The sequence below is a fragment of the Pinus tabuliformis genome, chromosome 3_1, assembly GCF_031772625.1.
Source record: "Pinus tabuliformis cultivar Carrire ecotype Pingquan chromosome 3_1, CPIR1, whole genome shotgun sequence".
NCBI classification, from domain to species: Eukaryota; Viridiplantae; Streptophyta; class Pinopsida; order Pinales; family Pinaceae; genus Pinus; species Pinus tabuliformis.
This window is the reverse complement of record NC_142301.1, coordinates 106,193,191-106,337,369: the sequence shown is the minus strand read 5'-3', so window position 1 is coordinate 106,337,369 and position 144,179 is coordinate 106,193,191. Positions and strand designations below refer to the sequence as shown.

General features: G+C 39.5%; 5 protein-coding genes and 1 pseudogene across 5 annotated transcripts; 4 read left to right on the top strand and 2 right to left on the bottom strand.

Annotated features, from left to right (window-relative positions):
• Positions 1-27,911: 27,911 nt before the first annotated feature.
• On the bottom strand, positions 27,912-132,301 carry LOC149185986 (protein HEAT STRESS TOLERANT DWD 1-like). The gene is made up of 13 exons (XM_089410857.1): positions 132,052-132,301; positions 131,911-131,961; positions 130,595-130,701; positions 130,312-130,390; positions 66,441-66,617; positions 66,176-66,274; positions 54,478-54,646; positions 54,264-54,370; positions 53,948-54,087; positions 53,775-53,847; positions 28,705-28,817; positions 28,332-28,449; positions 27,912-28,229 (listed from the first exon to the last, which is right to left on the bottom strand). The coding sequence occupies exons 1-13, from the start codon at positions 132,097-132,099 to the stop codon at positions 28,104-28,106; spliced, it is 1,407 nt and encodes a 468-aa protein (XP_089266983.1). The 5' UTR covers positions 132,100-132,301; the 3' UTR covers positions 27,912-28,103.
• Positions 58,007-59,233, top strand: LOC149185991 (ATP synthase small subunit 6, mitochondrial-like). The gene is made up of 2 exons (XM_089410856.1): positions 58,007-58,623; positions 58,732-59,233. The coding sequence occupies exons 1-2, from the start codon at positions 58,503-58,505 to the stop codon at positions 58,845-58,847; spliced, it is 237 nt and encodes a 78-aa protein (XP_089266982.1). The 5' UTR covers positions 58,007-58,502; the 3' UTR covers positions 58,848-59,233.
• On the top strand, positions 60,194-63,151 carry LOC149185990 (anamorsin homolog 1-like). The gene is made up of 6 exons (XM_089412361.1): positions 60,194-60,377; positions 60,714-60,799; positions 61,651-61,846; positions 62,013-62,157; positions 62,562-62,644; positions 62,759-63,151. The coding sequence occupies exons 1-6, from the start codon at positions 60,194-60,196 to the stop codon at positions 62,788-62,790; spliced, it is 726 nt and encodes a 241-aa protein (XP_089268487.1). The 3' UTR covers positions 62,791-63,151.
• Positions 73,337-77,465, top strand: LOC149185989 (uncharacterized). The gene is made up of 3 exons (XM_089410855.1): positions 73,337-73,888; positions 75,106-76,732; positions 76,856-77,465. The coding sequence occupies exons 2-3, from the start codon at positions 75,153-75,155 to the stop codon at positions 77,346-77,348; spliced, it is 2,073 nt and encodes a 690-aa protein (XP_089266981.1). The 5' UTR covers positions 73,337-73,888; positions 75,106-75,152; the 3' UTR covers positions 77,349-77,465.
• LOC149185988 (uncharacterized) lies at positions 93,032-95,227 on the top strand. The gene is made up of 2 exons (XM_089412529.1): positions 93,032-94,261; positions 94,379-95,227. The coding sequence occupies exons 1-2, from the start codon at positions 93,085-93,087 to the stop codon at positions 95,029-95,031; spliced, it is 1,830 nt and encodes a 609-aa protein (XP_089268655.1). The 5' UTR covers positions 93,032-93,084; the 3' UTR covers positions 95,032-95,227.
• LOC149185987 (sucrose nonfermenting 4-like protein pseudogene) lies at positions 98,389-99,456 on the bottom strand (annotated as a pseudogene).
• Positions 132,302-144,179: the final 11,878 nt, after the last annotated feature.

Here is a 144,179-nt window from a genome sequence, read left to right as displayed (position 1 = left end):
ACCTCTGATGGTGGTTGTTTTGTAACTTTCCCTACATTTACATGAATTATACAAGTTTTTGGTTAGTTTAGATGATTGTTTCCTTCCCCATAAGATAATGCTTCCATTGTCGACATACATCCACAATGGACTATATATCCTTGTCATCGGTGGGATACTTGTGAAATGTGTTAAAGAGTGATTTGACATGGTAAGCCATTAGATGTCCATGTTGATTGAGGACTCAATGGAAGAATTTGATTTGATGTGCATCTATAGTGTGTGATCCTCTTTTCGTGGGATATTTAACAAAGCAGTTATCTTTTCTGCATAGCTATCATGTGGACTGCATTCTTTCCTGGTTAAGCTCTTGGAATTCATGCACCCTCTCGAAACAATCGTCTTATGTCAAGAGACCTGAAGCTTGAATTTGAAAAAGAGTTGTAGAGGAGGAGTAATGGCTAACTTGGATTCTCATTATTTGGAGATGGAATTGTGTTGCTATATGGTTGAATGTGTAGGTTGGATGGTTAAGTGAGTATGTTTAGTTTTATTCGGAAACGTGATTTGGTCTCTTATAATAGAGGGCATTTTATCATTTTTGGTGGTAAATTTTATGTTATATATAAAAAAATATAAATATTAAACTTAGTAATTCAATATAATTTTATAGTGATTGTTAATTAATCTAACAACAAATGTAGAATCAATATTGACCATAAACATCAAAAATAAATTGTGAAAGATAAACATTAAATGCATATGTGGAAGATCCAAGAAAAAGACACCAAATTTGTTCATGATTTCAAGAGAAGACAGTATTGTTGTCATTGTCTTATTAACCCTTGTTAGTGTATGTAGTAATTCTACAATACTTTTGCGATGTAAAATCATTCCTTAATCTTGACAATAAGAAGTGTAGTAGTCAGAAATGAGTTCTAGCTACGTGTTTTGCTGCTTGAACTATTCGTTGAATGGCGCATAATAACTCCTAATTAGTAAGTGCAAAGAATGTCATGTCAAGTTGGATACATCTCGTATCTAGACTACTTTCCCATAAAACTAGTGATTAAAGCATATGGCACCCATGTATCTTAGTAGATAGAAGTAGGTATATATGACGATTAGTTAACCTACATGGTCAAATTGATGTTAGGCCTTGAAGTATAACAGGTTCTCAATCAATCTGAGGTATTAGTAGTACTTAGGTTTGCAATTGGTACATGATGACAGTTCTTCAAGTGAAGGAATGAGCATGATTACTTATGTGTTTCTAATGTGGAAGCGCATTGCATTATTCATACTTGAGAAACCAAGATTGATCGCAGGATGAACTCTTGAAGAGAAATGGTGAGATTGCAACAAGGAGGAAAAGAGGCCCTCGATACAGCTGAGAGATATTTGGAATGTGGTACAAGAGAAATAGGCATCAATTCTTGTGGAAGTGCTATGACACCATAAGATATTGGTTGTGGTATAAACAAATATTGGATGGTGTACAAACAAAGGAAAAATTGTGAGTTGTTCAATAAGGCAAAGTCATAACCATATTCACACATTGTAATTGTCGCAAGTCTATGATGTTTTTGATGTAGTAGTACTTGGTGTCTCGTTGAATTGGAGTGTGTATGTACCTACATATATGTAACATGAAAAGGACATAATTGATGTAATACCTAGATATGCATGCTTACCCCTTTATCACATGTCCTTGATAATGACTTAATCGCTTATCTAGTTTAGTTTAGTAACCTCTATCTGAGAGTTCTCTAACACTTGGGGTGGGCCATGTGTTCGCTCGATACTCTATGAGTGGACTATATTGTTGATTGTAAACTCTAAGAGATGAAGTTTTTACATTTAGTGGGATTTCATCAATAAGTTGAATGAACCATGTACATGAAGGGACATCCTAGTAAACCAATGGTTGCAGCAATTAGGTTCCCATCCATTCTAGTGGATTATTGTTTATTTATGTGGACATTGACAGTTTGATGATGCATGAATAGTACCAAGATGAACCATATATGGACTTTGTAACTAAGGAGGTTATTCAAGTCATAGTGAAGCATTCAATGTAGACAGGAAGACATTGACGATCTCAACAAATAAAGATTAAGACAAGTATTCGTTACTCTTTACTTGGCTTAAGTGTTATCATTAGTTTGAGAAGTAGCATGTTCCTAGTTTGTAGGAGGTTGTTGAGGCCTAGTTGGATGTGAGAGATTCTCTCTAACTAGATAGATTCCTATATTGGTGTGTGGTTGAGATATTCTCTCAATTGTTGGATTATATGTCCAAGATAGTTTTCTTATCTTGAGACTAATTTCATGTATTTATATTGGCATAATTACATTTGTTAATGTAAACTGCTCAACAATTTTGTGTGTACAATAAAGTTCTACTCTCCATAACTTAATAGGCATACCCAACCACTAAAAGAGACCTTATTTCAATTTGAAGGTTGTCTTCCATGCATCGGTTTGCTCAATTTTCGCCTAGTGATAGTTTATCTCACTAAAAAAATTGGCACATTTGAGCCAATCGATAATGATTGTCAATTTGGGGGATTGGGTATTTGATTTTTTACACTATGATTTTTTAAAGGGCTTCATAATCAATATAAAGTCGTGATGCCATATACTTCTTCTGAACCAACATAATTGGACTTCAATAATGTGAGGATCTTGATCTGTTAACTAATCCTTCGGGATATTGTAACATTATTAGATTAGAATTGATAGTTAGGCAGTTTTTGTTTTACAATTAGCAAAACCAAAAGACAGTTGAGGTTTGGAAATTGTTCTCTGATTGTATAAATACTTGATGATTTCACTTAATAAAATAACAATTCATTGTGGATTTCAATGGACTTGTAACAGTGGTATCATAGCAGCGAGGTTTCGAAGCATCAAAGTGGTATCCAATCTGTGTACAGTTGAAATCCATTGGCATTCAAGTGTGACTATGTGACGTGGATGATCCAACAGTGGAAGACGGTGGCAGAATTAATATGTGGGTTGACCGTACGTTGGGAGGTTTACGATATCACTGCTAGCAGTATTTAAAACCCACCTTTGTGCCCCCATACTCTTTATAGTCGTTGATCAAGCGATTGACTGTTTTCTTGAAACCTTGCCACGGGACCACTTGTCTCGTTAAAGTCCAGCAAGTTTTGTGTTGTCGTGCGTCGTTGATCTGTCCAATCGTTGATTGAACTGGAATGTGTGGTATTCTCCTTTGCAGCCACAACCAATTGCGACGCCTTTCATATGTCGTAAACGTATAACGACTGTTTCGCTATCAATTGATGTCTGGTAATTTGTTAACAATCGGTTGGATTTCGTTAAAAAAAATATATTGTGAAGGCCTTGCCACGGGACCGTCAATCGCATACTATGGTACTATCATTTTTTTACGGGCAGTGACATAATTTTTTGCAATTCATCCGAATTATTAAAAAAAAATCATTTAAAGATGACATTCATAATTTATTTAGTTGGAGTTGTTCTTTCTAGGAAAGGAAATTACCCAAAATGGATAAGAAAACTCAATAATGCATTGATTTTTAATGATTTGTGGCAAGATGTTTGCCAAGGAAAGAAAGACACAGAAGATAAAGAAATTGCACCAGAAGATGAAAAACAACGTGTTATTTGGGAAGTCAAGAACAATAAAGCCTATGCTATGATTACAACATCATTCTCATAAGAGGTAAGAAGATACATTCATTCTTGTAAGATAGCATATGCAGCGTTAGACATTTTAAAGGAACTCTATGATTTGCATTCAGAATTAGAGATTATTCAGTTGTTATTGAAGTTATTTAATTTGGGGATGAAGGACAATGATCCAATGAGACTGGCTTATGAAATAAAGGTTATTTTCCATGATATAGAAGCAACAAGTGTTAAAGTAGACTTACAATTAACTGCCTTCATCAAGGCCCTACACCCTAAATACTCTTATTACTTGGAATCTCTCCAAGCTAGTGGACAATTAGGGGACATTATTTTTGATAAGTTAGTGAATAAAATTGCAGAAAGAGAAAAATATTTTGGGAAGAAAGAGTATATTTATATTGCCAATACATAAACCTTGTGCCATGCACAAAAGGAACATATATCACAAAATGAATCTTCCAGAGGTCGAGGTAGAAGGAACTTTAGAGGGAGGGGGGAAAACAATAACAACAATCAGGGTGATAGACAACATAATACCCAGACACAGAAAATTTTGCAGTCTAATAAACCAAATATCAGATGTTATAGGTGTGGAAAAATTGGTCATAGTTCAGTTAATTGCAAGGTTCCTTGGGAGAAGATTAATAATGACAAGAAAGAGCCAATTAATGACAAGACAGAGCAACCACCTTCTAACAAAAGTAAAACAAATGAATTTTCTCATTATATAGTTTCTCACTGCAATTTCAATATTGATAATGTTTTTAATACTGCATTTTCTTCATGGGAGGACAGTTGGATTTTAGATTCAGGTGCTACTTGTCATATGACATTCTGAAAAGATCTTTTTGAAAGTTTCAGTGATAATGTTGATAGTGTTGTATATTTTTCTAGTAAATATGAAGTTAAACCATGAGGAATTGGATCAATTATATTAAATATTCCACATTTAGCATATTATATATTAAAGGATGTTCTTTATATACCACAATTTCATAGGAACTTAATGTCCCTCATTCATATCAGACAGCAAGGACATTCAATCCATAATTTTGATGGAATTATTGAAATTCGTAGAGCGATAATTTAGTAATTATGATTGGTGTTGAAGAAGGTGCATTGTTGAAATAAAATAGTCATTCATCTATTACACAGTTTGCTACAAATTCAACTCTATTAGTGCAGCAGAATAATCTTTTGCCTTCTAGTTTATTATGGCATGCTAGATTTGGTCACATCAACTATAACAACATTATAATTATGAAAGAGAAAGGCATTAAAGGTCTCCCCACTATTCCAAGAAAGCTCACACCATGTGATGCTTGCATCTTGGGGAAACACATTAAACAACCATTTCATAGTTTTGTTTCTAGATCTTCCAGAAAATTAGGTCTCATACATTTTGATTTATGTGGACCTATGCTTGTACCAACTGCAAATGGAAATAAATATATACTCACCTTTATTGATGACTATTCGAGGATGTGTTGGGTTTATATTTTGAAGGAAAAGTCACAAGTTTTTGATATGTTTAAAACATTTCATGCTATGGTTAAAAATGAAATTCAACATAATATTGATACCTTATGGACAGATAATGGAATCAAACACCAAACTACTACTCCATATAATCCTCAACAAAATGGTGTTGCAAATGATGAATATGACTTTGCTTAACATGGTTATATCAATGATGTTTTTCAAAAATGTTAAATTAATGTTTTGGGGAGAAGCAGTACTTTGTGAGACATATATTAAAAATAGATGTCCTTCTTTTGTCATCAACAACAAATCGCCATATGAAATTTGGTACAATAGGTTACCAGCAGTTTAATATTTTAAAGTTTTTGGATCTACTTGTTATGCACATATTCCTAAGCATCAAAGAAACAATTCATTGTGGAGTTCAAAGAAACAAATTAAATGCCAAAAGTCGAAAGTGTATTTTTCTAGGATATTTGAGTACTTCAAAAGCATATAGATTATATGATGAAGAAAACTAAAAAATTATTCTTTCCAGAGATGTCATTTTTTTAGAATCTACAAAAGATTTCTCCACTATTGATAGACAACTTGCTCATTTAGAGAAATTTGCATCCAATAAATTTATTTTGAATTTGAAAATATAGTTCCACATACTAGGGGGGGGGGGGGGGGGGGGGGGGGGGGGGGGGGGGGGGGGGGGAGTGGGGGGGGGGGGGGGGGGGGGGGGTTGGGTGGTTCCCATCTTGGACCAGTCTGTGGGTTTTCCATCTTTAATTCATGAAGATATTTCTGTTGAGTAAATTTTGGAGGATAATGTTGTTTTTGCATAATCAAAAAGTATTCCTAAAGAACCTGTACTTCAGGATGAGCAACCCTCACAACCACCTCAACAATCTTTGAGAAGATCCACTTGTATTCACAAATTTCCAAGCAAATATGATGATTATGAGACAGATAGTTCTTCTACAGGTAATATTTCTCATGATTGTAATTATTCCATAATTAGTGAACCTAGTTGTTTGAATAAATTACTAATTGTGATGAATGGAAGGATGCAATGAAGAAAGAATATGATGCCCTTATTAAAAATGGCACATGGCGGTTGGTGGATCCTCCTACTAGCATCAAACATATTGGTTGTAAATTAGGTTTATAAATTCTAGTATGAAGGAGATGGTTCACTTGAAAAATACAAGGGCAGACTTGTAGCTAAGGATATGCTCAGAAGGAAGGTGTTGATTATACAGAGAATTTTTCCCCTACAGTGAAATGGGCCACAATCATAACTCTATTTTCTCTTGCAACACAAAAAGGATGGAAGATACATCATATGGATGTGAAAACAACATTTTTGAATGGAAATTTGAAAGAGTGTGTCTACATGTTTCAGCCTGAGGGTTTTGCTGTCAAAGGCAAAGAAAATAAGGTATGAAAATTGGTCAAGACATTATATGGACTGAAACAAGCATCCTGTGCTTGGTATGAAAAATTAACTGAACACCTCCTTAAGTTGAATTACAAAATATTTGACCTAGATGATGCAACTTTATTTGTCAAAAGGATTGGAAAATATGTTGTATATCTAGTTGTCTATGTTGATGATTTGATGATTACAAGGAACAATGATAATTATATAGTGTTTGTTAAAAGGGAGCTGCAGAAAAATTTTGACATGACAGATTTGGGTTTGTTGCATTACTATTTAGGAATTGAAGTTGATCAACAACCCAAACATATTTTTATTTCGTATATTGGATAGTTATTAAACAGGTTTGGAATGAAGGATTGTAACCTTGTTTCTACTCCTATGGAGCAGAATTTGAAACTTACTTCCACTGAAGGAAGTACATTTGATGATCCAACAAAGTACAAGCAACTTGTTGGAAGTTTAATTTTTTTAACCACTACTAGACCTGACATTACTTTTGTTGTAGGGATACTTTCCAGGTTCATGCATCAGCCATGTGAAGGTCATTGGAATGCAGCAAAGAGAGTGTTGAAATACTTGAAGGGCACTCAAACTTTTGGCATCAAATACTCCAAAGTTGCATATTTCCATCTCACTGGATATTCAAACTCTAATTTTGATGGTGATAAACATAATGGGGTCTCTACTTCTGGTTATTTGATGAATATTGGATCGGCATTCATTAATTGGAGGTCATGCAAGCAATTTGTACATGTTGATTCTACCACCGAAGCCAAATATGTTGCAACAGCTCAAGCCACAAAAGAAATCATTTGGCTTCACAAGATACTTGAAGACTTGCAAGAGAAGCAGAAAGATTCAACTCCTTTATTTGTCGATAATTTCAATTCAGTTTGCCAAGAATCCAAAGTTTCATGATCGAAGCAAGCACATTAACACAAAGTATCACTTGATTCGACATTATGTAGGGACCAAGGTTATTCATCTGACACATTGTCCTACTTCCAAACAGATAGCAGACGTATTCACCAAAGCACTAGGACGAGAAAAGTTTAAAAAATTCAGAATGTTACTTGGCATGTGTTAGGTCCCTATACTACTAGTGTAACCCCTTAGACTCCTATATATAGAAAGGAGGTCTTGTCATTTGCATCATCGAAGAATTGTTCATTTGTGTAATGTAAAGGAGGTTTCCCCCTCGAAGAGGCTTATTTCTAAGGCGTTGATCTATCTTTTCTATCTTTTTGTGAGCTGGTTTCATAACATTTCGTATTAGAGCTTTGGATTCTAGGGTTTCCCTACTCCAAACAGGTCATCGTGGAATTTTCGCTATAACATTTTTTATGCGATGTTTCAAAAGCTAAAACAAAAACCCATTTGAGCCAAAATCTCACTGAACCTTGGGTCTGAATTTCAGATCTTTTCACGCTACATTTTTGGAGATATGATCTGAGGAAGTTAGGGTTTTTGCAAGCTTCAGAATTCCATCTCAAACAAGTGTTAGCTTAGTGGGGCCTGACCCAGGTTCGGAAGTGATTTAGCCAAGCAAATCTCGGTACTACTGGCCCTTTCGGCAACAGTCTACGGAGTGCAGACTGAGGTCACACCCGAAGTAGTATGGGAGGGTGCTGGAACTAGGTTTCCGCACCCTGGGGATGCCTGATATGTGGTGAGTGGTATGTGGTCCAACCTTCACACTTACTGCGCTACGCGCACCTGCGGATGCCCACGCCCTGTGATATTGTCTTCACGCAGTTCTAGTCACAGCGCGACCTAGGTTATTTACCCAAATCTTCCTTAATTAGTCTCTGTTAGCCGATTACTTAGATTAAATTCACTTATAAGCAATCATACATGTAATTATCAATTGCGCGCAGTAAATAACAGAGTAAAGTAACGCATAACATCAATATATAGGTTCGAAAATAGATGCACAGAATAAACTTCTCCTTATCAGCTTTCAAATCCAAGTACAATCCACTTACAGACCCGACTCCGCCCTGCGCACTCAGCTACAGGGGTCCGCGCACTCAGTTGCAGACTCTACTAGGCCTCTACGCACTCAGCTGCATAGCCTCTTCCTACTACTATGACCCAATACACTTCAACTCTCACTCTATGCTCTAACCATGCCTTCACATCTGTCTATTACTTTCTTACTTCCCCAAAAACTAACTTTACACTTAGAGCCTCACTCTATTTATACAATCCCATGGTCTGCGAACCATGGGTAGGCCGACACAACTTTACATTATTTTACAATTCTTAGGGCGAACAACCCTATGACTCATCCTAGACTTTCGTGCTCCGCGTCCGTACTTCATGGAGTCTTTACATTACATTGACCAAAACTCAAGCTTTAAGCCCAAAACCTGCTGCGGGGGATCCCATGCCCAACAGGCCCCCAACACAATCATCGTGACTCGTCTCGAGTGACTCCATTGGTGTGGCGATCTTGTCACGAAGCCCCTCCAACTGTGCCTGTGTTGTGCAAAGGTCTGCAGTGCACTGTTCTGTCGTCTGCTGAATCTGCTCCAGTCCTGCTTCTGAATCATCTGCGTCTGACTCGTGTCTTTTCTTTGGTACCGGCTTCTAGTGCTTGTGTTTATAGTCCTGCGCCCCTGTCTAACTCCTTGGGTCGCGAAGACTGTGCTTCGGTCAGTTATTCAAATAGCCGGCCCACCCGTGTAGGGCTTCAGGCGACTGCCATTTACTTTTCCTGGGAAGGGTTCTCCATTAAGTTTGACTAGCTGGACCGTGCCTCCATCTGTAACCTCTTTTACCACATATGGTCCTAACCAATGCATTCTGAATTTTCGGGAAATTTTTCGAACTTACTGTCATACAGCAGCACTAAGTCATTTACCTTGAAGGTGCATAACTTGATATGGCGGTCGTGCCAGGCTTTCTCACGCTGCTTTTGTACCTGCTAGTGAAATCTGGCCAGAAATCGTTCTTCCTCGAGTTCTTCTAATTGCGCGAGCCTTTCTTCCAGAGCTTCGCGGTCCAACATGCCTGTGAGCGCTGCTATTCACAGACTAGGTACAATATATTCCATCGGCATGACTGCTTCTGTACCATAGACCAACCGGAATGGTGTCTGTCCCGTCAATTTCTTACATGTTGTCCTGTACGCCCATAACACAGCGGGTACGCGCAGGTCCCAGTCGTTCCGTTGCGCATTACATATTTTGGTCAACGCAGTCTCCAGTATTTTATTGAATGCTTCTACTGTTCCATTAGCATATGGGTGGTATGGTGTACTTTTCTAGTGATAAACCTAGAACTCTTTCGTGAGCGCGCTAATGGTTTCATTCAAGAAATGTGTTCCGCGATCGCTCATTAAGATTTTCAGGTAGCCAAATTGTGTCAACACGTTTTCGAACAAAAATTTTGCAGTCGTGGCAGTCGTGCAGTCCTTGACCAGTTGTGCTTCCTCCCATCGTGTCAGGTACTCCATTGCGGTGATGATGTAGCACGCACCTATCTTTCCCTGAGGTTTGATTGGGCCTACAAAGTCGATTGCCCATTTCTCAAATGGTTGCAGTGTCATTTGGGGATTTAACGGCATCTCATCCCTTCGTGATGGTTTTCCCGTCCTTTGACATATATCACAGGCCTTACAATGTGCTTTCGAATCCTGGTGCAGGGTCGGCCACCATAACCCTGCATGAAGAATCTTTTGTGTGGTCGCACGTCCTGCATAGTGTCCTCCTACAACACCCCCATGTGCTTCCGCGAGGATCTGACGTCGTTCAAATTCAGGTACGTATCTTCAGAATATCTCATCATTGCCCAACTTGTAAAGGTGCCCTGCGATGACAAAAAAGTTTGTCATGTGCACCACCAATTCCTTCTTCTATTGGATTGAGTACTCCTTTGGTGCAGTCCTTGTTGTTAGAAAATGGATTATATCCTCGAAATCTTTGTCCGTGACGTGTACTGCGAAGAGTTGTGCATCAAGTAGTCCCTCCTCCAAATTTGTTGGTTCCTTGCTTGTCTCAATTCGTGACAAGTGGTCTGGTCCTGTGTTTAAGCGTCCCGGCTTGACTATGACCTCAAAATCATATTCTTGAAACAGTAAGAGTCATCTACATATGCGCCCCCCAACACAGGCTTGTTAACCAAGTATTTCAACGCGGAATGGTCGGTATACATCTTGAAATGTCCTCCAAGTAAATAGTGTCGGTATTTCTAGAGCGCGTACACCATTGCCAACCCCTCGCGTTCGGTGGTAGAGTAATTCTTTTCTGCTTTGGACAATCTTCGACTCGCAAACGCGATCGGGTGATCCACACCCTCCATGCCCTCCTGCGTGAGTACAGCTCCCAGCGCGATACACGATGCATCAACATGTACATGAAATTCCACGTCCCATTTCAGGAAGACCAAAATTGGCACGGAGGCTAGCTTCCCCTTTAGGACATCCAAACTCTTCATGCAATCATCATTCCAACAGTATGTCACATCTTTTTTCAATAGCTTTTCCATCGGCGTGGTTATTTGGGCATAACTCTTGATAAACTTCCTATAGTAGCCAGTGTGCCCCAAAGTAGCGTGTAACTGTTTGACACTGCGCGGTGCTTCTAGATTCATAATAACAGCAATCTTCGCAGGGTCCACCATCAGGCCTTGTTTGCAAACCACATGGCCTAGCAAGTTGCCAAAGGGAACGAGGAAGGTGCACTTTCAAACTTGCTCAAGAATTCATCCACCACTGTCAATCCATCATATGTTGGCAAATCTCAGGCCTTTGTTGTTACGCAACGCAATGATCTAATCATCATGTTGCAATTCAACATTGTTACTTCGTTCAACCGATTCTGCCAGCGTTCTACTTCTTCGTCTGAATCTGAAGTGCAGGAGCTTTTGCGCTCCCACGAGATCCTCCCATCTACAGTCGGATTCACCCAATCCTGGTCTCACATAGTTATCTTGTAAATACAATCAAGATCATCGTCGCTTCCATCGTCGCGCACTAGTTCAGTGTATCGCGCCCCTTTCAGCTGGGTCTAGTGGGACTACTACGCGTAGCGACTTTTTCTCGAAGATCATTTTGTGCTTCTTCATATTTATGACTCTGTTCATATCGGTGGCCCAGTCTATTCCTAACAACACAAGATAGGGATTGTTGTCATCAACAATCTCTATCACTTAAAAATTTGTCTGTGTGCTCACGCCTTCAATATCCACTGTTACCCCTTGCAACCTTCCCATGGGAAAAATCTTCTGTTGGTTTGCCATTCGTAATTGAATAGGGGACCACTGTAATGCGGGCCTGCCCATACGTTCCCATGTTTGCTTTGGTAACACATTCACGTCTGAACCCAAATCTAGGATTACCTGATCCATTTCATACTCACTAATATGTGTAGTCAATCTCATCTCCCTTCCAGTAAGCAAGGCATGTTTTCCCAATTTCCGAACTACGCACGGTTTTCCTGACCCCGCACACCTAGTGATCAGCTCCTGTAGTCCCTTAACTGCCTTGTTATCGCGCAGCAGTTTCATGCTTGTCTCCAGAAAGGTAATAAGCATTGAAGGATCCATTCCTGGCTCTGGTTGATCCTTACTACCTGAAGTGGAGACCTCCACGAAGCTCTTCCTAGCTTCCATGAACATCTCCTTTGCACGTTCTAAGTCAAACTCAAGTTCCTTTGCAGGAGCCTTGCCAACCCATGTATCTTCCTCGGGCTACTTCCCCTTATCCTCCCCCGCGGTCGCACCGCTTCTAAGCATCATGTTCACATTCAGATCTTCTTCGTGCAGTTCAAACCTCATCATTTGTATATTCTGAGTCGGAGGAGATTGGAGTACCCCTTTTTCGCGCATCTATGTGATCAACGTAAGACAATCTATTGTTTCATGATCAAACTAAGCACAGTACAAACAGGATATCCTCATCGGGTTGGTAGTGCCCTAGTCCTCCGCAGTTGTAACAGATTAACTGTCTGCGGCCCCTTCCTGGTCCCATTCCTCCTCGTCCTCAACCTTGCCCCTGAAATCCAACGCGCGTCATCACCGCAGCTGGGTCGAGGGCTCACGTTTCTGTCTACATCCTATAGGCTGGGGTCCGATCAATCATTAACTCGTAGCTGCGACAAGTGCGCTCGTCGTGGCCTACCGACCTACAGAAATTACAAAACAACTGCTCGGGAGTCGGTGTATACTTCTGCAAAAAATGAAAATTATCCATCGTGTGTTTTCCTCCTATCTTACAGATCGCGCACCATAACATGGGTGTCGCACTCAGCCCTGCCTGTGCCTTTTCCCTTAACGGCATTGGCCCCCCTCCTGCCAAGTAGTTTGTGAACACTGAACAGTGATCCTTGTCATGGCCCTGGCCTTTGCATTTTATGCACCATACTTCCCCGCGCGCCTCTGGCCGCAGTGCCCTATCATGCTTCAATATTTGCATTTCCAAACACAGATTTTGTAGTTGCGTGTGGATTTGTTGAACTCCCAACCTAGGGTCCTGTATCGAGGTTTCATGTAATCTCATCGCCATCTCCAACGCTTCGGCCTGGGTAGAAAGTTTTTATTGTGACAGCGTTGTCCTCAAGTGTGGTGTCAGAGATGCTACAAACCATGCGCGATGTTGTGCATCCGTTAGTGTCATATTGGCCTCGCGGATCGTACTCTTCATCCTTTGGTCCAGATCCCAGGGAGTCTCACCTAGAAGCATCACGATCTCTTTAAACCCAATGATTGACTGCGTCTTTGATTTAGGCCTGCTAAATTCTCTGTTCAACGCATTCTGGATCTCTGCTATCCTTGCGTTTGGGTGGTCGTTAGAGTGCTTGATGTACCACGTCAATGCGCGATCCTGCAGCGCGCTCACCAATGTAGCCTTCTTAATATTGTCGTCTGTGACACCTTGTGCTTCCCATACTACTCTTACCATGAACCAGAATTGGTCTGGATCCTCATTCCCTACTCCTCTAAATACCGGTAGTTTGATCGCGCTTGCCATACCGAACTGTGGAGGTGGTGGAGGTGGAGTGGGCGGGGATGGAGGTGAGGGAGGTGAAGCAGGTGGCAGGGTGGGTGGAGGTAACCGCGGAATCCACTGCCTTATCAAACTAACCGCGCTTCTCGGAGAAACTTTCGCGAGCTCGTCCTTGCTCTCCCATGAGGGTGAAATTAAGGGATTGTTTTCTAATTCTTCACTGATTCTGCTTTTGTAGATTCTTCCGCTCCACGTAGTCCCAAACATTAATTTATTTGCATAACCCGATTTTCACATAAGAGCATCTTAATCCAGGTATTCAAATATTTAATATACTTACCTCACGGTCCCTTGAGAAAACGTCGTTCTGCCTCGCTGTAACTGATGGTTGTGTCCACCGTGAACTTAGTGATAAATCCTCCTATTATTCGATCGAGCCAGTGGTCCACAGCTCGCGCTATCTTATCCTCTGAGGCTTCTAGTCTGCGCACTAGCTCCGGAGTCCACACTATTGGTTGGTTGAGCCTACACCTCCCCTGGCTGTCGGCTAACCTCGCGATCCACTCATATAGCTCAGATGGAAAGGATGCAAAGAAAATCTTGTGGATTTCTGTATACACGTAGCGATCCAGCCACCTTTTCTCAGATACTTGCGAATTCTATTTTCTTGTGTCGCGAACTCGTGAATCTTCTTATCCAACTACTCTTCAATTTCCTTCTTTGTTGGGTAGTAGTGGCACGACTTCAAACATCCCTTATGCAGATCTCAGTCACGACAACGGAACCATTTGTTGGCTTAGTGGGGCCTGACCCAGGTTTGGAAGTGATTTAGCCAAGCAAATCCCAGTACTACTGGCCCTTTCAGAAAACAGTCCGCGAAGCACGCACTGAGGTCTCACCCGAAGTAGTATGGGAGGATGCCGGAACCAGGTTTCCGCACCCTGGGGATGTCTGATATGTGGTGAGTGGTATGTGGTCCAACCTTCGCACTTACTGCACTACGAGCACCTGCGGACGCCCGTGCCCTGTGATACTGTCTTCGCGCAGTTCTAGTCGCAGCACGACCCGGGTTATTTACCCAAACCTTTCTAAATTAGTCTTTGTTAGCCGATTACTTAGATTAAATTCACTTATAAGCAATCATACATGTAATTATCAATTGCGCACAGTAAATAACAGAGTAAAGTAACGCATAACATCAACATATTGGTTCGAGAATATATGCACAAAATAAACTTCTCTTTATTAGCTTTCAAATCCAAGTACAATCCACTTACAGACCTGACTCCGCCCTGCGCACTCAGCTGCGGACTCTACTAGGCCTCTACGCACTCAGCTGCAGAGCCTCTTCCTACTACTATGACCCAATACACTTCAACTCTCACTCTATGCTCTAACCATGCCTTCGCATCTGTCTATTACTTTCTTACTTCCCCAAAAACTAACTTTACACTTAGAGCCTCGCTCTATTTATACAATCCCATGGTCCGCAGACCATGGGTAGGCCAACACAACTTTACATTATTTTACAATTCTTAGGGCGGACAACCCTATGACTCATCCTAGACTTTCGCGCTCCGCATCCATACTTCACGAAGGCTTTACATTACATTGACCAAAACTCGGGCTTTAAGCCCCAAAACCTGTTGTGGGGGATCCCATTCCCAACAACAAGTCATCGTGGAATTTTCTCGATAACGTTTTTCTACGAAGGTTCAAACTCTGAAATTAAAACCCATTTGAGCTGAAATCTTGGTGAAGCTCAGGCCCGAATTTTAGATCTTGTTTCGCTATATGTTCGGAGATACGGTTCAAGACATTTAGGGTTTTTGCAGACTCCCGAATTACATTCCAAACAGGGGATCTTGGGAAAATCGTTAAAACTCTCTCTGAGCATCAAATTGGAATTTCGTAAGAAGTTTCAGAAAGAGGACGGACTGTCCTTTTTTTTTTATTGTTTTCAGGTCCGAAGGTCGAAAAAATTACACGTGGAACTTCGTACAAATTCGCTCTATTGAACCAGTCTATAATCAAGTCATCATATGAGATTTGGCATAACTCTTTCTTGAAGAATCCAATATTGATCAGACTGGTGGGGTTAGAAAGAGGACTCAGAGAGCTACCATAGGACGCAATTTCAAAAATTGGAGATCCGAAATTACAGAGTTACAGTCATTTCAAAATAGAGCTCCTAAAATCAAGAAAAAGCGATATGAGGAAGTTTGATGGCAAGGACCTGGCAAATTGGATACTACAGATGGAGCAATATTTTGATCTATATGATGTACAACTGTTACAAAAGGTACATATTACATCTTTATATTTAGAACCGAATCAATTTTTATGGTATAAAGGACTTTTTTCTCATAAACCACTTGTCACTTGGTCAATTTTCACGGAGGAAATGATAGCACATTATGAGGATACAAAGAGCAGCACCTTCTTTAGCCAATTGATAAATCTCAAACAAAAAGGGTTCAATGGGAGAGCACATTGAGAAATTCCAAAAATTGAATATAAGGGTAAATGATATCCCAGAGAAGCAGAGGATTAATTTCTTCATAGGGAATTTAAAGGATAACATTAAACATGAGGTTCGCCTTTGGGAACCTGATTCATTGGAGAAGGCATTCAGGCTTGAAAGAAAAATTGAAAGCAAAATTATGGCAACAAAAAATCCTACAACTCATAATTATAAATATGGAAGTGTTGTTGCTCCTAGCCTTCCACAACCTACAAGGTGGACACCACAACAATTGGAAGAAAAAGGAGAAAACGACCTTTGTTACAGTGGTGATAGAAAATACACTAAAGGTCATAAGTGTGCTGAGACAAAATTATTTTACAATGATTGTGAAGAGGAGGAAGAAAAGGATCAAGAAACGTCAAAAGAAGAGGATATACACCAGAAACCAACCCTAGAGAAAGAAGAAATGAATTCGACCATATCTTGTAATGCATTGGCAGGAATTACCACTCCTCAAACTCTCAAGATAGAAGGACATATCAAGAAGAAAAAGGATAACCTCACTTTTGCGCAGAATCAAATGAAACAACAAGAAAACGAACATCGCAGTGAAAGAAATTTTGAAACAGGCGACTGGGTATTTTTACAAATACAACCATACAAACAAATGTCCCTCAAGCAAGCTAAGAAAGATAATAAATTATCACCAAAATACTATGGTCCTTACAAGGTGTTGCAAAAGATTGGTAATATGGCATACAAATTGGAGCTTCTTGCATCTTCTCGAGTGCACCCAGTTTTCCATGTTTCATGCTTAAAGAAGGTTATAGGTGAGAAGATCCCAGTTCAAACAATATTGCCAGAACTTGACGAGGAAGGAAAAATCATATTGGAATCGGAAGCAGTCACAAAAACAAGAAATCGACAGCTACGAAATCGATCAATTTTAGAGTATCTCATCAAGTGGAAGAATTTACCCGCTGAAGATTCCACATGGGAGGATGAGAATTTTATACAAAAGCATCCAGAACTACTCAAGTGTTGAGGACAACACTTTTTGAAGGAGAGGGGCATGTTAGGTCCCTATACTACTAGTGTAACCCCTTATTGTTATTAGTGCAACCCCCTTATTGTATTATTGTACCCATATAGTCCCCATGTTGTTATTATTATACCACATAGAAGCCCACTATTGTTATTGTTGTGTCCCTACAATATTATTGTTATATAGGCTCTGATTATATTGGGACCCCTTAGACTCCTATATATAGAAAAGAGGTCTTGGCATTTGTATCACTGAAGAATTGTTCATTTGTGTAATGTAAAGGAGGTGGCCCCCTAGAAGAGACTTATTTCTAAGGCATTGATCTTTCTTTTCTATCTTTTTGTGAGCTGGTTTCATAACATCATGTCAAATGTCCCTTCGGATTAAAGGGGGGAACGTTAACTAATCCTTCGGGATATTGTAACATTATTAGATTAGAATTGATAGTTTAGGCAATTTTTGTTTTACAATTAGCAAAACTACCAGACAGTGGAGATCTGGCAACTATTCTCTGATTGTATAAAAACTTGATGATTTCACTTAATAAAATAACAATTCATTGTGGAGTTCAATGGATATGTAACATGATCTATAGTAACCCTCTTGAATAGCTCTTAAATCCATTTTTTGTCAAAACAATTGTACGATTTCCATAACAGTGCAAAGTACCCCTATGAGACAAAAATTATATGTATGCTTCCACCATCTTGTACACATAATTGTGTTGTGTAAAGAGACTTTATATGGGGGCCCTACTGATTGCAATGGTCTTCTCTTTGCATTCCAACTAAATCATAAAGAGGATAAAAATTCCGATTTGAAATATTCCCTTCCTACACTTATTTCTTTGAGATCAATAAGATCGCAGTGGTTTGAATTACCTCTAGTAGCCTCTAGAGCTAACTTCACAAAGCAATGATACAAAATGGTTGAAAATCATAAACAACATGCTTCCACATATATCAGTCTTAAAATAACATCGCAAACTATATAGGCAATATCACATAGTACCTCATCTTTGAGAGGTTTGATTTCATAGTCTATGTGACATTTCTATCTAAGATTAATCAATTGTCCCTAGCTAAACCAACTAAAATTTGACAATATATAATTGCATTAAAGTATGTTTTCTTGCACCATGTGAGAATATGGTAGGACTATGAATATAATGAGTATTTAATGTGCCTCGTGCGCCATTTTGTATATATGTCATGTTAAGTTGTTGGACAAACATGGTGAGCACTAGTTATTTATGTTTTTAATATTTGTTTAATTGTATCCAACATAAATGCAAAATTGTGTTGTGTCATTAGTTTTTTATTCTCTACTAATGTATTGCTCCTTTATGCATATTTCATGATACTTCAATATTCAAAGCACACTCAATACTATAGAAAAATCTCCACTCAAGCAAAGAGTTGTGGACTACTTCAATGACATGGTTGTGATCATACCTTGTAAGAGACGTTTCAACATGATGGTTGGTGTAATTGTTCGTTGAATGAGTGTGCGTGCACTTTGGCCTACCATCACCAATCATTTTGCATTGTGAAAGGAAATTTCTCAATGACTTTTTGCAAGCATTGTGAGAATTGATGTACACCAATCTAAAAATCAATAATAATTTCCCTCCACAAGTGAATGGAAAAATGAAGGAAATAAATAACACCATTATTCAATTGTGAAGTTTCAATCATAAACCTTTGAAGACATGGATTGCCAGCATCGCATATTTGCAATATAGTCATGATCATGCAATGCACAATGTGATAAGAACTTTACCTTTTGGATTGCACTTACGATGTTTGTCAAAGGATTTGTTAGTCATTCTAAACCCATTTCCAATGGGATTATGATGAAGAAAACAATTGAATATAAATCAGTGGTTGACCATGCCTACAAGATTCACATCGAGTTTGAGACATTCCACATTAAAATTAATGGAAGCATAAGGACAGGAAGATCAACATTCTGTAGACCATCAATCTCACAAAAGAGATAAAGTTTTGGTTTACCTTTATAATTAGGACATTAAGAAGAGAGGCAAAAATCTCATCTCGATGAATTGTGGCCCTTACACTGTCATCAAATAGAATGGAAAGGAATGTGTTCAAGTTGGATCTACTAGTGTACACACCATCCACCCAATATTCAATTAGGACTATCTAAAAATTTAGAAGCCATTGACATTGGACAATGATGAAAAAGTATCTATCAAAATAATCCTTGAAAACTTATTAAGTTCACTAATAATTGGAAGGTGGTCACAATGAAAAGGGTAGCAACTAACCAAGCTATCCTAAAATCAATACGGTGGCATCATCAATGCAACATCCACAAATCCACATTGCGATGGGGAAATGATGGATTAAAGAACCAAATTAACAGTATATTTTGAATGTGATAATAATCTCAATAATGCAATTCCACTTGATCACAAAATCACAACTCATACATGCTAATTATTGATGTGGAAACTTAGGGCACTAATCTTGTTACGAACAAATAGGTCCAACCAATGCAACAAATTGGTGTAGATAGACAACTTAACAATTCTCACACAAGCAACAATCACAATGAATCATCTTCTTTATTTCTCTCTTACTAAATTTATGTACACCTTATAATTTTAAAGAATATCAATAAATGGAGAGTGAAGGAACCCATATTCCTTTGGTACATATTTATATGTAACCCCCATTGAATTGTGTTGATTGATGAGTATTGTATAAGCTTCATGTTGATAATATTTTTGTTGTAGGGTTTTATTTAATTAATAAAAATTTGAAAATGTACCTATTACTCGACTTATGACACCAAGATGTGATTGATATTTTACTTCATTTGTATTGGACTTAATTAAATTATTTTTTGTACAATAAATTATTAAGTGCCATGCGTGTGAGTCAAGCTTCTTAACTTGTCATTGTTATTGAACTAATTGACCACATTGGTGTGGATAAACAACTATACAATTCTCACACAACCAACAATCACAATGAATCATCTTTATCTCTCTCTTACTAAATTTATATACACCTTATCATTTTAAAGAATATCAATAAATGGAGAGTGAAGGAATCCATATTACTTTGGTACATATTTATATTTAACCCCATTAAATTGTGTTGATGGATGGGTATTGGGTCAAGCTTCATGTTTATAATATTTTTGTTGTAGGGTTTAATTTAATATTGAAAAAATACCTATTACTTATTGATGACACCAAGATATGATTGATATTTTACTCTATTTGTATTCGACTTAAATTATTTTTTGTACAATAAATTATTAAGTGTCATGCATGTGAGTTGAGCTTCATGACTAATTGACCTAGTGCACTCTCACAAATTTTTATTGGCTTGACATACTTGCTCTTTGAGTGCTAATTATGGAGCTATAACTCTCATCTTCACTATTATGTTCCCTAAAGAAACATTTATGAGAAGTGTTGATGTTTATTTTTATCTAAGCAACCTCTTAATGTGATTTACCTCAACTATTTGCGCAAAATGTGCTTCTCACATCCCCAACGATAAATACAACACCAGTTATGATCTAACAAGTAACTTAATAGATTACAATCTGCATGCAAAAAATAGTGAGCTCTAAGGCACATAATGGTACCTCCAATGTTATCAAATCCATAATGTTAACATTATTGGTGAAGTGAATTAATTAAAATTTATAAAAAAAAATTGAAATTGCATCTATTACTCCAATTGTGACACTAAGATATGATTGATATTTTACTTCTTTGTATTGGACTTAATTTAATTATTTTTTGTACCATAAATTATTAATCATCATGCATGTGAGTTGAGCTTCTTAACTTGTCATTGTCATTGTGGTTGAACTAACTGACCTAGTGCATACTCATTTTTTATTGGCTTGATATGCTTGCTCTTTGGAGTACTAATTGTAGAGCTATGACTCTTATCATCACTATTATGTTCCATAAAACACATTTGTGAGAAGTGTTGATGTTTATTTTTATCTAAACAGACTCTAAATGTGATTTACCTCAACTATCTCACATCCCCAATAATAAATACAACTCCAATTATGATGTAACAAGTAACTTAATGGATTAAAATGGACGTTAAAATACCATTTCATTTCATTTTATAACATCACATTTATAATAGTATTTCTACCCGGGGCTAGAGCCCAAATAAAGTTTATATGAAAGGAATTTATACAATGTGGACAAATGAAAAGCATCACGAATATGCAAGCACATTGACAAGTGTGCTTGTTGCATGTTTCTAATGGTGTTTATCTACGCAATGGCAAGTTTTTTTATATGGAAGGAATTTACACAATGTGGACAAATGAAAAGCATCACGAATATGCAAGCACATTGACGAGTGTGCTTGTTGCATGTTTCTAATGGTGTTTATCTACGCAATGGCAAACTTCAAGTATGTTGTTAGATATGAAAGTGTGCTTGTTGCATGTTTCTAATGGTGTTTATCTACGCAATGGCAAACTTCAAGTATGTTGTTAGATATGAAAGCAGGCTTATCACGATCTCTTAAGAAGTGGCATTATCTTCTTTAATGATCATCATCTATGTCGAATGGAAAAACACATTATTACCCATTAGTTCTAGAAAGTACCTTCTAGTGTGAGCCTTGTCACTGGCGAACATTATACACCCTTGATCCGAGTTGACTCAACTCCCGGATTTAACCAAGATCTTTTGCTTTCATGATGTGATTAGAATTGCATTTAAAATAGCATAAAGGAACATAAATGCACACTGTAAAGAACAAGGAATATGATGAGAATCAGCGACATAAAAATACAAGACGTTGATAACGGAGTTTGTCCAGGAGGGACTACGTCTCCGAGCCCCGGTGTCCAGATGGTGTAGGTCGCTGCATTAAGTGCTGTCAATAGTGATGATGTACATAGGTGGTGACGTCGCTATCATACAAGGAAAATGCCCTCACGCAGGAGTGGCTCCATGAAATGTTCCGCTACAGTGACTCTCAGTAAAAAAGGACTCCTATCAGTATGACATAAACTCACATATGACAATAATGAGCATCCCGCCAACATGGCATCAAAGGGATCTCGATTCAGACATACATGGCGACAACATCAATATCCCATCAACATGACGACAAAGGGATCTCAATAACAATATAACAAAAAGTACATCTCACAAATGATTCCGCGTCACATCAAACAAGAATCATGAAACAAGTGAGAAAACAAGATCCCACATCAAACATCAAACAGGGATCTATGTAGCACAATGCATCTCATAGCAAATAGAAATACATGAACACACTGCATATACCTCACATCTTGGGGCCATCTGAAGAAAAGGATGTCAAACTATTGAAGTTGGTCGTACCATCAATCTCGCGGTGTCGAATCTCATGGAAATGGTTGCTCGCACATGAACGTTGACACCTGCACTCCACTTTGAAAAGTGTCTGAAAGATTAAATGATCAAATGGAAAATCTGAATGCACCATCAGATTTGTGGCATCGAATAGTGTAAAAATCAACTGTCAAATTTCTGAATTCTGAGAAAATGAAAATCTAGGGCTTAAAGAATCTTTTAGATTCTCCCTAGATTCCTCAAAGATTCCCTGCTCTGGGTCATCTGCAGATCTACTGCTCAAATCAAAATTATGACTGCGCCATCAAGTTTGTGTCGCTGAGGTATAGGATCGACATAAAGTTTGTCCAATTTAGACACTGGCAAAATTTCGCTTAATCATGGTTCCCCTTGTGTTTTTCCAAAATCATGGTTCCACCTGCAAAAATTAATTAAAAATTATGTCTCAATCCACATGCACGCTCCTCCGCTCCTCCATGCCCAGCGCACTAAGAAAATGAAGGTTTATATAAGATTCCCGGGTGGAAATATCAATGAATGTCGTTTGGCGTTGTGGTAAGGCAGAGAGGTCAGGGGATCAAATCCTGACCCCTCCAAAATTACACATAACAGTTATATATATATATATATATATATATATATATATATATATATATATATTTGTATTAAAAAAACGGTGCGGTTTATTTTAATACAGAACCATTTTGGTAACCATGTTGGGAGGGTGGTTACGTATGGGCGCAAATAATTTAAGTTTGGGTTGGTGGTCCATTGAATACGGCAAAGTGTTTTGGGTGTGACCATTGTATGGAATGGGGCCGCCGCATGGTGGCGGGCGACCCACATGGTTGGCGCGAGTTCAATACCCGTCGGCTCCGCATTTAATATATGGCATGACGGTTGGGGTGTTGCGTGTGGGTCGGGTCCAGTGTAGGTGGCCCACCCAACCCTTTTAATATTGATCATATGTGATGTGCAGTGGGTTCGGTTGGACCGGCGGGGGTCATGGCCTGTCGGTCCTTTTTTTTAAATTAATTTGTTATGTGGTTGGATTGGGGGGCCGGCGAGGGTCATGGCCCGTCAGCGATATTTAATTAACTTTTTTTTTATATTTAGTGTTGGATCGTTGGGGGGGTGGCAGGGTTGGTGGCCCGCCACCCCATAATATATATATATATATATATATCTATATATATATATATATATATATCAAGCACATTTTTTTGAATTTGTCTAATATAGGGGATATTAGACAAATTAACGATCCAACAAATTCACCCGCTTTTGGGAGCTAGGTTTCATGCCCCGGGGTCGATCAAATTGTAAGACACTTAAACCTGGCCCATAATTCAGCGTTGACCAAAATTTTGACTAGCTCATTCTCCCTCATACGAGCTCGGATTGACGAACCGTTCAAACTGTTGCGATCAGGATGATGAGATCTACACTCTAGTTCTGGTTCAAAATCATTCTAAACACTATGATTTTTGAGCTTCCATAAGCCCTCTGTCATGTGTGTGTCCCTAGAGCCACCTGGATCAACCCTGCACCATTGCATTATGCAATATATATTCTGAGTTATACAGTGTCCAATCTCAGGAACCTCAAATCATACCATACATGTATCCTGGGATATACTGCGATCTATGTAGCATTATCAGGGACTTGTTGATTGCCCTTCTCACTACTCACTCCTTTCAACGATCAAAGAAGTTAAGAACAAAATAAATGCTCGTATTGTAGTATAGGACTGTTGGAAAACAAGATTGTCACTCGAAGAAATTGTACGACTAATTTCACAATTTCAGTTTACCACATAATTCATTGTGACTTGAAGAACCTAGATACCAAGTTGAAAGAATTTAATTATTTGCAATATCTTCGTCTTATGAATCGTTTGAGTGTCCAATCTTTTTTATATAGATTTTGCAGTAATACCAGGTGATCATTTGTCCAATCTTCTTGATATAGATTTTGTAGTAATACCTACTGATCATTTTGAGAGGGGCTCAACAGAATATCTTACTATGTGGGTAGTATGTTAGTGCACAAAGTGATAAAATTTAGATGCCAATTTTTACATGTGGTGAGATGAACTGCAAAGACATGCTCCAAATCATCTCTCATCTCCCTTGATATACAAAACTCACTAATTCACCTTGATGTGCTCAAAGGAGGTAGGCCCCAACCGTACATATCTTGGCTTGTCCAATTTAGCTCAATTATTGACATGGTTATGTCAAAATTCTTACTCGTAAATAAGCTCATAGTAGACCTCCACGGTATTCATACAGACGCTTACACCATGGACCTCAACAACCTCCGCATCATAACTAAAAAATGCAATCATACATCATTATATATCATAGCTCACAACAAACTTGCAAAAATTATTGTTTTCTACAACCACCAATTAACCACAGAATAGCTACCTCACATAAACATGTAATATATAAAGTTTCGCAACTTTCAAAGGCATATATGACCAAGGATGTTCAATTACGTGCAATGGTTTGAGAGCAGCTCAAACTTCTTCTACAACCACATAGCCCAGTTAACCACGGAATAACTACCTCACATAAACATGTAACATCCAAAGTTTCACAACTTTTAAAGACATATATGACCAAGGACGTTCAATTACGTGCAATGGTTTGAGAGCAGCTCAAACTTCTTCTACAACCACATAGCCCAGTTAACCATGGAATAGCTACCTCACATAAACATGTAACATCCAAAGTTTCGCAACTTTCAAAGGCATATATGACTAAGGATGTTCAATTACGTGCAATGGTTTGAGAGCAGCGCAAACTTCTTCAAGGAAAGATATTGATTCATTAATAGGCTTCAAAATCACAATAGATTGGAAAAGAAGAAACTACCAATTTGAACCAAGCACGTATAAGAAGAAATTGGAGACGCTACATCAAAGAAGAAGAAGAAAATTATTATTATTATTATTATTATTCAATTTTATGGTCACAGCCAAGCTAGACACCAAATTGGTGTATGAGACCCCATTGTTTGTGGGACAAAGATCTCACTTTCGTGCAACGATTTGACTGATAAGTCTACAAAGGCATACAAACTTTAACCCCCTTTGGTTTTGAACCTGTGAACTATTAGGAGGAAAGACATACTCTTAACCATTAAGCCCACTCACCATTGTGTAGATAACAGTGTTCCCCGAGGACGCATCCCCCAAGGATGGGTGTGCGCACCCCTCGCACCCGAGACGGGACGTTTGGGGAAACGTTTCCCACGTCCCCCTTTTGGGAGACGCAACCTCACACTCCACGCACCCGAGACGAGGGGATGTCTGGGGAAACGTTTCCCCACGTCCCCCTTTTGGGGAGACGCAGGGGGGGATGTTTCCCCAGTGGGGGGGACGCGACTCCCCAAAAGAGGGACGTCTAGGGAAATGTTTCCCCACATTCCCCTTTTGGGGAGACGCAGGGGGGAATGTTTCCCCAGTGTGGGGGACGCGACTCCCCAAAAGGGGGACCCCTGGGCATCCCCCCTCAAAATGGGTTGTGTCCCCCCATAAATTTACTTGTAAACAATGATTTATCACAGGGAAAACCTAGTATTTGATCATATTTCCATACTAATGTTATGCACTTCATGGTAATGTTAAATTCTTAAAGTAAAAGTGACATTCTCCTTTATCTTTTATTTTCATCATTTTACTTAAATTTTTAACATTACCATGAAATGACTCAAGATGTTTGAGAGTGGTTCTGACCTCATTAGATTTCGATATGGAGAAAGTAGAATTTTAGATCTCACTCAAAATCCAACAGGCTTAACAGTTTTTCAGGAATTCAGATTTTGATGGATTGCAATGTTTCCATTGCATTTTATCATGTACAAAGGTATGGAATTAGTATTTAATTAAGAGCACCAAGCCTTTTGTGTACTTTAGAGTGACTTTTAGATTCATCACTACACTGTTTTTGAGTTATAGTTATATCAATTTACTATTCTAGTCTTCAGATTTCAGTATCTATTATAGTCTATTTTTCTTAGTACTAACTAAATTCTAGAATAATGAATTTTAATTTTAAATCAATTTAGAATCTAAAATGATGAATTTAATTTTTAAATCAATGTAGATTCTAGAATGGTGAATAATGAATAATGAATATGGATCACAGTATTTCATTATTGAATCTCCTGTCTATGGATGAATCATGTAAGGATAATGAGTATGGATCAATGTATTTCATTATTTAATTCAATTATGTATGTATCATTGTATTTAGGCTTTCATTATTGAATATGAATTTGAAATATATATATATATTAAAAAGGGAAAAAACTTATATACCCTAGCGTCCCCGTCCCCCCTAAATTTCCCTAAAATTTGAGGGTACTCCCACACGTCCCCCTTGTGCGTCTCACACCGACCTGCGTCTCCCCGTCCCGGAGTCTTGGTGGAACATTGGTAGATAAACATCATTAGAAATTGATAATACAAGCAAAAGGAGTGCCAGAAACATAATAGAATCCCCAAATAGATAAAAAAGTATGAAACATTCTCAATTATAAAGGTGAAAACAACGTACCTCCCCACACCAAACAGACACCTGATCAAGATCAGAGCAGTGTCCCAAAAGAAAATCAAAAATGACGCAGTGGGCAAAGCAAGAAAGTTGGAAGTGCCGATTGCCCTAAAAGGACAGAATTAGTTAAATCTCTCTATATATACAACTCCCAAAGACCAGCATTTAACTTTTTGCTACAGACGGGGGAGAGCTAACATATAAAAAAAAGACATGATTTACAACAAAATAAACAGTGGAAACATCTGGGCAGTTAAAACAGCCTCCATATCACAAGTTCACTCTCCAATACAACTCTCGTCTCAGAAAAAACTCCACTAACTTTGTTTAAATCACTTTTCAAATAAACAAAACCCAAAAAGTGACTCCAGGATCAAGATAATGGGGCCACGTTACTCCACTATATACAACTCCCAAAGACGATCATTTAGCTTTTTGCTACAGACGGGGACAGCTAACAGATAAAAAAACACATGATTTGCAACAAAATAAACAGTGGAAACATCTGGGCAGTTAAAATAGCCTCCATATCATAAGTTCACTCTCCAATACAACTCTCGTCTCAGAAAAAACTCCACTGACTTTGTTTAAATCACTTTTCAAATAAACAAAACCCAAAAAGTGACTGCAGGATCAAGATAATTGGACCACGTTACTCCACTATATACAACTCACAAAGACAAGCATTTAGCTTTTTGCTACAGACGGGGACAGCTAACATATAAAAAAACACATGATTTGCAACAAAATAAACAGTGGAAACATCTGGGCAGTTCACTCGCCAATACAACTCTCGTCTCAGAAAAAAATCCACTAACTTTGTTTTAATCACTTTTCAAATAAACAAAACCCGAAAAGTGACTGCAGGAGCAAGATAATGGGACCACGTTACTCCACTATATGCACCATGAATCAATTCAAAGCTTCTGCCAGTAAAATGTCTACACAACTCATGGCTTCATCGACCCTTCAAAAGTCAGAAGTGGGAACATGAACTACAACCTGGGAACGAAGCTCGATTTATACAAAAAGATGATAAATAAAGGAATTGATAAATAAGAAAGAGGCCGGAAAATGCAGGTGAGAAGAGAGAAATTTTATCCTAATAAGTGTTTATGGCTCTCCATGACACAACATATATCTTATTGCTGTGGGAGAACATTTTCTATGTTCGTTGGCTTAAAAACATTGAATCCATCAGAAGAAGTAGACATGAGTAATCCTGGAATTTGAGCATGCCAATGCACCTCCTTGAGATCCTTTTGGCCCTGTAATTAACAACAGCATCCAGATTACATACTATGAAATCAGAAACATTACAAAATTTCAAAATTAACTAAAGCACATTAGGCCATATTAAAAGTTTCAACCTGATGAACAAAAAGTAATTGTGGAGGTAGATCTTCCGGTGCATTAACTTTCTCTTCCAATGCAGCTTTAAACTCTGCTTCTTCTTCTTCGTCACGCTCTAGTGATAGGTCCCAAACACTGACACACAAATAGTTCATTGTTTAGAACAATAATTTATTTGACTAAAATGTGGATCAACTTGGGCCCCAGATTCCCTAGATGGACCCAATAAAAACAAAATCGATATCTGAAATCAGGAAAGCCTTAGAAACTACTAACATCATTTGCTTGGACTCTGCAAAAACTGATTCACTAGCAATCTGCTAGTCCGCAAATTTTTACAAATAAAGTGTATGTATATAAGCAAAAAAAAATAGAAGCAAAATGCCATACGTGAGCTGATTGTCTGCTGATGATACTGCGAGGGTTGAAGCTTCGTGAGGACTCCATTCAATGGATGTTATTGGCTGCTTATGGTATTTAAAATGAGCTACAAGAGAATCTTCCTGAAATATTTAACATCGAAAGTAAGTATCCTGGCCAATGAAACAAAAGCAATTGACTAGGATTTGTATTTCATGCATCACGATGAACGTTGAACTCACATCCCAGAATTCACATAATGATGAAATACATGACTTGGCAAGACATAGCAGATTAATAGCAACAATCACCATATTTGTCACTCAATATAATTACTAGTAATTATTTTATAGGTCACTGGATAGAAAGGGTGTCATGAAAAGGCATATGCCAATTAACATTCCATGAATAATATAAACATCGCTCAATTATAATTTTAGTGGATTTATACATTTTACAACTAAGTGTTTGCTTCATGACATCGAAGTTTTCTTGTGCCTGATAATCTTAAGTCTCTATCCATTCCATCAAAACCTCGACCATATCTTCATCCCTCCATTTTTCTCTATATTCCCTGTTTATTTCTTTGTTTTTGAAATATTTTCTCAAGAAGAAAAATTTGACATATGCATCGATACAGCTTTCCCTAAAGTTGTTAACACATTTGCAGACAGTTGACCAAGTGTTGACTTATCATTGACTCTTGCACTATCCCATTTTCTCTGAAATTTCACATACAACCTTACCTTTTCTCCTAATCAATTATTTATTCTAAACTGAAAGTCTAATTTAATCTAGAAAGTGCTGTATTGAGAATAATTTTTTAATTAAGCATTTTCCTGAATCTTCAAGTCAAAGGATCAGACAATAATAGATAGTTAGCAATGTTTTCAGAACAGGGAAATGGGAGGATACATCCCAACTTGGATAGAGCGCACCCCAAAAAAATTAAAAATTTCAGGGGACAACAGGTTGGGGATGGCAATAATATATATATATATATACACACATTTGGAGTTGACTGTAAGCACAATGCTTACACTGGAACATAGGGTACATGGACTTTTTTTATTTTTGTGCCCCTGCAACAGAGATAATCTTGTAACCAACTCAAGGCCTCATCATTGGCCTTGATAAAGAGGATCCGGGTTTTCCTAGAAAAGTCATCAATGAAGATCACATAGTGCACCCTACAATGATGTCACTGACATTGGTCCACTCACATATGAATGCATAAGATCCCCATAGACCTACTCTCACCACTTGGAAAAGCAGCCTTGGTATTCCTTCCCAGTGCATACATGCCCTACTGCTCAATACAGAAATCTGGGAGACTGGTGACAATCTCCCTCCAGATTGGTAACACCGTATAGTACAAGCGTCCCATCCTCCTGTGACATAGCTCTCACACAGATTGTCACTGTTATGTACCAATGCCTGAATAGGCTTACCCTACATCCGGTATAAGTTGCCCTTTCTAACCCCCAATAGCTATTGTTGTGTCAACGCTAGAATCCTCTAGACAAATGGGAACTTGCCCATTCCTAAGTGTGACTACGAAGCCCCTGTCCTCCATAACTGCTACTGAGAGCAAGTTTTTCTTCAGTCCTGATGCATAGAGCATGTCTTCGGCCTCCAATGTTCTTCCTGACTCAAGTTGGAACAAGATAGTTGCCTCTCCTTTCACTGCATACTCATCATCATCACCAAGCTCCACATGAATCCCTAAGACTTTCTACATCAGACTGCTAAACAACTCACATGCTTATGTCATATAGCGTGATGCACCATTGTCCAAGTACCAAGCACTGTTGGCGATGGTGCTGTTAGAAAGACAAAAGACTAATAAGAAGTCCCTGAATTTCACTACATTGTACAAACTCATCTAGTTGTGTCATTGTTGACGTTGTTGTCTACTGCGAATTCCCCTTCCCTTTCTTCTTCTTTAGACATTGCGATGCATAATGCCCATTATTGTGGCAAATGTAACACTTAACCATGCTCAAGTCTTTCTTCTTCCCTATATGAGAGATTGCCCCCCCACTGTTACACTCGGAATCCTTCCCTTCGCCCTTCATGGCCTAACGGACCATGACCAAGTTATCTTCCTTGTCTCTCTGCCTGACGGCTTTAGACTCCTCCCGAGCCTCTTCCTAGATGCAATCATCCCAAAGCCTCTCCCAATTGGGAACTTTCTCCTAAGAGAAGAGTCCCTCAACAAATGGTTCCCCTGGCTTGGTGAAACCATTCAGTGCCACAATGACGAGTTCTACATCCTCCACTTTCTCCCCAATGGTTGCAAGTTGATCACGCATCTATGTGATCCTCATTGACATATGGATGGATATGAGCTCGTACCTCAAGATCATCTTCCTGTTCATGTTGTCACTCTGGAACGGGTCCACTAGAGCCTTAAACATCTCTTTGGCCCACTTCTTCTCCACTAACTGAGGCATCAAGTGATCCTTCACAACATCTATTATCACTATTTGGGCTCTAATGTCCTCTTCATGAGTCATCTTGAGTGTTGCATCTATAAGTGCAAGAACAATCTTTTCTATAATCACCCAAAGGTCATGCTCCTTACAAACCAATGTTACCCTTACCTTCTAAAACATGGATTTAGATGCTCCATCCAAGTGGTCTTCAAACCTAAGACTACTTGTTGCCATTTCTAGATCTGATAAAAAAATGTCATGTGCTTATTCCTTCAAGCACCCACAAGAATAAAACACATGGTTGGTTTGGATCTATTAAGATCTCCTTACAGATATGATATATCTGCTGCAAATTTCCACGGATCCATGTTTTGGTCTTTTAAAACACCCACAAAAAATTAATTTTTGCCAACCTTTGACTAGCATGGCGTCTCTCTCTCCCTCTGAAGTATGGCCTCCACCAATCCCACTGTTGACTGATCTATGTAAGTCTTTGAAATCGGACTCCCTCTCAAAGTGTGAACTATGATACCATGTTAGTTGTCCTCAACCCCAGGAACTGACAAATTTATTTTCTAGTAAATTTCCTTGTAAGTTAATTAAAAATTTCAGCTTTGCGTAAACAACATTGTTGGCATTTTCACAGTAAATAAAAAATAAATCAAGGAAAGCAAAAATTAACCAATCTCAGACATGCAAAAGGAAATTTTCACCCTTCAAATATGTTATTCATTAATAAATTTTTATAGCATACAAGGGCTTCCCAATCTAGGAAATAATCTGTCCAATGAGAAAATCACAAGCTACAGTGAACTAGGCAAACTGTCCCTCAAGAAAAACATGTTTTCTGCCTGTTCGACCCATTGCATGCGTGATTGTATGCCCTACCTACACCATGTTCTGGGCTGCCCATGCAGATGTACGTCTACTCGTGGCCTTGTAAAGTTGCCCGGGCAGTTGTATGTCTGCCTGAAATTTTTTCTGGGCTCCCTGCAGCCTACTGTGGCTGCCTTGCAGCTGTAAATTGCTATCCACGCCCTATTGTGGCTGCCCTGCAGCTGTACACTGTTGCACACACCCAATCATGGCTACCCTACGTCTATACATTGTTGCTTAACTACTGTACAACATTGCCCAAGCCTTTGCACTGCTACCCTCTTGATATATGACCCTCTCTGTCTGCTCACAGTTGCTGGGTTTGCTGCAATTTGTTTGCACTCTCTTCCGTTTGGCTGATCTCTAGATGAAATTAGTTCTTCACCCTCACTGAGATCTCCTTGAGTCACAGTCATCCATGTCTCAAACTCTATTTCTCGTCTATCTTCCTCCTACCTAGAGTTGTTTTTATAAGCTTGAGTTGTTGACTGAAGCCACAACCCTGATCTCCAAAGTGATTGATGCTTGAGATTATATCTCACCTCACTTGAGAATCGAGATCAAATGGTTGAGATTCATCTAATTCACTGATGGAAATAACCTTTGCATTTCATTAGATTTCACTCACTTATTTTTAAAAACACTACACTTTAATTATTCCTTTAATTAAAGTAATTTTGCAAAGGTTAAAAGCCTTAGGCTACTTCCACACATCTAGCCACTTAGATTTGTGCTGAAGTACCAGTTCAATGCTTCTACGATTCATTTGATGGAAAATTGGGCTTCCAAATTAGAAGAAAGAACCCTCAAAACCTTATAGAAACCCAAGAATCAGACATTAACATCTAGAAGAATATGACAAGTTCTAAAAGCTCAAAGCACCCTAGTTCTTCTAGATCCCACACAAGAATTGAGACAAGATCGAGAACAATTAACACAATTGAGCGTGCACCTAATGCCATAAAAGCATTAACTGAAGCAATCAAAAGAATGGAAACCACTGTTACCCGACAAAACAAAGCTATGCAAAACATATTGGTAAAACTGGAAAGGCTAAACAAAAGTATCCAACTAGGGGGAATGATGGATGGGAAAGAAAAACAGGTCTTCCAATTCAAAACTAAAACCAAAAACTCCCTGTGCCTTTGAATCCGAGGAATGTTAAACATGAGAAATTGCCTTAGTGTAGAACTTGTCAAAGATTCCCATGATGAGAATGCATGTCCATTGATCATACAAATTAGAGAATCAAGCAGTAATTCATCTAAATTTGAGCACATCAAAGGAAGGTGTCCCATGTGAATGAAAATCAAATTAAACAGATCAAAGGAAAATGTGTTGATGCAGATATCATAACTAGAATGTATGGATAGATGCCATCCCAAGAAGAAACAAGGAGAGGAAGGAAGAAAGAGTGGAATAAATATCAAAAGAAAAACAAGCAATTCCTCCTCAACATATTAAAAATCAAATTCCACGAAGAGCTCCTGAAAACACAAACAACAGGAGCCACCAAAGAGCCTAACATTGAAAACCATCACTGAGCACAAATTCAGAAATGATCTTTGAATTGACCCATGTGCTCTCAATTATCTATCGGATTCTGTTAATTTTTGGTATGTTCTATGCTTAAGAGCAATTTACTTCAATTTCTTTATTAGCCCAATATCAATATATCCAGTTTAGCAATCACATCAGCATGATAGTAAAATGCAGATAGAACATAAACATAAACAGTAGAAGACAAGCGAAGACGAGGACACAAGATGTGGCACCAGCCAAGGACAAACCCCAATGTGGGGAAACCCTTGATCAATTCTTCTTATATTCTTCAATAGCTCAGCAGAGAGGGATAGTACAAATTTACAAATCTGATCATTTATGACAGCAGCAGAAAAGCACTAACCAGAAAAGTCAACGCTGGTCAAACAGGGCAAAATTCTTCCTCTAAGCAGCTCGGTAAAACCCAGTCAACTTCGGCCTCCAACAGCAAACCCAAACAGTCCAAAACAGTCCGAAAAAGTCCAGTCAAACGCTGGTAAACAAAAGTCAAACTGCAGGCAAATCTAGGGCAGTCAACGTTGATCAAATGGGAGGTCAAATCACCTCGATTTCAGTGCCCAAAACTGCAGCCTGCCAAGGAGAAGATGTCTCACCTAATGAGCAGTCAAAAGGAGGTCAATGCTGGTCAACAGCCCAAAATACAGCCTTCTGAAATTCGGTCAACGCAGTCAAACAGCCAAACAGAAAATGTCCTTCCTTCGCACATGTGAGAGATTACTGCCCAGATTAGCGTACCCAATCAAGTGAGGAGAGAGAGATGTGATGAGATGAGATGATGAAAGAATGACTTGAGGTCTCCTCCTTTTATATGCAACGTTGAGGATGAGGCTTGAGCTGGGGGTTAAAATCCCTGTTTTGCTCGCTGGCCCACTGACAATTTGTCAATAATACAAATAAATTCATATCTTCAATTTTACATGTCGGAATAGGACGATCTTTAGATCAATCCTACACCTCTCAGAGAGAGGAATCCAAGAAAAATATCAGCTGCCATAAATAAGATGACCCATGTGGAGTTTGGCCCTAGTTGCCAATTTTAACACTCCCTCTCAACTAGGGAGAACTCCATCTGCTAATCCATTTGCCAATCGGTACTATCTCTGCCATCAATGCACTGCTCTACTCTGCACTATGAAGAAGAAGAAGTGATCGAGAATGTATCATACCATTCTCTACTAACCCGAAGTCAGTCCCAGATAAAAGAGAGTGTCTCATACCACTCTTACTGACACGAAGTCAGTTCCAATCAAAAGAGAGTGTGTCATACCACTCTTATTGACTCGAAGTCAATTCCCATTGATCCCATATCAATATCGGTCATCCTAGCATAGGGAGTACAGTAGTACACAATGCGTCCATCGATAGTACTATGGTCCCTATCCTCATTTCCCTACTCATTGGCCAGATGAGATGTACTTCCCATGAGTCCCAGACTGCATGGGTAGGATGTCTCAGCAGGAGAAGGATGAACCACTCAGCGTGCCTACATGTCGCCACGGGGTGTCATAGGGGAAGGCTGAACTACTCACCCTGTACACAACAAACAACTAGGGGAGGCTGAACCACTCACCCTATAGTTGCTCATCGCTCCAAGAAGTACCCCAAGCCCCCCGGATCTCCCAGAGCTCAATGTCCATATCATACAGGACCCTCAGAAGAGGGTCTCTCCACGACTCCAAGTCGTTCTCGGAAGGCTATGAACTTGACCTTCCCCAAGGGCTTTGCCAGAATATCGGCAACTTGCTCATCAGTCCCAATGTAATGGAGCCTTATTGGTCCTCATTGTACCATATCCCAGATAAAATGGTACCTGATATCTATGTGCTTGGAGCGATCATGAATTTCGAGATTCTCTGATAATCGGATCCCACTCTGGTTGTCGCAGAGGATCACGGTGGTACCCAACACACGTTTGGTATCCAACACACGTCCAAACAACTCACTGAAGAGCTTCCTCAACCAAACAGCTTCACAGGAGGCCATACTCGCAGCTATGTATACGGCCTCAACAGTGCTCAAGGCAACCGACTTTTGCTTCCTGCTCATCCAGGATATCAAAGCAGAACCCAAACAGAAACAGCGCCCAGAAGTGCTCTTGCGATCCACCACACTGTCGGCCCAATCAGTGTCTAAATAACAACCATGCAACCTCACATCTCCGGCAGTGTATCTCAATCCATGAGTGATTGTGCCCCGAAGATATCTCAAAAGATTCTTGGCACCAATCCAATGTATATGATGAGGCTCAACCATATATTGGCTCAACGTATTAACTGCAAAACATATATCCGGACAGGAATTCACCAAGAACATCAGTGCTCCTATGAGTTGATGATACTCAGAAGCATTTCTCAATTCAGGTCTGGCAGCACTACCACATAACTTCTTGAAGTTAAGTTCCATCGGGGTAGTCACAGGCTTACAGTCTACCATCCCAAATCTTTCCAATATCTTCACAACATATTTTCCTTGAGATAGGAAAATTTCTCCTGGCTTTTGCCAGACCTCCAACCCTAGGAAGTAGTGCATCAGTCCTAGGACCTTCATCTTAAATTTTGAAGCCAACTCCCTCTTACATTTGTGAATGAGAGGGTTTGCATCTGTCAGAAAGAGGTAGTCCACATAAAGTACCAGTATGAGAGGTTTATAATCTTCAACCTTAAAGTAAAGGTTCAGATCGGCTTCACTTCTAGTGAATCTCAGCTTCATCAGATAGCTATCAATCCTCTCATACCAAGCCCGGGGTGCTTGCTTCAAGCCATAGAGAGTCTTCTTCAACCTGCATACATGAGATTCTTGGTCATGAACCTCAAACCCCTCGGGTTGTTCCACACAGACTTCCTCTTTAATCGAACCATGCAAGAAAGCAATCTTGACATCCATTTGATGTAGGTTCCATCCTTGCGAGGCAGCAAGGGCTATGATCGAGCGGATGGTGGTGTATCAGGCAACAGGTGCAAATATCTCATCGTAATCTACACCTTCCTTTTGAGAGAAGCCTCGAGCAACAAAGCGAGCCTTGAACTTTTCTACACTTCCATCAGCTCCATGCTTGATTTTGTAGAGCCACTTAGAGGTGACAACCGATTTGTCCTGGGGTCTAGGGACCACATCCCAGACATCATTCTTCATAATAGACTCGTATTCTTCATTCATAGCATCCTTCCATACTTGTTGCTTCTTCAAATGATGAAGGCTCATTTTGAATGATAGTGCTCATGACGGTCAAGTATCCTTGATACTTGTTTGGCTTCTTGCTTTCACGGAAAGTCCCCCTTGGTGCAATATGTCTCTCGGCATCTTCTAGAGTCTCCCTAAGCCATGAGGGTCTCCTTTTGGAGGAGGAGGGGTGTCACGATGCCGGAGACGACGGTAGTCTTTCAACCACGCTTGGCGAGGTGCGGCACCACCGAACACTTTCTTTTCACCAATACTTATGTTCGTGGACTACGCCTAACCACTTATCCTACTTAGTTTGTGTTTCGCAACCAAGTATTATTAATATTTCCTTTATACCAATGAACACCCATACACATTCATTATCAACAGCAATTATACAAGAGAACACAATTGCACAGTATTAAGGGAGGGGCAACTCCCTGAACAATGAGTTTGCCCGAATAATATATTATGCAACTTTACAAGTTTACAATGCTTTACAAGTATACTTGGAAACTCCAAGTTTCATACTTAGCCAATTTACAACTTCATCACACCTCCATGTGGTAACCAAGATTTCCTTGCCCAAGTCGGGCAAGCGCACCCTCACACGAGCTGCCTTCCGCACTTCACAACCAAACCTTGTTTTCGTGCACGATGGGCGGGTGACTCCACCAAGTCACCAAGACACCCTCTTCCTACGCACAACCGGCTTCACCAATGTTCCACCGTTCACCCGGCTTCACCAACGTTCCACCGTTTTATGTTTACACGACGGGCGGGCGCTCACCCGAGCCACCCAAGAACCCGTGTCAACCTTCAAGCGGCGGGCGACCTCTACCCGCGCCCTCACCCAAAACCGAGACAATGTGTTCTTCTTCGTGTAGCCTCGCCCAAGGTTGGGCGCATCACCGTTCTGCGTCTTCCCTTTTATTGCTGCGGCTACCCTTTGTTCTACGCACTTCTCCTTGTTGGATGAGCGAAGTTCGAATGAATGAATCCGCTCCACCATCGCATATAATATATACGATCCTTGGATGGTCGCGCCACCCCTTGGCCGACCTCTGTTTCATGTTAAACCAACGCCTTTCCATTGCTATTTTGCTTGGTCGTCCCATCGACCAATGCCCGGACAGCGATCTTTCCAACATCGGCTTGTCTTGATGAACGCCCTCGTCCATGCTTATAAATATATGCAACTGCTCCTTACTTGTACGCGCGCTCCAAGTGTTATTCAGTCGTCTTCGTTAGCTCGCGCGCTCGGTTGTTGGACCAACTCATCGCCAAGCCTTCGCACTTCCATCGGCGGTGAGTTCTTGGACCGCAGGTCCTTACATCCTCCTCCACCTGAAGTCGTTGTCGTCCTCGACAACATACCATCCTGGTAGCCATCCACCAAGATCAAGATTTCCATATCCGAACAGTCTTATCCATGATATCAACTCCTCCACATACTGCAAACATCCCTGCAACATATGTAGAACCACTGTCTCCATCATGTCTCGTCCTCATCCTGTAGTCTTTCATCAGATGCCAACACACTTCCATCATGTGCCAACATTGCCTCGTCCTGATGCCAACATACCTCTGCACACTGGTACCCCTCATGACTCGAACTAGTTGGGTAGCTAATCCAACCATACGCCCAAACCACAAGAATGCACATCCTTATGCCACCATCAGTCTTTCCCTGACTTCTGCTACATCTCGGACTCATCAAGAATCTGTCCAATTCCCATGCTCAGGTCCATGGAAACTCCATCCCATCTGCAACATGTTCAGCCCATGGCCTTGTTGCACAAGAGTGTACAACCTCTCCACTGGCTCATACATCTCCATGTCACAACAGCATCTGCACAACATCCTTTGCTTCGGCATTCCCCATAGAATGTCCATGAATGACACCTCTATCCATGCTCCTGCATCATGTCCCTACATGCTCATGCTCCATGTCTCCAACCTGATGTCCATGACTCTAGTTGTCCATGATGTCCAACCCATGTAGACTCCATCTCAACATCTGGCCATCTGCATCCAAGTCTGTAATCCGTCATAAAGAAGCCTCCTCCCAAGGCGCCTTGCTTAAGTTGGTGTAGCCCCTCCCAACCAAGGTCCCTACACCAACCCTTCTCCAAGGTTGTCTATAGAGAAAGGAGGGCCAGGAAGTTTCCTCCCTGACTCTCATCCACCCATGTATCAGATTGACGTTGTGTCCTCAAGTATCTGTGCACAGCCTCAATCTCCTCACATGTACATCCAAGCTTACCTAGCTTGTCCTTCGTCAACTGAAAGTCATATATGCCCATAGCATATCTACAAAAGTCCACTATACCAGTCGGATCTCTACCTGCATAATCTTCTCCAACCACTGCTTCTGAAGTAGTACTCGGACTCCCTTCATCTGCAACTCCATTGTGAAGATCATCAGTAGAAGATGTCTCTGTCAAGTGCTCCCTGATTCGTGAGATTGTCCTCTCACTTCCTTCCTTCTTCCTCGCTCTTGCAACGAAGTCAATCACCTTTCCTTCCTTCGTTGTTTGAGTCATACTCCCAAGTCCTCTTTGCTCCACATCCTCATGCTTCACATTCGGATCTTTGGGATACAAGGTCATAGAATTCATCCTCGATCTATATCCCAAGCAACTCCTTCTGTTCATCGGAACCAACATAGTTCTTACTTCAGCTGTGATCAAGAGAATGCCCGGTCCACCATCGGTATGGCTTGTGCAAGCTTCATGAAATCTTGCCCCAGCACCATAGAATGATCATCCATGTCCACAATCCTCAAGTCCAACTTTCCAAACCACGATCCCACTCTCACCTGAGTGTTTTCCATCACACCAGTAACAGCTTTCATGGTAGAGTTGACTGCTTTGAAAGCACTCCACTCCCTCTCCATTTCAGCTTTCTTCCCAAAAGACTTTGTTGCCTTCTTACTCAAGAAGCTATGTGTAGCTCCCGTATCCACCAAAGCTGCAAATCTCTTGCCCTTCACGGTTACCTGCACAAAACTCAGCTTCAAGGCATCACCTCCTTCTGTCGGCTTTATCTTGTGTCTCACATCAGCAACCTTCTTCAAAAACTCGACCTCAGAAGTGTCCATTGGCTTGTGCTCCAATTTGACATTCCTCCTAAGTTACTTCACTTCCTTGCTTGGCTCCTCTAAGCAACCCAATCCTGGTCTAGCTTGACTCCCTTCAAGCTTGTCCTACATCGACTTCTGCTCAAGTGCACCAACCAAGTACCCATTGACTACTTCCATAGAACTAAGCTTCCGAACATCCTCTGGATTGTCTCGGTAGTGAGTTCCCAGCCTGTCAATGTAGTCGAGCTCTTCCTGCTCAATTACAACAACCTTCTTACCAAGAAGTTTCTTCTTTATCTCGTCCTCAAGTTGCTTGATTTCGGTCTCCACCATGGCACTTTCCTTCCTCAACCGGGCTCTTTCATCCAAGAGCTCTTGAAGATCAAGTCCATTCTGTTGGATCTCCTTGTCAAGTTCCTTGAGTTCATCATCCATCGTACCTTCGCATTGGGACTTGAGTTCTTCAAGTTCCTTCCTTAGCTTCGAACAGCTTTCCCGAATCTTCATATTCTCAGCCTTCATCGAAACCCAGTCAGAACTCCATCTACTCATCTGTTCCAACACTTCGTACCAGAAGACTTCACCTGCATTATGGCTAGATTCACCTATCGTAGGTTCATCCACCATCTTTGCCTTTCAGTCTTCTCCAAGTTCCCTGCAAGACATGAACCAGCTCTTGTTCCACTTGTATGTGAAACAGCTTCCTTCACCTGCAAGTACCTGTCACGAGCAACCCTGCTCAATCACCAACTGTCAAGCTTCTTCAACCCTGAATCAGCTTCAATCACCGGCTCCAACCGAGCTCTGATACCAACTGTCACGACGCCGAAGACGACGGTAGTCTTTCAACCGCGCTTGGCAAGGTGCGGCACCACCGAACACTTTCTTTTCACCAATACTTATGTTCGTGGACTACGCCTAACCACTTATCCTACTTAGTTTGTGTTTCGCAACCAAGTATTATTAATGTTTCCTTTATACCAATGAACACCCATACACATTCATTATCAACAGCAATTATACAAGAGAACACAATTGCACAGTATAAAGGGAGGGGCAACTCCCTGAACAATGAGTCTGCCCGAATAATATATTATGCAACTTTACAAGTTTACAATGCTTTACAAGTATACTTGGAAACTCCAAGTTTCATACTTAGCCAATTTACAACTTCATCACACCTCCGTGTGGTAACCAAGATTTCCTTGCCCAATTTACAACTTCATCACACCTCCGTGTGGTAACCAAGATTTCCTTGCCCAAGTCGAGCAGGTGCGCCCTCACACGAGCTGCCTTCCGCACTTCACAACCAAACCTTGTTTTCGTGCACGACGGGCAGGTGACTCCACCAAGTCACCAAGACACCCTCTTCCTACGCACAACCGGCTTCACCAATGTTCCACCGTTCACCCGGCTTCACCAACGTTCCACCGTTTTATGTTTACACGACGGGCGGGCGCTCACCCGAGCCACCCAAGAACCCGTGTCAACCTTCACCCGAGCGGCGGGCGACCTCTACCCGCGCCCTCACCCAAAACCGAGACAATGCGTTCTTCTTCGTGTAGCCTCGCCCAAGGTTGGGCGCATCATCATTCTGCGTCTTCCCTTTTATTGCTGCAGCTACCCTTTGTTCTGCGCACTTCTCCTTGTTGGATGAGCAAAGTTCGAATGAATGAATCCGCTCCACCATCGCATATAATATATACGATCCTTGGATGGTCGCGCCACCCCTTGGCCGACCTCTGTTTCATGTTAAACCAACGCCTTTCCATCGCTATTTTGCTTGGTCGGCCCATCAACCAATGCCCGGACAACGATCTTTCCAACGTCGGCTTGTCTTGATGAACGCCCTCGTCCATGCTTATAAATATATGCAACCACTCCTTACTTGTACGCGCGCTCCAAGTGTTGTTTGGTCATCTTCGTTAGCTCGCGCGCTCGGTTGTTGGACCAACTCGTCACCACGCCTTCGCACTTCCATCGGTGGTGAGTTCTTGGACCGCAGGTCCTTACAAGGGCTCTTGGGGAGGAGGATCAATAGGATCCATATGTTCATCAACATCAGGCATCATCTCGTCCTCTTTTCCACCCTGTTTTCTGGTGTCAGCTTTTTTGTCCTTCCTTGGGATAAGAAGGTTGTTGATCTTGCTGAGGGCCATATCTTCGTCAAAGGTGACATCATGACTTATCTCAACTTCCCTTTGACCAGCCACATAAATTCTATAACCCTTAGTATTTTCGCTATAGCCCACAAAGATTCATTTCTTCCCTGATGCACCCAATTTGCTTCTTTTCTCTTCCGGCACATGAAAATATACGGGACTTCCAAAAACTCTAAAATGAGAGACATTGGATTTCTTACCAGTGAACATTTCTTAGGGAGTCTTGGAGTCCAATGCTTGATGAGGGCATCGGTTTTGAACATACACGGCGGTATTTATAGCTTCAACCCATAGGAACTTCGGAAGCCCTTGATCATGAAGCATGGCATGAACAGCTTCTACAATAGTACAATTCTTCCTTTCAGCCACACCATTCTGCTCAAGAGTGTATGGTGTTGTAGTCTCCCTCTTAATGCCAGCTTCTCTGCAATAATCATGGAATTCATTTGATTCGTACTCAGTCCCATTATCAGTCCTCAATATCTTGATTCTCTTCTCGGATTGATTTTCGATCATGGCTTTGAAGTGATGGAACCAGGTGAACACTTCATCCTTCTTTTTCAAGAAGTAGATCCAGGTCTTGCAAGAATAGTCATCCGTAAAGGTGAGATAATATAAGTATCCTCCCAAAGAGTTTACGGGCATCATACCAGATATGTCGGAGTGGATCAACTGCAATATATCGGTGGTCTTGCTATTACTTGAGGGGAATGGTCCCCTTGTAAGTTTTCCTTCGGCACATTCCGAACATACCTGTCACCATCTATCTCACATCGGGAAGAGCCTTATAATGAAGATGGGCAAACCTTCGGTGCCATAGTTTAGATTGTAGAGATGTGTCGCAAGACATGGCTCCCAATGGACTTCCTCCAACTTGATACAAAGTGTCAACCCTGAACCCAAGAGTAAAAGCATCTTTAAAATTCCTTTTCCAAACATGTACCTTTCCATCGATGAATGCCACCTTGTATCCTTTGTCTTCCATTGCCGAAATGGACACCAGGTTCTTCTTGAGATCAGGTACATATAAAACTTCTTGTAAATGAATCATGTTACCTTGATTCAATTGAAGGGTAACATTCCCTACTCCCTTCACGGGATAGGTGGCATCGTCTCCAAGAATAATCTCCAAGTTTGTCTCCTTCTCTATCAGATTAGAGAGAGCTTCCTTGTATCCGGTGAAGTGCCTTGAGGCACCACTATCAATTGGCCGATTCCCCAAAGAGTCCGAAGGAGAGGTAGTGGAGAGGGCCAATATAAGATTGTATTCATTTTTCTTATTGTTAACACCATTTCATTCTTCATACCTGGAGTTCCTTGCTTTCTTGGAGGGTTGACCATTTCCATGATGTCCCGCATTCCTTTTTCCTTTGCCAACAAACCTGCCATTCCTTTGATTGTTGTTGTTGAAGTTGCCCCTAGAATGATTGTGATCATCATCATGTGATGTGTCCCTTCTATTTGGACACTCCCTTGCATAGTGGCCAAACTTATTGCAAACAAAGCACCTGCCCTTCCTTCCACCCTTAGATCCAGGCTTTCCATTGAAATGACCTTTAGACCCTGCATTATTTCTCCTTTTGGAATGAGCGGAGAAAGCAATGGGGTTGCTTCTATTAGAAGGCATCTCTTGCTCCACCATTCTTGTTTCTTCTTGAATGCATCTCAACATCAATTCTTCAAACCTTGGAATTCGATCATTATTGAGAATAGTGGTTCTAAATATATACCACTCGGGTGGGAGTCCTCCAAGGGTAGTGATAGTAAGTTCCTTGTTAGGAATGACCTCTCCAATCGACAGAAGATCATTCTTGATCTCAGTGATCCTTAAGAAGTAGGATTGAATATCCTCGTCCTTGCCCTTGATTTCGAGTGAATCGTGAAATTATGTTATATACTTAATCACTTTATATCTACCTATTCTATATCTATCTAGATATATCCTTCAACTTATTTTTGAGAAATAAAATTTGATTTGCATCACTAACCTTGAACATGTTGACCAACCTGTCGTAGATCTCCTTGGAGGTGTTCAAATCGGAGATGTAGGCCACTAGACGCTTGTCAATGGAATCTCTAATAATCTTCTTCACTTTGACTTCAGCCTTATTGTACTTGTTCTTCACAGCAGCCGATGCATTTGAAGAAGGCTAAGGGATTTTCCCCTTCACATAATCCAACACTTCTTGTTCTTCCAATGTGAAATCAAGAGACATCTTCCATCCATGATAGTCAGACTTTTCATGGAGCTTGTCTTCAGCTAGGAAGTGGGCTGAGGGACCCATTGAGCCTTTTGCCCTTGTCCAACTGTCTTCGGTGATTGCTCTTTCACTCTTGCTTGGGCTTTGTCTTCACCTCAGCTCTGATACCATGTTAATTTTTGGTATGTTCTATGCTTAAGAGTAATTTACTTCAATTTCTTTATTAGCCCAATATCAATATCAAGTTTTGCAATTACATCAGCATGATAGTAAAATGCAGATAGAACATAAACATAAACAGTGGACGACCAGCGAAAACAAGAGGACACAAAATGTGGCACTAGCCAGGGACAAACCCCAATGTGGGGAAACCCTTGATCAATTCTTCTTATATTCTTCAACAGTTCAGCAGAGTGAGATAATACAAAAATACATATCTGATAATTTATGACAGCAGCAGAAGAGCCCTAACCAGAAAAGTCAAAGCTGGTCAAACATGGCAGAATTCTTCCTCTAAGCAACTCGGTCAAACCCAGTCAACTTCAGCCTCCAACAACAAACCCAAAGAGTCCGAAAAAGTCCAGTCAAATGCTGGTCAACGAAAGTCAAACTGCGGCCAAATCTAGGGCAGTCAATGCTGGTCAAATGGGAGGTCAAATCACCTCGATTTCAGTGCCCAAATCTGCGGCCTGCCAAGGAGAAGATGCCTCACCTAATGCGCAGTCAAAAGGAGGTCAACGCTGGTCAACACAGCCCAAAATACACCTTCTAAAATTTGGTCAACGCAGTCAAACAGCCAAACAGAAAATGTCCTCCTTCCTTCGCATGTGTGAGAGATTGCTGCCCAGATTAGAGTACCCAATCAAGTGAGGAGAGAGAGATGTGATGAGATGAGATGATGAAAGAATGACTTGAGGTCTCCTCCTTTTATATGCAATGTTGAGGATGAGCTGGGGGTTAAAATCCCTGTTTTGCTTGCTGGCCAACCTTGACAATTTGTCAATAATACAAATAAATTCATATCTTCATTTTTACATGTTGGAATCAGATGATCTTTAGATCAATTCTACACCTCTCGGAGAGAGGAATCCAAGAAAAATATCAGCTGCCATAAATAAGATGACCCATGTGGAGTTTGGCCCTAGTTGCCAATTTTAATAGATTCTCCCTAGAGCAAAAGTCCCAATCACACCAAGGGCAGAACCTAATGATACTAACAGAAAAGCCACCCACTGTTACCTCGACAGCCTTGCCCCTCACTTATAGGTTTCGAATGTGTGGTTTTCCTAGCCTAAGGGGGGGTTTCCCTATGTTTGATTCCAGTTCTAAATTTGTCAGAGTATGATGTGACCTTGTTGATGCTTCCCTAAGGTTGTGATATGATGATTTGATTGTTGATTCTTTCATACCAAACATCAATCAAATGAATTCACAGTACAGATAAAGATGCATTTATTTCAAAACCATGACTTTAAAATGTTTGTTTGAGTGGTGTGAGTCATTAGTGCGCTTTTTCTGAGCAAGAAATGGCTCATAGTACGAGTGTGCTTGTTGCCATAGCCCTCAAATATACTTGACATGAGGTCAACACAAGAGAGTAACCTTCCCGAAAGTTGTTTTCGGTGCACTATGACAATCAAGCAGGCGAATGGGTGGCTTTGAGATTTTCCCTAGGGCGACTTCTGATATACTCAAGGTACGTGGAAATGGTGTCCATGTTCAGTTCCATCTAATGTAATATTACTCGAATGGGTACCAGCTGGGGTAAACTAGACCTCCAACAAGGCATAGCCTCAATGAGTAGCCTCCTGAAGTCACAAGTTTTCCCTGCATGTATGAATCAAACCGCAGTTTAGTGGCTTAACGACAGATCATGTTGTTATTTATAGACTGTTGAACACATCTCTAGCCTAGATCACTAAGGGAATTTCTTGCTCAAAAGATATATGTTAAGTGTGATCGTGTAGAGTATTTGCATCATCATCCATTCAGATAACTGCTTGAGTCAAAATGACAAAGACCGTCTCTCGTGAATATTCCAAAGTAACTTTCAGTAATCCAAATATGTGAAAAACTAATGCAGTTGAGACATTTATAGATTCCCATCACCATGAATCGATTACACCAATTTAAGAAAATGTTTCATCATAAATTCCATCACATATACCACAAGTTATGCTATTTGCCACATAAAATATTGTAATTCTATCATGTTCATAAATAAGAAATCTAAATTATACCATGGTAAGTATTGAAATGTAATGCCATAAAGTATATATGTCAACCAATTTATTAAATATCACTATTGAAGCACATTGAGTAATATGCGTACTAAGCAACTTAAAATCAATGCTAGCCATGATATTTTAAAGGATGAAATTGACATATAAATAACTCAGAAATGTTCCCAAATTATGATATTTGCATTTTGAGTGGCATGCAAGTTTAACAAATTTATTCACATAACAATAAACTTTACCCATTGATTCAAAATTCTGTTCATGGAGAGATTGGTGTTCCCTGTGTTAAATGCAAATGTAAACCCTAGAAACCCTACTTGCTATGATTTGCTCTAGAGAGTTAATAGCAGGTATTTTTAATGTTCAAATTCATGATTCTTTTAGATGCTCGTAAAAATTTAGCTCTAATCCCAACCCTGTCTCTCAAATTAATTTTAATATGACTGGCAGCATACTTAGCAAGAAAATTATGAGTGTCCCTGGACAAATCGTAATGCAATCAGCTCTGTCTAAATCGCATAGAATTGGGTTGTTGTAACACAGTATTTATTTTTGTTATCCATTAGAATTTATTTCAAGTAAAACAAATAAAAAAGGTAATTTTTTTTACCTTCTTAATTTTTTATTTGTTTTACTTGAAATAAATTCTAATAGATAACAAAAATAAATACTGAGTTACAACCACCCAATTCTATGTGATTTAGACAGAGCTGAGTGCATTACGATTTGTCCAGGGATACTCTCTGATATATATATATATATATATATATATATATATATATAAAACAATAAAAGAAAGCATAATTAAATTGAAAAAAAAAACAAAAAACCAAAAAATAAATACAAAGGCAAATGAACTAAATAATACTAATGGGCTTTGAGCCACTACAGTCAAGCCCACAGCTCAATCCAAGGGATAGATGGTTTATTCTATAATTGAAGGGACCCAAGAGTAAAAATCCCACTCAGAACGAGCACCTCCACGCAGCAGCCAACATTAACAAACCCTGCACGTATTTGGGAGGAGTTCAAATTTTTTGGGTAATTCGTGGCTTTAGCACCCCGCATACTGATATCCACATTGAATGAGCCCAAGTTTGTCTCAACAAATAGAAATAGTCCATGGCCAGAACCATTTCGAAACTAGGGCACAATCTTCTGCTCAAATGAGACATAACAGCCACCTCACTAGCTAAATCCGTAGCTGAATGTTGCAGGTCAGGATTTCTGGGTTTCTCCCACAGGTTTGCGGTTGTTTCTAGTTCATAACACTGAATTTTCGGGCCCAGTTTTAACACTAACGTGACGATGGCTAGAGCAGTTACAAATTTATTGACAGGTGGTCAAACCAGTTCAAGTTACAGGCCATCAAGCCGCATCTCTCTCAAAATCGTGGTTGTAATACACAGCCCGCATCCCATGCGCATTTACAGTTTGAAAATTTGATTCTGAGCCGGTTATTTTCAGAGCCTTCGTGATTTTACCTTTCTTTAAGCCAACATAAACCCTTGGCCCTACACACTGAATTCCCACAACCTGATTCTATGTGATTTGGACAGAGCTGAGTGCATTACGATTTTTCCAGGGACAGTCTCTCATAATTTTCTTTCTGTAAGTATGCTGCCAGTCACATTAAAATTAATTTGAGAGACAGGGTTGGGACCAGCATCTAAAAGAATCGAGAACTTGAACATTAAAAATACCCATCATTAACTCTAGAGAAAATCACAGCATGTAGGCTTTCTAGGGTTTACTTTTGCATTTAGCACAGGTAACACTAATCTTTCCATGAACGGAATTTTGAATCAACTGGTAGAGTTTAGTGTTATGTATATAAATTTGTTAAACTTGCATGTCACTCAAAATGCTAATATCATAATTGAGAACATTTCTCTAGCATTTATACATTGATTTCATCCTTCAAATATCATTGCTAGCATTGATTTTAAGTTGCTTAGTACATGTGTTACTCAATGTGCTTCAATATTGATAACTAATCAAATTAGTTGACATATATACTTTATGACATAAGTACATTTCAATGCTTACCATGGTATAATTTAGATTTGTCATTCATGAACATGATAGAATTACAATATTTTATGTGGCAAATAACATAATTGGTGGTATATGTGATAGAATTTTTGATGAAACATTTCCTTAAATTGGTGTAATTGATTCATGGCTCAACTGCATTAATTTTACACATATTTTTGGATGATTGAAAGTTAACTTTGGAATATTTGCAAGAGATGGTGTTTGTCATTTGATTCAAGCATATATATGAAAGGGTGATGATGCAAATATTCTACACAATCACACCTCACATATACCTTCTAAATTCTAAGAAATTCCCTTAGTGATCTAGGCTAGAGAGATGTTATGACGTCTATAAATAACAGAAGGATCTGTCATTAAGCCACTAAAATTGTGGTTTGGGATTCATACACACAGGGAAAATTCATGACTTCAGGAGGCTACTCATTGAGCTTAAGGCTCACTTTGTTGGAGACCTAGTTGACCCCTGCTGGTATCCATTCAAGTAATATCGCACTAGACATAACTGAACATGGACATAACTTCCACGTACCTTGATTATATTTGAAGACACCCAAGGGCAAATCTCGAACCTCCTTAACTACTATAGTGCACCTAAAACAGCATTCGAGAATATTACTCTCATACTGGCCTCGCGTAATGTATATTTGAGGGTTATAGCACTAGGCACACCCGTACTACAAGCCATTTCTTGCTAAGTTACCAAGATGCGGATCCAGATCCGTATACAGTAGGAAACAGCAAGTACAAATAAATATAGATATATTTTTATAATTTTTAAAACTTAAAAATATGTATGAATATCTATATCTATATAATATTTATAATACATATATTTGATAATAATTTTTTTTGTTTCTCAAATTATATATTCATTTTATTTATATAATAATAATATATAAATTATATATATACAAGTACTATAGAAAGTTACATTAATATAAAAATATAATGTAAATTACATTTATCTCACAATTTATTTAAAAGTTAATTTTAAGATAGTCATGACAAGAACATAGTGTGACGGCAAACTATTTTTAAACTTAGTTGTGGCTAAAACATAGTGTGTTGGCAACCGCCATTGTTGATTTATGAGAACCGAGGACGCATTGGAGCATGGCGTCGGACAGACATCACGGTGAATTGACGCCTGAGGGCACACTCCAGCAGGACAAACAGCACATTCACAGCACAACATAATGGACAGGCTTGAGGACACATTCATTGCATAACACGACGGACAGGCTCAAGGGCACATTCTAGCGTGAAAGACAGAGCATTTGATAGCATAACATGACGAACAGGCTCGAGGGCAAATTCTAGTGCGAAAGACCAGCATTTGAGGAAAACCCCTGGGCACTTTTCATGGCATGACCTTCGGACCCATCTAAAAACACGTGAAACAGAAAACTATTAGAATCATGCATTCCGACCGAATCTAATGAACTTAATCGAAATTATGCGACCTTTCTTCATATGCGTAGAATTCTGAATTTTAAGAATGAATTTCTGCAAATGGGTTGACTTAGGCCAACGTTAGTTTTTGTTTTACGTAAAAATTTGATGTTTGTACGAATCCTGAGCGGATCCGAATCCGAATCCAAATCCGTATCAGATCCGGGGACCCACATTTCCAACACCTGAGCCTGATGGATCCGGTTACTTAGATTTCTTGCTTAAAAAAACATATTGATGACTCACACCACTCAAACAAACATTTTAAAGTCATGGTTTTGAAATAAATGCATCTTTATCTGTACTGTGAATTCATTTGATTGATGTTTAGCATGAAAGATGTTGGAAACTTGGAAAATACATTTTTTTTTGGGGGGAGGGGGTGAATCAGTGTTTTATAACTTTTATCAAGTTTAGCCAATTTCTTTAACAATGAGCCGAGCTATTTAAATATTCAGCAATTAATCATGAAATCAATACACAGCAATACTATCAACATCACACACATAAGCAGCACATAGAGACACTGTATGTACGTGGAAACCCATAAAGGGAGAAAATCACCAATCTTTTTGTTTTGATGTAAATGCAAGCACCAACTTCTTTTTACATCATATTATGTAGGCACCAACCTACAGGAGGCTCCAACCTCTCTTTTTCTTTGCAAGCACCCACTTGTTGGAAGCACCAACTTCCACTGTTCACAGGCACCAACCTGCTGATCTTTTTCAGGCACCTACCTAAAAAGGACACCAATACCCTAATAAATGACGCAAATAAATGTTCTGGCACGTTCTCATGATCTCGTTTCAACAGCTCTCTCTCTGTTTCTTATCCTCTGTACTTTTCTTTATAGCATCTTCAACTTTCACCCAATCTCCTCCTACAGCCTCTGTTTTTGTCTTTTTGTTCTTTGTATGCTTCAAACTTTTGACATTTAACAGCTTTTTCACTAGATTCTTGTGTCAACAATCTCTCTCTTTCTCAAATTTTTTATTTGATCAAAATAAGAGCCAAAAATCTTAATTGTGACTTGAAGCATCACTTTATATCAGTCTCAGCTGTGTCTTTTTGCATTCACAAAATATCAGAAATCAAATCGCCTTAGATCATGCCTTTTTGAGCTTTGTTGGTTTCTTTGTTTCAGATTCACAACGAACGCAGCACCAAATTTTGAAAAAAAAACAAAGCGAGGTCAGCACCTTGGTCCATAGGACCTGATGCAAGAACCAAGTGGCTTAACCTTTTTAACACACAATCCAGTTTCCGGGTCTCTTAAGACTTTTCATTGTGCAAATTCTCCGCACCCCCGAACTTGTCGGGATTACTTTTCCGAGCTCCTGAGGCTTTTAGTTGTATTTCATATGACCAATCGATGGGACCAGGTGTGCGTCAGATATCTAGGAGTCCAGATCATTTCTCATACACCAAATCTGCTCAATAACTGGATGCTCGAAAGACCCTTTAAGTCAGCAGATCTGGGCCCACTGCCTTGTCACCACACACTTTTCAGGAATTCCTTAACACAAACACAAAATGTTGATTTTTGATGTACCTTGGACAAGTGGTTTCCCATGGGTTAGTTCCCTACCTAGGGAAAAGTGTCCAAAATAATCATTTTCCTAAGTGTGACTTTATAAAGTGAAAGTGACTTTATAAGTGGTAAAGTCAATGTTAAATTATAAAGTAAACTTTAGACATAAAGTACAACGTGGGTACTTTATTTAATGGGTGAGTTAAAAAATAGAAAGTGAGAATTAAATGCACATTTATTCTCATCCCTTGACCTAAATGAATCTGAGCCATTAGATCATAGGGTTGCCCAAAAGTCATTTAGGGAACCAAAGGGGGAAAAGAAAATAGAGACCGCATTCATTCTTCATGAGTAGATTGGAGAAAGGACACTGAGAGCTGGAGAAAAGTTCTAAAAGAGAAATTTGTTGCAACAAGCTGAAGGAGTGATTTCTAGGCAAAGCTGGGCACGGAAATCAAGGCATAGAAGACAGCAGAAGGTACAAAATGTTGTGAACTGCACGACATTCGAGAAAAGTTTGAGAAAAAAATTGGAAAAAAGTCCGTACAATGGTACAGAAATCCGTACAGTACAGTCCGTTTAGTCCGTATTCACACCATACATATTTTCAGCGTCAAGTGGGCACGGTTTTCAAGGAGTTTTGGGCTGAAGAGATAAGTTGTATTTTGCTGTTTTGTTTTGTCTGCAAATGTATTTTTTCCTTAACTTGAAAGATAAATAAATTTGAAAAGCTCTCTAACAGGTTTTCCCCGGAGAAGATTGAAGGGGTTTTGCAGGGAGAGTCAGCGAAAGCAAGAGTCATAGTTGTAGCCAAAGACAAACTCATGATCCATGAGCATGATTTGGTTGGTGGCAAGCTTTGAACCACTGTCTGTGTCCAGCTTTGAAGCACTGTCGGTACAGGACTTTGGCTTCTACTACCCATCTCATCAATTTGTGGTCATCTTTAAACCATCATCAGGGAGCACTTCCACTTCATAGAAGACTTCAGCTTCTAGCCAGATTCGAAATTGTTCAAGGAACTGCATCAAGCCAAGTTTCAAGGCTTCGGCTTCTGCTACCTCACCACCCATAGAAGGCTTCGCCTTCTTCTACCTCATTTGGTTTGTGCTCTTCCTTAAACCACCATCTCACTGAACACATCCAATCATTGGCTGGTATACACCTTTGTATTTCAGTTCTATTCTTGGACTCAAATACACCCTTTCGGATTAAAAGGGGGGATGTTGGACACCTAATTCATTAGGGTTGGTGTGGAGGAAGGCCAACAGTCATAAAAGTCTAAGAGACCTCTTTGACGATGAAAACCAAGGGTCACAAAATGTATTAATATGTGTACCATTTGAGTAATAAGGATCACACGTCCTTCGGATTAAAGGGGGGGATGTTGGACACCTAATTCATTATGGTTGGTGTGGAGGAATGCCAACAGTCATAAAAGTCCAAGAGACCTCTTGGACAATGAAAACCAAGGGTCACAAAATGTATTAATATGTGTACCATTTGAGTAATAAGGATCACACGTTTATCCAAATTAGTCTATTATTTGGTGAGTGTGTTCAACAGCTGCCACAACTGTGAAATCTCCTCTCCTTGTGTGTTATCCCACAATGATTGTGAGGGTTGGTCTATGGCAGCATATATGTCCCAACATGCCATGATACTCATGCCAATTGGGGTAGACACAAGGGAGTGATGTCTCCTACTAACACGATAGGTGATTGGTTGCAGGGTGAGTACGCTTGCTTGCTCCACCTTTCACTCCTCTTCTATAAGACGTGTTGTGTCGATGCAAGTGTAAAAATCAGTCAGATAAATCTATCTTGTGGAGTCTTGGAATAGCTTCCACAACCATAAAATCTCCACTCCTCTCCCTCTGCAAGTATTCTGCATTTGTGTATGTACAAATTTTATATTTGATTGATAACTTTTGATAGAAAGAATGAGTCCGTTGTGGATTCTATCAACAGTTCAAATCTCCAGTGAGAATACCAAGAAAGTATTATAGGATACTATAGGTCTAAAACCATGTTAAAAGTTTCACTTGTCTAAAATAAAGGGGGAGTACCTAAAGATTTTGCAATAGAATCAAACCATCCCTCAAACTAATTAAATTCAATGTACAATTTTGCCAGTATTCATCACATATTTACTCTACATGACGATATATGGAATTCTCAATCTTCCCTATAAAAGATCTATGAGTCATCTTTTGGCTAAACAGTAAAGACATCCAGTGCATCTTCTGTCCAATATCAAAATACTAACAGCAGTAAGAATGCATAATTGGCTGCAAAGTGCAAATAATAGTATAACGGGAAGTCAAAACCTTGAATGATCTAAGATCCCAAATGGAGAAGCTTCCGTCATCACTTCCAGAGGATATCATGCAACTTGCCAGGCTGTTGCAAGGAATCCAAGGTAATAAAGTCATGTCCATTGACAAAAATAAACATGTGATATATTAACTGCATGGTCGAAATAATTTAGTGTAAGCAGTACCGGTTCCATGATATAACATTGACATCTGCATCATGTGCCTTTATTGAGAGTGCTGGTTGTTCCCGAATTCGGGCATCCCATATAGCTATCTTTCTATCAACAGAACATGAAGCAAAAACATTGGCTTCTGTTGGGCTCCACTGATAAAAGAGACAGAAAACATGTTAATATAGAAACAGACTACTTTTCCATGCAAGTGGCATATTCTATGGCTCACAAGACAAGAGCATTGGAATGTGGTAGTGGGCCAAAACAATAAATATCAGCAATGAATTGTTTTGTTATCAAATTGACAACCAATTCACAGATCTAACACCTGCAGATCCTCAACACTATCTGTGTGGCCCTTGAAAGGACTTTTGTCTACAGTCCATTTTCCACCAGATGTAGGTTCCCAAAGATGTATGCAGCCCTTGCAATCACCTGTCAAGAAGTTTAAAAAGAATCTAGTTTATTTTTGTTGAAATAGAAGCAATAATAATTATGTTGTATTGCATGGAAACTGATAGAATATTCAGAACATCACATACCAGAAAGAAGCCTTGCAGGTGTCACGGGACTCCAGTCTATTGCATAACCCTCATCTTTGTGTCCACCGAAAATCTGTAGGGGAGCCTGATGAATAGCAGCACTCAATGCTGTGCTTACTCTGGGATCGGATGTTGCCAAAGAGCTCAAATGTGTATTAAAATCCCAGATCTGCTTGAGCAGCAAATTAAAAAAAACTCAATTAGAACAGAATATGTTACTGATACAAACTCAATTAGAACAGAATATGTTACTGATACAAACTCAATTAAACAGAATATGTTACTAATACAAAACTCAATTAGAACAGAATATGTTACTAATACAAACTCAATTAAACAGTATATGTTACTAACACAAACTCAATTAGAACAGAATATGTTACTAATACACCACGAAGAAAAGACATTTTCATTTAACTTAAATAAGTGACATGAATTATAGATTTGCCTCTCCACACCTTAATTTGAAGATGGGCAATTAGTTATAACATTAGTGATAATTAGCCCTTCTTAATAATGTTAAGAATGTGAAAAAAATACCTACAGGACACAGAATTAGAGATGACTAAAAGACTTGAAATGGAAATTTGCAAGAAGATTGAAGAATTAAGTACTGAAGATGTCAAATCAGAAATGCAAACAAGAATTGAATAATGATGAAGAAATCAATGATCAGTATCATAGTGTAGCTTCGAAGGAGAAGGAAGTGAAGATAAAAGGTCATGAGAAAAGACTTTCAAAAGTTGAGCTCCATGTTGAGAACATGAATGTCAAATATGATGGTATTATCTCAACAGGAAGCACTAAGAAAAACACAGAGTGTCAGAGGCTACAGAGTATCATTGTACTGAAAAAGAATACTGATGATTAGGGTGCCAGAAAATGAAGTCAAACAATCAAAGGTAGAACCCTATCAATATCCTCATTACAAGGGAAAAAAAACAAGATACTTAAAGAAAGAAGCAAAGGGAAAGGCCAAATACATTCATGGAGTGTGGCATCAAAAACTGTTAAATAGCATGATATTATCAAAGACCAACTACAACAAATTGGATAAGTTACAACAATTAGTGGACTAATATGGCAAAAATACTGTGACATAAAGACAAACAACGATTGATACTGATAAGAATCATGGATGCATAGATAATCAACAATGGCAGCAAGAGTAAAAATTTTAAGAAATCTTCTGATTTGGTTTCATCATATGTAAATCCCTTAATTACAAAGCTTGGAGAACAAAGATTTTCAAAGGTGGGTACTATGTTGCTACCCTAATGGGGCATATAAGAGGTCGATTGTATATATTGACCTGTCAGTGCGAGGGCCTGGGCAATCACTGAAAATTAGTAAATCGAAAAGATGAACAGTCATTATTGTACACCTTGGCTTATGTTAGTGCAGTTCGATATATTTGGGTTACTTAGTACATTGTCTGTATGAAGGTTTATCATGCTTTATTGTGTATTGATATCATAACTGAGGCATAGAATCTTCACCGTCCTTGTTGACCTTATTCTCTCTTTCGAAATCACGATGCAATTTTGTAGCACCATTTGTCATTTCAACTCTCTTTTTGTCCTTTTTATCCAGGAAGTTTCTTATGCTCTGGTTCTATTTCCCATCTAGTTAATACTTTTTTTTCCACCAAATTTGTAATGCCCCACCTTCTGACCCTTCAATTTGCATACTAGATCCTTTTGTTGATGTCCGATGGTATTATGCATGAAAGTCATCAGCTTGTTGAGGCCCAGTTATATTATGCATGAAAGTCATTAGGTGGTTTAGGATTGCCTGTAAAACTCGAGCATGAGTGAGGCGACTCGTCACCTTCTTACTTACACCAACCTAGTGCTTTATGGGTAGGGCTAAATACTCCCGTGCATGTAAAATAATCTATGTAGCACAAGCGTTTGGTTTGTATGTTGCACATGGCACAAGTGTTTGGTCTATGTGGTGCATTTACATAAGTGTTTGGTTTATGTGGTGCACATGAGACAAGTGTTTGGCCTATTTGGAACAAGTGTTTTGTGCTGTAGGTGGCACAAGTATTAAATGGTGCATGTGGCACAAGTATCTGGTATGGGACAGTTGTAGTATAGAGAATTGAACATACAAAAAGGGTACATGATGGCATGCCAAACTCAAGGAAAGATACAAATGTTAACCTTGCACATTGTCTAAGGCACCCTTGTTGCATAAGATGCCTCCTTAACATATAATGCAATTTAGCATCATGTTTTCGCCAAAAAAACAAGGAAGGCTTCTTGAAGTTTGATAAGAGTAAGATTTTCTCAATTGTGCAACACCCACCTTTGACCTCATACTTTGCTTTATATGATCTATACTTGCTCTCTTTATTAAGGACAGCCACTTTGATTTGAATATAGCGGCTGCCTTCCTTTTTAATTTTGATTTTTTTTTAAATTAATTTTTCTATTTTTTCCCTATATAGAAGGAAGGAAGCCGCAACTGCCTTGACAGCGACAAGCCACCATATTTGCTGCCTCCACCGCTGGACTTTGCCACAATCGCCACTGCCTACAGGTACTATCGTCGCTATATGTATATATATATATAGATATAGATATATATATCATTTTTTTCAGTTTTTTTAATTGAACTTTGATTTCTCTTTAATAATACATCGCTACCCTCTTTTTTTCTTTTTATTTTTTCTAAATTATTATCTTCAATGACCAAGGGCCTAAGCATCAACAAGACCATTGTGTGTGTGTGTGTGTGTATATTGTTTTTTTTAATTGAACTTCAATTTTTTTTAATAATATATTGCTACTCTCTTCTCTTCTTTTTCATTTTTTTAAATCATTATCTTCAAGGGCCTAAGCATCAACAAGACCTGCTAAATGGAGGAACTCCAGAAAACTGTGTGGCTACAAAAATGAAATTTTGCCCAAGGGTCAATGGCCAAAGGCCAAGATTGGAGAACGAGCCTCTAATACCAAATGTTAGTCAAACTTAGCTCACAGCTAAATAATCCACAAGACTTGATAAGTAAAAATATATTGAATAACGTATGAATGAATTGATATGGTGATTATACAATGACGGGCCCTGTATAAATACTAGGCAGAGTGCCCTTTCATAAGAGCCATATCTTTTAGTTAAGATATGAATCATATCTGGAAGAAATTAAATCTACAGGCCCAGTTTTTGTCACTTGTGTTTGATGGGCTAGTCATAGATATTAGCCTTAGAACAGGATAGCTTTGTTAAAATTAGGAGCCACCTAACCTAACTATGGTGAACTATCCCTCAATGAAAAATATGTTTAGGCCGATAGGCCTTCCTTTGAAAGGGACTTTCGTCGTCCCTTTGTTTCCCAGGCTGACACCTGGCGTCTGGCATAGAGCGGGCATAAACCCTCTAACCACCCAAACCTTTATCCGCAGAATTCTGAAAGCGAGCGGTCATATGTTGGCTATGCGGGGAATATGCCCTCCGTGCTCGTCGCTCGTCGTGTATTCATGGATATTCATGAAGGCGGTTCTGCGGTTACCTAATTTTTAGTTGGAGTTTGAGACGTTTTGTTCGGAAGCTTCAGCGTTCATAAGCTCCAGTAGTAATGGCGCATATGAACTCTCAGTTTTGGCATTTCGCTCTTCCTGTTACGCTTGCCAGGGTCGATCCCTGCACCTTTCAAGAGATCCCCGTCGCCCTGTGCTCCGATCCCGAACGTTGGAACTATCTCTCATATCCCGGACTGGGCCGTTTTCATCTCTTATCGAAACCTATCCGAACCTGACTCTCGCCAATTAGTCCGTGCCCAGGAGGAAGTGCCTTAAGGGCAGTGCCGAGAGACAGTCTCATTGACAGGAAGGAGGTCAACATTGCTAGCCAGGAAGTGGTGGTCCATTGTCATAGGGTTAGCCCATAGCCGATAGGAATTGCTTGAAGGTCATTACTCATAGGATAAATAAGTTTATATTATACCTACATTAGGTTAAAGAAGTTTGTCAGTCCGGTAGGGTTTCGTCAGGAGCGGAGCGGAGCAGAGCAGAGCAATGGGTTTGAACGAGCCAATGAGGGTGTTTTTGAAGAGGGAATTGAACAGAAACTGGCCATTTCTGGTCGGTTTTGGCATTACATTCACCATCGTAACCAAGATGTCCCTTGGCTTGACAGGTATCTTCCCTGATCTCCGTTACGTATTCCTTTGCAGTCTTGCCTGAAGTAAAGGAGTAGTTGTCTATCTGTATGTATTTACGGTTTGTTGATCGTTTGATTTCACAGAGGAGGATGCAAAAAATTCCCCTTTCGTGCAGCGCCATGGAAAGAGGTACTGTATCTTACTAATCCAAATTTCAAAATTTAGACTTTCAGATCCCCGTAGATCCCCCGGTTTTTGAATATTATTTCCTTTCCAGTTCATGTGGATTTATTAGTGATGTGCTAATTGGAATTTGAATTTTGCCATTTAGAAGGATATTGAGATTTTGCTTACAACTCGCTGCAAATCCATAGGCATAGAGACAGTGATTTACGTTTTCACAGCGAATGTTTTGGTTATTGCCTATGAATCTTTTGTGGCTACGGATTTTTGTTGTTGAATAAAATTGCTTGACTTTTAGGGCGGCACTACTGTATACCATCACACTGAAACAAATTCATAATTAATAAAGAAAAATTTGCAGCCGTTGACCTGCCATGAGTAAACAATTCTCCTTCTCGCCAATATATATTGCCATCTCGCCAACAACATGGTGAACTCTTATACATGGATGCTCTGGATTCAGCCAAGCAAACATGATACCCTTGTCAGCGGTAGCATTTTGGAAGAGGCAACGATCTAGAAGAAGGTTCACGTAGCTTTGCCCAATGGCCATGTCCATTAAATGGTTCCCCTGTTTGCTTCTCACAAGACTCTCTGCAAATCACATCTGCACTAATTCCTGCACAGAGATTTTTTCATTTTCCGCATACATGGCACAATATAGGAAGCAATTTTTGATGTCTGAATTGGACAATGCATCATAACACCATCTTAATAGTGGATAGAGTTGTGGTTCAATGCGAGGATGCAGAGTATCTGCAGAAGAAGAAGAATCTGCATTTTAATGGAAGATAAAGAAGTCTCCCATTCATCTACTCTGCTTTTTCCCCTCATTGCTGCGGCCACTAAGGTTATGGCCAAACCAAAACCTTTACACTTGTCTGCAATATTCTTAGCACACTCCTGTATATCCATAGGAGGAGCAGGGTTGTCTTTGAAAGCAATTCTTCTGAATAACATCCATGCTTCATCTTTAGAGAGTGGTTGTTCTAGCTGTTCTGCTTCATTTGTACACCCTTCTCTTTCATCCCTAGAGGCTTCTGCTTCATCCATAGACGCTTTTGCTTTATATGCAGAGATTTCTGCTTCATCTCTAGAGGGAGGTCGCCCTGACTCTTGTGCTTCATCTACGGAAACTTTTGTTTCATCTTTGGGGAGCGGTCGTGTTGACTCTTCTGCTTCATATGTAGAAAGAGGTTGTCCTTCTCTGGACTCTTGCACGCTCTTGAATTCCATTTGGATCAGATCCCTATTGATAATGAGGTGTGAAGTAGAAGTAACAAACATTGAAAATTCTTGTTGAAGGCCTTGAAAGAGGAAATTAAAAGGTACCTTCCATTTTTTGTCTTGTTCAGTGGATCTCCCGCGGTTGCCAATGAGACAGTCCAGATGTCGTCCTTGTCGTTGTGATGGACTGTAGGTATGGAGTATGGTATTGGCCTCTGTAAGGGATTTATGCAGCAGTTGCAACCAAATCTTGAGGTGCTCAGGGGCGGCTTTCTGTTGATCTTGGACAATGCTTATATCCAGCAGAAGATTGTGGACATGCCTCAACTCGTTTCCTTGGCCGTTGGCGTTCTGCAACCTCGCTCTTCTGGTGCTCGAGGTGAAACCTACACTAGCACACCACAGGTATCTTTTTCCCCCTCGGACTTAGAAGCCGTTGCAAACCCTCCTTCAGTGTTACAAATCCTCTCTCTGAGGTTTTCACCAGGAATTTTGTTTATCTGTCTTGGATAAATCTTTCCCAATTTCACTTGGATCTTAGGTTCAGTCAACAGAACCGTAAGGTCTTCCTGGAAAGTTTTTCAACATTATCGCCCACTATACGGTAACCCTCGCAGGTAAGGCCCTTGTTGAATATATGATGTTTCTGTTATCATAGGTCTTTTGTTTTGCATGCTCATCATCGTATACAACTTACTTTTCCCCTTCTTTGCAGGGGAAAGCTACAGGTCTATACTGTCGATGGCTTCCACAGTGCAACCGTGGCGGCAACAATTTCTCCTTACCCCGGAAGTGAACCAGGTCATTTTTGTGGCTATGTTTCCTCTAAGCTTACTTATTATTAAATTCTGTTATGGTTTTTCGAGAAGAGCGTCTTTTCTCTGTCGACTTGAGGGTTTTAAAATTATTATGGATGTTGAGCATTTTAGCTCTAGCCGGAACCAAAGTCAGTTGTTTTGTTTTCGTTTTTGTTAAGATCCAAATTACAGTGTTAAAATTTCTCTTCATAATTTACAGTGGTTATATTCTCCACTGAGTTTTCTATTGCCGAGAATGTAAGTAAATAGGTTTGACGTTATCCTTTTCCTGTACTGTTGGTTGCACAGGTTACTTGTAGGATACATATATGCATTTTGGTATTTTATGGCTAAACACTTGGTTTGAAACAGTCCTGCAATTAAATCTTGCATGTTGGGCATGCCATTCCTCTTGTTTATATGGTAGTAAGTTCACTGTTTATTGTAGTTCCGACTCAAGGCGAAAACTATATTGCTTATATTCTGTTTATCTTAAGATAGATAATTGTTATTTAATATTTCCAGTATTGTGATTACAGTACAATATGTGTGCCTCTTTGTAAAACATGCTAAAAATATAACTGCTTAGAAGGTTCTTTAGTTGATAATCCCCAAGGGGTGGTTTACTTTTTCCTTTAGTTTAACAATTTCTGATAAATACTTCTTCTGTAGAGTAAAATCGGTCTGCTGGGTAGTCTATCTCATTTATGAGTTTTAGTTTTTCCTGTTATTAAGACAAACATTGGAACAGTTAGATCCAGAATATCCTTGCATGATTTTGTGTGCATTTGGAATTTGTGATAGTTATAGCCATATCTTTGACAGTTGTTCCCTTTCATGCATTCCTCATTGCAGTTGAGAGCACAAAAGCCCACTTGGGAAACTGGATCATCGTTTTCCCTAAAAAATAAAGCTGTGCAGAAACAAGAGCGTTTGCCTAAATCTGACCCGTTGGGCGTAAAGCTAGACATGAATGATGATTTGGAGGATCTGATAGATGAAGAAAGCCTTCTTTCTGAAGAGGATTCGAAAAGATCTTCATTGCCCTCTGGTTAGTAACAGGGGCTGGTGGCTGTTAATGTTGGTTTGCAGTTTATCCATTGGAAAGGAATATATATGATAGAATCCTCTTTAATAACGTTACAAACTTGATCAGCTTGGTCACTTTTCCCATCTATTCTTTCAATCCATATTTTGTAATTTGTTTTGTTGTGCAGCCAATGACTATGAAGTTAGTACGAAAAGAAAAGCCTGCAAAAATTGTACCTGTGGCCGAGCTGAGTTGGAAGAGAAACAGACGAAGTTGGGCCTGACTGCAGAACAGTTGAATAACCCACAATCTGCGTGTGGAAATGTATGCTGGTTCTTTTTAATCTTTTGCTCTTATTTCATTTCTTTCTCGGGAAGAAGTATTTGCAAATTGCCATCCCTATTTTGTGGAGAAAGGTTGCCAATTTATTTAACCTTTTAGTTACTGTTTACGAGTATAATTGTTCTGTATAAAAGAACAGAATGCTGCGTTGATATCTGTCAAACTTCCTTTATGTCTCTCTTAATATACACAGCTGTGTTTTTTAATGAAAACTTGAGTTTCCATCTCCATTTTTGAAGGAGAATCTTGGCTGCTGGGATCTGCAGCGTATACTATATTACAGTTACCCTATTTTATATTCCAAACTGTGAACAAGGTCACATACTGTAGGAATCAAAATGTAATATAATATTTGCTCATTTTTCTGATATAATGGATGTCTTGATTTTGTTAGTGTGGACTCGGGGATGCATTCAGGTGCAGTAGTTGTCCCTACAAAGGACTTATCTCCTTTCAAACTTGGGGAAAACTTAAAAGGTATATATACCACATACATATTGTTTTCCATCTATTGCGCCTTCTATTTTTAACAAGTTTGTTCTGACATATCAATTCCTCCATTTGACTAAAATGCTTTTACAAAAATTGCAGGTATCTCTTCCTGGCACACTCTTGACTGTTGATATGTGAGCAAAGTAGTGCTTTGAAGAGTTAACAATTAGTCATAAACCCTCAATCATTCCGTGCCATCCAAGTGATGGGTTGCTTACCTTTAAGCATTTCTAATGTAATTTCCGTTCAACCATTGAGTGCTTAAATTAAGCAATGGTGCAGCCTTATTTCTAGGTATAAATTATAATATAGTGTATGACAATCACAACTATTGCTGGCGTTATTAGGACTGTTAGTGTTACCTATCTACTTTTGTATCTGTTATATATGACATATGAAATGATGAATCTGGCCAGGGAAGGAATGTTTATAGCATCCCAACATTGCTTCCTTGAAGGAAATGAGTAAAGTACTTAATATTTGTTTATCAAATTTAGGATAAGTTTGATTTGCTTGGCCAGCTCTTTTCTTATGCTGTTTTTTCAATTACAACAGTCAGTAAGGGCTATTGTATTAACTATACGCACGATTTGTTAAGAAGTAATCGACCTAATTAAAGACATTCCCAACCATTCATTTGGGAAAATCTTTCATGACCATTCATTTGGGGAAAGCTCTCAAAAGGATGATAAATTGGTTTCCAGATCGGTTTTCTTTTGCCTTCCATTTGGTTGAAGTTGAATAGAATCACAAATTGACTCTCCCTGCCCTAAATGTGAATTGTATCCCATGATATCTTTCTTGCAGAGACACCTTTAACGACTGTAGCTTTTACAAATGAAGTTAGACCAGATTTGTTCTTTTGATCGGTTTATTTTCCATTTGTAGCAAGAGAATACATCTTATATTACTTTGCAAAATAAGTAGATTACATCATGTGTCATGAGGGAGGACCTGGAGACTGCTTCATTTTGCCTCTTCCCCAGCATGGGTGTTAACACCCTTGTTCGGTGTATAGGGTCATTTTACCCTTATGGGTTTGACTAAACTTGTCTAGGCTTCCAGCCTCTTAACCGGGTTGAACTTTGTTTAGGCTTCCCAACGTTTTAGGCAGGTTGGAAATCCTAAATCCTTTTGTTACAACTTACGGATGACTCGTTTAAATGTTCTGCTGCTCGTCCTTCTCAAATTTATTAGTGGAGTTATCATTTTGGTCTTACAAAGCATAACCTATCTTCTCAAATTTATAAGTAGGGTTATCATTTTGGTCATACAAAGCATAACCAATCTTCTCAACCGGATTTGTTCTTTTGATCTGTTTATTTTCCATTTCTAGAAAGAGAATACATCTTATATTACTTTGCAAAATAAGTAGATTACATCATGTGTCATGAGGGAGGACCTGGAGACTGCTTCATTTTGCCTCTTCCCCAGCATGGGTGTTAACACCCTTGTTCAGTGTATAGGGTCATTTTACCCTTACGGGTTTGACTAAACTTGTCTAGGCTTCCAGCCTCTTAACCGGGTTGAACTTTGTTTAGGCTTCCCAGCGTTTTAGGCAGGTTGGAAATCCTAAATCCTTTTGTTACAACTTACGGATGACTCGTTTCAATGTTCTGCTGCTCATCCTTCTCAAATTTATTAGTGGAATGATGAGTTATCATTTTGGTCTTACAAAGCATAACCTATCTTACAAAGCATAACCTATCTTCTCAAATTTATTAGTAGGGTTATCATTTTGGTCATACAAAACATAACCAATCTTCTCAAATTTATTAGTACTTCTCAAATTTATTAGTAGGAGTAGGGTTATCAATGATCATTTTGGTTTTATAAGAATAAGTTAATAACCAAAGGGCATAATAAGCAATGCATTAATTTTGTTTTAAAACTTTTCAATATCAATAAAAGGAAAGAAATCCTTTTAGATTAAAAAGTAGATTTTTGTAATTCACTTGATTGACAAATTAATCATTTTAGTAATTGAAAATTATGTGAACAGATTTAGAAATTGCAAGTTAATGATCAGATAATTATATTAAAAAAATTAGAAAATTCAGAATTACATAAAAAGAATTGTTAGGATATTGGAAACCTAAGCAGTTTGGAACAATTTTCTTTGGGAAATGCTTTGTTGGAAATGCTGCCCTGTTCTCTAGGTCACTTGAGCAGCTTGAAGAAGTTGTGGGTTTGTGATTGTGCAGAATTGAAATCTTGGCCCAATTCGTTGGGACTGTTGACTCAGCTGTCAACGTTGTGGGTTGGAGGCTGTGGAATACAGCCCTTACGATCAACAAATTCAGCCTCAGTCTTGATGGATCTGAGGCATCCGATAATATCATGGTTTCTAATGGAATCAACTTTTTCATAGCAATATATCAATATGTTTTGTAATATTATGTTTTGACTTTCTAAAAGCAATTATGGTTTTCAATGAAATATATTGGTAGGGGATAGTCATGGTGGTTATTGCCTTGGTCACTAGCAAGCTTCGTATATGCTTGGCCATCTATAGAGATTTTTTGATTTTGGGTAATTAATTTACTCTAAAATGAAATAAGACATTCAATGTGTTCTTTGTAATATAGATATAAATAAAACATCTAAAGAAAAGTAATTGCACAATGATCCAGGCCCCTTTCAACCTTTTTGGCTTATTTTCTTATATCAAACATTTGCAGGTTTCAACCAATTAACATTTCATTGAGTATGTATTTACAAAGCAATGATTTTGGGATCAAATCCCACAAAGCAATCCTATACTTGCTTTTCAAATTCCTTCAAGCTTTTGAAAGTAAAGTAAAACCAATGAATTATCAATATAATTTTAACATAATAAAAAACAATTAGAAAGCCTTTAGCCAACTCAAATTGCTCATTCGTGCTTGAACCAACATCTCTTCTAGAAAATTCAACAATTCCGATTTAATAATCCTATCGGCCTCTCTTTGTACCTTTTGGGACAATTGCTAGTATATATTTTTATGGATAAGCTTTGTTGACAATTATGTGTTTATGACCCTCTTGTTTAGAGTCAGCCATGGCTTTCATATTGGTGATTTAATGTATCTCCTGACTCTTTGTGGGTTTGTGCAATCAGAACGAGGGTATATAGAGTTGTATTCTCGTAGGAATTGCTTAAGAGACTAGGTTAGGCCAAGAGCAGTGCCTGTACTGCCTTGGATATTTCAGGGCCTGAGTTGGTGTCCTTCTCAAGAGTGCATCTAGTTGTTGATGCACTACATTCCTACTCTGTCTTAAGTTTATAATTTCCTTTCAAACTCTGGATTTGCAGATTTTCTGTAATGTAGTTCCAGACTATATAATGGCTGTGAATCCTTCTAATCAGCTGAATTTTACAGTTGCTATATCTAAAATATGCTGCACTGAAATTGCTGAATTTATTTCTTCTAGACCAAGAGGAATTTATTCTGTTATTTCAGTAAGATCAGACTATATTACAAACTCAGGTTCATAACACACACCACATGCATTTGTTTATAAAATCGAGCTTACCTGCACATAGCCATTATCAGCCCATGTTGCAACAATAGACGGCTGCTGTTGCATTGAGCGGATGCGATTTACACAACCTTGATGAGCCACCATACGTACCTGCGTTGTAACTAGAAATCAGTATTATGGAATATATCTAGTTCAAACAGCATTACTACAGGCAAAACAGCTGCCAGTTACAGTTTCAGGCTGATGAGATAAATGAGCATGAAAAATTTGCTATTAACAGAGGACATGCATAAACAAAAGTTAGATGCAAGTCTACCTGTAAGGTAGGCTTCTTTGACTCAAATCCCAAATCATCATCTTCATCATCGTCATCACTACTGTTATCACTGTCATCTTCCTCATCATCTGAGACAGCAGGCAGCAGCTTCCGCTTTTTGCCGCTGATATTTGACAGCTTGACAACTCCAATTGCATTATCTGCTGCATTATCTGCCTGGAGTTCAATGATAAGTGATTTTTAAGATGTGTAATATAAATGTTGAACACTATACAAAAACCTCATCTCTGACTCAGCTTCATCATTTCATACAAGACCACTGCTAAAGGCCACTCATGGGGTTTTAATCAGACTATTTTTCAAACTGTGTTAAAACTTTATATAATCCAAATATTCCATGATTAAGAAAGAAGGTTCTTCTCTGGATAAGTGCATCTTAAGATATTTTAATACGAATCTAAGAACAAAAAAAAATAGAACCGGTGCATAATAAACTGGAAGTATATATTAGATAATCTTTAACACCTTTAGAATAAAAAAGGTATACTGCACATAAAATAAAACAAAAATTATTTTTCCATATGCCTCAAGCATTTGTGGTCAAGTGCTGGGAATTCAGTTTAACCAAGAGTATACTTCCGGCAGTAGCAGGAGCTTAATCTTCAGTTGCATGCATGAAAGTCCAATGCATACCCAAAAGACAAAGACTCATTGATATGAATTTTAGGATTTTTGCGAGCATATGCCTTGAGCATTTGTGGTCAAGTGCTGGGAATTCAGTTTAACCAAAAGTATATTTCCTGCAGTAGCAGGAGCTTAACCTTCAGTTGCATGCATCAAAATCCAATGCATACCGAAAAGACAAGACTCACTGATTACTGATATGAATTTTAGGATTTCTGCGATTTCAATTATTATGAAATGCACATTGACTATCCAAAAAATGGCTTGCATCCACCTTGCTACATACAGACCTAAAAACTCTTAGCCACTTTCTTCCCATTTTTATATGTATCGTACATATTAAGAACCAGAAAGAACCAGTCAAAATGATAACCGGTGCTAACATTGACCACAAACAAACTGAATACATCTGTTCTCTACAAAAACAACCACAACTGTCATAAACTATAGAAATACTGAGTGCCAGACCACAAATCAGCTTAAGACAGTATCCATCTAAAGTCAAAAAGCACAAATATCCTTGATGTTGTTTGGACCTTTCTGAAGGGATGAAAGGATAATTCGTAAGTTCAACCAAGTACCAAGTTACCAAAAAATAGAAAAAACCAATTTGAATATTTGGGATTAAGAGAGTATGTGTCAAAATAAGGATAGGAGACTGAGGGGTACTATGCTGCAGACGTAAAGACAGCAAAACTCTCCTGGCAAGGCATCTTTTTTATGGGCTGCTCAGACATCAATGATACAAAATGCTCCCACAAAGGAGGGAGATATTAATATATGCTTATTAATTTGAAAATATTGATTAAATAGAGATAAAAAAAATTCTGGGCACAGCATAGACACAGATGCATTTAAATCTGCAAGCAACACTTCTGCACATAGTGATTTTTGAAAACTCGGCTTTTATTGGAAAGGTTACATAAAAATAAATATAGAGTGACAAGGATAATGGCATCAGTATCCATATGGCTTTTAATTTATTAAGGCCAAGCATCCAACAAGAGCAAGCACAGCTCAAGATAGAAAAGGCAAAACTAGAACGGACAAGGAATGTACAACACAATCCCTCTGGAACTGTGATCAGGACAGTCTGATTAAGACAACAATAAAAAAAGGGCCAAGACACCCATTACCATTTTAATACTGGACGAAACTCACAGAAAGACCTGGACAAACAGGTCCCTATCAGCAGCTGCCAAACCCTTTACAAGACAAAGCACAAGCAATCAAATTATCAAACACACAAGGTAGGAACAATCCATCTAAAAATAACAACTATTCCAAACATAAAGACTTGGGTAACTCATAAAAATAAATGACATAAGTTACTTGTGCTGCAAGTGATATACAAATCTATTTATTAGATGGGCTCCAACTGTTGTGTAACTTCATGAGAATATTAAATTTGTACAGAACCAAAAAAATTCACAAAAGGAAGTGAAGTAATAATTATGAGAAGGCAATATAGAAACTGTCCAACTCCAAAATGACACCATAATTTGTTTTGATCTCTACACTTATAAAATATCTATATAGTATCTTTCTTTGTTGTCCACATTACTGCTCCATCCAAATATATCAGTGAAGGAATAATATTATAAATGTGTAATGCCCTTTTGCTTTCAATGTATGAAGTTTTCAAAAGTGGAACATTTTGCAACATCACTGTACATTTAGTGTGGCATTGCGAATACTCTAGAAATTGTGGTAACCCAATGTTTATCGAAGACACTATAAGAAGGCATGGATAATGTTGACAACCAGCAGTGTATATTGCATCTACATGAAGTCACAAGTCGGCTTTTTCCAAAATCAAGTGATGATGCACCCAACACATTCTTTTGTGTTGTCAGCTTACATCATACAAAACTTCATATGACATATCGAGTACTTAGGTTACTTCAGTTGAAAAGAACAACTTGGAATAAAGTCATCTTATCATGACTTTAGTTTAACTTAGACTTTTGATTAGTCTCTAATTATGGAATTCAAAGAGTCACTTCATGTACTCAGACAAAAGATGTGTTTTCAAAAATGAAGCTAATGCTATTCATATGTATCTCTCTCATTCCCTGCTGTATTTGTTTTCAACTTTTCTACTATTGTTCTATGCAACTATCAACGTCGTATCAGAGAGACATAGTAGAGGTAGACATCTAGGAGACATTAGACTCTCAGATATCAATCAATACATGTTACAGACATGGATGATTGTAATAAAGAGATTTCCAATCCTCATTTGTCGTGTGTATCAATTGAAGTGTTTTAAAATGAACCGTGGTTTCTTTATTCTCAACATGTGGAGGTTGGAGAAGCAAGACCAAAGGACTGTTTAAGCATATCACCGAGGGATTGTAGCCACGGGAATGATTGGCAGAAATGGATTCAAGCACAGACTTTGGGGAGACACGCACAAAGGCAGAGAAAACCCAACAAGGTCTGCACTGTGTGAGAGTGGTGATACAACGAGCAGCCACAGACCTGTAACAGATCCTGAAATTAGTGCATAGTGTGCAAGAAATCAAGCTACAGAGATCTTGAACAGGAACAATCCGTCCACAAAGGCCAGAAACAGCACGAGACAACATGTAATGATTCAGAACTGACTTGTAACATGGAGAACAGACCTGAAACAGCATGAAACAGCATCTAATGATGCAGAACAGAACTGTGACATGGAGAACAGACATGAAACAGCACAAACCAGCATCTAATGATGCAGAACAGACCTGTAACATGGAGAACAGACGTGAAACAGCACAAAGCATACCCATCACAGGGCATAAGAGATCTGTAGCCATGCAGAATAGATCTGTAACAGTGCAGTACATAGCTGAGACAGCATGAAACAGCATGTCAATATAAAGTGGAAGACTGAGTCTGCAAGTGTCATTGCCTACTTTCTCCAACACTTCAATGAATACATATCTAAAGGCCTTAGTTTTATTCGCTGGTCCCTGTAAGCTTTCCTTGTTAAGGTGAAAACAACCTGTCTCGCACTTTGAAAGTCTTTTCAACTTTCTGCTGATAGTTCTTGGCTTTGTACTTTTTCTGAGAGTTGGAATATTTGTCAGGTCCTTGGATGTTTTTGATTGTGACCTCTCATATACTGAACTGGAGTCATATTCATTACCTCCACCAACCCATTAGTGTGCAGGCTGAAGGTAATGGATCTCTTGGATCTAGTATCCATTTTTTTGTAGAAATTGCCCAAACCCGGTTTCAGGTTTTAGGAAATCACATCAGTTTAATGCCCAACCCAACATATTTTTATGCTGTTGTCATAACATGAATATTTTCCGAAAACATGAAACACATGAACCTACTCTACTCTTTCACCTTTGCTGAAAATAAACGCAAATGTCACACAAATTTTACACAGGTGATTTTTTGGTACACTGACCCTGGAAAAACCTGGAAGGGAAAAGTTAAAACCAATGAGAGAGAGATTTATTATTTCAGACAGAAATTATTACAGCTATTAAATACAACATACAGTCAACTTATCTCCCAAATCTCATGCTCACAATTCCTTGGGAAATGTGCCGACAGTTTTCATTTCCCGTACCAAACTTGCCCAGAAATTTGTGCCTCCTCAGCTCTGTCAGTTCCTTGAAAACTGTGCCTGACTGCTCAGAACTTGTGCCCTCCACCTCAATTTCTCCACTGCTACAGAAGCTCTGACATCCAGCATTAATTGCCTGTCAGACTCCTCAAAAACAGTGTTTGACACCCTTGAAAGGCATGCTGTTTTAGACAAAAATTAATGACTGTCGGTGCATTGAATTTCAGTCCAGGCAGCTCCTCTATTTTCAGCCCAGGCAGCTCCTTGATTTTCGGCCCAGCCTACCTCAAACAGCACGCTGGTGCTCAGGCAAATTACCAGGAAGATGTCTCCGAATTAGTGCCTCTTGTCCTTGGAATGTGTGCTGATTTCCTTGCTGCTGTACCTGCTGTACCTTGTCCTCTCAGCCTCCTTTTCTCCCTTCTCTTCTCCAATCTCATACATGAAGAATGAATCTCTCAAAGTGCCTTTTCCCCGTTTTTGTTCTCATAATGAAAAGAAAGACCAACTCGAAGATCAAGACTTAGCCTCTCTTGATCAAGCGTGGAGATCTAATCTCACGTTGACCAGCCCAAGTCCCCCTTTTCATTAATTGACCCTCCTAGTCACTTTAATAACATGAAAGTGTACCATGTACTTTATGTCACAATGTAAATTATCTCATAGTCACTTTAATGATAACAAGTACAATATACTTTCATAATCTCATAAAGTAACCAATAAAATGTCGCATGACGTTAATAAACTCATAAAATCACTTTTTCTTCAAGGGGTTCACTTTACCACTTTTCCTAGGCTATGCACAAAGCACTGGGAAACATCTCCTTGGTACCATTTCTCAACACTCCCTCTTACCAAGGAAAGTGTTTCTCACCACTCCCATCTTGTCCCTGAAGTAGACGTGCTTGCCGCTTGGCAAGGACTTGGTGAGAATGTCTGCAACCTGCTCATCAGTGGTTGTGTACTCTAGCTTCACTGCTCTCTCTTAACATAATCCCAGATGAATTGGCATATAATCTCAATATGCTTTGATCTGTCAAGAAATACTGCATTCTCTGTGATTTAATACAACTTTGATTATCGTAGTATATCACTGTTGGTCTTAGCTGTTGACCAAATAATCCATACAACATCCTGCAAAGCCAAATAACCTCACAATTGGCCTACTAGCTACCATACACTCCGCCTCTGCGATACTCAGTGCCTCCAATCTTTGCTTCATGCTGAACAATGACACTACTGTCGAACCCAACATGAAATAGCACCCTGATGTACTCTACCTGTCACTAGCACTACCTACCCAATCTGAGTCTATGTAGACAGTCAACCTGACCCCATCCCCCTAGATATAATCCAGTCCATAATCCACCGTGCCTTGTAGGTAACACAACACATGTTTCACAGCCACCCAATGCACCCTCTTGGGCTCCACCATGAACTGACTCAATATATTTACTACAAAACAAATAGCAGCTTCTTCCAGTTGGTAATCATAGGCATGGCCATGGGCCAAAAGCCCTCTATATGAAATCTCCTCAGTATGTTTGTTGCACCTTTGCCCTATCCCAAAAAGATATGCCCATCCTCCTGCCAAAACTCCAACCCCAGAAAATAGTACATCAGTCCTATATCGGTCATTTGGAACTCTGAAGCAAGGTCTCTCTTGCAGTGCCCAATGAGTCTCTCCTCTCTGGTAATAAACAGATCGTCTACATACAGTACAAGAATGAGCAGATCCTTGCCAACCATAATGTAATATAGGTTTGGATCCGCATCACTCTTCTCGAAACCCATCTGCTACAAGTAGGAAACAATTCGTGTCTACTTCAGCCCATATAAAGCCTTCTTCAACTTGCATACATGAGAATCTCTCCCATGCACATCAAAGCCCTATGGATGCTTCATATATACCTCCTCCTGTATGATCCCATTGAGAAAAGCGGTCCTCACATCCCTCTATTGGATCTTCCAACCCATCCATGTTGCAACAGAGATCATTACTCTAATCAAAGTGTATCGAGCCATTGTTGCGAAGGTCTCATCATAGTCAACTTCCTCTACCTATGAGAACCCCCATACCACAAAACAAGCTTTATACTTCTTGATGCTGCCATCTGCAGCATAATTGATCTTGTAGAGACATCTTGAAGTCACCATTGATTTGCCCTCAGGCCTAGGCACAATCTCCCACAAATCGTTCTTCATGATGGAAGCATACTCTTCCACCATGGCAACCCTCCAAACCTACTAACCTGCAACTTCCTTGTAGCTAGATAGCTCCGTCTCCACAATGTTACTCACCATAATAGCCATCAAACCACTCTAGTGGTCTGCTCTCCCTAACTTACCACTTAGGCTTTGCCACTGCATCTGGAGCTTCCTACAAGGTATCATGAAGCCATTTAGGCTTCCTCTTCCCTGAAGTATCCAACTATATTGGGATGGGTATATCCTCCTCTGTAATCAGTACCCTTGATGATGATGCCCCTGTGGTCTACGGTGAACCTGTACTATGGGAACATGTGCCCCATGACCCAGTAACCTATGGACCTGTCACCCCTGGAGCTCGTGATCCTCCAGACCCTTGTGAACCTATACCTAATGGTCCCATACTTTATAGTGGACTCTCCTGGTAAGAAGTTTGTTGTTCTAGCTAATCCATGTCTCTTGACCTCCTCCTAAGTCACCGGATTCGCCGTTTTTTATGCATAAAATTCGAAATTCGGCGAATTTGAAGGTCAAACGAATATGTTCGTTCGAGTTCGCCATTAAATTCGGCGAACTCGAATTTCATGCCGAATTCGAATTTTAGCCGAATAAAATCGCCATTAAATTCGTTTCGATGCGTTGAAATTCGCCGGCAGCAGATTAAATTCGTTTTTTTTCGCGCCCGCGGGTATGAGTGTTCCTGTTTTAGGTTTCATTGGTTTCAACTTTCATTGACTCGGGTTTCGTTGTTTCAAGTTTTCATTGCCGCCGCTGGTCATTGCAGACGCCATAGACTACACCTTGACGGGCTCGGGTTTTTCCAGAAACAAAGACTCGTATCTCCTGAACAGGCATTGATATCTCCCAAATCAGTGTAAGAGAAGTTTGTTGGAAGACAAGGCGTGAAAGAAAGGGTTGTTCTGGGCATATCTATCTTCTGCTATATCAGTTTACCAGGCCGAGAGGCGAGAAGTTAGAACTCAGAAAACTGCCGCGTGTGCATCTGCCATCCTGTAGGCTGTAACTTGTAAGTTTTCTTCTCGTCTTCTTTGAACTTTCCTTTCCGTCATAGTAATGGAACGAACCATAATGTTACAAATTATTTGTTTGCTGGTGGAGTTACTCACGTCCTGTGCGGCTGTGCCTCTGTCCAAAATTTAGCACCGAGACCTTGTCACTGCACCGAGACCTTGTCATTGTGGCAGCACTGAAACTTTGTCACTGCATCTAGACCTTGTCAATGTGGTAGCACCGAAACCTTGTCACTGCACCGAAATCATCTCTGCAATTTACAATGAAGTCATCTCTTCATTATACTATGCCTTCACGAAATTCTGTCTCTTTGAGATCACCAAAAAACTATATCTGAGATCACCGAAATTCCTCTCTGAAATCTGAGCTCTGAACTGTGCTTGATGCGAAGTCCTTAGGCTTGTATATATAGTTGTTTGTCCATCATAAATGAGCCGACACATGTTTATGAACAATTGTCTCGAAATAAAGTTAGGCCAACTTGTAGGCTCAAATGAGTCCTTCATTACATTGCTTCGCATGAGTCTTTTCTCAAATCCTGATTTTGTCTCTCTGAAATCTGGGTATGGCATTTTTGCTTTTCCATAGTCTGTCCCATGAAGTGCTTGCACTGGATAGTTCCCTTACCAAGTTACCTCCTGTGCATGCCACTTAAGTAAATAAGCTATCATTTCCATACTGTCAGATTATAAGACTACTACTGCAGTTAACAAAATGTTTTAGTGGGCTGAGAGTACCCAAAGGACAATTTCTTTTGGATCATTATTTTCACCCCTTAATTTACATATGCTCCACTTTTTCTAGGCTCTAGGCTCTAATTATGTTCTCACTGTGTTGAAGGCTGAAGCCTGGTTTGACTGTGTTGAAGACAATTTTCTTTATTCAGAACTACCCAAAACCTCCTTACTACCCTCAAATTTGTTGTCAATAAGTTAGGCAATCCTTAAATAATAAAGACTGTTATTCTTTGAAAACTGTTATCAGCTCTTTATCAGATCTTTCATCTGGAAAATTTATCCTTAAATAATTTATAACAGTTTATAAATTATAACAGTTTATCCTTAAATAATTTTCCAGATGACAATTTTCAATGAGAGAAGACTGTTATTCTTTGAAAAATTCTGGCTTGCTTACTGTTCGTTGGATGATCATGAACATTTGCTTTACAAGTTTACATGACTAACGAAAATGTAATTTCAAAAAAAATTGCAGGCATTTCAGACATTGAAGTGTCAGACATTTCAGACTTCTAAATTCCAATGGCACCCCCAAAATCAACTGCTGTAGCTTGGAATTTTATCCAAAAAGATGGTTTTAATCTTTCATGTCAGCTGTGTGGACATAATTTCAAGGGCACTTTGACTAGAGCAGTGGATCACCTTCTCGGTATTAGCAATGGAAGTGGAGGTGGTGTTGAAGCCTGCACTAAGATCACTGATGAACAAAAAGCCAAAGTGGAGAAAGACCATTCCAGTTCACAGATGCAAAGGCAGAAAAGGGTGAATAAGAGGCAGCGAATTGAGAGGGAGATTGCCATGTCTTCCTCCAACACCATTAATTCAGTTTCAAACATTGGTGGATCTAGTTCTACAGCTCCTCAAGCAAAAACAGGTGGGCCGAAAACATTAAATCAATTCTGGAAACCTGTTGAGAAACAGGGAGTTGATGACGTTGTTGCTGAGTATTTTTATGCATGTGCAATTCCCTTTAATGTGGCGAGGAGTCCATATTTTAAAAATGTAATTAAAAAGGCCATTGATTTTGGGAAGGGCTATGTTCCTCCTGGATCTGAAGCTTTAAGGACAACTTTGCTAAAGAGAGCGAAAGACAGAGTGACAAGAAAGTTGGTTGATATTAAAGAGTCCTGGAAGCTTACAGGATGCACAATTTTGAGTGATGGTTGGTCAGATTTGTGTCATCGCCCATTGATCAATGTGCTTGTTTATTGTCCTCAAGGGGTAGTTTTCTTGAAGGCAGTGAATGCAATGGATCAAGTGAAGACATCAGAATTCATTTTTGGAATTTTGGATGAAGCGATTCAAGAAGTTGGGGTGGAAAATGTTGTCCATGTTGTTACAGATACTGCATCAAATTGTGTTGGTGCAGGGAAGCTGATTATGGAAAAATATGGGCAGATTTATTGGACCCCTTGTGCAGCTCATTGCTTGGATTTAATGTTGCATGACTTAGCCAAATTTCCTTGGGTCAATGAAACAATCCGAAGAGCCAAATCAATTTCAAACTTCATCATCAACCATCGTCTCACTTTGAGCATATACAGGAAGAATGCATCAAAAGAGTTGTTGAGGCCTTGTGATACAAGGTTTGCCACTTTTTATATTACTCTGAAAAGAGTTGTTGAGGAAAAAGCGAGCCTAAGAGCTGTTTTTTGCAGCACTGAGTGGGAGAGATCTACTCTCTCAAAAGAAACTAAGGGGAAAAATGTTGAACAAATAGTGCTCAATAATGGCTTTTGGGAAAATGCAAACAAGGTTTTAAAAATTTGTGGCCCAATTGTTAATGTGCTCCGCATGGTTGATGGTGACAAACCTTGTATGGGTTTTGTTTATGAAAGCCTTGATCGTTGCAAAGAGGCCATTGCAACTGCTTTTGATAATGTGGAAGCTGATTACAAGGAGATATGGGATTTAATTGATCATAGATGGAAGATGATGCATAGTCCATTACACGCAGCAGCATGCTATTTGGACCCTAGATTGTTTGGGTTACCAAGACATAGGGACGAAGAAATCATGAATGGACTTATCCAATCTATTGAGAAGCTAAATCCAGATCCAGAGATTGCAGGTTTGATCAGAAGTCAGTTGAGAGCATACAGGTAAATGTCTTGCAATTATATTCCTTTGCATGCAATTATATGAATCTTGTTGTTAATGTCTTGCAATTATATGAATCTTGTTGTATATGAACTGATTGAGACTCTCAACTTGAGAGCATACAGGTTAGAAGAAGGATTATTTGGAACAGTATCAGCAAAGTATGATAGGAGCAGAAGTGATCCAGCACTATGGTGGGAATTTTATGGTTCAGGGGCACCAGAATTGCAAAATTTTGCAATTCGTATCTTAAGCCAAGGAACAAGTGCATCAGCATGTGAAAGGAATTGGAGTTCCTTTGACCACATTCATTCCAAAAAAAGAAATAGACTGTCATCTCAAAAATTAGAAGATCTTGTTTATGTTCGTAGTAATTTGCAGTTGGCATTGAAGAATGTGGCTAAAGAGTCATCCAATTCTTCTACTCCGTGGATCGATCCTGTTCCAAATGCAACAATGGATGATGCTGATTTGTACATTGATAGTGACATAAACACTGACAGGGAATTCGCTGATGAATCTGGTGCTGAAGCATCTAGCGGATTCACATCTCATACTGCTCTTGATGACATAGAACTTTTTGATATAACAAGTGGGCAACAGGAACGTCAAGAATAAAACTTGTGTTCCTGTTTTAGATTTCTAGTTTAGTTTTTGCATGAACAATTTGCTAGAGCCTAAAACTGCCAAGCTAGCTGCTACTTTAAAGTTTAAACTTTAAACTGTCTTTTTATCTTATAAATTATAATGCAGAGTTTTTCATTGAACTGCCAAAAGAATATATATTTGCTGTTCATTAATTAAATATCTTAGAAGTTAGCATATATTTGCTGTTTTTGTATATTTTTTTTATGCCAATCTATCTTTAAAAAATAGTTATGAATGGTTGCTTACAAAGTTACAGCCTACAGGATTTCTTATAATCATGTTTTAATTTTTTTGGGATATTTTCTAGAATCTGTGCTTGTTTTTCATGCCTTGAGGATTCCTACGTTTCAAAACTGTAAACTTTCTAATTGTGATTCAACACTTCAACAAATATCACAAGCTGGCTAGTTTTGTACATGTACTGTTTTGCTGTTACTGTAAATTGTAATATCAGGGAATTCTCTTTTGCTGTTACTGTTTTGCTGTTACAAGCTGGCTGCTGTACTGTTTTGCTGTTAGTGTTTTGATTATTGTTTTGATATATCAGGGTAACACTAAGGTAACCCTGGCTAGTTGTGTTCTCTTTTTGTCATTATTGTTCATCTATGATCACTGATACTATAAGTTTCTTCTAAAACAGAACAGAAACAGCTATACTAAATGCATTTGAAGTTGCCATACCATTTCTCATATGCATATGATATATCTATCTTTAATATACATTTTTTTTTTCGAATTTCTATATGTCGAATTTTATCGACAAAATTTGAGTTGCCGAACTTTATTCGAATTTCATGGTCCTCGAACTCTAACTCGAACTCGAACCTGGTGACTTAGACCTCCTCAAGGCTCCCTCCTCAAATCTCACATCCCGCCTTAGAACAACCTTCCTCTTGACATGAATGTATATGTGATAGGCCTTGCAAGCCTCACTATACACCACAAAAATACCCTTCTCCATTGTGGGTTCTAGCTTTGTCCTCTTCTCCTCAGGGACATGTGAATAGGTTAGGCACACAAAAATTCTAAGGTGCCCAATCTCAGTCTTCTTCCCCAAAAAAGCCTCCTTAGGAATCTTGCTCCCCAACACTCTGTGTGAGCTCATGTTCTACAGATACACTGCAATGCTACAAGCCTCAGCCCATAGAAAGAATGGTAGCCTCTAATCATGGAGCATGGTTCTCGCTACCCCAAAAATGGTCGTGTTCTTCCTTTCTGCAACCCCATTCTATTGTGGGGCGTAACGAACTATCCACTCCCTCTCAATGCAGACTACTCCTAGAAGTTTGTGTCAAGCAGCCCCTCGATTTATGTGCTAATAGTTCTAATTTTTGTGCCAAACTTGCCCAAAAATTCGTGCTGACTCAACTCTGTCAATTCCTTGAAACTTGTGATTGACTGCTCAAAACTCGTGCCCTCTTCCTCAATTTTTGCACTACTACAACAACTTTGATAGCCAACATTAATTGCTTGTTAGACTCCTTGAAAACAGTTCTTGACACCCTTGAAATGTGTGTTGTTTCAAACAGCAGTTAATGACTGACAGTGCCTTGAATTTTGGCCCCAATAACTCCTTGATTTTCGACAAATCTTGCCTCGAAAATCGCACTAGTGCTCAGGCAAATTACCAAGAGATGTCTTGAAATTTGTGCCTCCAGTCATTAGAATGTGTGTTGATTTCCTTGTTGTTATACTTGTTGTACACTCCTTTCTCCTATTGTCCTTTGTCTTCTCAACCTCCTTTGCTCCTTCTCTTCTCCAATCTCACACGTGAAGAATGAATTTCTCAAAGTGCCATTTCCCCCTTTTTGTTCTCATAATGAAGAGAAAGACCTATCCCTAAGATCAAGGGCTAAGATTAGATCTTAGCCTCTCTTGATCAAGGGTGCAAATCTGATCTCACATTGACCCCCTCAAGTACCCCTTTTCATTAATTAGCCCTCCTAATCACTTAATAAAATGAAACTTTGAAAGTCTACCATGTATTTTATGACACATAAAGTAACTTTTCTCATAAAGTCACTTTGATGATAAAAAGTACAATGCACTTTCAAAATCTCATAAACTAATAAAAAGTCACATGACTTTAATAAACTCATAAAGTCACTTTTTCTTCAAGGCGCTCACTTTACCACTTCTCTAAAGCTAGGCTCAAAGCACTAGGAAATAACTCCTCGATACCATTTCTCAAAATATGTACTGAGAAATCTTGTATCTCTATCAAAAATCTAAAGACCCGGGAACTCCAAAGTCCACCCAAACCCTTTTCCAAGAACTAACTTGCAGCTTCATGTCCTTTGACAATCTTCTTACAAGTCATCAAAACACATCTTATCAAACCTATCGACTACCACAAATAGTTGGTCATGCCCTCTTCTTGTCCTTGACAATACCCAAACAAATTTGTGGGTATACTTTCCCATGGCCTTCTACAAACTGGAAGTGGACTATATAGTCCTTGTTTCTTGTCTCTAGGCTTGCTAGTATAGCATAATATACAACCTCTTAAAAACCTAGCTATCATGCCCTCTTCTTGTCCTTGGCAATACCCCAACAAATCTACAAGTATACTTTCCCATGGCATTGTAAGAATTGGTAATGGATTATATAGTCCTTGTTTCTTGTTTCTAGGTTTGCTGGTATAACATAATATACAACTTCTTAAAATCCTATCTACCTCTTCCTGCATCTTGGGCTAATAAACATACATCAATAAGTTAGCCATGGTCTTCTCGACACCAAAATGCCTAGCAACCTTGGAGGTATAGGCCTCCATTATCAACTCTACTCTTTATTCCTTTGGTAAACAAAGCTTCCCCATTTTGAAGATGGTATTCAACATCTACTTGGTCCTATTGACCCTGCAACCATTAACACACCCTTGATATCCTTGTGATTTTTGATGCTAATAATCTTATTAACAGATCAACCATTGACCAACTCATTGGCAATACATTTCCTTTTATTTAATCATTACATGAAACTATTGCAGAAATCCCATCCATTTAAAACCCCTTTGCTTGTTGAAGGTTATTTTGAGTCTACAAGTATCATAGAAGTTCCTGATCAGCATGGATGATAGTCTCCTTACCCAATAAAAACAGCGTCCACTTCTTCTTTGCCTGCACCAAACCATAAAGTTCCTTGTCATATGTAGCATAGTTAGAACTTAGTACTACTCCACGGGAATAGCTCCAAATGATATAGATCAGTCTCCCCCTTGCACTAACACTGCACCCACAACACTGGCATCGAATTCTGCTTCAAATGACTTCAAGTTAGGTAATGTGAGGTTTGGAGCTTGCTAGTTTTTTCCTTCAATTCTTCAGATGTTTTTTGTTTATTCTTACCCCACTGCAAACTCTTACTATTAGTTGTTATAGCATGAAGAGGTGTTTCCATAGCTTAAAATGATGTTATTGACTTTCTTAATATTATGTGTTGAAATTCTATGGCAAGTGCAGTAGAATACAATTTTCTGCCTAATAATTACTTCTTAATGATTTTCAAACAGTATTTCTAATGCCAGTGATATCATTGAACAATTAAACAGAAAATTTCAACTGTAAATACAATGGAAACAATAAAGATCATAGAAAGACATCCATGCACAGTAGACACAAAAATTTTATCCTCGGAAACCCAACCTTGGGAGAAAACCTAACAATCTTTTCTTAAGGAGAAATTGTCTTTCAGCAAGGTTTACAAATCAAAATGTTGTCTAGAAATCTAAGCCAACTTTACAAGTCAAATACCAGTCAAACCTGGTCAAACTTTAGCAAGTCAATGTTAGTCAAACCAACCAAAAATAATCAAAAGTCAATCCTAGTCAAATTGTCAACTCTATAATCAACTCGCTTGGGTCAACTACAATCTTGCAGTCAACGATCTACATCTAGTCAAACTGCAGTCAAATCCACACATGCGACCTCCAAAAATCAGTGAAACGGCTCGGTCAATTTGGTCAAAGTCAGTTATATCAACTTTAGTCAATATGGCCTGGTCAAACTCGTCCTTCTCCACACATGCAACTAGAACAACAGAGAGATAGAAATGATAAAGATGATCTCTAATAGATTTCTCAGTCAAATTTCTCCTCCACTAGAAAAGGTCAATTGAGCTTTGCTATGTTGATCATTTGCATCTCACATTCTCTTTTATTGAGCTCTAATGTTGAGTGGATACCCATAGAGGTGGCTCTTCACCCCCTCGCTTGTGGAGCCTACATGACAACTCAATATTAAACTAGAATTGTTCAATGCACTGTTGGGTGAAAAACTCCAACCAATAAACAATTCAAACCCACTCTATAAAAAATAAATCACTCCATCCTAGAGAACAATGTGATACTGTTAAATTTGGACAACTAGGTCCAAACTCCATGTTCTGATGCTCAGATTAAGAGGCTAATATTTTTGTTGGATTCCTCTTTCTGAGGTGTAAAATCCATATAAAAATAGTCTTAATCCGATGAGCAGAACTTATATTTTGAATTTATTATTCTTAATAAATTATATGTGCTAGGTCAGCCAGTTTTGTAATGTAGGCTCACATGCCCAACAGATGTGTCACACACCCTCATTGATGGATATATATATATAGGAAAAGTTGGAGAGAATTTGATCACAACACAACTCACATCTTCCTCTCTCATCCTTAAAAGTACGAGCTACCTGGAGGACGAATTTCAGCCACACGTGGGAAGGACGAAGAGGATTTTTCTGCTGCTAGGGTTTCGCAGAAGTTTGACCAGCGTTGACTTTGGTCAACGCTTGGTCCAAACAAGCTGAAAACTTGTGGGAGGTTCGATTTTTTAAGGCCATACTACCTGGCACAACAATCGAGGTCAAAGGGTTGACCGTTTTGCTGCTGCGTTGACTTTTAGCTTGCTGCCCCTGCGTTGACTTTTCAGGACAGCGTTGACTTTTGTAGAACTGACTTGGGTTGACTCATCTACTGGTTGGAGGGTTGTTGTGACACATGCTGGGCTGGCTGACCAAAGGAGACTTCGCTGGTTGAAGCATCCTGTTGACCGCCGAAACAAACACATACATTTTTCTTGTTTCTGATTTGTCTTCTGTAAGATCTGCTTATATGTTCTATTTGCATTTTGCTTATCTACTTGTATGATTGCTGTGAGAAAAGTGAAATTGCTCTTAGCATAGAACATCTTCAAAACTTAACATGGTATCAGAGCTGAGGTGAAGACAAACTCTATCTATAGCAATCATCATCGAAGGAAATGGATTCCTCTAAGCTTGAATTCAGGGAGAATGACAAGTTGACTGAAAGTGATGACTTCCATGCCTGGAAGATGTTATTAGATTTCAAATTAGAAGATCATGATCTCCTAGATCATGTGACAGGGAAGATTCAAGAACCTCCATCAAATGCCTCTGCTGCTGTTAAACACAAATATAAGAAGGGAGAAATCAGAGCAAAACTGCTGATCAGGGAATCCATAAATAAGAGTCTGGTTGCCTACATAGCTGAACTAGGCACATCCAAGGAGATGTATGACAAACTGATACTTATGTTCCGAGTAAACAATGTGAACCAAGTGCTATTCCTCAAGAACAAGTTGAAGAATATGAAGAAGGGCCGAGACGAGTCTATTCAAACTTTCTTTATGAAGTTGACCGAAACCAGGAACAATCTGCTAGCTATTGGGGAGACAATAGCTGATCGTGAGATGGTTCTCACCGCACTTGGAGGACTTCCATATGAATGGCAAGTATTCACAACTACCATTCTCAACAATAATACCATCCCTAACTTTGATGAGCTTCTGTCTAGATGTATGCAAGAAGAAACAAGGATGAAGGAATTTGATAATGAAAGAAATGCTGCCTATGTTGCTCATTCCCGAAAGAAGAACTCTGGTGGTTCCAAGGACAAAGAAAAGAGAAGTAAGCTGGAGACTCAAAAGAAGAAGGGAAAATGTTTCACCTGCCATAGGACTGGACACTATGCTAGAGAATGCCCCTTCCAGAAGAATTCTCCCGATAGTGACGACAACAACAACAACCGAAGGAATGGGAATCAAAGAAATGACAAATCCAAAGGAAAGAGGAAGGCTCACTTTGAAGGAAACCATCCACCTTCTAAAAGGACCAGAAATACCAGGTATGAGGAGTCTAATGTTGTTGATAAAAGAAATGAGTATATTCTAATATATGCTCTCTCAGCTGCATCTCCGCCCGACACTATGGATGTCTGGCTAATCGATAGTGGTGCCTCAAGACACATCACCGGATTCAAGGAAGCACTTTCTGACATGGTTGAAAGGGATACTAATCTAGAAATTACCCTTGGGGATAATGCCACTTATCCTGTGAAAGGGACCGGGACTGTGACCCTCCACTTGTCTCAAGGACAAGTCCTCCATCTACAAGATGTACTCTATGTACCCAAATTGAAGAAGAACCTTGTGTCTGTATCTGCCATGGAAGACAAAGGATTCAATGTAACTTTCTCTGATGGAAAGGTACTCATGTGGAAGAAGAGCTTCAAGGAAGCTATCTCAATTGGTTTTAGAGTTGGTACACTCTACCAGGTTGGAGGGAGTCCGTTGGGAGCTATGACTTGTGATACTATCCGTCAAACCGAACTATGGCACCGAAGATTTGGACACCTTCATTACAAGGCTCTTCCCGAAGCAAGGAAGGTGGTGACAGAGGGATGCCTGATTTTGGAAATAATCATAAAGGTGTATGTAAGGGCTGTGCTGAAGGAAAACATACAAGGGGACCTTTCCCCTCAAGTGTCACAAAGACATCTGAGATATTGCAACTGGTCCATTCTGATCTTTCCGGTATGTTGCCTGTAACATCCCTGGGGGGATGTTCTTACTATATGACATTTACTGATGACTTCTCTCGCAAAACCTGGATATACTTCTTGAAGAAGAAGGATGAGGCTTTCATGTGGTTACGTACCTTCAAAGCCTTGGTGGAAAATATGACCGGAAAGAAGATCAAGATTTTGAGGACTGACAATGGCACTGAATATGAGTCAAATGAGTTCAAAGACTTTTGCAGAGAAGCTGGCATTAAGAGGGAGACTACCACTGCATATACTCCTGAGCAGAATGGTGTTGCTGAACGCAAGAATAGGACTATTGTGGAAGCTGCCCGTGCCATGCTATGTGACCAGGGTCTTCCAAAGTTTCTGTGGGGAGAAGCTGCAAATACTGCTGTGTACATTCAAAACCGATGCCCTCATTCCGCTTTGGACTCCAAAACTCCCGAAGAGGTTTTCTCTGGTAAGAAACCTGATGTCTCACATTTTAGAATTTTTGGATGTCCTGTCTATTTTCATGTGCCGAAAGAAAAGAGAAGTAAGCTGGATGCTACTGGGAAGAAAGGAATGTTTGTGGGCTACAGTGAGACTTCTAAGGCATATAGAGTCTATGTACCTGGTCAAAGGGAAGTAGAGATAAGCCATGATGTCACTTTTGACGAAGATGCTTCCCTGAAGAAAGTAGTAGATCTTCCTAGATCTGAAGAAAACCATGAAGAAAGACCTGGAAATCTGGAAGAACCCCAGGATGAGACTATGCCTGATGTTGAAGAGCCAATGGACCCTATTGATCCTTCCCCTTCTCTAGGAAAGAGGCCATCATGGCTCAGGGACATCCTCGAAGATGCTGAGGGTCATGCTGCCCCAAGGGGAACATTCCGAGAAAGCAAGAAGCCGTGTAGATACCAAGGGTATCTAGCTGCCATGAGTACTATTATACAATCTGAACCTGGATCTTTTGAAGAAGCCATCAAGCATCAAGTCTGGAAGGATGCTATGCATGAAGAATATGAGGCTATTATGAAGAATGATGTCTGGGATGTGGTCCCGAGACCGAAGGACAAATCTGTTGTCACCGCTAAATGGCTCTACAAGATTAAACATGGATCTGATGGGAGTGCTGAAAAGTTTAAGGCAAGATTTGTTGCCCGTGGCTTCTCTCAAAAGGAAGGAATTGACTATGACGATATATTTGCACCTGTGGCTCGATATACCACCATCCGATCCATCATAGCCCTTGCTGCTACGCAAGGATGGAGTCTTCATCAGATGGATGTCAAGACTGCTTTACTGCATGGTGCAATAAAGGAAGAGGTGTATGTAGAACAATCTCTGGGATTTGAAGTTCAAGATCGAGACACTTATGTCTGCAGGTTGAAGAAAGCCCTCTATGGGTTAAAGCAAGCACCCAGAGCTTGGTATGAGAGGATGGATAGTTACTTGATGAAGCTGGGCTTCACTCGAAGCAATGCTGATCCAAACCTTTACTTTAAGGTTGAGGAAGGAAAGCCTCTCATTCTAGTGTTGTATGTGGACGACCTCTTCCTGACAGGTGATGACCCTCCCATTCATCAATGTAAGAGGGAGCTTGCTGCTGAGTTCGAGATGAAAGACCTAGGGCTGATGCACTATTTCCTAGGCCTGGAGGTCTGGCAGAGACCTGGAGAGATTTTCCTTTCTCAAGGAAAGTATATTGTGAAGCTTCTGGAAAGATTTGGGATGGTGGACTGTAAGTCCGTGTCGACACCAATGGAACTCAACTTTAAGAAGTTGAGTGGCAGCGCTGCAGGGCCTATCTTGGCCAATCCTACTGAGTATCGTCAACTCATAGGAGCTTTGATGTTCTTAGTGAACACCCGTCCGGACATATGTTTTGCAGTGAATACTTTGAGTCAACAGATGGTTGAGCCTCATCATTTTCACTGGGTTGGTGCCAAGAATCTTTTGAGATATCTTCGGGGCACGATAAACCATGGGCTGAGATACACTGCCGAGAGTGTGATACTCCGGGGATATACTGATGCCGATTGGGCTGGCAGTGTGGTGGATTGTAAGAGCACATCTGGATGCTGTTTCAATCTTGGTTCTGCTTCGATCTCATGGATGAGCAGGAAGCAGAAGTCGGGGGCTTTGAGCACCGCGGAGGCCGAATACATTGCTGCTAGTATGGCCTGTTGTGAAGCAGTTTGGTTGAGGAAGCTCTTTAGTGAGCTGTTCCAACATGTGCTAGATACCATTGTAATACTCTGTGATAATCATAGTGGGATTCGTATGACTGAGAATCCTGTGTTCCACGACCGATCCAAGCATATTGATATCAGGTACCACTTTATCCGGGATATGGTACAGCGAGGCGCCGTAAGGCTCGATCATATAGGAACTGATGAGCAGGTCGCGGATATTCTCACTAAGCCCCTGGGGAAGGTCAAGTTCCTAACCTTCCGTGAGAGTCTTGGTGTCGTGGAAAGACCCTATGATGTGGGTCCTGTTGGACGATGAGCTCTGGGAGCTCTGGGGGCTTTGGGGATAGCTTCTCGGAGCTATAAGCACTCATAATGCTTTTGCCCCACCCTTGTGATTATTGAGCTGGTTCGCCACTCATTTATCTGTGCCCCGTATGCATCCTACCCATTGAGTTCAGGGCTCATGGGAAGTACCTCTCATTTGGCCATTGAGGTGTGGAAAATTTAGAGACTATTAGCAAAGACTGATGGACGCATCAGAGATTGCCGTACTCTCTATCTAGGATGGCATGGTCCAACCACTTGATCTGGGATCAAGATTTGTGAGGTCTGGGACCTCTGGACTGACTATGTCAGTCGGGGAATGATGTCTTTGTGACTGACCCACTTATGTTCTGAAATAAAGAAGCCAGCAAAGCAAGTTTCGGCGGGATGACTCACGATGTTGATTGCACTAATAAATGGAGTTCTCCCTAGTTGAGAGGGAGTGTTAAATTTGGACAACTAGGTCCAAACTCCATGTTCTGATGCTCAGATTAAGAGGCTAATATTTTTGTTGGATTCCTCTTTCTGAGAGGTGTAAAATCCATATAAAAATAGTGTTAATCCGATGAGCATAACTTATATTGTGAATTTATTATTCTTAATAAATTATATGTGCTAGGTCAGCCAGTTTTGTAATGTAGGCTCACATGCCCAACAGATGTGTCACACACCCTCATTGATGGATATATATATATAGGAAAAGTTGGAGAGAATTTGATCACAACACAACTCACATCTTCCTCTCTCATCCTTAAAAGTACGAGCTACCTGGAGGACGAATTTCAGCCACACGTGGGAAGGACGAAGAGGATTTTTCTGCTGCTAGGGTTTCTGCTGCTAGGGTTTCGCAGAAGTTTGACCAGCGTTGACTTTGGTCAACGCTTGGTCCAAACAAGCTGAAAACTTGTGGGAGGTTCGATTTATGAAGGCCATACTACCTGGCACAAAAATCGAGGTCAAAGGGTTGACCGTTTTGCTGCTGCGTTGACTTTTAGCTTGCTGCCCCTGCGTTGACTTTTCAGGACAGCGTTGACTTTTGTAGAACTGACTTGGGTTGACTCATTTACTGGTTGGAGGGTTGTTGTGACACATGCTGGGCTGGCTGACCAAAGGAGACTTTGCTGGTTGAAGCATCCTGTTGACCGCCGAAACAAACACATACATTTTTCTTGTTTCTGATTTGTCTTCTGTAAGATCTGCTTATATGTTCTATCTGCATTTTGCTTATCTACTTGTATGATTGCTGTGAGAAAAGTGAAATTGCTCTTAGCATAGAACATCTTCAAAACTTTACAGATACCATGGGTCATTCACCCCTAACCAAATCAGCACGGCCCCATGGGTGAATGTATCATTCTCCCTAGTCAAATCAACATGACCCCATGGGAGGATGTCTGCCTCTGGGCCATTCACCCCTAGCCAAATCAACATGGCCCCATGGGTGAATGTATCATTCCCCCACTAGTCAAATCAGCATCACCCCATGAGAGAATGTTTGCTTGATGCTGCAAAGACATCAACACTCCCTCTTAGCGAGCGAGACATTCTGCATGACGCCAAGCTTGTCTTTCAAGTATACAAACTTCACTCTAGACAGAGGCTTGGTGAAAATGTCTGCAATATGCTCGTCTGTGGATATATATTGGAGCTTCACTACTCCCCTCTGCACCATGCCTCAGATGAAGTGATATTTGATCTCAGTGTACTTCGACCTGTCATGAAATATTGGATTCTCTTAAAGCTTAACACAACTTTGATTATCACAATGTATCTAGGGCATCTCTGGCTCCTGATCAAATAGCCTTGCAAGTAGCTTCTGAAGCCACAATACTTTTGAACTTGCGGCACTAGCTAGGATATACTCTACCTCTATTGTATTGAGTGCAACAAAAGTGTGCTTCCTGCTAAACCAAGATATCATAGCTAATCCCAAGCCAAAGCAGTGCCTCGAGGTGCTCTTTCTGTCCTTTGCACTCCCAACCCAATCTGAATCATTGTATCCCTGCAGCCTCACTTCACCACTAAAGACATATCTCAAACCATATCCAATTGTACCTCGCAGATACCTCAACACATGCCTTGTTGCAACCCAATGTACATGCCTTGGCTCAACCATATACCAAATCAGAGTGTTCACTGCAAAGTAAATATTTGAACTAGTGTTAACCAGATACATCAAGGATCCAATCAACTGCTTGTACATAGGGGATCCACCAAATCTAAATTTGAAGTGGAATCGCTCAGCTTCTTCAAATTTTCACCATCAGTGTAGCCATGGACTTGTAATCCATCATGTTGAATCTCCTTAGGATCTTAACAAAGTACTTCCTTTGTCCGAGAAAGATCTCATCGGGTCTTTGTCACACCTCCAATCCTAAGAAATAATGCATCAAGCCAAGATCCTTCATCTCGAACTCTGAGACCAACTCCCTCTTGCACCCTACAATAGACCTCTCTCTCCCATTAAGGAACAAATCATCAAAATATAGCACCAAGATCAAAGGATCACCATAAACAACCATGATATAAAGGTCAAGATCCGCATCACTCTTAGTGAAGCCCAAACTCAACAGGTATCATTTAATTTGGGAATACCATGCCCTTGGTGCCTGCTTGAGTTCGTACAAAGCCTTCTTCAATCTACAAACATGGGACTCCTTCCCATGTACCTCAAATCCTGGAGGTTGTTCTATGTACACTTCCTCTTCAACACCATCGAGGAATGCGGCCTTTACACCCATCTGATGTTTCTTCCAACTCATAACAGAAGCAAGAGAAACAATACTTCTGATAGAAGTGTACCTAGCAACTGGAACAAAAGTCTCATCATTGTCCACTCCCTCTTTCTGGGAGAACCCTCCCGACACAAACCTCACTTTGTACTTCTCAATGTTGCCATTTGTTGCATGCTTGATCTTATAGATTCACTTGGAAGTAACTACAACTCCCCTTCAAGTCTCAAAACTATCTCCCACACATCATTCTTCGTGATGGGCTAATGCTCTTCCATCATGGCATCCTTCCAAACCTGTTGGCATGTTGCTTCCTCATAACTAGAAGGCTTGAAATCAATAATGTGGAGCAAAAGTCTCATCATTGTCCAATCCCTCTTTCTAGGAGAACCCTCTCGACATAAAGCTCACTTTGTACTTCTCAATGTTGCCATCTATAGCATGCTTGATCTTATAGATCCACTTGGAAGTCACTATAAACTCCCCTTCAAGTCTCGGAACTATCTCCCACAAATCATTCTTCATGATGGATCAATACTCTTTCATCATGGCATCCTTCAAACCCGTTGGCCTATTGCTCCTCATAACTAGAAGGCTCGAATTCAATGATGTGGCTCATCAATGCCATATAACTCAAGAACCTTTGTGGTCATCTACTCTCCCTGAAAGTACCACGGGAAATAGTATGCCTCTCTGCATCTTGCAAAGTTACACGAAGCCATGTTGGCCTCTTCCTAGTCTATGCAACATATCTAGGTGGGTCCACTAGCTCAGTTGGCTCTATTAACTCCTCCCGATAGTCTGAAGGGTGATCTATTGGAATAGAGGAACCTGTACCTACATCCTTCAAAGCCTCCTGCTTCTCAATCAATTTACATGTGGGATTCTCTAGACATCGTGAAGGCTACTTCCTCATCAAAAGTAACATCACGACTAACTTCAATCTGATGTTGTCCTGGAATGTACTATGTAGATCCTGTAGGCCTTCAAAGTCTCGTTGTATCCCACAAAAGTACCCTTCTTCCCAGAAGGTTCTAACTTCTTCCTCTTCTCCTTGGGCACATGAATATATACTAGACAACCAAAGATCCTCAAATGATTGACCTTTGGCTTCACTCCAGTGAATGTCTCCTCAGGATCCTCAAGAGTCTTGTTCTCCAATATTTAGTGAGGACTCTTGTTATGAACATAAACAATTGTGTTGGATGCCTCTACCCATAAGAACATGGGTAGATCTTGATCATGAATCATTGCCTTCATCGCTTCCACAATGGACCTATTCTTCCTTTCCGCAACTCCATTCTGTTGAGGGTTGTAAAGAACTATCCACTCCCTCTTGATCCCTGCCTCCTTGCAGAAATCACTAAAGTCCTTGAAAGTATATTCTCCTCCAATATCTGATCTAAAAACTTTGATCTTCTACCCTGTCAATTTCTCTACCTAATCCCCGAACTCCTGGAACCTGTTGAAGACCTCATCCTTGGTCTTCATGAAGTAGATCCAAGTCTTCCAGGAGAAATCATCAATGAATGTCACATAGTACAAGTAGTCACCCAAAGACGATACTATCATCAGCCCGCATACATCTGAATCTACTAGATCCAAGATCCTCTTGGATCTTCTATCAATGCTCGGAAATGATCCATCAGCATTCTTACCAAGTGCACAACCGCTACAAACACCTTCATGCTCTACCTGAAGCTGTTAATTTTAGGCAACAATGGTATGTTCTATGCTTTAGAGCAATTTTACTTCAATTTTTTTATTAGCCCAGTATAAATATTCAGATTAGCAATCACATCAACATGATAGTAAAACGCAGATAGAACATAATCATAAACAGTAGAAGACAAGCCAAGACAAGAGGACACAAGATGTGGGGAAACCCTTGATCAAATCTTCTTTTAGTCTTCAATAGTTCAGCAGAGAGAGATAGTACAATTTACAAATCTTATAATTTATAACAGCAGCAAAAGAGCCCTAACCAGAAAAGTCAACGCTAGTCAACAGGGCAGATTTGACCCTCAGCAAATCGGTCAAGTTCAATAAACTTCGGATGAATCAACCCTCAAAACAACCCAGTTAAAGCCTGGTCAAACAGCCCCCCTACGGTCAGCCCTAGCTACAGTCAACACTAGTCAAACTGTCCTGAAATTTCGGCCTCATGAAATTTCGGCCTCCTTCAAATTTCGCTCCTGAAATTCGGCCTCCTGAAATTTCGCTCTCCTGAAATTTCGAATGTGTGGAGAGAGAGAGGCCCAGAAATCCATACCCAATCAATAACGAGAGAGTGAGAAGTGTGAAGATGAGTGTGTCCAAATCATTGTTTTACGAAACAGCCGTACCGAAACGGAAACGGCCGTTTCGATCCAGGTTGATAAAAAAAATTTCAAAACGGCCCTTTGACCCGGCTCGGTGACCGGGTCAGCTATGACCCGGCCGAGTCAGCCAATGACTCGGCCGGGTCATAGCTGACCCGGTCAACCCGGCCGGGTCCCGTCAAAAAACGGCCGAGCCAATAGGAACCGGCTGGGCAGCGATTTCAGTTAAAAAAAATTACTTTTTTGCTGATTTGGAGCTGATTTAGTTAGGGTTTGTGGACATGAAAAGGTTTATGTGATTAGTTAAATGCATTTGGGGTCCATTTCCCCCTCCCAAACTCTATTTAAGACAGCCAAATGCTCTCATTTCACTCACAGCAGTCTTATGCATTTGAGTGAGAGTCTTCTTTGAGAGTTAGTGAGCAGTTCTTGAGCTTGTTTTGGAGCAGCAGTGAGGAGTCTTGGAGGAGCATTGTAGCTGGAGTGAGGAGCTTCTTGGGCAGCCATTTGGAGCAGCATTGAGGAGCTGATTTTTGGAGCAAGTTTGAGGAGGCAGTTTGTGCCTGGAGGTATTTTTTTCCACCTCTATAAATCTGTTTTTACTTATTAAATTTTAGGTGCATATAAAGATAGCTTAGAGAGTGTTTTTAGTCAAATAAATGAACATTGAATCAATTTTTATTTTTATTTTTCATTTTCAGATTGTTTTCCTAGTCAAAAAATGGCACCTAGAGCAAAAGATGCTGCTTGGGCATATGTTGAAATGGTTGATGATGAGATGTGTTGCAAGTTTTGCCATAGGAAAATTAAGTCAGGTCCTGGGGGGATTCATAGGCTGAAACAACACTTGGCAGGGATTAAAGGCAATATTACTGCATGTAAATCCCCCGAAATTGGGGAGATTAGAAAGACTTTGTTGGAAAGCTTTGAAAAATTTCAAGAAGAAAAGACTAGGCAAAAAGAGATACAGGCTGAAATTGGGAGGAAGAGGGAGATACAAAGAATGATGGCTGCCAACCCCCACTATGAGTTTGAGGGTTCTTCCTCTATCCCTCAAACTGATGCATCAAACCCTTTCCGTTATGTTCCTCCCTCTTTTGCTTCTGTTCAAGATAAGGGAAAGGGTAGAATGAAGGGTGATGGGACTATCAAAAGTTTTTTCACTCACTCAGGCTCCTCTCCATCAGATGCACATGGTCCTGAAGTTAGTAAAGGTCTTTCTCAGCCCACTTTAGATGACCATTGGAAGAAAGAATTGAGGGAGACTGCTTGTGACTGCATAGCTAGATGGTGGTATGATGCTGATATCCCCTTTAATGCTGCTCGTTCACCATATTATGAGCCTATGTTTGAGGCCATACATGCTGCTGGAAAAGGCTTCAAAGGCCCTACTATGCAAGAGCTAAGGGGGTTTCGTTTGCAGAAAGAAATTACATCAATTAATGAGTATTTGCAAGATTTCAAGGAATCATGGGCAAGAACAGGGTGTACCATCATGTCAGATGGATGGACTGATCAAAGAAACCGTACCATCATAAACTTTCTTGTCTTCTGCCCACAGGGAACCATGTTTTTAAAATCAGTTGATGCATCTGATAAGGTAAAAGATGGCCACTTGTTGTTTCAGCTATTGGATGAGGTTATTCAGGGTGTGGGGGTGGCTAATGTTGTTCAAATCATCACAGACAATGCCTCTAACTATGTTCTTGCTGGTAGACTGTTAGAGGAAAAACACAAGACCATCTTTTGGACCCCATGCGCTGCACATTGCATAGACCTCATGCTTGAGGATATTGGGAAATTAGATTGGGTCAGAAACACTGTAGATAATGCCAAAAGCATAACAAAATTTATCTACAATCATACACTGGTTTTGAGTATCATGAGGAAACACACTGGAGGCAAGGATATTATTAGGCCTGCCATCACTAGATTTGCTACACATTTTTTGACATTGCAATCTATGCTTTCCCAACATAGAAACTTGCAAAAGATGTTTTCCAGTGATGATTGGAATAATAGCAGTTGGTCTAACAAACCAGAAGGCAGAGAATTGAGAAGGAAAGTCCATGATGAAACTTTTTGGAGAAAGGCAACAGAGATTGTGAAGGTTGCTGAGCCACTAGTTAAGGTGTTGCGGTTGGTGGATGGGGAAAGGTTGGCTATGGGCTTCATTTATGAGGCTATGGATCAAGCAAAGGAGCAAATAAAGGCAGCATACAAGGATAGAGTGGCAAAGTATGGGCCCATTTGGGCAATCATTGATGAAAGATGGAACAATCAACTCCATCGCCCTATACATGCAGCTGGGTATTTTTTGAACCCACGGTATCATTATAAAGCTAAGGAGTCAGGAGCTTTGAGGGGGGAGGTCAGAGATGGACTGGTTGATTGCATTGAGCGCATGGTCCCATCGGAGTCTGATCAGCTACTGATACATCAGCAGGTCACATCCTTCAGCAATGCAACAGGTACCTTTGGGAAGAACCTAGCAAAGATTGCAAGAGAAGCAGATGAGCCAGGTAAACAAAAATTTCAATTTTCAATTTCTCAATTTCAAGTTAGATATAATTTGTAATTTTGTTGAGCTTCAGCCTTCATCTAACTCATAATTCATTACACTCCTATGTTTTTTGCAGCACAATGGTGGGAGGCCTTTGGTGGCCAGTGCCCTGAATTGCAAAGGTTTGCAATTCGTATTTTGAGTCAAACTTGCAGTGCATCTGGGTGTGAGCGCAATTGGTCTGTCTTTGAGAGGATTCACACAAAGAAGAGAAACCGTTTGGAGCAAAAACGGTTGAATGATCTAGTTTTTGTCCAATACAACCTTCGGCTCAGACGGAACCAATTGCTGAACAAAAGACCTGATTCAGATCCCATTGTGTTGGAAGACATTGATCCAACATCAGATTGGGTAGTGGAGAGTCGTCTACCAGAGTTTGATCCTGATGAGGATCTTGATGAAATTGATGTTGGAGATCCACTGCAGCGTGTTCAGTTGAATGCAGATCCCAATCCACCAGCCTCAGTCTCACAGCCAGCTAGTAGGACTCCAGTTGTAGGTGCTTCGCCTTCCTCTGCTCAGCCACGACAGAAGCGCAGCCGCATTTGTACTCTATCTCAGCTTGCATCTGCTTCACAGCCTAGTGGTACTGGTACTGGCACCACTTCTACAGTTGCAGTTGGAGACGATGATGATGAGGAGGAGCCATGGGGCCCCTTGTCTGGCTCTGATGATGATGATCCAGAGATTGGTCGAGATGATCTTGGCTCCTCTGGCAGTAGCCAGTAGCTACTAGCCTCCTTGGTTATTTGTATTTTGTTTTGACTCTTGAGTCTTTGATCATGTATGACAGACTACAGTTGACTATGTATTTACTATTGCCATTGGGTACACCGTACCATTTTGATATAATGGATTGGTTCATGAGCCTACTTTGATCATATGTTGTCTTCCATGTATATTATAATGTTGTGTGTTTGGAAACTTGAATGAAAATCTTTAAAATTATGTTTAAAATATTTAAAATTATGTTTTTTTTATAAAAAAAATAAATATTTAATGTATTTTTTACAACGACCGAGTCATTGAAATCGAGCCGGCCGAGTCATTGCCGTTTCCGTTTCCGTTTCCGAGTCGATCCTCGGCCGAGTCCGAATCCGAGTCCGTTTTGTAAAACATTGGTCCAAATGAGGCTAAGCCACCTTCTATTTATATGCAACGTTGAGGATGAATAGACGTGATTGTTGGGCTTCTAAGCCTACATAGGTTTGCTAGCCGACCTTGACAATTTGTCCATAATCAAAGTAAATTCATAACTTCATTTGTACATGTCGGAATCGGATGATCTTTAGATCAATCCTACACCTCTCGGAGAGAGGAATCCATGAAAAATATCAGTTGTCATAAATAAGATGACCCATGTGGAGTTTAACCCTAGTTTTCAATTTTAACACTCCCTCTCAACTAGGGAGAACTCCATCTGCTAATCCATCTGCCAATCTTGTACTATCTCTACCATCAATGCACTGCTCTGCTCTGCTGAACTATGAAGAAGAAGAAGTGATCGAGAATGTATCATACCATTCTCTACTGACCCGAAGTCAGTCCCAATCAAAGGAGAGTGTGTCATACCACTCTTATTGACCCGAAGTCAGTTCCAATCAAAAGAGAGTGTCTCATACCACTCTTACTGACCCGAAGTCAGTTCCAATTGATCCCAGATCAATATCGGTCATCCTAGCATAGGGAGTACGGTAGTACACGATGCGTCCATCGATAGTACTATGGTCCCTATCCTCATTTCCCTACTCATTGGCCAGATGAGAGGTACTTCCCATGAGTCCCAGACTACATGGGTAGGATGTCTCAGCAGGAGAAGGATGAACCACTCATCTGCCTACATGTCGCCAAGGGGTATCACAGAGGAAGGTTGAACCACTCACCCTGTACATAGCAAACCACTAGGTGAAGGCTAAACCACTCGCCCTATGGTTGTTCACCACTCCAAGAAGTACCCCAGGCCTCCCAGCACTCCTAGAGCTCAATGTTCATCTCATACAGGACCCTCATAAGAGGGTCTCTCCACAACTCCAAGTCGTTCTCGGAAGGCCAAGAATTTGACCTTCCCCAGGGGCTTTGTCAAAATATCGACGACCTGCTCATCAGTCCCAATGTGATGGAGCCTTATTGCTCCTCGTTGTACCATATCCCAAATAAAAAGGTACCTGATATCTATATGCTTGGAGCAATCATGAAACACGAGACTCTCTAATAACTGGATCCCACTTTGGTTGTCGTAGAGGATCACGGTGGTATCCAACACATGTCCAAACAACTCACTGAAGAGCTTCCTCAACCAGACAACTTCACAAGAGGCCATACTAGCAGCTATGTATTCGGCCTCGGCGGTGCTCAAGGCAACCGATTTCTACTTCCTGCTCATCCAGGATATCGAAGCAGAACCCAAAGAAAAACAGCAACCAGAAGTGCTCTTGCGATCCACCACATTGCCAGCCCAATCAGCATCAAAATAACCATGCAACCTCACATATTCGGCAGTGTATCTCAGTCCATGAGTGATTGTGCCCCGAAAATATCTCAGAAGATTCTTGGCACCAATCCAATATATATGTTGGGACTCAACCATATATTGGCTCAATGTGTCAACCGCAAAATATATGGCCGGACAAGAGTTCACCAAGAACATCAGTGCTCCTATGAGTTGACGATACTCAGAAGCATTTCCCAATTTAGGTCCAGCAGCACTACCACATAACTTCTTAAAGTTAAGTTCCATCGAAGTAGTCAAGGGCTTGCAATCCACCATCCCAAATCTTTCCAATATCTTCACAACATATTTTCCTTGAGAGGAAAATTTCACCTGGCTTTTGCCAGACCTCCAACCCTAGGAAATAGTGCCTTAGAGTAACAGACTTCAGAAGTAAAGATGGTCCTCAACATATATATATATATATATAGCACTTAGATGTGCTCTTTTTATTTGAAAGATCAGCAGCATCCTTTAGATAATCATAATGAGCAGCTTATCAATATATGCAGCTTGACCATAAATCAACTTAGAGTCTTCGAATCAAGGTATACCCCAATGTCCCCGTGCGTAGTCTACAACAACTGCAGCATTTTACCAAACCTATGATGCTTAGAAACAAAGCTAGATCTTACATCTTAAAATTACCTCTTTTATTTGAAAATGAGAGGATCCTTATCTGATGGACAGGCATCATTGAAACATTACAGCTCCCTCTGAATCCTTGCTTTAAGAGATCATCAAGCCTTTGTCAATCTGCACTTCATCATTAAGATGAGACTTTATCATTCTTTGATGTCATAACTGCAATCTTCTTCCTTACAGAAAGGAGTGCCACTATACTTTTGATTTGAGGGTAATGATGATAAAGCAGGTGTTGATACACATTCAATTCTGCAAGGTAAACATTCTTACTGCCATGCAGACTTTGATGTAACTATGGATGTTACAAACATTACTACTAGAGCCTCTTATTGCAAATTTGAATATTGAAATCCCTACTTAAGATGACATCTTGATTTGTCTACAAGAGTTGAACACTTCACAACAAGTCATAAACTCTAGCTAATTGATTTGTTGTTTCTTGCATACCTCGACAAATGATCATCATGAGATGATGCCAGGACCCACTGTAGCTGCTTCAAAGGATAAGGAATCCACGATTTACATCTGTCTTGTTCACAACTTCGATTGTGAACAAGACTATAATACTGTCATCGACATACAGGGTTTGCATAATGTTGAACAGACCATAAGAGATGTTGAGCTGCTATTCATAGAGTATTGCCTCACATAGCAGTCCTGGAGTCATAAATAATAGTGATGTTTAAAGTTTCAGATCTTCAAACTTTCAGGAGGATTATTTTTATTGACATAATCTCAGCTCCACCACTTCAGGTTTCTTCTTAAAGCTGAAAGTGGTTTGATTCTGTTACAAGAATCAAATGCTTCCTCCGCTTGATGACTGTTGCTATCCTTAAAAAAAAGGTTTACAGGAGATTGCAATGGGATTTCTGTAAATTAAAAAAAACTTCACAGATTGGCTCAACTGATATAAGAAATTCAAGTTGAGTATGTCTCTATCAGCATTCTCTTTTCTACAGTGCCATATCCATATGCCCATTCCAATGTTGTTCTACCATACCACTGTTATTCTTGTACTGGGGCATATGCTCTATCGCTGCAATGTCACTTCTAGAATATATATCCAGTAGTGAACCATTGTCATTAACTATTGGGATTGCACTAACATGAGTTTCAAGAGAAAGAGCAGAACTAAGGGATTCAATTGATCGAAGCATGCCAAAGGGCGATCACCTCCATTCCCTATTTCTGGTATCCATGTACCTATGGTCAACACATAAATGGGTTGTTGCAGCAGTGCCATAGTACTAGCAGCATGTCTGAAATGTCTGCATATACATTTTAGTATTTCAAAAAGAGATGTAAGGTGTAATAGTTGTGGACATGAGCCATCTTGTGTTGGAGAATAGGTACCGTAGCAACCTTATTTTGCAAAATTATGTGTGTCACATCCTTCAGAGAATCATAAGGACTTACATAAGAGATCTCTGAAATGGTCGCATAGACTGATCAGATTGTGGTTTCTTAATAAACATCTTTTGATCTTTCCAAGCAGCAATGGTATATGACTCAAGCTCTTCCTCTGAGAGAATTGCTCCATAATTTCCAAGCGCTCTTAGGATTGAGATAAGTCTGCAGTACTGAGCATACCTACAAACTCTCCCTTGCTGAAATCCCATAAAGGAGCCACAGAAATACCCTATTGATAAAGTGCATGGAATGCTTGCTTCATAGGCAAACTAATATCCAGAGCTACTACCTTTCCTGACTCGGGAAGCAAATCGTAAGCAGTGCATGTAGATAAAATATCTGCAATTTGGCGTCGAAAAACTTCTATCTCAGCACCTGATATCCTTCTGGGCTGGCTCCACCTTCTGAAAGACATTAGGATCTACATCCATGCAGGATCTTGATATCAATATCTCTGGACTTGCAGCTGTAGGTAAAAGTTCTAGCCCAGTAACAAACAAAACATTGTTGGCAGTCCCAAAGGTAGGTGCAAAACCATATAGGATGCTAAACAGTGACAAAATTATCTCCGAAATGTAAGCTATAGAACCGTGCCAACTGTGCAAAGTCATCTATAGGGAGAACGAGTCAATCTGAATCAAATCATGTACAAAAGGACCGAACTATATGAGATTAGTTGATACCTTTTGATTATGTCAATTGAGGAATGACATATAAAACATGGTTCCATGAAGTGCGAGAATCTCAAAAAAAAGAACATCTCCAACGCTATCCCTTATGGCCTTGTTGACCTCTACTGGTCAACTAGCCATGCAGTACACCCCCTTTTCTTGCAAAGAAGGGGCAGCACCTGATCAGCGTGTCCGTGCCATCCTGCAGTCATCAGCAGCTTGATCATCTTGATTGTAAACCCAGTCTGCATGTATGAATTGTAAATAATCTTAGCAGACATGAGTCGTGTATGTGTATTGCCTAGGTGGACCTAATTTTCTAATGGTAATCTACGTCCCGGAAGGTTTTTCGTCTCACCGATCCATGGATCGGCAGAGTTTTCCTTCAAACCTGACCCCAAAGCCGGGATGCATTTATCATTAGAATTTTAGGAGAATCCTAGTGTGTTGATCTGCTAGATTATAGTGGTGTCGCAGAACTGGGTGTTTTGTGAGGGTCTGTATTAAGTGGGTTTGTCCCCTTGAGATGTAAATTGTAAAAAGTCATCATGAAATGTGTCTTGAGGGTTGAAAATGTTTTAAATCCCCTCGTGAGTCCTAAGTCCTAGGTCCTAGGTGATGTTTCCAAAGGCTTAGTTCGATGATCCATTTAACAAATGAAATAAAATAAATAAAAATTAAGAAATTTAAAAATTTAAAATAAATAATAAATAATAAAAAAATTTAAAAAATGAAATAAATTAAAAATAATAAAAAAATTAAAAAAATAAAATAAAATAATAATATTTTAAGTGAATACATCGACGGATGAGATCAAGAGATGTCTTGGTCCTCATCAACGGTCGAGATCATTTCTACATGGATCATTCGAACTAACCGTTGGGATCATTTCCTTTATATAGGGTCTTAGGTGGTCATTTCAGATAATGGGATCTGTGAGTCGAAGACTGAAGAAGCTCTCTTGTAAATCTGTTTCTGGTTAATAAAGGAAGACTTTGGGGTCCATATCTTGCTGGTGTTACTCTCTTGGAATGCTGTGAGATCATTTCATTTTCTGCATATGTTATTTTCAGCCATTAATAATAGCTTCTTATAGAGTATTGTGAGCACAGGTATCTTGTTCACTTGCTGGGGTTTGGGTGCTGTTAGGGTTTCTGAAGTAATGGCAGGTATCTCCATTACTTCTTGAGATCTAGCAGCATTTTTGCCCTCTTTATTGACAGTTGTTTTGAGCTGTGCAGAAAACATCATTGAAGGAAATTTTGTGGGTGTTCGGGGAAGTTCTCGGCTGAACCAGCCAACTCCCGCAAGCATTTTTTGCTGAGCCCAGTTGGATCGGATCCTGGGTCCATCATTCGGTTTATTTTTCTAATTTGCATGAGAGACTTTCTGAAGTTCTTCACAGTGAAAAATCTGAAAATCTTTATTTCTTTAAAATATTTCTGTGCCTACTGCTGAATCTGGCTGTTAAGGGGCCATATTTGTAAATTAATCAGCTGTGTTAGGGTTTCATTTTTTCTGTTCTAGGGTTTCAAATTTATTTTTTGCAGTTTTCATTAGGGTTTCTTCTGAAGATTTGATTAGGGTTTTCAGTGAGCTTGTCCTTTTCAGGTTGCCAAAAACAATGACATGAACCTGTGAGAGCCTGCAGATCAACTCAAATCCGCTAACCTGTGGACATAAATACGCAGCATCTGTCAAAGCTCTGATTCAGCATGATTATCTGCGTGCTGGATTAATTTCGCTTATTTACGCCCTTGGTATCATTGATCTGTACAGCATAAAAAACTGTTACGGTTTTGTATGACCAGATTATTTACAGTTGTTTCCTCAGCCGTCACCCGCAAAGGCTGCCGTCACGCAGCCTCGTCTGAGGCCGTAAAACAACGCGCTGAGTTATCCTGGGCAATTTATTCATCGGTGTTTTAGCGTGCAAGCATTTCGTTTAGAAGAAATTGGATGCTGTAAATTCTTAACGTCAACTGAACAGTAAACGCATTGAGGGCAATTTCGTTGGTTTGGCTAGCCCAAGACAGTAAGGACGCTGGTGTATTTTTACGCACACGATAGCTGGCTCTTGGAAACGGAGAGCGAGTATTTCCACGCTAAGCTGTCGCTGCATTCACGTAGGGAGCAGACTTCTAAAACCACCGCTGTCAGCTTCATCGAATTTGTTCACCCAAGATTTGCAGTGTTACGATTCCTCATTCTAGCCGCCGACAGGATCAAAAAAGCTGTTACGGTAAGAAGATCTGATCTCGATTAAGTCAATTCCATTCGGCATACTTCAGGTAATTTCAAACTGCGTTTCCGTTTTCCTTGCTCAGGCTTTCATCGCAGATAAACCTTCGACATTTCGTTACCCTTTGCAAAAAATTTCGAAGGAATTTCAGCGTGTTTTAAAATATTTGGCATTGAACTTACGGTTTTAGAATAGTTTTAGGATTTAGACGTAGTCAAAAAATTTATCATTTGCGTAGATTTAGTTTAGGATTTTAATCTTTTGTTATGTATTTTAATTTATTAGATTTTAAATTTTTTTTTTTTATATATAGTTTCATTTTTATATAGGTTTATAAAATTAAAAAAATAAAAATGTTTGTATTTTAGTTTTTAGTTTTGTATAGTTTGTTTTTTATGTTTTAGTTTTTAATGTTTTAGATATTAGTTAGATTTTAGTTTTAGATTTTTCTTTTTTTTAGGATTTTTATAATATTAAAGAAAAAAAAAAAAAAAATCGAAAAAATAAAAAAAAAAAAAAATTGGAAAATTTTCTTCGTCAGATCCAGTCATTTTCGGGATTTATCATCTTTCATGCTGAGATCTAAAATTTTCAAGTCGAGATACGAATACGATATCTGGTTAATGATTTATGACTCGTGGGGGTTTAAAGCATTCATCTTTTTTTAAAATTTTCAGTTGCTGGATATCATTTTATGAGCATTGTGATTTAGCTGATGATAGATGATTGCTGTTCATGGTTCATGTTTCTATATCATTTAACAAGTAATCATTTTTACAACAATCTCTTAAGGCACTGGTCTGCTAAATTAATCAAATCCATCGAGTGCTTTTTATATCGTATCTCGTGTCTCCCAACCAACTGGTTGACAGTTGGTCTCATCATCTCACAGGGACTACCCCCCTTAGCTGCGGGAGACAGGCTTAAAAGGAGGGATCGGGGATCAGAGTGACAGCCCCCGCTCTGAGCGTTGTCGTGTCAATCCGCGCGACAACATTTTTTGGCGCCGTTGCCGGGGAAATTGTTTTCTCAGCGTTTCAACGACAATCTTCCTTCTCATTTTTATCTTTTCATCTGGCCCGGCAGCGCCAACATTTTTTGGCGCCGTTGCCGGGGACAGAGTTTTTCTGTTCCTGGAGTTTCATCGACATTCACCTTCTCATCTCTCATCTCTCAGTTGAGCTGGCAAATTCAATATTTTTGGCATCTTTTCATCCCATATCAGCAACATCTCTTGGGTTTGTTTCTTGTTTGGGTGGCGACTCCATTTTCTCATTTTTCCCAGACAAGAAGCCTCTTGCATATCTGTTTGTTGATTACTTCTTGGATCTTAGAATCAGATTTATTGTTCAAGTGGCGACTCCACTTCTTTCATCTTTTGATTTTCTTGAGCAGAGATCTAGTTCTATTATCCATTTCATCCCTTACTGTTCATCATGGATTATTCATGTAAACCATGTCATTTTACTGATAATCTCCATGATCTCCCGAAAGAGGCCATTTCTAAATTATTTAAGTTCTCGGGTGGTGATTCGGTCACTGTTAAACAGCATTTAAACATGTTTACTTGTGTAATGATCTTATATTGTAGATTTCCTCAATATAATCATGAAGATTTCAAGATGCGTCTATTTGTCCATTCTTTAGAGGGTGATGCCTTGAATTGGTTTAATAATTTTCCTAATGATTTTTTCACTTCTTTACAAGACATTCTCAATGCTTTTAAAGATAGATATGATAGTCCAAACAGCTTGCCTTCTGCCTCTAAAATTGTGCAACAGAAAGATGAATCTTCATATCAGAATGTGTCTTCCACCGAAAATATTGCAGATCAGGTTCATGATAGTGAAAAATCAGGGACAAATGACAATGAAAGGGAAGAGCAAAAACAAATTTTACGAGATCTAATGATGTTGGTAAGAAATATGGAAATCAATCAAACTAATTATGTCAATGATGTGAAAACTTTATGTATTAGAATATATCTCTATATCTCTATTTAGTAATGCTCAGTCTTTTAGATGTTTCTATTCTTATTCTTTTAGCAGTTTCTTAGATGAAACTGTTTGTTCGATATTCTACATAGAAACCTGATGTTTCTATTCTTGTAAATATCTTTGTATTATCATTGAGCTGTTTGCTCCATGTCAATTAATTCATTCAACATTCTTTTATGGTATCAGAGCAAGGTTAAGAGATTTTTTCTTGAACAGTATTTCTCTTTGCATCGAAATCTCTTGAGTCCTTTCTAAGGTCGAGCCCTCTGTAAGCCAGGCAGCCTTCACTGAGTCTTAGCCTCGGCTTTGCTCGCTGTGATAAAAGCTTACAGTCGTCCATCTCGATACAGAAATGGATTCTTCTCTTGCATGATCAGTTTATTAAAGAAATAACTTTGTGGCGGTGAATATCTTCGTGGGTGCGGGATTTTTTTTACTGGCCAGTTTTGCTGGGAATCGTGGATTCGGCTATCTTCTTCTTCACCTGGCAGCTACTCGACCACATCAAGGAATTTCTCAGCATTCATGATCCAGGTGTTTTCTCTCAAAACTCACTTGTGTTTTTTGAAAGACAGAATCGTGGTTTGAAAATTATATCTGCGGGCAAATTCGTGATTATTAGCTTCAAGACTGTCAAACCAGTGGATACGCATTTTTTTTTAAAACTCGTGGATATTCTTTCTGAAAGCCCGAGGATCTATATTTGAAGTCTGTGGATTCTCATTTGAAATCTGAGAAGATATATATTGGAGTGGATATATATTTCTGAAACCCCGTGGTTATTTAAATTTCCGAATCCCGTGAGTATATTTTTTGCAGTCGAAATCCGTGGTGATTATATAATTCCACATCCTGTGATTATAATTTTTTGCAGTCGTTCTGACCATATGCCGTCGTGATAACCCAAGGATATACAGTTTGTGAATCCGCGTATATACCGTTTTTGAAACCCGTGGATTTATCAGTCAAACCCGTGGAAGTATATTTATAACCAGTGGTTCATTATATTTCACGTCACCTGTTTCTTGTGAAATCGCTGTATCTTGCAAATATTATGTAAACCCCGTGGTTCATTACAGCTCTGTCATACGCATCCGTATCCGTGTTGTTCACGTAATCTGTGTAGTTCCCGTATCCATGGTGATTATATAGATCTGAAAACCGTGATTTATTTCCAGCCCGTATGTGATAAACCGTGTCAGGTGTTTTTTGAAAAATCCGTCTGTTGCAGCCCGTGGCAGTTGAAACACGCTGAGACGTTTTCAGTTGAGACGTAAAGCCTTGATCGCTCACGTCGGCCATCATGGTTAGATAGTGGGAGTTAAAATTATCAACGTCACCAATCCGTGGTGTCTGCCGGAAATTGTTTTCCGTGTTTTTGGTTGCCGGCATTCTGTAGAGGAAATACGCAGCCAGCAGTTGAGAATAGCCCACGGCCTGAGCTGACATAAGGGAATATAACTCCCTTGTGACCAGAACTCGAATTCTGTTAGCAGAAGCTTGCTCCAGCAGTCTATACTTCACTCAGCTATCAAGGGAGGCAACTCGACTCTTGTCTACTTCTCAAGAAAAACTCGACCCAGCTAAGAGTCTGTCCAGCAGAGAGAGAATTGTGGTTCCAACGCTGAAATATCACAAGAACTCATCAGCAGTTCCGGTTGTTAGAAATTTTATCAGCGGATTTTGTTTGGTATCCTGTGGAAAATTTGCATGCTCCTGTGGGAAAATAAAATTCTCAGAAATTTATATTTTTTGTGCTAGCGGGATTATCATTGATTTAGACTGGAGAGATACCTCTGTTGAGTAAATTTTTTTTAAAGGACAAATTCTGTTCTCTAATTTACATCAGATAAACAGTCAGCTACATTGTTCTTGTGTGTCATACTTCTGTAGTTTCCTGGTGAAAATGGCCACACTTACCAATCTGATGTTAGAAGGAAATCAACGGTTTAATGGCAGCAACTATAACATTTGGAAACAAAGACTGCTGACCATTTTTGAGTACAGGCGTCTTGATCAACTCATTTTGGGAAAAGAGATTCGTCCAGGAACAGCCGGGACCGATCAAGATAAATTTGATGATCGAAATCGAGAGGTTGTTATGCTTCTCAAGCTCTCTGTAGCTGATGATCAGTTACCACAGATCCCTTCTGGCAAGACAGCTGCTGAAATCTGGGAACAGTTGAAAGAATTGCATGAGACATCTGATAAAAGCAGAGCTTTTTTTCTCAAAAATCAGTTGTTCTCCATCATGATGGATGAACATATGTCTTTACAGGAACATCTCAACAAAATTAAAGACATTCGAGATCAGCTCGACGCCATTGGTCGGACCATGGAGGAAGAAGATATGGTAGTCATTACCCTGAAGAGTCTACCAAAATCTTATGAACACTTCATTGAAACACTCAACATTACAACTGTTGATCTGAAGTTTTCAGATTTATGTACCAAACTTCTGCAGCAAGATAGGTGGAAACAGCAGTTTGGTAGTGGTACTTCGTCAGTGCCCTTGGACAATGCATTTGCTGCAAAATATCAGTCCTCTCAGTCTTTTCAGCAGAGAAGATCATCTCAGTCTTTTGATCCTAACAGGAAGAAAAGTGTACAGTGTAATTACTGTCACAAGTTCGGTCACATGAAGAAAGACTGCAGGCAGAGGATTGCTGCTGAACAAAAGAAACAGGGAGGGTCACATCAGACAGCGAATGTTGCAGAACATTCCGAGCAGACAGATTCTGCCTTTTACGCCTTTATGGCTAAAAGGTCTTCAGAACATGTACCTTCTTCTGCATGGTACATTGATTCTGGTGCATCACGCCACTTCTCTCACAGGCGTGACTGGTTTATTGACTTTTCACCTTTCAGTGATTCAGTTGTATTTGGTGGAGGTGAAAAGTACACTGTTGCTGGCAGGGGTACAGTTCAAATACAGTCTGGTGGACGCACGCTCATATTTCTAAATGTATACTATGTTCCTGGTATGGAGATTAATCTGCTCTCTGTCAGTCAGATTATGAGGAATTCTCCTCAGCTTGATGTTATGTTCAGTGCACACAAATGCTCCATCATTGATAGGGAGACCAGTCTAACAGTTGCTACTGGCCTCGAGGACCATGGTCTATACAGGCTACTTGACACCGGTGACTTTCCAGAAGTGGCACTAGCAGCTCGTGTCTCTCCCATCAGTACTCTATGGCATCAGCGATATGGGCATCTCAATATGCAGTATCTCTCTCAGCTCTCTCGGGAGGGACTTGTGTCAGGATTACCTGATATTCAGACTCAGCAGTTGGGGGTATGCAGCGCCTGTCAAGCGGGAAAGCAACATCGGTCATCATTCAAAAATGGAGAATCTTGGCGCGCATCCCAGGTACTTCAGTTACTTCATGCTGATATTTGTGGTCCTATGAATACAGCTTCTATAACTGCTTGCAAATACTTTTTACTTATTGTAGATGACTTCAGTCGAAAGATGTGGGTGTATTTTTTAAAAAAAAAATCTGATGCTCTTAGTACCTTTCAGAAGTTTAAAACTTTAGTTGAAAAAGAATCTGGTTGTAATATCATGACCCTTAGGACCGACAATGGGGGGGAATTTTGTTCCTCAGCTTTTGCCAACTTCTGTGATATTCATGGCATCAAACGTCAATTCACCACACCTTACACTCCCCAGCAGAACAGTGTTGTCGAGCGTCGCAATTGCACGGTTGTTGAAATGGCTCGTTCCATGTTACAACACCGGAATGTTCCAAACAAATTCTGGGCTGAAGCAGTATTTACTGCTGTTTACCTTCTTAACCGATCCCCTACTCAGGCTGTTAAAGGGAAGACTCCTGAAGAAGTGTGGTCTGGTCGTAAGCCTAAAATCAGTCATCTCAAAGTTTTTGGCTCAGTTGCATATGTTTGGATTCCATCTGCTAAGCGATCTAAGTTGGATTCCAAAAGTCAGAAACTCATGATGACAGGATACAGTGATCATCACAAGGCTTATAGGCTGATAGATATAGCCACTGGTCGACTTAGCTTCAGTCGAGATGTAGTATTTGATGAAGACAGAGGATTCTTTCAGTCTTCTTCTTCTGAGCAGCGTTCTGAGGATCCGCCTCACAGTGTTCTTCTTCCAGTCAGTTCATCTGATGGGAGGGATGATGTAGCATCAAGATTTGATACTACTCTATCTGAGCTTCCTCCAGAAGCTAATCCCCCTCTTGCTATCCCTATTGCTCCTGAGCCTGCTTCTCTTCCTCCTGATATTGGTCCCTCTAATCCTGATATTGGTTCTTCTTCTCTTCGACCAAAATGGTGGGCTAAAACCATAGGTGATCTCCGGGATGATGAGCTCCTTGAAGGTAGAACTTCTAGGCATAAGAACAGACAACAGTCTTCAGTCAATTTTGCTCTTATGGCTAACCTTCACAGTACTTTTGAGCCTCAAACATATTCAGAAGCTAAGGGTATATCTGAGTGGGAACAGGCTATGGAAGCAGAATTTCAGAGTCTTCAGAAGAATCACACATGGGCTCTTTCTGATCTTCCCGCAGACAAAAAACCCATAGGCTGCAAATGGGTGTATAAAGTCAAATACAAAGCTGATGGAACCTTAGACAAGTATAAAGCTCGGCTTGTGGCTCGAGGATTTTCACAGCAGGAAGGCATCGACTATGAGGAGACTTTTGCTCCTACAGCCAAGATGAGTACTATCAGGCTTGTGCTTGCCCTAGCAGCTCAGTTCAATTGGAAAGTTCATCAGATGGATGTAAAAAGTGCGTTCCTAAATGGTGATCTCCAAGAAGAAGTCTACATGACGCAGCCTCCAGGATTCAAGGTTGCTGGTCAAGAACAGAAAGTGTGTCGGTTAGTTAAAGCCATTTATGGATTGAAACAAGCTCCTCGGGCTTGGTACATAAAAATTGATCAGTATCTGACAAATCAAGGTTTTCAGAGGAGTCCATCTGATGCAAACCTGTATATCAAGCATACTGATGATGATATCTTGTTTGTAGTTGTCTATGTGGATGATCTTATCATTACTGGCAGCTCTGCACATTTGATCCATGGGATCAAACAAGATCTATGCAGAACTTTTGAGATGACAGACTTGGGACTTCTTCATTACTGTCTGGGGGTTGAAGTATGGCAGACTGAAAATCAGATCTTTCTTTCTCAGTCCAAGTATGCCAAAAATCTTGTGGAAAGGTTCAGAATGCAGGATTGCAAACCGGCCACGACTCCTATGGAACCAGGGCTCAAACTTTCAGCACAGTCATCCTCTCCTCTTGTGGATGAAACTTTATTCAGGCAATTAGTGGGCAGTCTCATCTATCTTACTGCTACCAGACCTGACATCAGTTTTGCAGTAAGCTACATTTCTCGCTTTATGTCAGCTCCTAAAGCTGATCATTGGATAGCAGCAAAGCGGGTGCTACGATATGTGCGTGGTACTTCTGATTACGGCCTCTTATATACTCACAGCTCCACTTCTACTCTCAGTGGCTACACTGACTCTGACTGGGCCGGTTCGGTTGATGACCGTAAATCTACAGCTGGGTATGTGTTTAGTCTAGGATCTGGAGCTGTTACTTGGACTAGTAAGAAGCAACAGGTTGTGGCTCTCTCCTCAACAGAAGCAGAGTATCGGGGAGCAGTTAAGGCAGCCTGTGAGGCAGTTTGGCTTCGTCGTATGCTTGCAGATATGCATGTTTTTCAGACAGGGCCTACTTCTTTGTTTTGTGATAATCAGGGAGTGCTCAAACTTGCCAAGAATCCTGTCTTTCATGAACGAACAAAGCATGTGGAAACTCACTGCCACTACATTCGACAGTTGGTTGAAGATGGCTCAGTTCAGTTGCACTATGTTCCCACCACAGAGCAGCCCGCCGATATCTTTACCAAGCCTCTTGGTCCTGATAAATTTGTAAAATTTCGCGGGTCTATTGGTGTTGTAAATAGATTGAGCATTAAGGGAGGGTATTAGAATATATCTCTATATCTCTATTTAGTAATGCTCAGTCTTTTAGATGTTTCTATTCTTATTCTTTTAGCAGTTTCTTAGATGAAACTGTTTGTTCGATATTCTACATAGAAACCTGATGTTTCTATTCTTGTAAATATCTTTGTATTATCATTGAGCTGTTTGCTCCATGTCAATTAATTCATTCAACATTCTTTTATTATGCACCCACCTGGAAAAACGTAATAGGGAGATTGAGGTCACGCAAAATCAGCATGCTAAAGAAATTGAGGCCATGAAAACTAAATATGAAACAGAAATTGGAAACATGCATAGCAAGATGTCAGTCTTAGAGGAAAATATGGTGACCATGAAAGCTGATTATGATAGGGAAATTGACTCTATGCAAAATAAGTTATTCACTATGGATGAGGAAATGACTATCATGACATTCAATCATAATAATCAGTTGGCTGACATGCAAGCGAATCACAGAGAAGAAATAAATTCCATACAGCATTGCTTGATGAACATAAAGGAAGGAAATGTTAAAGTAATAAAAGATATGCAAGAACACCATGCCAGACAAATTAGCGCTATAAAGGTTGAGCACTCTAGTCAGATAGATGCATTTAAAATACAGGTTCAAAGGTTTCAGCAATTGGAAAATGAGAGAAACCAGGGAACATCAATAGATCAGGAGCCTTCTCACTTGCTGCAACAAGCCCCATCTTATTATGAGGAGGTTATTGATTCAATTGAAAGATGGTTAATTGAAGGTGATCCGGATAGACTTAAGAATGATAAAGATCAGATGCAGGACAAAGAAAAACATATCACGCATACTTCATCTGATAGTTGTGAAACAGAAAGTTCCAGGTCATCAGTAATTCCACCTGCCAGAAAGAAAAAACGTAAGAGAAAGAAGATGAGACGAAGATTTGATACATCAGACGGCCGCGAGCAGCTTGATTTTCGGATAGGAAAGAGTCCTACCATATGCAAAATTGGACATGGCACATCCGACAAGCAGCCGACAGATTTGCCTGAAAGCAGGCAAATGCTCAGTATGCACTATATTGAACACATCTGATGCCGTAGGGCATCCTTTGTATCGTATTTCTAACCCTACTCCTTGTTTTTTCCGCATTTTCGTTTCTGCTTTAGATAGTTAATAAATGAAGAGCTTTTACCTTTATTGTGCTTAATGTATATGATGATTTTGGATGGACGCTACTTATTTTTGTGTTGTATGGATGCAGATTCTGGATTCTCACATTCCTGCAAGCAGCAACGTGTCCCCAAGTAGAGGCAGATGTTGACCTCTACTGGTCAACTAGCCATGCAGTACACCCCCTTTTCTTGCAAAGAAGGGGCAGCACCTGATCAGCGTGTCCGTGCCATCCTGCAGTCATCAGCAGCTTGATCATCTTGATTGTAAACCCAGTCTGCATGTATGAATTGTAAATAATCTTAGCAGACATGAGTCGTGTATGTGTATTGCCTAGGTGGACCTAATTTTCTAGTGGTAATCTACGTCCCGGAAGGTTTTTCGTCTCACCGATCCATGGATCGGCAGAGTTTTCCTTCAAACCTGACCCCAAAGCCGGGATGCATTTTATCATTAGAACTTTAGGAGAATCCTAGTGTGTTGATCTGCTAGATTATCGTTGTGTCGCAGAACTGGGTGTTTTGTGAGGGTCTGTATTAAGTGGGTTTGTCCCCTTGAGATGTAAATTGTAAAAAGTCATCATGAAATGTGTCTTGAGGGTTGAAAATGTTTTAAATCCCCTCGTGAGTCCTAAGTCCTAGGTCCTAGGTGATGTTTCCAAAGGCTTAGTTCGATGATCCATTTAAAAAATGAAATAAAATAATAAAATAAATAAAACTTAAGAAATTTAAAAATTTAAAATAAATAATAAATAATAAAAAAATTTAAAAATTTAAAAAAATAAAATAAAATAATAATATTTTAAGTGAATAAATCGACGGATGAGATCAAGAGATGTCTTGATCCTCATCAACGGTCGAGATCATTTCTACATGGATCATTCGAACTAGCCGTTGGGATCATTTCCTTTATATAGGGTCTGGTCATTTCAGATAATGGGATCTGTGAGTCGAAGACTGAAGAAGCTCTCTTGTAAATCTGTTTCTGGTTAATAAAGGAAGACTTTGGGGTCCATATCTTGCTGGTGTTACTCTCTTGGAATGCTGTGAGATCATTTCATTTTCTGCATATGTTATTTTCAGCCATTAATAATAGCTTCTTATAGAGTATTGTGAGCACAGGTATCTTGTTCACTTGCTGGGGTTTGGGTGCTGTTAGGGTTTCTGAAGTAATGGCAGGTATCTCCATTACTTCCTGAGATCTAGCAGCATTTTTGCCCTCTTTATTGACAGTTGTTTTGAGCTGTGCAGAAAACATCATTGAAGGAAATTTTGTGGGCGTTCGGGGAAGTTCTCGGCTGAACCAGCCAACTCCCGCAAGCATTTTTTGCTGAGCCCAGTTGGATCGGATCCTGGGTCCATCATTCGGTTTATTTTTCTAATTTGCATGAGAGACTTTCTGAAGTTCTTCACAGTGAAAAATCTGAAAATCTTTATTTCTTTAAAATATTTCTGTGCCTACTGCTGAATCTGGCTGTTAAGGGGCCACATTTGTAAATTAATCAGCTGTCTTAGGGTTTCATTTTTTCTGTTCTAGGGTTTCAAATTTATTTTTTGCAGTTTTCATTAGGGTTTCTTCTGAAGATTTGATTAGGGTTTTCAGTGAGCTTGTCCTTTTCAGGTTGCCAAAAACAATGACATGAACCTGTGAGAGCCTGCAGATCAACTCAAATCCGCTAACCTGTGGACATAAATACGCAGCATCTGTCAAAGCTCTGATTCAGCATGATTATCTGCGTGCTGGATTAATTTCGCTTATTTACGCCCTTAGTATCATTGATCTGTACAGCATAAAAAACTGTTACGGTTTTGTATGACCAGATTATTTACAGTTGTTTCCTCAGCCGTCACCCGCAAAGGCTGCCGTCACGCAGCCTCGTCTGAGGTCGTAAAACAACGCGCTGAGTTATCCTAGGCAATTTATTCATCGGTGTTTTAGCGGGCAAGCATTTCGTTTAGAAGAAATTGGCTGCTGTAAATTCTTAACGTCAACTGAACAGTAAACGCATCGAGGGCAGTTTCGCTGGTTTGGCTAGCCCAAGACAGTAAGGACGCTGGTGTATTTTTACGCACACGATAGCTGGCTCTTGGAAACGGAGAGCGAGTATTTCCACGCTAAGCTGTCGCTGCATTCACGTAGGGAGCAGACTTCTAAAACCACCGCTGTCAGCTTCATCGAATTTGTTCACCCAAGATTTGCAATGTTACGATTCCTCATTTCTAGCCGCCGACAAGATCAGAAGAACTGTTGCGGTAAGAAGATCTGATCTCGATCTGGTCAATTCCCTTCGGCATACTCCAGGTAATTTCAAACTGCGTTTCCGTTTTCCTTGCTCAGGCTTTCATCGCAGATAAACCTTCGACATTTCGTTACCCTTTACAAAAAAAAAAAGGAATTTCACGTGTTTTAAAATATTTGGCATTGAACTTATGGTTTTAGAATAGTTTTAGGGTTTAGACATAGTCAAATTTTATCATTTGCGTAGATTTAGTTTAGGATTTTAATCTTTTGTTATGTATTTTAATTTATTAGATTTTAAATTTTTTTTTTATATATATAGTTTCATTTTTATATAGGTTTATAAAATTAAAAAAATAAAAATGTTTGTATTTTAGTTTTTAGTTTTGTATAGTTTGTTTTTTATGTTTTAGTTTTTAATGTTTTAGATATTAGTTAGATTTTAATTTTAGATTTTTCTTCTTTTAGGATTTTATAATATTAAAAAAATAAAAAATAAAAAATAAAAAAATAAATTTGGAAAATTTTCTTCGTCAGATCCAGTCATTTTCGGGATTTATCATCTTTCATGCTGAGATCTAAAATTTTCAAGTCGAGATACGAATACGATATCTGGTTAATGATTTATGACTCGTGGGGGTTTAAAGCATTCATCTTTTTTTAAAATTTTCAGTTGCTGGATATCATTTTAAGAGCATTGTGATTTAGCTGATGATAGATGATTGCTGTTCATGGTTCATGTTTCTATATCATTTAACAAGTAATCATTTTTACAACAATCTCTTAAGGCACTAGTCTGCTAAATTAATCAAATCCATCGAGTGCTTTTTATATCGTATCTCGTGTCTCCCAACCAACTGGTTGACAGTTGGTCTCATCATCTCACAGGGACTACCCCCCTTAGCCGCGGGAGACAGGCTTAAAAGGAGGGATCGGGGATCAGAGTGACAGCCCCTGGTCTGAGCGTTGTCGTGTCAATCCGCGCGACAACAGGCCTCATTCCTATTACATGCCCGATGATGCAGTCCTCCAAAACAGGTACTTGAATCCTTCAAACAAGGTACCACAGTAGATTCTGATTTTCAAAGCAAAATGTTCTACCACAAACAAATGCACAGAAGAGTCAAATTCGGCTAGAAATGAAGAGACTTAGTCCTCCTAAATAAGCACAGAGTTGCTTAAGCAAACTAGTGACTGTCCTGAATTCTTATGCTGGAGGTTTGAAGATGGGTAGAAGACTCGGGTGAAGGACAAGAAATTGTGTTAGATTTAGCACCCTGCAATAAGACCGAACTTTCATGTGACCAAAATAAATAAACAACACTATTCCTCTGTTGATGCTTGCGTTACAGCTCCTCAGGGTTACCTGTAGGTCTCGATAAAGATCTCAGCTTTGAAAGATAGTTCTCCTTCTTAGAAAAGGGATTCTTGTCTTGGTATTGTTATAGCTGAACACTTCAGACTTGCAAAGAGAGGAGAACATGTAGATTTGTTCACAGGTTTCCCTTAGTGATTGCTTTCTCTTCCTTGAGCTTGTCCTCACCTGAGCTCTGATACCATGTTAATTTTAGGCAACAATGGTATGTTCTATGCTTTAGAGCAGTTTTACTTCAATTTCTTTATTAGCCCAGTATCAATATTCAGATTAGCAATCACATCAACATGATAGTAAAATGTAGATAAAACATAATCATAAATAGTAGAAAACAAGCCAAGACAAGAGGACACAAGATGTGGCACCAGCCATGGACAAACCCCAATGTGGGGAAACCCTTGATCAAATCTTCTTTTAGTCTTCAATAGTTCAGCAGGGAGAGATAATATAATTTACAAATCTGATAATTTATAACAGCAGCAAAAGAGCCCTACCAGAAAAGTCAACGCTGGTCAACAGGGCAAATTTGACCCTCAGCGAATCGGTCAACTTCAGTAAACTTCAGCCTCCAAACAGCAACATGAATCAGCCCTCAAAATAGCCCAAAAATAGGCTAGTTAAAATCTGGTCAAACAGTCCACATGCGGTCAGCCCTAGCTGCAGTCAACGCTGGTCAAACTGTCCAGAAATTCAGTCTCTTGAAATTTCGACCTCCTGAAATTTCGGACGTGTGGAGAGAGAGAGGCCCAGAAATCCATACCCAATCAATGAGGAGAGAGAAAAAAAAGTGTGAAGATGAGTGTGTCCAAATGAGGCTCAGTCACCTTCTATTTATATGCAACATTGAGGATGAATAGACGTGACTGTTGGGCTTATGAGGCTACATAAATTTGTTGGCCGACCTTGACAATTTGTCCATAATCAAAATAAATTCATAACTTCATTTGTACATGTCGGAATCGGATGATCTTTAGATCAATCCTACACCTCTCGGAGAGAGGAATCCAAAAAAAAATATCAGTTGTCATAAATAAGATGACCCATGTGGAGTTTGGCCCTAGTTGCCAATTTTAACAAAAGCTCTGGAAGATCTGTAACCATCTTCCTCAATGTTAGCACAACTTTGTAATGCAAGTGAGCAAATCTTTGATGCCATAACTCACATAAATTGATATTGTCATGTACCAATGCTTGGGTCGGACGTCCTATTAGTCTGTATAGTCCTCCTTCTCAAACACCGATCACTTATGTTGGGTCTAAGCTCGAGCCCTTAGGGCATACAAGAACCTAGCCATTTACAAATGCAACTTTATAACCTCTATCCTCCAATGTTGAGATAGAGTGTAGGTTCTTCTTCAATCCTGGTACAAACAAAACATCTCTCATGTGTATAGAATCTCTAGATTCTAGCTGAAATGATGTTGTTCTAACTCCTTTCTCTACATATTCAGCTTTATCTCCAAGTTCCACCTGCAATGTCGAATCCCCCATAGCAGTACACCCCTTTTTTCGCAAAAGGGATAGTGCCTAATCGATGTGTTTGTGTCGTTCAACTATCATCATCACCCTGACCAAGATGTTATAATGTAAACCCATTTTGCATGTATATGATGTAAATAATCTCAGTAGATCTGTGTCGTGTATGTAATTGCCTAGGTAAACCTACTTTTCTGGTGACGATCTACATTCCGGGAGGTTTTTTGTCTCACCAATTCATTCTCGGATGGTCGGCAGAGTTTTCCTTCAGTCTTACCCCAAAGCCGGAATGGATTTTGTCACTGGGATCTTAGGCGAGTCCTAGTGTTCTAGATCGAGTCTATGTAAAAGTGATTTGGGAATAATCCTAACTATTTGGTTAAGTTATTTTATTACAAATTACTTGGTCTGTTGGATTATATTTGTATCGCAGAAATGAGTAGTCTGTGAGGGTCTTTTAGAAATGGGTTTTCCCCTTGAGATGTAAAAAATATGAAAATCATGATATAAAGTGTCTTTAGGGTTGGAAAAATAATTTATCCCCTCATAGGTTAATTAATTAAATTTTCTGGCCAAAAATTAATTAGAATCTTAAACCAGAAATTTAATTAATTCTAAGTCCTACGTAAATTTAAATTCTCCAAAGGCAAAATTCGTAGGTCTTTAAAAATCAAAATTTAAAAGGTCCCGGGACTAAGATAAATTAATTATTTTGATAATTTTAAGCCTTTGATCCATGGGGTTAAGTCAAAGTCAAAATTTTGGCGAAATTAACTCAAAAATTAATTTTTGAGTTAATTAAAATGCATTTAATTGAAAAATTCGAATTTCTTCAAGAATTTAATATTTCGACGGATGAGATTAAAAGAAATTTTAATCCTCATCAACAGTCGAAATTGCTTTGATGAGGATCACTCGAACTAGCCGTTGGAGGATTTATTTTTAAATAGGAAGTCATTCGTCAGTCAATTCATCTGACCTTTGAGTCGTGTGCTAAGCGAAAAGCTCTTGCGTAATTTTTATTCGGATAATAAAAAAAGACTTTGGGGTTAATCTTCGCCAGTGTTACTCTTCATGGAAATACTGTAAGATGTGTCGTTTTTCATGCATAAATTTCTTTTAGCCATTGATGATAGCTTCTAAAAAGTGATTTGAGTACAGGTATCTTGCTCAGTTGTTGGGGTTTAAGTGATAATTTAAATTTTGAATGTAATAGTAGGTATCTTTATTTATCTGAATTTTATTATCATTTTCTCGCTCTATTTTGATGGTTGAATTGAGTTTTGCAGGAAAGTCTTGATTTTTAGATCATTGGGCGTTCGGGGAAGTTTTCAGTTGGACCAGCCAACTCTCGATCCGTGTTTTCTAAAGAGCCCAACTTAATTGATCCCAGGCTTATCATAAGATTTTTATTGATGATGCATGAAGCGCTTCGAGCTAAGCACCTCCTTTAAAATTAAACAAAAAAAAAAAAAAAAAAAATTCTATGTGGGAAATTGATAGATCTGGCTGTTGAGAGCCTTAGATTATCAGATGTGGGAGCGGAGTTGGACTCATACTCCTCAGATCTAATAGATCTACCATTTTTGTACATAGATCTGTAAATTATTTTTGGTTTTCTGGCTTGGGTTTTTCTAGATTTTAGTTTTATCATTGTATATATCATTTGGGTGTTTCTTGTTGTCTTACAGCTACAAATCTGAGAAAGAAACCCGCGTAGAGTCCAAATCTAGGCCCTGGAGGGTAAGATCTAGATCTCTGGGGTTTTATTTGCATAGTTTTGCAGGGATATTATTCAAAAGATTTTGCAGTCCAAGGTTTTCAAAAGGTTTTAAATCTACAAAATTTTATAAGTGTTCAAATAAATCTGAAGTAGAAGGATTTAACATTTTAATTAAGATTTCCGGAAAGTTTTCAAAGGGTTTCTGGGCTACCATTTTGTTAATTGGTTTGTTGCCTAGGTTTTTGGGTTCACTGTGCAATTTCGAAGAAAAAAAATTAAAACCCTTGCTGCCATATATCAGATCTACGTTTTCCTCCTTCAAACTGTCACTGCTAAACCTGTGTCTTCGCCTCAAACACATCCCTCTTCTGCTTGCAGCCCTTGATTCTCCCTCATTCCATCTAATTATCCCCACGCAGCTCCATCTGCGTCTAGCATCTCTCCCATCGTTGCCTTTTCCGCCATTCATTAACCCGTCAAGCAAAACCTTGGCCTTCACTCCCTAACCCTCTAACCTCCGTCACTCCCTGTGTGTCCCTTCCCATTGTTCCGTCAAGTTGCCTTCACCGCCGCAACCCTACATACGCAACAAGAAAACATTCGATATATGCATTTTTACGTATTAGGTTAGGCTAGGTCTTGTTTTTTTTAGTTTAGTTAGTCCATTTGTATTTCATTTGTATATTTGTAGGAGTTAGGGTTTGTTAAACACACACATGGCAGAAAGAGTATGAAAGATAAAACATGAGAGTACATTTTTTATTAACAAATGATATACATTTATAGTACATGGTTTGACCGTTGGGTTCCACATCCCAAGGTCTCTTGGACTTCCTTAGTCTATTCCGCTTCCACACTAACCCATAGAGGATTAGGTGTCCAACATTCCCCCCCTTAATCCGAAGGGTTATGTATGAGTCCAAGAAGAGAGCTGTAATACAAAATGTGAAAAAATGCATGGCAGCACTAGGCTAAATGTGCTCTCTGAAATGTTGGTATAAAGGGCGGTGGTTTAAGGATGACCACCAACACTGGAACGCTTAGTGCAGTTCCCGGAACTCTTCCAATTCTGGCATGAAGCTCAAGTCTTCTGCTAGAGGAAGTGTTCCTGATGTTTTGAAGAGGGAAACCTTCAACCATGAAAGGGAGGTCTCACCCCGCATAAAAGGGAGAATCTCAACCTGAAAAGGGAGGTCTCAACCTGTGATGGTTTAAGGATGACCAACAACTCTAGAATGCTTAATGCAATTCTTGGAACTCTTCTGAAACTGGCAAGAAGCTAAAGTCTTCTGCTAGAGGAAGTGTCCCCAATTCTATTCCTGGAATTCTTCTGAAACTAGCAAGAAGCTGAAGTCTTCTACTAGAGGAAGTGTCCCAGATTCTTTGAAGAGGCATTACCAACTGAAGGCATGCTCAAGGGCATCTTTGTCTCTGGCTACAACTCTGAAACTGGTGTGGCAAGTTGTGGCTCAGGCTCGCTTGATGTAGCTTTGAAGCTTGTAGATGACCATCATTTCCCCCCTGTCAAATACAAGGTGAGATGATGGAGAAAACTTAACTGCAAAGACTGTTCAATACTCTTGAACAAGTTCTGACATGTGATTGAAATATCTTCTTGGCTGTTGATGCCCATTGCCAAGAAGCGATCCATCCAAGATGAATCTTTGTTCTTGTAGGAGGTTTGTTTTTGAAGCATCTGTTTGAAGAATGATTGGTTTTATGACAATGCTTACATGGATGAAGATCAAAACAATGATCTTTCAGATGGCCAACTCGGTCACAGTGTTGGCATTTCACAATCTGTTGTTGTTGTTGTGGAAGAGGAGCAAAATCTGGAACAGCTGGAGGTGAACTGTCATGAAGGAATCCAACACTTTGAAACTGAATTGGTTTGGAATAGTCTGGAATATGAAAGGACACGTCCTTGTCATATCCAAGACCAGTTTTGTGCTTGTTGTGGACAAGTTGTTCCCAAGGTCTAATGATGGGCTTGGGAAGTGCAAACTGAACTTCTGCATCTGCATGTACAACTACTGCTTTATGGGAGTCTGTTTCAATCTTTTGAACAGAAACAGGTTCAGAATGATGACTCCTCTGTTTTAATTCTTCTTGCTATAGCTGAGATTCGAGCTGCAAAAAATCAATTTTCTCTTGTGCATTTTGTAGACAGCCCTGAATGTCTGTGAGAGAAACTTTGCTGATTTTTAATGTATCATGAGTAGTAGACAATATCAGAGTTTTGAGGAACTCTAATACTTCATTAATTCTGACCATTTTTTTTTCAATGTCAGAATTACACCATAAAAAACTAATCATAACTACTACTCAATGCAGAAAAGTAATACCCACTCACAGTACACAGCAATATCCTTTATAAATGTGCAACAAATGACCAGTGTGCAACCAGCAAGCACCAATTACAATCCATTACATAAAAATAAGAGTTTACTCATGACCAGCGCTATGTTCTGACAATACAATCGACTAAACTTTCCTCCACAAAAGACTACTTTTAATTGTCAAAACAATCATTGCCTTTATACAGCGCACCAAACTCTTATGCAGCAGTCGAAGTAACAAGGAATCAATGCATATATATGTAGATTGTGATGGCGGACAACCCTACCAAACCCAGAATCACAATTTCCCGATGCGTATAGAATGCATCTCAGCATTTTCCCAAATCAAAATCTCAATACTTGGCAAATTCACACTCAATATATGCCCTTTAAACTTAATCGAGATTGACATTCACAATCGCCACCAGCGCATATGGGATTACTAACCTTCAAGGTTTATTCAACATACAATTTCTACAATTCAAAAGTCGACTTTTTAAAATAAAGACCATATAAGTTGAAACCCATACCTGGCCTTACCTTACTTCTATGCTTCTGATTGAATAATCAATTACAATGTAATTGGTCTCAATTTCAACGGATCGGTTTCAATTATTGTGGCACCTCTACGATTTCATTCGATTTTAAGAATCGAACAGGCTTAAGACATAAGCTCTGCGCCTAATTCCAATACCATTCAGTCCTCAGACAGAGTTCAACTCATTCTTCATACGCTTCTGCATTGAAGCTTTGATACAATCGTTGTTGATGGTTACAAATCGACATCATTCTCATGTAGGGTCCGCTGGCAAACATCACTGCATAGTTTCCACAGAATCTGCAACTCCACTACACTCCACTTTCCAATCTACCACTATGTAATATCGATCGGCGTTCACAAATTATTAGGATTGAATACCACTTAACCATCGCTGATTCCACCCTTCCGATCTGATACAATCTCTATACTCCGATGCGATTGCAATCGGCGATCGGAGATAGCTGTTCAACACCAATCGGCGATCACACTGGGCTATAATACATATTGCTTAACAACTGATCCGATGCAATATCCATATAATTCCACAACTCCCATGCACACCGATATGATATCAATCACTATTTAAAGCGATTCAAACTCTGACATACGCCGATATATATCAATTGGCGACCCCAATCTATGTGATTTAATATCACCACCAGCTATTTGCAGTTTCATTAACTCCGATCCGAAGTTATCGGGATATCGAAGATCACTGGGTTTCCAATGCTGCCCACCATAAACTTGCGATATATCACGGGCCCGAAATCCTTATAAACGATCTTTATGATTCTTCGCGTCCACTATCCTTTGGAACTGTATGCAATATTTGATAACTCTCTCCGACCCGAGGCGATGAATTAACAGACCCGACGAATTCCAAAATCAATACATATCATTTCAAACTGCTCAAAGGTTCCACGAAGTATTTCTTTACTCCAATTCTCTGTGTAACGGGTTTTTTTTTTGCCTGCTCGTGGTCGCAACTAAGGCAGGCTTGCGTTCATTTGGGAATTCTTACAATTAAAACAAAAAACACACACAGATCATCATCAATTCAACCATTTCACAAGAACCCCATATTCTAGCTCCACGCGCATTATACAAAGAGTCACAAAATATTTATTTTATTCATAATACACAGAAAACAGAGTCTCGCATTGCCTCAATTACATAAGGAAAAATCCTCTATCAAACAAAACACAGTTCACACACAACGACTTCTGAGCTTTCGCTCCACACCAAGCCACACACTCACTCTAACCAATCTAAAAGAATCCTCTCTCGCTCATTACAATTTTCCTCTATTTATTATCCACTCGAATAATTCTCCTAAATTATCTAACAGAGTTTCCTATTTTTTTCAAGAAAGAACAGAATTCTTCTATTCTGTTGCTTTTCAAGCACACCTAGACTAACAGCTCTATCTCAAAATCCAAAATAAGCTAATCTCCCATTTATTACAATAACAAACTATTTGAGGAATCCAACTTCCTCAGTAAATCGATTTTGACTGACAGTCAGTGAATTTCACTCTGTTTTAGCCACAACATGTGACCATTTCATCACATTGCTGGCTAGGTCTAGATGCTCCTGCATCAGATTGTGTTTGTATCCCTTCGACCTCCAAATCTACAGGTTGCTTGTATTTCGCATGACACACAAGCGCCACAAAATTATGTTAATTGAAAATACTGCAAGTATACAAACTTTAAGCCTTCTGCAATGTCTTGAAGCATACCAAGAAGCAGCTTAAGTATTCATTCAACACTATAATTCTTTCTTTCCCAAAATTTGCAAGGAGCCAACAAACTAGACAATGCAGATTGGTTCTTATTGAAAACTTTTATATCTCAACACCTGTTGCAAACAAAAATGCCAAAATACCAATATGTGTTCCTATTGGAAAATCCTTTTATTTGCTGACTTCACTCTTTGAATGGCATAAATTTGTTCAAACTCAGAACCGCTCCTACAACTGTGACTCTTCTACTGACATAAATTTGTCTTCAATGCACATATAAAATTTATTGAAACCAAATCACATATTTAACTCCAAAGTATAGCCAGCGCACATATAGTCATATAATCTCAACTGATCCAATGTATAATAAACTTTAATATATCAAAAATTATAAAAATATTATAAATCTAGTTAATTCATATCAGAAATTATAAGAATATTATAAATCTAGTTTATTCAAATCATTAGGCTGGTCGGCTCACATACTTGACATCTCAACCCTAACCCTATTTATCTCTACTGTCTCTCTGCTTTGTAAATCAAGTCCTGATGATGAGTCTTGGTCTAGACTTGAAACATCGACAATGCAAAAATGAAAACTGTGGAATATCCGAGTGTAGATTCTAAAAAATCCTAACCACAGAAATCTACAATCCATTAACATATATGTAATTAAAGGCATATATGTTCACCACATTCAATTCAATATATATCTTGTTGAGAACACACATAACCAATTCAACGCTTTGAATGGACCAGTGTCAACAAACAACGCATAAATATATAGTTTCAAAGAACGCCCAGGTCCCGCAACAGACACACAAAGAATGAGACAATACAATGTATATGGACAATGTTATACTTATGGACAGTGTTCAACAGCGTATATAACTGGACAGTTAATGTATATAACCTAGAGCAGCCTTCTTTGCAGCTGGCTTCTTTGTTGGGGCAGCTGGTTTAGTAGCCTCTTGTATGCTCTTCACAGCCAATAAATCACTTCATAATATCGGTCCCTTAGTGAGGTAGGTTCAGCTTCACACTCAGAATTCAATATGGCTCTCAACAGTGATAGAATCTCGTCCCTTCAGCCAGAAACTCAACTTAGAACTAAGGTGATTCTTCCCATGATAAGGGTAATGTGGTTTGTCCTTTGTTTTCAGAGAACCACATCCAGACCGTAGCAAATAACTGCACTGATACAAGAGGGAGATTAGATTTCATTTAATGGAGAACTTGTGCCATTAGTAACCAGAACTCAGCCTTGTCTATTTTCCCAAAATACGACCTCTATTCTCAAGATTCGACCAGCAAAATAAGAAGGGAACTCGTTCTCTTTCCAACTGTGGCTGTGGCTCAGTTGTGGCTTGAGTCTTCTACCTTATAAGTCTGCGGAAAAGCCCTGCGAGTCAACAATGTCAAAATATATGTTGAAAGGACGACCTCTCATCTAAAGTCTCTAAAAATTAGGTTGCGAGGATAACGTCTTGCAGTTTACTACCATCATTTTATTTTGTATCAAGTCACATCAGGCTTCAATCAGGTTTTCGTATTAAAACAACTACTATGGGGGAGATAGATCTCCAAAATTAGGAAGCCCAGACATCATTCACGGATCTGGCTCGGCTGACAGCATTAAAGTTCATTTAGTCCTCAGTTCCCATCACATGATTCTTCCTCTTTACTATGGAGAATGTCGTATTCCAACCTGTGAATACTATTAAACTCAACTGGAAATCCCTTGCATACACAGGCTTCTACATGATTGTAATACACAAGACCCCATGCACAGAGAACTGATTCAAACTTAACCAATAAATTATACACACAAATTCCGCAGATGGATCTAACACTGCTGATCCAAAGCGCTATCGCACCTAAGCTTGTATAGTTCTGTGAACTCCGCTGGCTTCACACAGCTCGTCATCCTTTTGGCAAGGCATTAGCAATGTCTGTTGGACGAAGTAGTTAAAGGACGTAAGTTCCGAACTGATCGAATTTTGCAACACTGGCATGCTTTGAATGGAACAATGCTGGAGCCTGCCAGGCTGGAGTATGGCTCTTAACAACAGAGGCAGCGCGATAATACCTGGAGCGTTATATTAGAGCGGATTCATATGCCAAGGGCCGAGGTATCAGAAGACTGTGTATGGAGAAGGGCCGTGGAGGAGGGTCGTGGATGGAGTAGTGAGTAACGCAGTGTGGAGGTCCGAGTCGCGACGTGTCAAGCGAGGAGTTGAATGAGCTGCCAAAGTCAGTTGGTCAGCTTCTGGGTTTTATGATTTGGTCCGCGAAGATCACCGAGGGCACTGCCAAGAATTCTCAGCCAGAGCCCAACTCGCAGAGTATGGAAACAGACAGGGGCATGCCATGCAAAGGCTGGGCTACGACTCACCTACTGTTGCAGTGCAAATATGGTCGAAACGCAGCCATAAACAGGATCCGAGAGCCTCGCCTAAGCCTCGTAACAGATGGTAACCAGAGCCTCATGTACGATTACTCCGACCCATGTCAGATTGAATGCGAGACGTTACAAAATTGGCAGAAAAATGCAGGATAAACTTCTGAAGAAATGGCAGAAGGGAGTTACAAAATGGAGCTGGAAGCCAAAAATGGCGTTGGAGAAATGACAGAGGTTGCAGCTAGAATTTAGCTGAGAAAATATTCATGAAATGCATACTGATAGCAGAAATGACCTGCACAGAAAGGCCATAAAAACAAATGGCTCAAATATCAACAGGGCAAGATATCACCCACTCTGATACCATGTTAAACACACACATGGCAAAAAGAGTATGAAAGATAAAACATGAGAGTACAATTTTTATTAACAAATGATATACATTTATAGTACATGGTTTGACCATTGGGTTCCACATCCCAAGGTCTCTTGGACTTCCTTAGTCTATTCCGCTGCCTCAGATCAACATTTCTACTAGTTGGGGACTACCTCAAATCAGTGATTATGCCCATGATCGAGCTTCTCTTTGTGAATGGCCCTTGACCATTACATTCTCAAGTGGTTTTTGCTTACCACAAACAATACATTTCTGTTGACCACAAACCTTTCTTTGTCATGACAAGTGGTTTCTAGTTTACCACAAACCATTCACTACAAAGTAGTTTTTAGAGCACCAAGAACTTTTCAACATAACAATTACAAGGGTATACTTGCCACATGAGGCCCATATCAATCATTTGACTAAGGTAAATACAATTTCAACTTTGTATTTGAAGCTATTCCAACCCTTGTACAAATATTGGACCAAGACCATTTATTTCTAGTATTCAAAAACATTATTTAAGTAGGACCACTAAATTGGTTAGGATGTCATTTTTCATGGATACACTATATCTACATCTCAATTTTGAACACATGGTAGTTTTATTCTTACCCTAGTTCACTTCCTTCTTATCTTTGTTGCATCAAACTTTTTTTATTTGTCCTTGTTTTGCCCTTCTCTTTTGCTACTTCAAAATTCTCTTCCTTCTTCTTATCTCTTTAATATGCCTTTGTCATTTGCTTCTCTTGCATTTGCTTCATTGTTCAAACTCGAGATCCTATAGCATCTGCTTCTTCTACTTCTTCTTCCCAAGATCCTCTAAAAGCTTCAATGTGCTCACCACCGTCTTCTCTTTCAACTCCAATGTGCCTCTTCTTCCTTAGCAATTCTTTCTCACCTTACCAAATACCTGACATAGGTTGTCTTTTTTGCTTAACCTAGTCTTTCGATATTTATGATCATTCACCTTGGACCTTCTTTCTAAGCTTTTATCTGCTCCTCACTCTTCACTTTTCAAGCTTCAATAGTTTTTGGGCTTCCTTCTTTCACCAAATTCCTCTATTTCTTTAGTCTTCTTCTTTTCGGCACTTTTCTTGTCATTTGCTCTGCTATGGAGTCAACATCTTCTTCTCTCTTCATCAATCTTTTGTCTTTTGTTATCCTGCTTTGGCTACATCATGTGTTAAATTTTGCTTCTTTTGTCTTCAACTTACTTCACATTTTCATTATGATATTCTTCATGTCTTCATCACATTTTGTCTGCTACTTTACTCTATTATGTCTTTGCCCATCTAAGTAGTAGTATGTTATGAGAGACACTAGAGAACAAAACAAAACAAAAAAACTAGATGGTTTAATCATCCCTCATGCATCCTTAGGGGAATCGTTAATTCTCTCCTTCCCCGTATGGATGGATAATAGGAACATTATATCTCTTTTCAAAAATTCTTGAGTATCTCCCATTGAGACCTCTACGAACAAGATGGGGAGTTTACAGGCAAAAAATGGAGAGCATAGTGTACATGGCATAGTACAAGTTGAGAAAGAGATGGAGTGTGTCGAATAGGGATGATGGTTTCTGCAAACATCGTCTAATGTTGGAATGCCCAATTCCAACCTAGACTCATACTTGTGACACTAGTTGGCCAAACTAAATGTCACAAAAATGACAACTCAGTAATAGACTTACATCAATGTTTCTTCATGAAATGGCAATCTTTAAATATTTAACTTGACTTCGATTTTGAGAAGGACTTAACTATGACTAAAATCTCCTACCACATTTGCACTTGACACTCAATCTTTAACTTGACTTCATCGCTTTATATTTTTACATCAACAGTTGCTTTCCACCTCAATCTGACTCTCAACTTGACTTCAACAATCCATGGCATTGCTAAGGTGGTCGTCTTAGTGTACGTGTGGATGCCTTTTCCTTTCATCTGTGATCTTCTTCACACATTCCAATATCTTTGCTCTAGAATTCAATGCTCTACTTTAACTCGCCCCGAGGAGATTTATAGGCATAGAGATGGCACCCTTCATGAATGTGAAATACTCCTTCATCAATCATATGTCTTAGGCTTGCCATCACTGAAGCTCATCATATGTTTTTCTATCAAATTGAAAGTAAATTTCTTGGATTCGAGTTGTCCACATAAGGGGCACTACTCCATCTTCTCCCATGGTTCAAGTGTGAGAAGCGTGTGTTTCTCAACACCACCCAACAAACAACTTGCTAAATTTCGGTTAACAAGTTCTTTGCTTAAGACAGTTACTTAGTGATGATCCTTATCAGCCCAATTATTTGATCAATTACATTTCCATTAGCATTCACATATGACAATAATTGAAGAAAGAACATAAATGAAAAGTGTTGAAGACAAGCCAAGAGAAGAGAACACAAGAATATGGCACAAGCCAGGGAAAACCCCAAGATGGGGAAAACCCTTGATCAATTCTTCTTATTATTATAATCAAATGCTTCGACAGAGTGAGAGAGAGAGTACAATAATTAAAAGGTCGAGATTGGCTTGCCAATTAGGAGATCCATTAACACTGTCTTCCATTACAGTTGCAATTTTGGTGCACTCAAGACGTACCCTCTTAATATGGTGACAAACAGTAGAAGAACCTTGTTCTTGCTAGGGCTACTAACAGATCATCAAGAATCTGTAAGGATTAGTCAACCAAAAATAAGAAGTGTTGGAAATTCACCGTTGTTTGGATGTTGCTCCTAGTTAGGGCATCAAACACAGTTTCAATCCTCACAGAACCATTCAAAACAGACTTCTATAGTTGCGGCCTCCCTGCAGGATAATTTGTCCTCTTCATGTCACACATCTAGGCTCAATCCAACCCCAAGCTAGCCTCCATGAATACTTGCCTTCACCAAATTAGGGTTGCGGCCTATCTGAACAGATACTATCCCTTTCAGTCCATGGATTTGCAAGAAGAGATTTGTGGCCTGCTTGAGAAAGGCTACTAGAAGCTACGGCCCATTTAAGAGAGATTTCACACCATGAAAGTACACCCAAAACACTTTAGCTCTGCGGTCATCCTTAGGAATAGTTCGGACCTGCAATAGGAGAGAGATGCCCAAAAACAATCCTCACATAAGCCCAGACCTGATCTTAAGAGACTCGACCTTCTTCTCAAGGGACTCGGCCCATCAACCAGCCCTGACATGACACCAAACAAGCCCTTCATCCTTCGCTAGAGATACCTTCCTTCTGTGGCCATTTTAGAGAGAGAAGAACATGAGATCGATGTGTGAAATGAGGTTGAGGGCACCTCAATATATACTAGTCGTTGGGGTTGAAGGGACGTGACTGTAGGGCTTGATGAGCCGACATATAGGAGAGGTCGACCTTGATAATTGCATGTGAGAAAACAAAAATTCAAAATCACACTTCCGCTTGTCCAAATGAGACGATCTTTATATCGATTTTGGTCCTCTCGAAAAGAGGAATTCAATTGAATGATTATCTCCATAAACTAAGTTGTCCAAAGTGGAATTTGGCCCTAATTGCCAATTTTAACACAACTCATTGTGAATGGTGATTTGCACACCTTTTGCACCAATCTCTTAGGCTACTCAAATTCGACCCAGTTCTCTTGCAATCCAAATCCAATTACCAGCCAACAAGCAACAACGAATACAAAGTCTTGGAAACTCTTAAATACAAACATCCACTCTCATCGAAGGCTCACCAAGAGCCACATAGATGATGCAAAAGCCAAGAACATTCTCCACCAAAACCTTCTTGTGACCTCAACTCCAAGATCAACTCGAGCTACAACCAAGAACCACATGCCTTGCATGAGAAACATGCACCAAACAAAGTTGTTCATGTACCATCAATGCCCAAATAGTGGATCACCCACTTGCCACACATTCACTCAATTCTTGAGCTTCTAAAGTTGTGCTTCACTAAGCAGAATTCCCAAGGCAATTCAATTAAATTTGGAGCCAACAACAGCTCCCATCTCTCGCACACTTTCATCACAATAAACATCATAAAAAAATTCATGGCCACAACCAAGGCTCTAATACCAAAAATGATGTAAATCAAAACCGCAGCACATAAACTCAAACATATATGAAGCAAGGAACATTGGGAAAATATGCTCCAGAACCCCTAAGGGGAAATGTTCAGTGTGTGTGTCTAAAGTAAAAATGGTCACAAGTAGGAGTTATTCCTTCATGATAATTAGGGATGTAGTAGAGCAGGACACCTTGGCTATATATAGCCCTTAATTTCTCATCAGAACTGCCCTCTATGAATGACCACATAGCCCAAACAATAAGGCACTAGTTATTCCCTTTCATCCATCACCTCCAAACCTTTTTTCCCGTTCATTTTGATTGTTGAGAAGCCCCCCTTGAATTAGGTCCATCTTTTGTCGAAACTGCAGAGGAAAGTTGATGGGGTGGCATTGGCCAACCTCCTTGTTCCACAAGTCTTCACCAAGGTACAAGAACTTTACATTTTTGGGTGTGAGATTGTAGTAACAGACCCTATCCAGCAGAAACTGGCAGAGGAAAACGCAGCCAAAACCATGAGGAGGGTTGATGAACAATTAATTGCACCAGTGTGGCCATGACCTGAACAAAACTTGGATCTACAGGTCGAAAGGAGACCACCCCTCTTGAGTGATTGGATGATATGTTGAGAGCGTATTTACCTAGTGTTAGGGTTCCTAATGTATTGCTCAATATTACACATAACAAATGATATAATCACCCGTGAGCCCATCCCTCGTTTTCAGTGAGGTGTTTTCTTTGGTTATGGGCATGGAAATTCTTGTATAAGACGATGAAGGACATACCTTGTAATATTGAATTTTTGTACCTCTCACAATTAAATGAAATGTCTAGTTACTTCCTGCATATATATTACAGACCTGTGTGCTTCCCATCGCATTCAGCTATGAATGAGTTGTTCCTTTTGTTCCTGGGAATTCAGAATGTACTATACAATGAAGGGGGTTTTAGCTTTAGTAAACTGGGTTTTGCTGTGCTTTCTTCCAAGCATGTAACATGGTCCAACAAGTGTCATCTGCCTATTTACATGTATAGCAAAAGATAGTGCCAGTAGATGGGCCACCATAACAGCAAAGTTACACTTTTTATGTTTCCTGTAATGTAAGAATGTCTCTGCTCAAATAAACCTTTAAAATATCCTTTGTGCATCAAAATTGCCAGTTACCTGTGTCCCAGCTATGCAATAGACAGTATGAGGAAATTCAGTGCGTACAAGTCCTAGGGAATCATGTATTATGTCAAAACTGCACCAGTCAAACACAAACAAAGCAACTAATCAGTTCTGTGTTTTAAGGCAGCTGTACAATGATTACCAACAGGACAATCGATGTGGTCAAATATCAAGGATGACAACGGTGGCCCTAAAGGCCATCTAAAATTTTGATGTCATTCCCTAAACTTGCATGAACAAAAGTAACAAAACAAATAATGCCTCTCTGTAATTGCACCTCAAACAAGGCCACCCGATATGAAAGGCATGTAAACAATCATAAGCTGATGTATCACACTGCAGCTCTTCTCCTTCCTCCAATCTATCAACTCCCGGCTGCCAAACCTGTTATCCAGAAATCAACCAGTTTTACTCAAAAGTACGTCTGATACAAGCTCTTACTCCCGAAAAAATTTGGAAACAGCAAATACATCCATTTTCTTTACAAGAAGTAACTCGTGCTCAAAATTCAAGCAAATGCTATAAATTTATGATTTGTTCATTTTCATGATAAAGCTGTTCAACCACAGAAGCAAATGCTAAAAATTTATGATTTGGTCATTTTCATGATAAAGCTGTTCAACCACAGAAACGAAATTTTAAGATTACAGCATTAATCAATTTTCAGACTGAAATCATGTTTTTGCCAATGAGGTCATAGTTCAGCGGTGAAGACAAGAGTGTGTGACACAACCCAGCAAGATTAAATCCCTCTAGACGCACAAGGAAGCAGTCAAGTTAGGCGCAAGATCTGGATGATTTTGACAGAAGAGTACCCCACTGTCCTGGCAGCTTAGCCAAACAGAAGTGCTTGTGTTAAGTGGTTCATACCTTTTCATCCGCGCATGTGAACATCCCCTTGGGGCCAGCAGTAATGCTTTTCTTTGAGCTAGAAAAAAACTACTTCCGAAATAAATAAATAAGAGGAAAAAAGAGGAAAACTGTGAACTTTCTACAATCTCAAGTCTCCACACAGTACATCTACAGATCCTAGGTTTCGGAGAGATGTCATCAAAAGGTCCAAATGGCAAAACAAACAACGGGGCAGGTATTAGATGCATAAGTTCTAATTTTATAACTCAGGAGCTTAGATTAACATCCAAGCAGAAGATAGTCTGTCGGGCTGTGATGTAGCAGCAAAGTTGGAGTACTTACCACGAGAATGACCCAGATTCAAAATCTGGTGGTAGTACTCCCCGTGATTATACATATCAAGGTATGAAGTCATGTTAATGCGTCAAAATCCGTTTCCCTGATAAAGTGGGGGTGCTGTTAATGATATTTATGTCCCCTCAGTGGCAACATCGTAGCCAGAGGCCATTGGATTCTAAATCCAATATTGTTAAGGAGTTCTCCCCTCAAATAAATAAATAAATAAGACCAAAACACTAAGAGCTGCAACAGCTAACGCCAGCAATCGGAGGAAGAAGCCATGAAGTAAACCAAGCACAATTTAACTTAAATGGAACCCTAATTACCCCCCTCATATCTTTGACCGACAAGCTATATCTGTCACAGTGAAATTTACAATAGACAATGATTCAAAGGGCTAACCTTGGCATCTTGCTGCGTCGTCTTTGAAGTTCCCTCGCCTTTCTTGGAAACCTGCAATTAACAGCTCGTCGTTGCAAGTTAAATTGTGTAATTGTCGCCAGGAAAATATGAAGATTTTGAAAGTATTGAATGCAGGATTACCTTGCGCGTCTTCGGAATTCTCTTCTTCTTCTTCAGATTGCGAGCCATTGCTGAAAATGGAACCTACCAGGGAGTGCCTCCAAAGCAACAAAAAGAACCACACAATCGAAGGAAAAGGAAATTTGCATTAAGGGGGTTTTACGCAGGGCGGCTCAACACGAGGATGCGAACGTAGGGTTTAAGGATATAGTATAAAAAAAAATATCTGCAAGCGTTTTTCCATTAGAGGTTGCAAACAAGGAATAAAATTCCCAACTTTATTGATAATTGAATAGTATATTTCTACTTAAGATAGTCTAACTCTAAAATCAACAGTAACCAATGCACCAAAATAGATACTCATCTGGACAGGCAATTATTTGAACGACAGATTATTAATTAAACCTCGTGCTTTTTGAAGGAGAGGCAGGCGAACCTTGGTTAATCCTAGTGTGTAGTTACATATAATTGAACCACCTTAAGGATATGGGTGTTGGGTTAAAGCACGTTCATCTTTTCGAAAAATTTCTTAACCATCCCAAAAACAGAGCTTGTAAAATTTAATGATTAAATATAGTTTATGGAAGTATGTGAGTGAATAACAATGTTTAGCATGTATCTTTATGCATGAGATCAAAAATCCTCCGAAGAGCATTAAGAATGTATCAAATTAGTATTACTTTTTCCTATATATCAAAACAATTTAGTTTGGAGTGTGAGAAATGGGATATAGTTAAAATTAGGTTATGATTGAATTGTAGAGGGTTGGAAAGTAGTTTTACTTTCTCCAAATGATTTAGCCTAATTATAAGGGGTTGTGTTATTTATATTATGATGAGGGTAATGTACAAATTTTATCTAATTTTAATGATGGAAATTAATACATTTTTGGGATTTAAAAGGTGAAAGTGAAATTACATGGAATTTGTTAATACCAGAGCTAAGAAAGTGTAACACATTCCTTCCACATCTATTTAAGCAACCGGTTACCTGGGGTAAACATGTGACGATAGGCTATTATGATTGGATTCAACCGCTTAGGTGACTTAAAGGAAATGGAATCGACGGAAACACATCATACAGACCTTTCACATCAGTTACAGGACCCCTAAGAATTGTCCCAACACTTCTGGTAACCAACCCCTGGGTCCCACTGAGGTTTTAGACCTCTTGACCTTTGGACGCTCCCATGCTATGGGCCTGACAACGTCCATGAAGCTCTCGTCGCTCTCATGACAAGGCATGCCAGCATCCAGGGACTATTTTGCTCAATGTTGTGCCAGCATCCCCAGGATTTGAGCCACTTTTTCATGCCCAGAGCCCACGTCACGGCCCATAATAAATGACACCTTCAAAAAAAAAGATAACAATGAAACAATGATGCAATTGCAAATACTTGAACAAGCCCTTGACTAGACCCCTATTAGCCATGACAGACATTTTGTCAAACATATCACAAATATGTAATCTACAGGTGTAAACAACATATCTAAGCATAGAGATCTCATACTCATCTGAGAATCGCTAAGAAGCATTGATGCCTCGACACATTAGCTGTAGTTTCATCCATTAGGTCATAGATACATTGTCCATTCATTTACAAGTAAAAACATAATGAGATCCCTACATAGCTACTGTCATAAAACATATACATAACCAACATAATAGCAACAGAAATGCCAAGGAAATCACAGCCATAGGATCCACATATTCACCAATATAATACTCATAGAAATACAAGGAGAAATAACCTCATAATGATGATGCAAAATCCAAACCCGGGATAGGACTACCACGTTCCACCTGACCATATAATGGCTGAGTCAAATCTCTCTTCAGTCATTCAACCCCGTGCCATATTCCAGCCATGAATGTGGGATCTTGTAGAACACATCAATCCAAAACCATCCAGAGCTTCTAGAGGCCAACCACCTCAACCCATCAAACATTGATTCCACCTCACGGTCGGACAACACAAAACCATCATCAAATTGGTCTCTACCCAAGCCTTCCATGGCTCCAGAGTGTTTGTTCCAACCAAGGCTTCCAGGACTAGTAACTCAACCCACAGTTTATTTTGGGCTTCTATAGCGTTTGTCCAACCAGGGCTTCCAAGACTAGTAACTCAACCCACCTAGGGCTTCCAGACCGTTTGTCCAACCAAGGCTTCCAGGACTAGTAACTCAACCCAAGCTGTTATAGGGCTTCTAGACCGTTTATCTAACCAGGGCTTCCAGGAATTAGTAACTCAACCCAAGCTAAGGAAACATGAGAACCAACCAGAAAAACAAAGAAATGAACCCACAACACCATGGCTATCTAGGAAATGGAAAGGCTAGGCAAATCCAAAGTCAATCCAGGCAATCCTCCTTTCCAGTGACAGATCATGACCAATAAACTGCATGCATGCCAAAACTAGTGAGGAAACATACATGCAACTCGATACCTTTAAGCAAAACCCGTTGTAGTTGCTGATCCTGATGTCCTCTTGCGCTTTATGTCTCTTCTCGTGCCTTCTTGCTTCAAAACTCCAAGTATGCCACAGCCTCCAAGAGTGCTCCAAGAAAACTCTAAGTAACCAAGAGTGAGAGAGAGAGAGAGAATAATGAGAGAGAGCTCCAAAACCGAACTGACCAGGCTTACCCACTAATCCTCTTAAGCCTTTTTATGAATGAGGCCTCTATTTTCTTCATTTTCCATTATTTTCCTTCAATTTCCTCCTCACATGCAACCTGTGACCTTTCACCTTCCTTTTCTCCTAACTTCGTTTATTTTCATAAATAAAATGTCAATAAATGCATCATGCCTTTCCAAAACCGTTGTTATTGTCTTTGGCAATTTCCTTAACCATAATAACAAAAATGAACACCCCACCAGCATGTTTTTCCCACCATTCAGCTTGGAATACGTGTCCCATGATCGTGGTCTTATATATTTTTACATGAATTTTTAACCATGGTTGTTATAGAACCCACCCCTTGGGGGAACGTTGTCTTTGGTGTTCAATGACACCTGTAACCAACAAGACTATTGAAAATAAAATATACTGCCCATGAAACTTTATAACACGGCTCATTGTAGTATTTACAATGGCCATCTGCTAAAACATGACAAAGATACCGTTTACTTGAGCTTTATAACATAGCTCATTACCGTATTTACAATAACCACATATGCACGTTTTCTAAACTAGAAATTAATCATATTGTCTATGGAGCTTTATAAATCCAACTCGATACAATATTTACAATGATACACACATATGCACATATGCACATTTACTCAACCAACAAATAAAAGGATATGATGCCTGCATCCGCAATAAGGGAATCTAGAGGCTCACACCTCCACCCCCAAAGTAATACCATGATTCACCTCCTTCCCAGGAACTCAAGAATCCACTGTCATAATCAAAGCTGCATCCAATGTCCAGCGCTACAATCCAGCGCCAACAGTTATTGGCTCATTGTTCCAGGGCGAACTCCCAATGTGCGTTTGATTCCATCTGGTAATGCTAATGACCAAAACAAATCCATCCCCAACCTTCCCTTCTCTGCTACACAGTCCCTCGGGCAATCCGGTCACCCCCTTCTGTGCAGTCACACACCTTCCAAGTTCCATTGGCACCCCCATATTGTGTAGTCCATCCCTAGGCAAGGCTTCCTTGCATAAGAAGATACAAAAACCAAGGCATATCGTTGCTTTAAAACCATCATAACGGTCATAACATGCTCATGGAAATCAATGGACACTATTGGGTACCAATGTCCCATAATGGCCTTGCTCTTGAAGTACTTTACCAACATACTATTGCATGTTCTAATTCTTCTTACATTTGCTAATTATTGCAGTTGATTTCAACCACACAACCAGGCATTTCCATGCTTCCTGTACCAAGCACATAACTTCCATTAGATACAAAATAAATTGAAATAACTTCAAATCATACCTCATTAGTGGCCTGTCAACAAGGTACACTTGCAATCCTGTTTACTTCTTGTCACCACAAGTCAAACTAACATCTTTGACCACATCATCATGGATAAACATATCACATCAAGTTAGCTCAAAACATAACCATCATAGATCAAAATCATAAATCACATGCAATCATCGTAAACTATAATCATAGATCACATGTAATCAACATAGACCAAAATCATAAATCACATGCCTAATAAAATTGAAATAAAATGTTGATATGTATCCCTTAATCAATCCTTAGCTTCTACCTTTGCCTTTATTCCATACACGCTCTGGATCGGTTGCCACACCCAACAAACACCTAGTGCCTTCTCCTCAACCATGTGCACCACACACATACAACCACACACGACATGCAACACCATGCAATACATGCACCTACACCTAACATGCCACACATACACCTACACCTAGTGTACAACACAACACAATACATACTCCTACATACGGTGTACACCACCACACAAAATATTCACTTACACCTAATTTACAACACAATACATATACGTACACATCGTACAACACAATGAATACACATGTCACGATGTCACGACTACACGATGCACATACATAGTACCACATGTCCGCAACGCAACATGTACGATATACACACAATACCACATGTACAGTATGTACACAGTACCACCTATACACAGCACCATCTGCACAACTTGTACATAATATCACATGTACATGGCACCACCTGCACAACGTGTACATAATACCACATGCACATCGTACCACCTGTACAACATGTACACAACGCCAGACATACATAGCACCACATGCACAGCATGTACATGACACCACATGTACACAACACCACATGCACGACATGTGCACAACATCACATGTACAACATGTACACGACACCACATGCTACAACACCACTTGTACAATCATGCACACAACACCATATGTACATAGCACCACATGTACAACATGCACACAACACCATATATACATAGCACCACATGTACAACATGCACATAGCACCATATGTACACAACACCGCATATCCAACATGCGCACAACACCATAAGCACACAACATCGCATATCCATCATGTGCACAATACAATATGTACACATCACCGTGTATCCAACATGTACATAGCACCATCTATACCCAGCATTGCATATGCAATACTCGCACAACACTATTTGTACCACCCTGTGCATAACATTGCATAAACAACATGTACACAAACTACATATACACCGCACGTGCACAACATCACAAATGCAATATGTACAACATATACAACATATGCACAACAGTAGTACCACACATCCAAAACCACATTGTCTATGCCAAGCAACCTTGCTTCTAGTGTCTTATCCATGCTTGTCCCAACATGTTGCAGACCACACTGCTTTCATTTCATTGATGTATCCCTCAGTATAGCATGTCCATAACATAGACATAATATAATCACAAAATATCAACTCATAACCACATGATACCGACCTTCTATATTTGTCATGACTACCCTTCCACTTGATCCGTCTTAAACCAGGAACCTCTTCATGTCATTCACCTGCATAAGCAATCATTCCTTCACAAGAATGATTCCCAACGACCCTATCAGGTAACAACACACATACATACATATATATACATATAAATACTAACATTAAACAATCATGAGTATGCAAGACAACATCATATGTAAAAAAAAATCATTTCCCACCCCGTTTTCAGTTTCACCTTATTTCTCCAAAATAGTTAAATGCCCTTTCCCATATCCATACATTCAACAACTGGAAAATAATTTTTGCTGAAAACACAAATTCTGGAAATATAACAGAATGCTAGAAAATGCAGAAATAAATATCAGCACATACAAACAGCCATTTAACACATTTAAACACAGTGATTTTTGGTCAAGGTGACCCTGGAAAAACCCCCTACAACTCTTGGGGAAAACCAGTTCAAAAGCTCCTTCTTATTTCTGGAAAATGCTTTTACAGTAAGAGAAATATTCAACAAAAATCAGCAAAAAAACTTTTACAACTTATCTCATTTTCCGTGCCTCTCAGCCAACTGGAAAAACTTGCAAACAGCAAAACAGAACAACAATAAATGTTGTACGGCCTCCTCGATTTTTGTGCCCAAATTTCAACCTTAAATGTTGCTGTACAGACTGCCTAGAAAAGCGTGCATGCTACCATAAATGATGATGTACAGTTTTCCTCGATTTCTGTGCAAAAAACAACAGTACGGCTGTACATATTTATGCCTAGAAAAGCGTGCCAAGGTACAACCACTTGTTGTACGGCCTCCCTTGAAAAATGTGCTAGCAACCTACAGATTGTCTGCTCATCGATTTCTGTGCTAACTTGCTGTACGACCTCCTTGGAATCTGAACCAAAACTGTTGTATGGACTTTCTAGAAAAACGTGCCCAAAACCTGCCTTTCACTGTGTGCTAACTCAGCTGTACGGACTTGCTAAAACGCTGCCTTGGAATGTGTACCAAGCTGCTGCCTCCTTCTCCTCACTGTCCAGAAATCTCCTTTATTCTCTTGCTCTCCTTCTCTCAATCTGCTCATGAAAGAATTAATGACCTTTTTTCCTTCTTTCCCTCCTTTAATCTAATCCTAAGTGACTTTTGGGGAATCCCTAAATCCAATGGCTGAAATATATTGAGATCTAGGGCTGAGATTAAATGTTCATTTAAATCTCACTTTCTATTTTTTAATTCACCCCACTTTAATAAAGACCCACTTAGTCATTTATTTCCAAAGTCACTTTTCCTTTCTAATTTTACATTGACTTTATTAAAGCCACTTTAAAATTAGACTTTAGTAACTTTATCACTTAAAGTCACTTTTAAATTAGATTTGACTTTATAAAAATTATAAAGTCACTTTAAGAGAAAAAATAAATTCTTTTTAACGTTTTTCCCTAGGCTAAAGATCAAAGCCTTAGGGAACCACCTGTCCTCTGGTACCAAATTTCAACATCATACATACATACATATATGGTGGCCTTGGTGCAGGCGATATGGACAACCTCTCAAACCTGGTTACAATTTCATCAATATCAGGCCAAATTTCTCCCTCTGCTTCAATTGGTGTATCAGTCATTTAATTGACAACTTCATGGATTTTCCTCTGATCACCAAAACCCTTGTTAATTGACAAATAGGGTCTTTGTTCCTATCGGAACTGTAATTCCCAAAGAATTACTTTAAACACTATCGGCGGGCTTTTAGTGTGGAATTCATACAATACACTATCAGCGCTTTATCAAAACATTGTCATGGATTATAAATAGTCTTGGTGTAATTCCAAAGGAATTACACTATCGGCGCTTTTATATTCCAAGTTCTGTGTTATACGCAATATACACTATCGGCATGTTTAATGCCCTTCCTCCTTCCTTTTCCCGATGCGATAATCGGCAATCGCTATCGGCGGCCTCCAAAGCACCAATACTTGGTTCCTCCCACCTCCAGGTTTGTGATGCGATCGTCCTTGTGGACCTGACGCCTCTTTCTGCCCTTCTCTATAATGTTTCGGTTCCGAAACGTCAGGGTTTCGCACTTCAGCAGTTCCAAAGGCTCTCTACTCCACTTGCGCTTCTCTGATGCGATATTGGTTCGGACCCGATATGGGCATGAACCAAATCCAATAAGGTTTCAAGTCCAGAACAATGTTCCACTTAAGAAAATATCATGATTTCTCTGTGTAAACAGAGTTTGCCCACAGAACTCTGTAAAACAACTTAGAAAGCCTGCACACGTCGATATGAAGGGAAAACGATCCTAAAGGCTTCAGTCAAGCATCACTTTGGAAAAATAAGGCGAATTCATCCATTTTCAACTCAGAAGAAAGCAATTTAACAGATACACGCATACCATTATTAATTAGCAGAAGGCCATTAATTCAGATAAACAAAGAGAGAAGTTTTCAAGGGATAATGCTTCCGGGCACGCTCTTCTCTTCTAAGAGTCCCGTTGTCTCTTATTTATAAATAATTGATAAAGCCTTCTATTATCCTTTACAAAAGCATGCTTTACATAGAATGATTTAAAGCGTAAAGCTTTATTACAGCTTATCCATAAGCAATATAATTAGCATGTTTTATTCTTAATTCTATTCTATCTTGAACTAGAAAAGCATGGAAATTGCTGGCTAAAGGACCCCACTCCCTTGCCTGTAGATTTTTTGGATTTTTGGAATATGTTTGAAGACTTTTTCCCTCTAAGTCACATGCTCTTGCATCAGACTCCTGAGGATAAAATTCTTCACGGGCTCATGTCCATGAGTTCATCTACAGAACTGCCTAGTTTCTGTAGCATGTCTTCTGTAACCCAAGTAGCTTTAGCGGTTGGCAGATCCTTCCATTTTACCAAATATTGAAAGTACTCTCGTCCCCTTGTCTTCTTAAATACCTTCTTGTCCAGAATTCTTTCTAGCTGCAACTCTTTTGTTGTGGGTAACTGTTTTACCTAGTCAATCTCTTGGATCTCTTGATCTTGTGTTGTATCATCTGTAGTTCCACTTTCATACTTGTACAGGTCTGCAACATTAAAAATTGGTGATATCCCAACATCAAGGGGTAGCTCAACCTCATCAGCATTTGCAGAAAATTTCCTCAATACTTTGCACGGTCCAATTTTCTTGAATTTCAATTTATTATACTCCCTCTTTGGAAATCTCTCCTTTCTGAGATGTGCTAAAACCAAATCCCCAACTTCAAAGTTCACCTCTCTTCTCCTTATATCTACTCTGGTTTTATACTTGATGTTGCTATCCTGCAGCTGCTGCTTCACTTGTTCATGTATTCCTTGCATTTCTGAAGCAAAGTCTTCACCCTCCGCACTTCTCATTTCTTCTTTTTGCAAGTTTCTTAATTCAAATATTCCTCTTGGATGCATTCCATAAACAATATGGAATGGACTCTGTCCTGTACTCCTGTTATGTGAGTCATTATATGCATACTCAGCTTGTGCTAATACTTGATCCCATTGCTTTGGATGTTCTGCAGTAAGGCTCCTTAAAAGATTGCCTAAACTCTTGTTCACCACTTCAGTCTGCCCATCAGTTTGTGGATGATAGGTAGAATTGAAACTTAATTTAGTTCCCAGTTTCTTCCATAGTGTCCTCTAGAAATGTCCAACAAATTTGGAATCCCTGTCTGAGACAATACTTTTGGGCAACCCATGCAATCTTACAATCTCCTAAAAAACAAATTAGCATTGTGAGAAGCATCACTAGTTTTATAACATGGAATAAAGTGTGCCATTTTTGAAAATTTGTCCACTACAACAAAAATTGAATCATTACCTATTTGAGTGTTTGGTAAGCCCAACACAAAATCCATACTTACCATATCCCAAGGCCTATCTGGAATTGGTAATGGATATACAAACCTGTGTTTTGGCTCCTTCCCTTTGCATATTTGTAGACTTTGCAAGTTTTCACATACTTCTCCACTTCAGATTTCATTTTCGGCCAGAAATAAAATCTGTTTAGCTATTCATAAGTATTCTCTATGACAAAATGTCCTGCAAGTCCTCCACTATGTTTTTCTTTAATTAAATTCTCCCTCATTGAACAGTTTGGTATGCACAGCTGATTTTTCTTAATTAATAGTCCATCTTGTAAGCAGTAATCCAACCATTTACTTCTATCCATCAAAACATGATTTTTACAAGCCTCAAATGCCTCTTTAAAATCTGAATCGGTCTCATACAATTCTTTAAGAAAATCAAAACCCAACACTTGGATTTGACTCTCTTGAAGCAATACATTTCTCCTACTTAAGGCATCTGCAACTTTGTTTGACTGCCCATTTATATGCTTCAAAACAAAATGGAAACCTTGAAGATACTCTACCCATTTAGCATGTTTCTAGCTAAGCTTTGGCTGCTGCATTATAAACTGTAATGCATGGTTATCTGAATAAAGAATAAATTCTTTTGACATTGAATAATGCCTCCATTTCTTCAATGACTGCACAACTGCGTAGAACTCTTTATCATAGGAAGAATACTTCTTTTTGGAATCATTTAGCTTTTCACTAAAAAAAGCTATTGGTATATCTTCTTGGCTTAAAACACCTCCAATTGCTTCTCCGCTGGCATCACACTTCACTTGAAAAGGTTTGTTAAAATCAGGCAAAAGCAAAATAGGCTTTTCAGTGATTTTCTTCTTTAACAACTAATTTTTTGGTCTATCTTCTTGGCTTAAAACACCTCCAATTGCTTCTCCGCTGGCATCACACTTCACTTGAAAAGGTTTGTTAAAATCAGGCAAAAGCAACATAGGCTTTTCAGTGATTTTCTTCTTTAACAACTGATTTATTTTATTTTATTTTTTTTGCCTTCAGCAGTCCATTTAAATGGTTGTTTGTCCTTCTTTATGGTCTCAATAATAGGTGCATTAATCTTACTAAAATTCTTGATAAATTTTCTATAAAATCTATCAAGACCATGAAAACTCCTTACCTCAAAAATACTCTTGGGTGAAGGCCACTCCATAATTGCCTTAATCTTCTCTGGATCCATCTTTAGCCCTTCAGCAGAAATAACAAAACCCAAGTATACTAGCTCTTCTTTCATGAATGAACACTTCTTCAAATTCAGCAATAATTTCTCTTGTTGTAGCCTTTGTAAGACATAATTCAGATGTCTCATGCGCTCCTCTTTAGACCTGCTATAGACTAATATATCGTCCAGATATACTATTACAAATTTACCAATGAACTCTTTAAGAACTTCATTCATTAGTCTCATAAATGTACTTGGTGCATTTGACAACCCAAAAAGCATTACTCTCCACTCATATAGTCCCTCATTTGTCTTAAAAGAGGTTTTCCATTCATCCCCTTCTCTTATTCTTATCTGATGATACCCGCTTTTAAGATCTAGTTTTGAAAAATACTTTGCTCCACTCAAGAAATCCATTAAATCTTCATTTCTAGGCAATGGAAATCTGTACCTGATTGTGATTTTATTGATGGCTCTTGAATCTGTACACATTCTCCAGCCTCCATCTCTCTTTGGGCTCAGCACTGTTGGTACTGCGCAAGGACTCAAGCTTTCCCTAATCAGCCCTTTGTCAAGCAATTCTTGCACCTGCTTTCTAACTTCTTCATTTTCTATAGGAGTCATTCTATAAGTTGCTTTGTTAGGTAGACTTGCTCCAGGTATCAAATCTATATGATGACTGATTCTTCTAATGGGTGGTAATTCATTAGGCAAATCATCAACAATAATATCACAATATTTCTCCAACATTTCTTGAATTTCAATGGGTAAATCAGAAACTTTAGTAGAAGTCATTATTACCTTGGGCTTGCAAATTATAGCAAAATTTACCTCATTTTCTTCAATCTGCTTCAAGTATTCCTTTCCTCCAAGTAACAGAGTTTTTGGATCAGTCTTCTTTCCTGGTATATCTTCTTCTTGTAGAGGTGGCAACGTATGATTGACACCATCCTTTCCAAACTTGTAGGTGTTTCTTTTTCCATCATGCATGGATCCTCTGTCATATTGCCAAGGTCTTCCAAGCAATATGTGACACACATCCATTGGCATCACATCACAAACAATTTTATCTTTATACTTTCCCACCTGAAATTCCACTTCACACTGTTCATTCACCAACAGTAGATGTCCCTTTTGCAACCATGACACCTTGTAAGGTGTTGGATGTTTCATTGTCCTCAGCTTCAATTTCTCCACCACTTCTATAGAGACCAAATCATCAGTGCTGCCACTATCAATGATCATCTGGCAACATTTCCCTTGGACTTTACACACTGTCCTGAATAAAGTCTTCCTTTGTGATGGTTCAGCCAACTCCTTTGCTGGCTTGAGCATAATTTTATTAACTACCAAAGGTTCTCCTCTCTCTGGTATATTTTCTTCTTCTGTTATTGCTGCCACTGGTGCTTCTCCCTCAACTGGAGCAAGAATTGCATTCCTCTAATTTGTTTTTGCATTCTCTGGGCACTCAAAAGCTCTGTGTCCCAGCTTGTTACATCTGTAACATCTTATTTCTCTGCCTCTTCCTCTACCTCCTCTTCCTCTATAAAAACTCCCTCTGCCTCTTGCATCACCTCCTGTGGGTGCATGTTGGGTTGAGCTACTGCTAGCTCCATCTTTAGGTGTTATAGATCTTCCTCTACCACCTTGACTTCCCCTTCCTC

What these genes read in the sequence shown, in the direction of transcription:
- LOC149185991 (XM_089410856.1), top strand. Translation starts at nt 58,503, where the DNA reads ATGGGTTTGAACGAGCCAATGAGGGTGTTTTTGAAGAGGGAATTGAAC. An exon ending in GATGTCCCTTGGCTTGACAG is followed by an intron (nt 58,624 to 58,731) that starts GTATCTTCCCTG and finishes TTGATTTCACAG; the next exon opens with AGGAGGATGCAAAAAATTCC.
- LOC149185990 (XM_089412361.1), top strand. Translation starts at nt 60,194, where the DNA reads ATGGAGTATGGTATTGGCCTCTGTAAGGGATTTATGCAGCAGTTGCAA. An exon ending in TTACCCCGGAAGTGAACCAG is followed by an intron (nt 60,800 to 61,650) that starts GTCATTTTTGTG and finishes TCCTCATTGCAG; the next exon opens with TTGAGAGCACAAAAGCCCAC. An exon ending in ACTTGGGGAAAACTTAAAAG is followed by an intron (nt 62,645 to 62,758) that starts GTATATATACCA and finishes CAAAAATTGCAG; the next exon opens with GTATCTCTTCCTGGCACACT.
- LOC149185989 (XM_089410855.1), top strand. Translation starts at nt 75,153, where the DNA reads ATGGCACCCCCAAAATCAACTGCTGTAGCTTGGAATTTTATCCAAAAA. An exon ending in AGTCAGTTGAGAGCATACAG is followed by an intron (nt 76,733 to 76,855) that starts GTAAATGTCTTG and finishes GAGAGCATACAG; the next exon opens with GTTAGAAGAAGGATTATTTG.
- LOC149185988 (XM_089412529.1), top strand. Translation starts at nt 93,085, where the DNA reads ATGTTTGAGGCCATACATGCTGCTGGAAAAGGCTTCAAAGGCCCTACT. An exon ending in AAGAGAAGCAGATGAGCCAG is followed by an intron (nt 94,262 to 94,378) that starts GTAAACAAAAAT and finishes TGTTTTTTGCAG; the next exon opens with CACAATGGTGGGAGGCCTTT.
- LOC149185986 (XM_089410857.1), bottom strand. Translation starts at nt 132,099, where the DNA reads ATGGCTCGCAATCTGAAGAAGAAGAAGAGAATTCCGAAGACGCGCAAG. An exon ending in CAAAGAAGCCTACCTTACAG is followed by an intron (nt 66,275 to 66,440) that starts GTAGACTTGCAT and finishes GTTACAACGCAG; the next exon opens with GTACGTATGGTGGCTCATCA. An exon ending in AATTACTTTTTGTTCATCAG is followed by an intron (nt 28,230 to 28,331) that starts GTTGAAACTTTT and finishes TGTTAATTACAG; the next exon opens with GGCCAAAAGGATCTCAAGGA.